Genomic DNA, 144,179 nt, shown 5'->3' on the forward strand with positions numbered 1-144,179 from the left:
TTAAAACTCAGTGGCATTTGGTGAATTCTAAAAAGTCCGATGACATTTGGTGAATTTTTAAAGTGCTTAGTGGCATTTGGTGAAATAGCTGTTTTACAAATCAAATGATTGACAAGGGTTTTTAACTTGGATAGGCGTGTTGCACACCTAACGAAAGTAAACCTAACTAGACCACTAACTATGTAAAAGGGCAAGTAAGGGTTGGATCCCAAAAGACTATGGTTCAACCAATCATAACGACTCAAGCAATTACTAAGAGAATTTCGATAATATACACATCCAAGATCAAGCATCACCACGAATATAATCAGTACATAGTCATTCTACCCCTAACATATAATACAATCGACAAGAGGAAAGTAATCCCTGGAAAATACCAAAAGTATCTCTCGAGTTATCAATGGCTTCCCTAATCACAATCAAACCAACTCTCGTGGTATGAGCATTAAACACATCATTTAAAATCATTCATTCAACTACTCTCATGATGACTTTCAAATCCTTAATTGATTTATTCAAACCCATTAGAACCCAACTCTCGTTGCGATAAAAACAATGGATTAATAACAATACTACTTATCTCTAATCTAGTATTGGCATAAGCACAATCTCATGTCAATTGCAAATTTCATTAAAGAATTTGAAAAAATAATTCATGCATCAACCATATATTCAATTCGGGTTAAGAGAACAAGAACAAGAATCAAAGAAAACATAATTAATTAATAATAAAAGAAATTAAAGAGAGTAAGAAAGTACCAAATCTTGAATTGCAATGGAAATTAAGTTCTAGAGAGCAAAATAGGTCTAAGAGTTCATCCCATAAAACTAAGAAAATAAAGAATTATTTATAATCTTAAATTTCTTAAAATACGCGTCCATGCACAGACATGCAAAAATAAGGCATGGACGTGCCTGACTGCACACATCTAAATTAAAGTTTTTCGCTGGGGCACGGGCACGGACGTGTCTGCATAGCAACTCCATGGCATCTTCCGCAACAACACGGACGTATCTTCTCAAGGGCATGGACGTGCCCCCTCGCAAAATTGAGGCAGTAGCCACACTAACTTTTTCATCAATGAGGCACGGACGTGCCTGCACAACATCGTGCTTCACTCGCATCCACACTTCCATGCCCGCACAAAGGCATAGACACCATGCTCGAGCACGAGCGTGCCTCCATCGAGCATGGACATGCCTGGACATTTTTCTTCTTTTCTCAGCTTCTTTACTTCCTTCCTCGACTAGACACATCCATGCTTTATCCAACAAGGACGTACTTGAATTGAAAACTTCTCCAAACGAATTTAGCTTCAATCATTGATCCCTGAGTCTTGGTTTAAATTTGTAATACCATAAAATCACCAAGTTAGATTTGTTAATCCTAAAATACATCAAAAATTAAAAAAACCTACCCATAAAAGCACAAAGTCATTGCAACTAAACCAAATCAAGCCAAAATGAACCAAAATCAACTAAACTAGACTAAAAAAATAACTAAAATGACTCTGAAACTATGCATATGATATATCAAACTTAAAAAAAAAATAAAAAATAAAAAAAAATAATAAAAAAATGAAGAATTTTAGCTGGATGATTATTCATTATCGTCAAAGAGGATTAAAGGGATGCAATAAGAGTGAGCTAAGGGGATGATAGAAATTGTGTGAGAAAAAGGGAGTAAGGGTGAAAAGGATGGGGAATGGAGCATTAAAAGTCATGTGGCAAGCACAGCCTTGGATTAACATTGGAGAACTTAGTCAATGGAGAAATCCTTTAGAGGATATCATCTTACACATTTAGTAATTTTTTTTTGTTAATGAAATAATATTATAATGTATTAATTGCTATAATTAAATCGCATTATATATATGAGAGCTTGCCTCTAAAAAGCTTAAGTTGAGAGACATGAAACACATTATTAGTAATTGAACTTTGAAAGCAACCTTCCCATCAATAGCTAGTGTAACCTTGAAAGACACAAACAACTTGTTATTACCCCTGAATGAAGATTAAGCCAAACCCAGTTATTGACTACAAATGATCTCTTAGATCTTCTTTTTCTGCTTGATCCTTCATTATGTTCTAAGTTTTTGCCAAATTTACTTTAGTAATTTGAAGTATTATTTTTCCCTACTCTAAATAATTTTTGCAACACTTTCAGGTATATAGTATCATTTTTACTATACTTATGTTCATTATTATAAAATGTTTTTGACATATTGTTTTGGCGATTGTTATCGAATATTTTTAAATAAATTCTTTACAATATTTTTATAATAATGATATTTATTTCCATCTTTTCAATAAATCCAATTTGAGATCAGAATTGACAAAAAATGATCGAAAAAGCCTCGTTTTGCGTGTTCCACACAAATTGAGGTATTTTTTAGTAGGAAAAACGAGTTATTTACGAACATTTTTTTCAATTCTGACCTTAAATTGGACTCATAGGGCCAAAATGCCCAGTTTTGGTGGTAAAAAAACAATTATTATTATTATTTTTTTTGTGATAAAAGTAAAAAAAAAAAAAAACTTTTTTATTACTATGAAATTACGAAACAGGCTCAAACAAGCCCAACTTCACATAAACACTTGCTTTTATACGTATTTATCTTTCGTATATATATAATAAGAATAAAGATAAATTGATTTGATTTCTCTTTGTTTTGTTTTGGTGCCGATAGGAGATAACTTAAAGTTTTAATGTTGAAAAAGCAAAAAAAATAAAAAAAATAAAATAAAATTATGGAGATTTATGTAGACTGGGAAAATCCCTTCCACGATTTGTTAATCCATTTCTTCACATGGTTTTTGGCCACAAAAGGCTAATTCTTCATCTACAAATTTTTCCTCGAATTAATTTCTTAGAATTTATAATCCATTTTATTTGCATTAATATTTTTTTCAAATTGCTTTCTTTTTTATATATATTTTGCAATTCTATTTCAAAAATTGGAAATTTCCGACGAGAAAAAATTATTAACGGCAAATATGGTGGATTTCACAAGGTTTTTAGTTGTTTCTTCTTTATAGACATATGAACTAGAGACTCATGGTCACCATACGTGATTTGTTTTTGACATCTTATTTTGGCGGTTGTTATCGAATATTTACAACAAATATTTTTTTAATATTTTTATAACAATGATTTTGTTTCAAAGTTTGGTTAGCGGCATGAGAGTGAGGAAAGTAGACAAAAGTTTGAACTTTTAGGCATTGTTATCTTTAAAATTGTGTATCAATGAATATATGTCCCTTCACGGAATAAATAGGGTATTTATAATAAGTTTGTACTATTAAAGGTTAACCTAAAATGTATCATTTTAATTAGATAATCATTATGAAAAGGACATGTGTCATTATTGAAATAAATCTTTAATCTTTATTATGACTTAATAAAGTTTGAACATTTAGGCATTGTTATCTTGAAAATTGTGTATCAATACATGTATGTCCCTTCACGGAATAAATAGTGCATTTATAGTGAGTATAGTGAGCGAAAAAGCTACACATACATTGAATGTATGTGGCTCCTACATACATTGTGACATGGTAGCATTTTATTGATTCTTTAAAGGGGCCCAAAATCCACTAGTTTCAATTTTCATTCAAATTTGAATAAAAATTCAAAGGTTTGAATTTCAAATTAATAGTCAATTCCAATGCAAGTAATTTAATATTTTTTTTTTGTACAAAAAAATAAATAAATAAATAAAAAATCATTTATACAACACTTGATGAACATCGCAGAGGAGAAAGGCCGATGACATTCCTTATGATCTTATTTTCTGGTGATTTCTCATCCAAGATGTCGTGTTGTTTAAGTTAGCACTTAAAGGGAAACCTGCTGCTATCATTTCATGTTTATTGCACGAATTATGAACCTAGAGATACTAAGTAGACTCTTAGCAAGGTCCCATATTTGAAACACCATACCTAATTGTTTTTTTTTTTAGGTTCATAAGGAGTCACATAACTGGTGGTGTTAATGCGACTTAATCCAAATACCTTACCAATTAAACTATGCTCGCAGCCCGATCATACCTACTGTAACCCAGGGATGTCAATAGTTAGATTAAGATATGCATTTTGTTAATACTACAAGAATGCCAAGAACTAACATCAAACTAGAAGAAAGAGAGAAATCATAAGTTTAGCTAAAATTTCAATGTCATGATATCTCCTTATTAAGGTTTTGCGGTTTAATTGACTTATTCTTCCTCCATTAATCGTCTCCAATTCGTAAATGGATATGCTTGCCGAATATACCCATTTTCAATTGAAGTAGTGAAATGGGTCTTTTCTTCCTATCGATTTCAAATGGATTTAATTTGGATTTTTTGTTGAAATACTATAATTGTTAAAGGCACACAAGTAACTGAGGGCATATTGATCAATACGGAGTAAATAAATAGGAGACTTGAAGGCCTACAACAGCAGTGGTTGAAAATGGTCTTAGGTCGTCGACAATGGCGGAAAACCCCCAAAATATTCAAACAATGTTATTAGAAATTTTTTTAGTAACTCAGGAAACTAAATTTGGTACGCACAAATTTGATAACGACACAACAATTCATACTATGGATTTTAGTAACATAAGAACGCATATATATGGTAAGCACATATCGATTCTGAGTTACGTGATTATTTAAAGCGATATTTCTCCCTTTTAGTTTATTTTTTTGTTGTTACCTTTTACAGTGATCTTGTGTAATTATGTTTTTGGTATAATTGTATTTGTTTAAAATAAATTCTTGTTTTGAGGAAAATATGCCGCCCTATCAAGTAAAGATTATGGATAATTTAGCAATGATAATTTTTTAGCAATTGAAGTAATCATTTAGTGTGAAAATTGTCATACATAATCAAAATAATGAAGTAAATACTATAAATTTGTTGACGGATCACTTTCAAACAATTAAAAAGTGTATACTTGTCAAAGGAACTTTCTATGTTACGGAGTATAAAATTGTAATAAATGTATTATTTCTTCTCAAATCCTTAATAGACTAGCATCACAATTTGATAAGGTCCCCTAAAAAAATAATTATTGGCTTGTATTTCATTCTATATAATTTTTTTTTGAAGAGTCTTCATTTGTAAAAAGTCCTTATTAATATGCGACATATCTTATATAAATACTGAAAGACGATAAAAAGGTTATCAGTACTATAATCTCTTTCTCTTGGAAATACGCGAGGTATGACTTTAATAAAAAGTTATACACCAATTTGGAAAGAAAAATAAACATTTTAAATTGGATTTGAAAAATAAACAAATACGTAGTATGAAACAATCTTTGTACAAAAATTATCTCTTGCGTTTTTATTTTATTCCACCACTTCCACCATAAAATACAGGACAAATACATTTTTGTATCAAAATGTTAAGTTTAATTGTTTTATAGTAACAATAAAGGTATATTTGGTAACCACGGTAAAATTGACTACAGTACAAATCGGAACAACTTTTTTATTTGTTTGGTAACATGTTTTGTTTAACTAGTATCCCAAAATAATTAATTAGTAGTTGAACAATGTCTAAAGATAGAGTTTGAAACAAGTCCTCTAAATATTATTCAATAGGTAGTATTTTTATTTTAGTTGTTATAAGGAAATTATTCATGATATACAATTTCTTCCTAAATAAAGTGATGTCCTTATTTAGACGAAATGTACGTATGTGGTAGATAATACAAGTTCAAAACAAAAATTAAATATAGTATTCGAAACTATATATTTTATTCTTATATGACACTTTTTTCAGTAACAACTTTTTTTTTAACAAACGAAAAGTAATAACTTATTATTAAAAAATATGTCGTAAACACATGGGATATTTAACAATAAGTAACATATTTACTGAATTAAACTGATTGAGCTGAACTGAACTGAACTGAATAGAGATGAAATGAATGTTTTATAAGTAAAGAAAATTAAGAGCTGAACTGAACTAATTGGAGCTGAACTGAACTTAACTGAAATTAAGATGAAGTGAACATGCCCTTAAACTCTTAATTATTTTATATAAATCTTCAAATCTATAAAGTAAATCTACTACACTTAGATTGTAACTCTCAAAGGCCTCAATGATGTTTCAATTTTGATGTTTACAAGCATATAATTCATCCTTTTTTTAAAAAAAGCACCCTTTTTTTTAATTAACACTTTGTATTTATTTTATTAAGACTTTGTATCTATCTAACACTACTTGTTTTTATTACCACTTTGTATTTATTGATACTATAAGCAAACTAGTCTTTTCTACATAAATTTTTTTTTTGAAACATAATATGAGTAAACTAGTATACGTAAATATGATAAAATCAAATAAAAAAATCAAACCAACTTATTTAGTAACGCAAAAAAAAAAAAAAAAAAAAAAAAGTTATAAACACACGAGAGTATTTAGCAATAAGTGATAAAAGTTTGTGTGTAACCTTACTTTTGTGATTTCATGTTAACTCTCAATTATTTGATTAAAAACCTTTAAGAAAGGAATAAAACCCTCCAATGTATGAATTAATCCGTACAACACTTGATAATTGTATAATTGTAGCTAACACTTATTTAATTTTATATAGTTCCTTATATGTAATAAATATATAATCTGTACTTTTTTTTAGTATGTTTGAAATTTTTGTAGTAACAATAATGACAAATTACTAACAGTTCTTTAAAAAATTTAACAAACATAGTAAGGTTAAAATTGTCTAACTTCATAATTTTTTTGAAAATATATCGATATGGATGTCTATAAAAAGATCTTTAAAAAATAATTTCATTGGTTTTTTTATAATAATTTTTTGATTTATAGTTTGTAAAATATCGTCAGATGAAGTATTATTCGATTTTTATAATAAACATCTCCCTTCATTAATGAAGTTGACTAGGATACTATTTTCTCAGCAACAAAATTGTGTATTTTAGGGCTTGTTTGACATCATTTTTGGTTTTCAGTTTCCTGTTTTTTTGAAAACCAAAAATAGGAAACAAGAAAAAGGTGTTTTCACTTTTCTGTTTTCAGTTTTCAAAATTATCATGATTTTAATAAGTTTAAAGAATTGATTCATTATGGAGCATATATCATATACTTTTTAAAAACAAAAAACCAAAAAATAGAAAACCACAGCAATGTCAAACGAACTCTTAGTAACCTAAAATATTTTTTTAGTAACAAGAAAAGTTATTTGGCACCAATGAAATTTGTCCCGCCTTCTTATGGTAAATGGCGCCAAAACCCAAAAAATTTCCCTCTTAATTTTCCCTCTCATTTTTTTAGCTAATGATGAGTTGTCAATTTTTAATTGATAATGTATGTTGGGACCACATACATTGAATGTATGTGTATCGTTATCCGTATAGTGAGGGTTCTCATATAGTGACTTAGTGAGTGTGCTACTAAAGATTAACCTAAAATGTATCATTTTGATGGGATAATCAACAAAAGGACATGTGTTATTATTGAAAGAAATGTTGGCCAATTCACTGTGAATAATTTTTCTTGGGTTTTATAATTTTTGTACGAATATGCCCTTAGAAATATAGTATAGTATGGCAAATATGCTGCCACATGTCCTACTATAACATGCCAATTTGGCTGAAATGTGTCAATTAGTGATTGAGTATGTGGCGGCTAAAATGAACAATCTGTGTGCATTCTTGTTAGACCCCTTAATGTTAGTTTGTTGATTCCTTAGTCAAGCTATTATCTTACTCATGAGAGCTATGCTTGACATTGAACAAATAGTCCCTTGATTACATGTTTGAGACTATGAAAGTGAATTAAGACGTGTTTGGTAGTAACTTTTGAGTTTTTTTTTTTTTTTTTTTTTTGTAGCTTAACCAAGTCTTTTTAGGTTAACCTGAAAAAATTGAGTGTTTAATGGTGGAGGTAGCTTTTGTCAAAAGTTAATATTATTAGCTTTTGAAAGTTAGAGGTAGTTTTTTTTTTTTTTTTTTTTTTTTTTTTGTTTTGTTTGCCAAAGCAACAACTAATCAACCGACAATCGTTACTTTACCTAACACTCAAACTTAATTATTCATTTTCACGGCTAACAATTTGTTGACAGCTAACAACTACCACTAAAACCACTAAAGCTACATTTTGCCAAACATCGCCCTAATTACATGTTTTAGGACTTTAGGTGATTGGATGCACCCTTGGAGAGCCATATTTATATTAAAAGAAACTTCATGCAAGAATGCATGAACAATTCCTATGTTAAAACAAATGCCTACTATGTCTCATATATGCCGCTATTCAAAACGAAAACAGCCCTTTCAAAGATTGGAATAAAAATCTTTCAAAAATAATTTTGGTACTCCCCTGAAAATTTCTGGTTTTTTTTTTTTTACAAAAATCTTATTCCTCCATTTAAAGCCACAAGCCAGTTCTTGCCCTTCATGATCTAGCTAAATTGAAACCAATGCACATGTAAATGTCAACTTTTAGCAATCATACATTGCTTTCTCCATTCAAATCATCAACTCAAGTACAAACTGTCCAAGACAGCGAAACCAGCTGCAACTCCACCCTCATCTGATGAAGAAACCTTTGTCCGCATCAAGTAACCACATTGCTCATTTATGATAATATTCTCTTTGTTTCTGCACATTACGGAAATCTTGGTGAGATATAACCATAGCAATATTTGTAAATTTAAGCCAATATCCACAGTATGTCGATACTCGGTAGTGCTTTTCTACCACTAAATATTAATTGGTAATAAATATTTATGAAGAAAAACACATTGGTGGAGTTCATTACAATGAACATCGAAATGAAACTTATTTCATAAAATTTGATACATTCATTACTCTTATGGTCTTACTTGTATTACCAAATTTGAGATAAATGTCCGAAATTTTGTACGTGAATGAGATGTTGCATGACAATGATCTGATAGAAAACCTTTTTTTAGGGGGGAGGGGGTGTTCATTCCGCTTCTTTATATCTCCTTCTCATTGCACGAGTGTAAATTATGACAGGTTATGAAGAATATAGTTGTGTGTGTAGTTAAGTACCTTAAATAAGCACCATATATTCCTAGCTCTGATATAGCATGTTCTTTGTGAATATTGCCTTCTCGTACCAGAAGTGCTGGGAAAACAGTCGGAAAGATCCTTTGCATAAGGATGTAAGCAGCATCTTCTTCGGATCCTCCCTTCTGTATTCTTAGCAGTGCTTCCTTCACCTCATTCCCATAAATGTTGTTTCCTGTGTGGAATGATAATCAAAATCACAAATCACATATGTATGAAAAGTACTCTGTAATCAAATCAGCAGATAGTGGTACCTCCGCCTTCTCTCTGTGGTTTCATCACGTATAATTCAGGTCTTACAAGTGCATCAGTAATTATTTCAGTATCATCTAAACTCCACAAGCCTGCAAAGCATTTTCGCAATTTGGCAATGTCTTCTTTGTCATTGAGGAACCTGCTTTCAAAGCAAGGACAAGCTCAGATTCAGAGTTCAGGATGCTTTTTTCATCCATCATTATAAGAAATATTAATATGTTGAACATCAAAGACTGACTTTTACAAAGTCTATTTCAAATTTCTAGGATCTCAGTAAATAAAAGATAAATTTCCATGTGTGAACATACATAATAATCTTCAAAAGCACGCGCGGGGGGATTTTTTTTTTTTTTTTTGGGGGGGGGTTGTTGGAGGACTTCAGCTAGTGGAAGAGATTAACTATGCATGGAATCTATTAGTTCTTGAAGTTTCAAAGACAAATTTATTGCTTAAGGTACATACGAAATCAATTTGAGTTCAGCATGTGCATGGAAACTCAAGAATTACCTTTCAAGCACATTGGGTTTTGCAAGCTCCTGTTGAATCTTCTTGGTACCTGCTAAATGGTATGCAATAGATGGACACTTCACAGCAGATGACTGCTCTATCAATAGCCTAGCTCTCCATTCCTGTGAAGCATCATCTACTACAACATTAGAGCTGAATTATGGTTGATCCATAGTTTGAATTAATTTCTATGTTAGGTGATGGGTAAGAGTCGGCAAGTAATAAAAAGATCAGAAGGAAACATTTTTTATCCAATAAAACTGATCCCTAAAACATCGCAAGCTATGCCTTGCCAGCTGTTGATGGTTCGCCCTCAAAGTGATACAAATAAAATCTTCTTCTAATTATGCATTTATAGTTGCTCGGGGGTTTTGGCATATTCTTGAATAAAGCAGGCACCAAATTATAGACAGAGAGCAAATAATTTCTCATTAAATATGCAACAAAGCATCATAAGTTGCAGCAGTGGAACTAACCAACTCAGAAGGATAATCAGTAGGTGAATAACCAGCTCTAAAATACACCACTGCAACTGCCTCCCCATTTCTGCAAGTGTTCAATGATTCATGTTAGAAATTTGAAGTTATAAAAACCTCAACACACCCTTCTCCTGTAGTAACAGTAAGGAAATTCAAAGCAAGAGGAGGAAGAAGGGAGGCATAGTGTCCTTGTGATGACATACACAGCAAGTGTTCCGTCAGGCAGTAATTTGCCTTCTGCATCAATTTCTGCTAATGTCTTCCTGATAGATGTAACACCATGTGTATTATACAGTTAAGAAAAACAGAGGCACGATGACGGTATAAAAAGCCATGAAATGAATTTCTGATTACCAGTTAAAATATTCACCCTCATCACCTGTTTATAGTTTGGACGCAATTGGTTGACCATTCAAAATAACACTGACATGCGATTACACTGCTAATAAACCATCTAAGTTGAATGCACTTGAATAATGAGAGCTTTACGACAACATATCTACACATGTTTTGTTAGAATAAGAAAAAGGATATCTCTCCCTCAATACATCTGAAAGCCAAAGCTGGTCATACATGTTGCGTTCCTCAGCTTGAACCACAACAAGAACAACAGCCCTGCAGAAATTAACAGTTCCATAGGTTATACAAGAGCACGTGTGATCAGGAACAGAAGAGCTTAAATGAAAATTAACCTTGGATTATTGTACTCTCGCCAAGCTTCAGCTAATGCCTTAGCAAATTGTTGAACAGAAGCATTTTCAGGGACCTTTCTGAAGTCTAATTGAAGCTGATTTCCATGGAGACCAAGCAAGTTCCTACATTTTAAACTCCCATCTGTCAGCTAGAACTACTTTCGTAACTAAAAGAAATGCATATACTGATATACCATTAGAAGAAGGTGGTATACTTGAATTAATTCAGGGCCCTTTAGTTAAATTTAGTAATGAGTAAACATTATGTAATCTACAGGAGAAGCAGGAATTCATATTACCTGTGAAGTTCACTGACAAGATACATAAGCCCAGCAAATGAAGAGGAGATTGTGTTGAACTCTATTTGGAGAAGTGATTTTGTTTGTGCATCAAGCATGTAATCTGATCGATGTAAGCCCAAACGTATTTCCTATGTTTATTTTCGAATCAGATTAGACCTCAAATTTCTCAATGCAATAACCATTATTTTTTTCCGCCCTGGTAACCAAGATGATTGTAGTTCCTGTTCATAACAGTAAACAGAAAAAATAAAATCACCTCTTTCTTATTGACGTCTATCATCTTGGAGTGAATATCTAACAGTCTTGATGTGAATTCATCTACTTTTCTGGTTCTGTAATATGAAAAACAGCTGGAATATTAAGTTTCACATGCACAGCCTGCTAAATCCAAATCAATAAACTAAGTAGAGGCAAAAGAAAAACCAAAAACCCAGAATGACAAACATAATGTCCAAACAAAAGTTTGGAATAATTAGAGAGTCTACAGAAGAACAAATCGAACTTGACCTACCATCCCAGCTCCCCCCTACTTCTATATAAAGTTGATTGAGCAGGAGTCTCACTATGCCTTAGTCACAAGGGGTATGTATTGATTATCTATCCTTTATAATATATGATGATACATCCCCTATTAATTACCAATACACAGAGACAAACTAGGCTGAGTGGCTTACATGCGAACGATTCCTTGTCCATGAATCTCAACGAACTTGAAATATATAACTCCTATTCCAACCAAAACTACATACATCTGACTCGCCAATAAGATGGCACTTCACACTAGGATCGAATAGAGGAGTAGATAGCTAAGCCCATACTCAAATCCAAATGTACAACTGATTCTTGTCCCTGAGTGAGCACCTTATATAGCTAAAGCCAATACTCAAATCCATATGTACACCTGATTCTTGCCCCGAGCGAGCATCTTATATAGCTAAGGGCCTAAGCCTATACTCAAATCCATATGTGCAACTGAATGCTTGTCCTAGAGCAAGCAACTAGCTAAGCCTATACTCAAATCCATATGTGCCCCACCTGAATCCTTGTCCTAGAGCAAGCAACAAATATACCTAAGCCTATACTATAATTCCTAAGCCTATTCTTAAATTTGTATTTACACTTGATTCTTGTCCCAGAGTGAGCAACTTAAATAGCTAAGTCTATACTCAAATTCATATGTACACCTGATTCTTGTCCCAAAGCCGGCAACTCAAGTAACTCTTCCATTTTGCTACCTAAATTTAGTGATAAATGAACTAATCTGATTGGTTTCAACAAGATGTACATATTACAAGAATGCAAAATTTGCAATGCACAACATCTACAATGTGGGGACATCGAAAACGAACCTTGACAGCGAGTCCTGGAGAAACTTTGCATCCAAGCTGACACGATCAAAGAGCTCATTGAAAATAGGAGCTAATTCACATGCTTGCTTGAAGTGATCCTCAGGAAATGAGGCAGGCAAAAGAGAAATTGGGGCATGAACCATACCAACCCCAGGAACTGTCCCTGATTTCTGCAACATAACCACCAAAATTCAACAGTAAAATTTTTTAACTTCCATTTAACAACCAAATTACAAATACCCAACTGCCCTCTAAACCAATAATAGCTCTAATAGTCTAATTAAACCAAAACCAACATTTACAAATCCATTATTCCTTCCCTTAGTCATAAAGCAAATAACTTCATAAGCATTTGACTCGCATCTTTACTTTGTTCCAAAAATTCATGTTTATTAAACCCCAGGAAACTCTAAATTAAACTTAATTAAACAAAAGAGAAAATACAAACTTCAAAAGTAAACCCAATTCAAAAGTACAAAGGGCTATTGCTAAATCATAATACATTTCACAAGATGGTATTAACATGGAAATTTACCGGCCACGTAATTAAATACTTTCTATATCTACTTAGGGAAAACGATTACAAACCTTAGCAGTTCTATCACCAACGAGAAGCCCATGAAGAGAACACCAAACCAGGGCATCATGAACCAATTTCTGAAGCAAATTGGGATTAATTTCATGAGGATTGAAGATGGGTTTTTCAGAAATTTGTTGTTGGGTTTCAAATGAATCGGATTTGGTGGAATTTAGAGGAATATTGGAAGAAGATGGAGATGAAAATTGAGACATGGATGTGTTACTTAGATTGGGGAGATGGGAATAAAATGGAGAAGTTGGGAGATTGTTGAAAGAACTGGATTTGTAATTGATTGGAAGAGTTGAGGAAAGAGAATAAAAAAGGGTGTGATTAGGAGTTGGAGTTGAGAGAGTGGAGCATCCACTTCCCATATTCGTTTTAGTTCTTGCTACAAAGCGTCAGTGCTTATGCTTTAAGGAGAGTTTTACATTGGTCAATCGGCCAATGGACTAAATAACTAATGGAGGCATTAGAGATGGGCAAGTGGAACCGGCTGGCAGAGAGGTTCGGTTAGGCACGACAAGAAAATAGTTTGGTATGAGATTATCCCGCCACAAATTTGGCATAAGAGGTGCATTGATGAGTTATGAATATGGAGATTATTTTCAGGCATTGGCTCGACATGAGCACATAGGTGACCTTCATGTCGACTATTTTATGTTAGACCAATTTACAAAAGGAGTATAAATTACTAAATAACCCATTAGCAAAGTAGGACTTAGCACAATGTATAATACAACGCATGGGTAAGGTTATGTATGGGCTTCATTTATGAAAGGTCAACACAAGTCCGACACGACACAACTTTTTCTTTGCCCATTCAAAAAATGTTACACAAGCTCTACTAGTATGGCCCGTACATGGCGCTAGGAGGCACATGTATGATTGGATTCGACTCTTTGTCTCATTGTGTAATCAAAAGATATTCGTAAGGAAAAGAGCATCGGTAAGGATATTAATTGATTTAATTATTTAATTGTAATACTCCGTATTGGGTAAAACTATTTAATAAATATTTATTTGTTGCTTAATAATTGTAGCATTTCAATTTTTATTGCTTGTTATTTACATTTGTTTTTTTTAAGGGAACTAGTAAAATGACCAACAAGGATATTGAAATAATTTTTTTTAACCAAAATAAATTAAACAATACGCTTGTTGTTTACCTGTATTGTTTTAAGATTTTTTTTTTTTTTTTTTAAAAAAAATTTTAAGAATAAGTTTAAAGATATTAATTTTGATTAACAATATGCATGGTATTTTAAAATAAAATAAAATAAAAGAGCATGCTAGAAATCATCATTAATACCATAATGGATAGGATAATAAAAAGGATACAGCTATTATTTACTATAAACTTTTGCCAATAATACTCTTTCATTATGCAGGAAATATACAGAATTAAACAATTTATTAATGTTGCTGAGAGATGACTAGTCCAATGTGGCTTTCCTCACAGGATTGCCATTACCACCCTGAGCTGAAGTCTTGGACAAATTTGAACCCACCTTCAGAATGGATTTCAGAGGTCTTAACTCCCCGTCGTTCCTTCTCTCTGTCGCCTCGTTCTTCTTCCTTCTCTTGCTCTCATTTATAATTTCAGGTTCATCTTTAATGCTAACCATCTTTCTTGGAGCTTTAGTTTTAGTTTCACCCACAAATTCTATTGTTATTTTTCCTTGATCATAGGCACCAAGCAATCTAGAAGTTTCATCTTCAATTTCAACTGAAGCTAAAATATTAGAATCTTCAGCTCCATTAATTGAATTAACACGTTGAGAACTCAATTCCTGTCGATCAATGACAGGCCAGCTTGTCATTCGGGTTTGCTGGATTTGAGCCGGAGGGCCCAAGGTCACAGGTTTAAGGGCTTGCGCAGATAAGTTTCTCATGATGAAGCAGAACAATCTGTGGCAGATTCCAAGAGATTGAAGCTGCTGCTCATTTTGAACCATTTCTTACGTCGTATGAGAGGCGTTTGAATAACAAAGAAGGTAGGTAGCCTATGTGAAAACATGGTATCCCCTAGCAAAAGTGGAGTGCAAGTGAAAACAAAGGTAGAAGAGATTCTTTTCTTGGATGAAAACCCCACTGTTTTGGTTATCCAAAGAAGAAACATTCTCTCTTTCTTCAGCCAGTTTCCATGTGTAACTGAAACTTCAACATTATAACGCAATTTAAGCCATAAGAAAATGCAGAACATTTGAACCACTAAAATAATCTCACATATCCATAATTTATACAATTTGGTTAGAAATATCGGTGACAAAGAGCGTATAACTTTTGCCTGAAACCCACATCCATGGGTGTGTATGCCAATATCAAAGCTAGAACGATACTTTGTGAAACAATAACACATGCTCAACTTGCAAAATTTTGGCAGAAGCAAAAAATTTGCCTTGCAACTGTACATTACAGGACAATCAAGTCTAACTACTAAGATCTATTTAGGAGGAGGAATTCGTCCACAGAGACGCCAATATGCTCCAGGGTGAAAGAGTGACTTCTCAAATACCCATATGTCACGAACAAGTACCTACTCGAACATCAGAATCAGCAGTAAGTGTTTGAATGAGCAAGATGGTACAAAACTTCATGTAACAGCAGAGTTGAGTTTCCTGATAACAACATTTCATATTGCAGGCCTTGATACATATGTACCAGTGTTAAAGACAATTTTGTCAGATTTACTATTCAGTTTATTTCAAAGCGATAATCTTCTAGATATAACTGAACCATTCAAAATAATTTTGGATAATTCGACCATCCAGATACAAATTTAAAAGGATTATTTTTGTAAATATATAAGTTCGGTTCAGATACATTCAGATTTGGGTCTAATATTTCAATGTCTCCATGACTCCATGTCTATAATCTTCTAATATAATCACAAAAAATTTAAATGAGAAGTGTAGCCAAATATTACCATGCGGTTGTTGAAGAATTTTCAAAAAAAAATCAAGAACAATCACATAATATATTATGAAAATCAATATTTGACAGTCAATTGGCCATGATATCAAGATGAAGCACGCAACACTACCTCTTTACTTTTATCTCCAGCAACAGCAGTGCCTTCAGAATTATAAGCCTCAAACTTCTGCAAGAAAATCATCTCAATCAACTTCCAATTGCAATGGGAAACAGATAAGAAAAATCCAATAATCACGTTAAAAGCGCATTTGGTGCAACGCCAGAGAAAAAGAGAGAAGGGGGGGGGGGGGGGGGGGGGGGGAGGGGAAACCAAATTGGAATTTCACAAGAATAATCACATGGAAGAATGGAGTTTTAGGTTAGCTGAATCCCATGAATTTATAAACCTACTTTAGTCACATTCTGTTCATATTCATTAAAACATGTATGATATATCCCATTCCCTTCTCTATTCCCAATCCCATCTAACAAACAAGGGAATTTTTTGGGATTAAAATTACCAATCCCACCCTCAATTCCCATTTACCAAACACCTCCATAGTTGACATCTCGATGTTTCATGTGTATCTCTTCAATTCTCTTTATATTTCAAGAGTCTCACCAAAAACTTGTGCTATAGAAACACTGTTTATGGCATTTACATTCAACCTTTTGAACAGAGCATATAACATCTTTTAAAACTAGCACACATTCCCTTCTTACGGGCATAGCACTATAATTAGTGATTTAGCTGAAAGCATATTTTAATTGAGCATATATGAAAAACTAATCAACATTAAACAAAAGGCAACTTGCAGCAGTTAACTAGATACCACTGAGGTGTTCCATTGAAACGAAGAATACCTGGTTTGTAAGGAACTCAAGGGTGAGCTGTATGAAAACCTTCTTAAGGTCATTGCGGTCAACACCAATCTGGAATCAGAATATTAACAGATAAGATTCACTTCAAAAATAGGTTAAAATAAAATTGCTTGAACAAAAATGGAGACTGAACCTCAATATTTAATTATATATATTTTCCACACTAGAAAAATTTACTTAGCTGTTTTTACTAGCATAAGGAAATTATGCTACAGCAAAGACCACAGCTTCTAAACAACACAGCCACAAGGCAGCCTACTTCTACAAGAGCATCAAGAGACCATCTCTCTTTTTTTTTTTTTTTGAAGGCTCAAGAGACCATCTCTAGAATAGTCACAAAGCAATAAAAAGCTAGTTTAATTATATTTTTTTCCCTCTCAAATAAGGCACAACAGTCAACATGCTTTCAAACTATGTGGCACTACTAATTTCCAAATAAACAAAGAACAAAGGCACTTAACTAAGGAGCTTAACGTAAACAGCGATGTAAAGAGCTACATGAGAAATACCCTATATAAAAATGACATCCAAACCCTTCCATTATGTCAGAATTCAGAAACAAAGGCTCAAGAGCAACCAAAGTAACTTATGTAACTTAGGATAACACCGGATCTTCATACTTCATAGTACTCTCTGAAATTAAAACTTCATAGAATATATTCAACTCTGCTCCAAGAAGGGGAAGTAGAAAGAAAAAAAGCTATGCAGAACGTATTTTAAATAAAATAAATAAATAAAAGGGGGGGGGGGCTTCAAGAAAGTAAAGACTCGAAGGCAACGCAATTGACTAAGTCTAACATCACTTGATGAACAATATTTAAAGGGAATGAAAGTAAGTGAACCAAGATCTGGAATGATAAATCCCAGTAATTCTGGAATAGATTTGGGAGCCAAGACACAAGTTGCAGCCACATTTCCTCACCCCCCCCCCCCCCCCCCCCCCTTTTACAAAAAATCTTTACCCAAAAAAGAAAAGGATGTAACAGATTACAGGCCAACTCGACTAATCAGCCTCGACTTTAATTTGTTACGTGAATATAATCTACCAATCTAGACATAAAATCAAGAAAAGATAACGCGTTTCCCACGCAATACTCCTCTACACGAAACAAAGAATAGACAATGCATCTCCAGCCGGAACTCTATGCACGAACTAAACAACATCCTCAAGGCTGAAGTAACCAGCTTCCACACCCAAAAAAAAAAAAAAAAAAAAAAAAAAAAAAAAAAAAAAAAAAAATTTAAAAGAAATAAAAAAAATTAAAAGAATCAACAGCATTATTCTTCCTTAGTCATTATGAATGCCACAAATGCATTTTTGGTAAAGCAACCACAGCTAAAGGTAGCTAAAGAAAGATGACATATAGTTAAAGAGAATGAAATACAAAGCCAAGCAGGAGGAATAGATCATCCGTTTGCTACAATAAACACGAGCTACATCGATTAGCTAAGTAGAAAACCCTTCCCTTAAGTACTCTATTTGCCTGACATTCCGAATTATTACCATGAAACTTATTACTCAATGGAAAATTTGGCAATACATTGGGATATCCAAAATAAGTAATTTTTTACCCATCTTTTTGTAATTAGGGAAATACCTTCTTTGCGGCAACCTCATCAAAAACAGCAAAAGCTAAGAAATACTTATTAGGAGAAGACATCAACTGCTAAATAGCCTTAGAAGGGACATCAAAATAGTATATTCCTCATCAGGAAAACTACAGAAGCTTAACAGTAGAGGGAGACTTTCTTGTCATGGAAATATACAAGTAATCAACTTTACATACAACTATATGACTACCTAAGAAAAAAAACTACATAAAAGTAAAAAACAAAATTTACCTTCTTGACAATTGAAATCTTACAAAGGTAACATCAATATCCTAAATATTATTCATTCCAAAGCACCAATTCTTGGAGGGTATCATCCTTAGGAGAAACAACCCTTAAAGATGCAGATATTGGTGAATTTTCCCTATCAAATACTATGCCAAACCAGCAGCGTAAATCTACTTTTCACTAAAGGCCCCACCAAAGGTTGAAAATTTTTGTGGACCTACAATAGACAAATACCACTTCTCTGATATAAGAATTTATAAAATAAATTTGTGGATCCATAATAGACTTCAAACCCCACTTCTCTGAGACTGTAGTGGGCGCAGTGCTTAAGAGCGACTCATCCCCCTTTCATCTTTATGACCTTACACAACTCCTGATTCTTGACAGAGCCTAAAGTACCTAGACTTCCAACCTCCATGTCTTTATTTTATTTTTTTTATTTTTACACTCTTAAATAAACATCCTTCTGATTAATAGCCCCACTCCCAAAGAGGAATTAATCTTACCTCATTTAGTAACAGCCTTTTTTCCATAAGACAGAAGCCACTCAATAAGGAACAAATCAAAATAAAGTTGTATGAATGTTGAGAGGCTAGAGTATTCCAAAAGATAATGAATGTCTTCATGATAAAATATCACAATTAACAGAAGAAGAAAAGCACAGCAAAGCAAAAAATGTGTTTCTTTAGAAAAAGTGTATCTGATTCGCACTTCATATTGTGAAATTTGTCTTTCCAAGCTCAATGCAATATTTTATGAAGCACATTTTAACCGATTGAGTGTGAAATGATAGAAACTTGCCAGTCTAGCTCGCAGGGTTCGGATTTTAATAGCTGGCTCAACCAATTCCCAATAGACACTGCTCCACATTGTTTCTCTCATTTTAATATCATTTTTCAGGACCTGTATGAATTAAGCCTTGTCAGATTTGTAAATAAGTCAAAGGACTGATCTCTCAGGAAAACTGTAAATGATTATAAACTTACTGAGAACATGTTTTCCGTAACCATTTTCCTCAATGAAGTTTTATCACCATGTGCAAGGAATGCATTTATCTATGAAGGAAGAACAACTTAGATACAGAGTCAGCTCAGCAAAAATATATGAACAATCCAGACATAAGATGCAACCCACAACCTAGTCAGCTGTGTTACCTGCTTTCTAACTTAAAAAGAAAAACGAAGCTCCATAATTATTAATTGATGCTAATACCCGTATCAATAAAACAATTGGTTGCTTCATCAGACATTAGCCACCACAAAGCATTAGAAAACAAGCTAAAATAATCTATTAGCTGTAAAAATACAGATCAACCCATACATATCTTCCTTTTTATGTGTGATTGGGTTTGTAATGACCTCATAACAATAATGCCTATACTCCTTTAATTAGCCTTACAAAACAAAAATTAGTACTAGCTCTCCTTTACATTATTAGTATTTGTTGAAATTAACAAGATTCTAACATTGAATATTGATTTATTTATTTATTTTCAATAAAATTACAAAAGTTGTGAATCCTGCTACTAGATCTAGACGGTTTACAGAGATCAAGAAACAAATAGTACATATGTGCTTTATGTTCATTCCATTTAAAATCCATAGGAACTTGAAACACCCATTTGTTGGTTCTAAAATTCTAAAGGACCGGAAAGTAAAAGGCAAGTCAAAAGTTGTTACCGTATAAGGCATACCTCTTTATATAATTCAAATGCCTCTTTATAGAACCCCTGTTTCGAATACCCAAATTTCCTCAATTTGGAGATAGCATAGGCGCTTTTCATCTGCAAACAAACAGCACACAACAATGAACAATATCTGCAACTGACTACAAAGGAGATCTGGATAATTGAGTGTAGGACATGACTTCATTCTTTTCACCTGAAAACTCCTTATCTAAACTTATCAAGATGTATCGGCTTTAATGTGAACTACTTTAAACTATATGTAAGCTGTAATATAGACTCATATTTAAATTGTTAACCCTTATCTGAAACTTATTATCTGTAATTATATGAAAAGATCAATGTCACAATCCTGTGTCTCATCCACATAATAATGACAACTCCCTTCATCCCAAAATAGTTCGAACACTTTCCAATTTCATCCATTTTAAAATAGTTTGAAGTCCTTTTTGGTATGGTCATACAAATTATCTATTATATCCTACCTTACTTTTGCATCCACAATCTCCTTTTCACATCTAATTTTCTATTAAAAATTTAAAATAACACTGAGATTAATGATATATTCCTTGTCTCCACTCTCCACCCATTATTCTCAATAGGGGTGATAATGAGACTGAGCTATTCGTGAACTATTCGAGCTCGGTTCGGTCAAAGCTCGGTCAAAGCTCGGTTCGATGAGGCTCGACTCGAGTTCGAGTTCGGCTCGGAACCTTAACGAGCCGAGCTGAGCAAGTCAAAGCTCGGCTCGAAAAGCTCGTGAACAGTCCGATTAAAATATATATATTAAAAAAAAGTTTGATACTTAAAAAAAATATAAAAAAAATAAGAAATAAAAAAATAAAAAAATATATTCTCATGACTTTTTAGAACCCTAACCACAACTCCAACCTACAATACCTCACGGCCGTCATCCCCCTCAAAACAATCTACCCTCAAAACACTCGCAACTCTAAACAACCAGATTTCCACAATCCACGAGTCCACATCTACTGCTGTTCATGCTCCACCGCGAATTAGTGTTCTCCGTCATCTATTCACCGTCGTCTACTCAACTATGGCTGGAATTGGAGGTTAGTTTGTTTATCTAAGTATGAATCTCATTATAAAAAATTCAATTCAAGAGTATCTTATTATGTGACTGTAAATTGCTATTGAATTTGATTATATAATTATAAGCTTGTGCTTGTTACTTGAGTTTGGTTGCTTTCAATTTGTAAGTTTTCAGTCGTATTTTTTTGAGTAGAGGCTGTTTTCAGTCGTATATAATTATAATGCATTATCATAAAATCATTGACTTAAATAAAAAGAATCAAATATTTTTGAAAAAAAAACTCAAATCGAGCCGAGCTTCGAGCCGAGCCGAACTTGGGTTTGGAGTCTCGAGCTCGAGCCGAGCCCAAGTTTTCAAAGCTCGTCGAGCTTCGAGCTCGAGCCGAGCCTCCTTTATGACAAACAAGCTCGAGCCGAGCCTGCCACTATTCGGGCTCGGCTCGAAGGTTTAGCACCCCTAATTCTCAATCATCTGTCTGATTAATGATATATTCCTTTAAACTAAAGCGCTTGGGATAGTTCAACAAAAAACGTAAACCATACAAGACTAATCTACCCCCGTATATTTTGAGAAACCGCATTATCATATTTACAACATAAATCCAACAAACTGCAAAGATAAAGCAAAGTTGAAGAATATACTAAAGTGAGAGCACATCGAGAATTATGATAGATCAGCCTTGCTAAGACAATTAACAGAAGAAGACCACACTTGTTTCAGAGCAAGAACAGAGCCCTTGGGGAAAATTAATACGCAAATTATGAAAAAGTTTACCTCTATGATCATGTCTTCCTTCGTTCTTCTCCATCCTCTTCTAGTGAACCATCTAAAACAGAAACATAAAGAATAGTTCCCACCATAAGAAAGAAAGAAAGAAAAAAAAAAATCAAAGAATTCTTTTTAAGTCTAATTCGCCAAATAGAGGATAACAACAAAACAGAACTTGTTACAGGAAACTAAGAGCACAAAAGGCAAATAAAACATATATTTCCTCCGAATAAAATTTTTCATTTCAAAAATTGCCTGTCAAAAAAAAAATTCAAAAATTGGATTTTTGAGTTTTTGACACTATTCACTTACAATAATTTGACCATATATTGTGATGTTTACGTAGGGAAGATTATAGCCATGTGGGGCATTGTTAGATTCATCTCAATATATAACTTCAACATATAAACATTTGAAGATTGTCATGGGTTTGTGTAATCCCCCATATTTTTTTAAATATTTTATAAATGAAATTTTATTTTATTTATAATATTTATTTGTTATTTTCCGGAATTTAATTTCAAAAGTTTCAAATTATTAATTTGGGTCAAAAATTATTTCGGTACAAATTATTTTATGAACCTTCATTCTATAATTTATTTCAATACAACTAAAGCTTAGTCCATTTCATTCATTCGGCCCATTAATTTTATGAGGCCCAATCTTTCTATTTACCCTACAACATTCTCCCCTATAAATACCCTATTAATCCCCAAAATTTTCCCACACAAAAAGATTAGTCTTATTTTCTCCTCTGTTTTATTAATTTGTATAATTATAATTATTGATTTATGGGTTTTGATTTTATTGTTTGAAATTAATTTAATTAGTATCAAATTGTATTTTGATGATTAAACTTTATAATTTCATATTTTATAAATGTCATAATTTTCAGATTTTGTAAATTTTATAACCTAGGGTTTTTAATTATTGAAAATCATGATTTTAGGGTTTTTATGAACAATTGATTTAAGGCTTTTATAGTAATGATGTTTTGAAATTCTGGTGATTATAACTAATGATTAGTTTAAATTAATTCCAGATTATTTTGAACACGTAAATTCGTGTTTTAATTTTTAAATTTCCGTTCGTTAATATTAATCCCGTTTTAATCCCGATCAGGTTCTGAACTCATCCAATTTTGATAAAAAAAAAGTAGTGTTTTCCATGTGGAAACAACGTTTTAAGAAAGACTCTCTACCTTTGGTAATGAGCACCACCCTCTCGTGGCCAAATTCAGCCTCTAAATATGATTTTCGGGCAGTTTTTGATTTTTAACGAAGTTTTTTATGCTTAAAATTTTATCCTTGAGTTTGATTGATAAAATTAATTATGTTTAAAGTTAATTAAGCATAAATATATGTTTTTATTGAAGTTTTAAGAGGTTTTTCATCATATTATATTGTTGGAAATTACTTGGGTTAGTAATATTAATTGTTGTTGTTTTTTTTAGAAAGTGATTATTTCCTAGAAGACTTTTAATTGAGTATTAAAGTGATGTGTTGATAAAGTTTTGAAGGGTTTTTATTTAATTTAAAGTGCTGGAAATAGTTTCTAAGTACTAGTTTTGATGTTTTATAAAGAGGGTTTAATCACCCATTAAAAAGGGAGATTATTAGGGGTTTTTAAATAATTTTCAGATTTTTATTAAACTTTAAACTTGCTGTAATTTCATGTATAAGAGTGTATTTTAAGGTTTTTATGAAGAAAATTTAAAGAACTATATATAAGCCTTTAATTTTAACTAAAGGGAAGTTTTTAAAGTGTTGTTTGATTTGGATTTTGAAGGTTTTAAAGTAAGTTAGTATTGCTGTAAATTGATTGATTGGATATTGATTGAGATGTTATTGTTTGGTTTAGGAGAGGAGTTTATTGAATGTGATTTCTAGATAGTAAAGTGGCATACCAATTCGTTTATTCAAGGTACGTACGAGTTACGAAACCTTGCCTTTAGATGCATGTTTAGGGATGTATCAAGAACTTAGTATCATGTATAGGGATGACTGGGTTAAATTGTTTGGTTATACATTGTGAATTTTCGTATGACATGCACTATTCTATATTGCAAGTATTATTTATGCTCTAATTATGCAAGGTGCGCTTAGAGGCAAAGGTATGTATTGGTGAAATGATTAATTTATTACTCACTCATGATTATGGAAACAGAATGTATAAAGGAAGAATTTAAGTCTTATATGATGAGGTTAAGTTTATGGGGTGCCTTATACACTCAAAGGTGTTTATACACCGAGGTAGTTAAAGGATTTAATAATAAATGTTGTTTGTCACTAATAAATCAAGAATTGAAATTTGAAAGTTTGCTTTACTTGATTGAACTGATAATGGATTGATTGTGTTGTTTGCAAATGAGTCATCACCAAGTCTAAACTTGTAAATCACGTAAAGTGCAAGATGGATGAGCAATAAAACTCTAGATTTGTGCACATCTGGAGTAATGACAATCAGGGGGTTGGGGTACACGGGGTATTAGCCGTGCACTTTTCTCGAGGCCGTCTGATCTACGAGTCTCTTATTTTAAATACTTTTCAAAACTAGGAGTTAGATGAGATCTCATACTAGCTGCGGTCACGGAGTCGCGCCCGTGGTCGTTGGATGTTTTATTGATGTTTTCGAAAAGAGACATGGGGTTTTTCTTTTATTGATGTTTCAAATGGAGCATGGGTTGGACAACCTTGTCTATTGCTTAATCCAATAAAATAAATAGAATGAGTTAGCTACTATCAACTAGTGAAGTCTCAATAAAATTGATAGTTGAGTTGTGTGTTGGGTCTATAATTTAATGATGCATGATGATTGTTTATTAGTAGCAGGTTAGGGATTTCTTATTTTATTTCGAAACTTGTATGTACTCAGCTTTGCTGATTGCGTGCTTTTGTGTGTCTTTTCTTTGGTCATGGCCTTCGCCTTTCAATGACTCTGTAATGATCCAATCTTTACACTTGTAATATTGGGGAGCAGCTCATCACAGGTGTTTACATAGTTTGGACTTGCATCAAGGTGGTGGGATTTTGAGTGGAAAGTTGGTTATTGTTCGCAGTTTATTTCTTTTCATAAGTTTGAATTTATTTAAACTCTGATTTTATTTATTTACTACTTTTGTGGGGTTTTGAATAAGGGCTTTAATAGTTCCAAGTTGTAAGATTTAATTTGGTTTTGGTTATTGGTTTTGAAACTTATTTATAACTGAGTTAGTTTTTCCGCTACTATTTTCTGATAAAGCCTTAACGTTTGAACACGTGGCGATAGCACGCCAGTAATTCTTTTGAATATTGTTCAGGGTCCTCACAGGTTTAAAGAGAGAATTATTGGGGTGTTACAATTTGTGATTGAAGAAATTAATAGTTAAAGTTGTGCATCAAGATACCATGAAACTTCAATTGTATATAAAAAGAACAAAGTAACCACCAAGTTAAAAACTACAATTAACTGATTACGATATGATGCCATATGGCATAAAAACTATATCCACAACTCACAAGCATGATGAACAAATGAAAATATCCTTCTATTAACAATACTGATATTAGTTTTATAATCAACATCAGTATGAGAGGTTGAAGGATGAATGATATGGAAGTCAATTATATTTTCTTAAACTTCAAAAAGTATCAAAATGGACCTTTGTGGTGAGATGGAAGAGAATTTCTATTTTTTTTTAAAAAAAAAAAAACCCACCTTTGCAAGAATGAGATTGGTTCTCGAGGCCCATATGGTTCATAGATAAATCCAGGGCTAAGCATTGCAACTTGCATGGCCCCCTGCATGAATAATGAAGCAAAAACATTCAAATTTTCTTTAGATAGAATCTTGCCAAAAACAACCAAAGATGGGCAAAAGACCACTCAATATTAGCAGACAAAGAAAATTTCGAGAAGTTTAAATATTCAAATAACAGAGAGGCAAAGATGGATGAATAATTATCTTTGGCATCAGCGTGTATAACTAAAATAGACATTAGGAATAAGTTGAACAACAGGTTAAGTCACTTACATACATAGTTGAGAGTTGCATAATTAGAAGAAATTTATATGGCTCAAGGAAATAGGAGTACCTAAGGCACGCGCACAAACACACATAGACGTGCACATTTTAACTTTATTTACTAGGTCCAAAATATTGTACTCCCTTCAATTCAAAGTTTAATCCAACTTTTTTCAATCCAAAATTATAAGTAATGCTTCAATCCTACAGCATTGCTAATGGAAAATTAATTTACAGTATTAATGTAGGAATATAGGTCATTTATCTATCATTGCAATTTCAGCAGTTGTATCTATTTAAATTCTTAATGTGTGAAAGTAGCTTAAGTGACATAATATGGATTATTGTTCACGAAGGGGTTGCAACTCAAATTCTTGTCTGAATTAAAGTTACTATAGTGAATTCTTACCAACATAGCTTACCCCATATAAAGGATTGCATTAGGAACATCCAAGAGATGCTTCATGAATATATTAAAAGAAAAAAGGGAGGAAATTTAATCCGAATTCTTCTTCCAAAGCCAAAATTAGAGTTACATGCGATCTAGATTGCACGAAAACAAGAAATGAAAACGGAAAAACGGGGAATTGAGGAAACGGAAATTTTAAATTATTGGGAAACGGGGACATGAAAAAATAAATAAATAAAGCACATTTTAATTAGAGAAAAAAAAAACCCCCAAATAGTCATAAATAAAAACCAAAAAATTAAATAATAAAAAAATGCTGCCAAACAAATACGAAGTAGCAATCAATACGGAGTTAACCAAAATTTTCCTCTTTTCTTACATGTCCCCACTCTCCACCTTCAATATCTTTCTCTTCCTCTCAAGCAAGAATGTATGCAGACACTTCAATTGCAAACAAAAACCAAAATTAATCTTCTACCCCGTACTACGCAGTCAAGCAGAGGTCAATCACGATAAGGTCGAGCAATTCTTTATTTTTTTACAAATTAAAACCAAAATCAACCTAAAATCAGTAAAATTGGTCGATGGTACTTGCCTTGACATTCTTTCGATGAGGCGGCGAAGACGGCAAAGCAAGGAGATACACTTATCTATTCCTTTAAGTAAGTTTCCCAAAGGTTTTCCAAAGTTCCAAATTGTGTGAGACGTTTCGCAAAATAAGGAAACTCTCATAGGCGTTTTGAAACGTGAACGTTTCCGAAACAATACGTTGGTGAATTTTAACGTTTCCGTGCATCAAAGCATGCGATCAAACAAGGTAGCAGAGAAAGATGTACAGTTTACTAGTGCCACATTAAGTAAATTACAATGAACCTCACTAAGATTATGAAAAAGATTAGCCAGGCAAATTACCATCTGTCGTGCTTGATGAGGGGCTTTTGCTTGTGTTGATAATGACCTAGCTTTATATAAAAACACTGACATCTCAGCAGCCTGATATTAAGGATGAGAGAAATGTCACATATTGTAAAACAAGCTATGATCATGTAAGACAATATGACAAATTATAGATAAAAAGAATTATTTTTATCAGTTGACAGCAAAAGAATACTGTTTAGTATGAGGTTTCTACCATTGTAGAGCGAAGCACCCCTGCTCTGCCATGAGCCAGTGGATAGGTTTGACTCTTGTATAAAAAAGAATCTGTCCTGCATAAGTTATCTTGAGGCCCTAATAACACCAAACAAAATCATGTAAATATTATCAACTTGGCAGGAAATACATCTCATGAAGTCACAATTATATCATCCATTTTCAGTATTTGCATATATTTACATACCCAGCAAGGAGCAAAATAGAACAGAATCGTTGTAAGCTTCGTAACTACACGGGAGCATATAAATTTTTTTAGGCTGCAAAAATGTCCCACTAAGAGCATGTTTGATATAGTTTTTTTTTTGAAATTTTGAGTAGTGCACGTAATGAAATCAATTAACCATTTCCATTACCTATTGTTTGATACATTGGTAACACGCTCCATATCTTAGGGGTAGCCATTACCCACCATTTGTTACCTCTTCCATCCCTATGGTAACAAAAATGATTCCCACTTTAATCCCCAATTTGATACAAGGTATTCCTTTCCATGCGCATACCCAACAAAAAATAAGGGTAACAATTTGTACGTAGTATTATTCTTTCTCCTTATTTCCATTCGAATTCTAAGAGTGGAACGGAATATCAATAAGGTTTACGCTTTACAGTTCTTATATTTTAACTTTTAATTTAAGGTGCGAAGGTGTGTTTCTCTACCCCTTCCTACCTCAAGAATATGATCAGCTTTGCCTACTTAAGTACTTATCCAACAATGACATTGCACTCGAATAACAACTTTGATTAAAAGATCAAAATTCTATGTTCCCATCTCATTGAACACATAAAAATTTAATCTTACACAATAATCTCTCATTCCCTATTCATCAATCGAATAACTCTCACATTAAAAAAAAATTAAAAAAAAAAAAAAGGTATAGTAATCTTCAGCTAAACTAATGCAAATAAAAAATTTATCAAAATCAATTTTAAATTATGAAACAACGGCAGCAACAATAAGCATAGAATTGTGAATTGGTACCGTTAATAATAGCATTAGCGTAAGTTCTTGAGCTTCCCAGACTGCAAAAACATTGAATAATAGATCAAATAAATTAATAATTTTGAATAAAAAAAATGAGTCAACTAGAGGTAAGAACTCTAAAAATACATAAAATGTGCAAAAAAAAATATGAAAAAATAAAAAAAATAAAAAAATTCTTACGCAAACGAATGTTGTTGAAGCTGGACCAATTTTGATAGATTTCGAATAACATTAGATCGTAAAAGCGCCATTTTCAATCAAATTAGAGTTTTTCGATTGGAAAATGGTGGGGAAGAGAGAGAGGGGAGAAGGGGTTTTGCGGGAGAAAGGGAGAGGGTTTAATGAGGAAGGATCTGCTACCTCGCTACTCCCGTGCTCCTCTGTTTTTCATTCGTTAACCCCTTGGCCGATCCCGTTATTCAAATAATATTTCGTAAAAATAATTTTAAGATAAATAAATTCAATAAATAAATATAATAGCGAATTAATAATATTTAATTAACTATGGAGTACTTTATGAGAGTGAGGAATAGTTCAAGTGGTTAGAGTTTTCCTTCTGATTTCCTTTGTATAGTAATCATGATTTTTTTTTCCCTATGATGTCGAGAACATATTTTATTACTCATAAGTCATAACTCAACAAAATTGCACGGTTCGTGCAATATGAAGGTTTTATGCCACTGCAATGGGCATTGCACGACTTCAAAATCACATTGACATTGTAATACGGAGTACGATTTTGAGGTTTACAGGAGTAACTAAACCTCGATCAAAGTAATCTATCAACATCAATTCATCAAATGTCATCAGCCTCGAATGCTGGTCATCCCGAACAACATCTTCTATTAACTATAATATCATCCATGACTCCAATATCAATCTCGAACTCCATCCAAAATGTTCACGACAAATAAGGTTTATCTCAATTTACAACAATATACAAAAAAACAAATACTGTGATGTATTTTCCATTATTCCTTCTGCAAAATCTTCCCTACTAGTAAAAGGAAAAAAAGAAAGGAAGCTGAGAACTCTAAATCAAAATTTATTGCTCATGACTTATATCAGCAGCACCAGTTGGCGAAGCTGGTTCATATGTCACGAAACCTCGTCCGCCAAAAACAGGTCTCATAAATTTATTATCAAATTTCCTCCATATGTGGTGCACGGCACCAGTAGGATATTTCATAAGCAAACTGAAGCCTCCTCTTCTTTGACGAGGTTCTTCATCACCATTCAGATTCGTTTCTTGATTTTCTGGATTTTCTTGATTTTCCTGACTTTCTAGGAAAGGTATGTCTAAATATTCAAGGCTCGGTATATCACTTGCATATGAAACTGCATGTCTTGGAGCTCCCAAAATCGCTCTAATCAAGGGCTTGGTAACAGTTCCGAACAGCTGTTTCAAAGAAACAGGATTTACTTAAACTAGTTAGATACTTATATAAGTTATATACAAAGATTGTAAGCCGAATAAAATAAAGGCTATGCAATTCAATTTTGGATAAAATTCTGGTGTAACACACGCACAAAGAAAATATAGAAAGGAAGAGGATATGCAGAAAACTGACCAGAGTACTAAACAGAACAACGATAAGAGTACAACTGATCATCAGTGATCTCTCATTTGATACCTCTACAGAACCTGAAAACTGCAGTAATATAATTTCATTAAAAAAAATAGGTACAGTGGTGCAGATTTTTACTATAGATCGTAGGATGAATATTTACCGCATTGTAGGACAAGGCCACGGTAACTGCACCTCTCATTAGTCCTGCCCACCATATAATAAACTGAAGTTGCAAGTTGTCAGAACCAAAAAGGAAAAAAAGACTTAAAACAGATTGGAATCTGAACAGAAATATTGAGACATACCTGTGTAGAAAAATTGATTTTTTTGTCACTGTTCTTCTTTGTGTAATTTAAAATATTAGCCAGAGGGAAGACAAATGCTGCTCGTCCAATCAAAATTAAAGACAGCATCGCGGAACTAACAGCAAGGTAAGTTCCTAAACTGAATTGGAAAACAACACTAAGTTTAGTCTTTTGTCATTGTAGTCGCAAAGAATTTCTTATCATCATATAAATGTTTTACTAGGGTCACCCTTCTTGTTTTGGCAGTAATACAGCTAATTTATTACGGAGCATTTTTTTGGATCCATTTGAAGCAAATACCATAAGGCAGACAATTGCAATAGGGAGAATCCTCTCTAGATCAGGTACTTCACTATGCCTAACAAAACCAAACAATACTGATAAGTTTGGGCAACAATTTTTTTGGAAGCTTGGTAATGGAGTCAAACGGGCAAAGACTGACCCAACCGGAATGCCAGCCCAAATGCCCAATACTATTCCAAGTAGGCAATGATATAAAGTTGAATTTGTTATATAACATGTTTTTCTATGTATGGTTGTAAAAATTGTTGTTCTTTTATCATGGGGAGTGATTTGGAGCTCCCACTCCAATCATTGCCTTTTCTTCCTAATGCCAGCTCGAAACCCATTTAGAGAAGGGTTGTGGCTAGCAGAGAGCCAGCAAATTCTACATGCTGAATTGTAGCAGTAGGGATCCATGTAAACAACCATTTCTTGTGGGTCCAGGCTTATTCTGTTTGGTTTTGGTTGAGATATCATTGACCAACAATTGTCTGTAACATTATGTACATGCCATCTCTCGAGATTCTACTGGTATGGTTTTCACTAGAATTATGACCGTAGATTAGAAGGAACAGAATTCTACAAAATGGAAACAGGTTCAATGTAAACATACCTTGCATTGCTCTCCTTCCACTTGTCAATGTCTAATGTGTCCATACCAACATACAAGAAGATGAATGTTTCTGATATAAACGACATTGTTGCAAAAGCATGCCTGCAATCATATAACAATACTTTAGGGTTAGAATATGTGCTTGCCTCCAATTAAGCGTGCTGCAAAAACTAAGTTTTTTTCATTATTTTCATGACCTCAACTCAATTAAGTTGAATAACAATTTATTTTTTTAACCTTTTTCCCTTAAATTATCCAATGATCCAAAACTACACTATGATATGTAGTTTGTGCTCATGTTTCAAAAAAAAAATACATGTAGTATATAGTTTGTGCTCTTAAAGACACCCGTTTGCCAAAATAATTGAATAGACGACAAGGAAATCGGACTGATTGCAAATCACTCATCCATCTTGCCCATGTTTGATCCTTTTAGAATGGTGATGAAAGAGCAGAACATAAATGTTTCTTCTTTTGATACTTCCTTTACACCTAACTACTCCCCATCCCCCCCCCCCCCCTTTAACCTTTTATACCCTCTGATAATACCCGATTCTAGGTTTTCCACAATAGTCTGGCTCATTTAAGTAATATAATTAATTAAATGTGCACATTACATCTTATGTCATTTAGTAGTACCAACTATCAAGCACATGTTTCAGGACTCTTAACACTGTATTTGGATAGAAAATTAGAAAGGAAAGGGAGTGAAGAGGAAGATAGAGAAGTAATTCCATTGTTTGGATGACGGAGATGAGGAGGGAACAGGATGGAAATCTAAGAACAAGAAATAAAAAAGGAATAGGAGAGAGAAAGTAAAAAAAGGTGGACAAAGAAGCCGGGGAAAGGAGGCGAGAAAAAGTAACAAGGGTAGGACATAGAAAGCAAGGGAAAGAGGAGAGGCAGACTTATGTGACGGGTGTTACCATTTTCTTTCCAAATCTTTCCAATATTGGAGAGATTAATTTCTTAAATAATAAAAGACACAATTTCCTTCCATTCCCTCCCCTCCCCTCTCCTTCTTTTCCCTCACCCTCTTAATGTACTATCCAAACAACAAAAATCCCTCCCACCTTTTCCCTTCTTTTCCTTTCTCACAAATCCTTCAACCCAAATACTGTAAAATTGCTTCAGTGCTCCAACTATGTCAGAAATTGGACAGTGCATACTGCTGGAACTCTTACAATATCACAAATGCAAGTGAGAGTTACTGTTATCTACAGTATACAATGCATAAAACGTTCTAGAGAAACCAGATGACCACCAAACTTTTACATTTGGGAGGTTATAAAGTATGAACTTCGAGTATGTATTATGAAGACCAATATGACTATAGATTTGTAATCTCTTACTTGGAGGTTATTCTTGAGCTTTCTGATACATTGTGCCATGTGTAATGTGACATGACAACACCACAAAAGAATACTGTCAAGATACCGCTGAGATCCATAAGCTGCAAGACAAAGGAATCAATGATTTTTTTTTTTGCCTTTAATAATATTAATATTACAGGATTTTATGCAATGTAGGTAACACAGAGAAAAAAAAAAAGTTACTGACAAAGCAACACATAAAACCATCATAATTGTTCGGTGTGGCCCAAATTTTATAAGCACATTATTTTGGTGGAGTATTTATGCATATTCTTGATGTTTCCGGATAAATCAAGCAAGGATAGTCCTTGCCCATATTTTCTCTACATTTGTCTACTTTATCGTTCTAGAGAATTCTTGAGATTGGAAGCTACTAGAATACATGGCTACAAGAATATTATGGATACAAGAATGATGGAGGAATTTACGGAATCTTTCGGCCATTTCTTCCAAGATCCATCTACACCTATAACTACTGGTCATGGGCATTCAATCAAGACATACACACAAGAAGCCATAACATACACACTAGCCTTCCTACATACTACACCTCCTTGTACAATTTACCTTCCCTACGAATCCACAATTCTCTATTTGTAATACTCCTTTAAGAGTTTCTATTTTGAGAGTTTGCATGCACTAATCACCCTTTCAAGCATTCTTGTACTCTCTTATTTTTCATCTTTAATTTGCTTCCGTTGTGCACTCACCAACCCTAACAATAATAATTTTTTTAAAAAAAAACAGCTTCAATATCTAACTAGTAAAAAATTATAATATTTTCTTTAAACGGTTTTATCCCAGAAGTCATCTCAGTTTCTTATAACCTCTCTTGCTAATACACGTCTCTCCAAATCTCCAAGTACAATATGCACCTAGCTCTCTAAGCATCTTTAATAGAACCTAACCAGTGTCACTGAGGAAGAAAGCCAAGATCGGAAATGATTACATAGATTCCTCATCCATGGAAAATTTAAAATTTCAAAGATCCACAATAATCCCTCCATAATATGTCTTTTTCATCAGCAATAGTGGACTCGTTCTAACATACCAATGCAATAGATTTGTCACTTTAGAATACAGTTCAATAATTATGAGCATTACTTTTGACATAGGTGCATAAGCAAAAGAAAAAAAATAAACGTAACATACATAGTTTGTCAGACTCTTAACAACTACGGACTTGCATTTATGGTTTTTACCTCAGCTATCATGTAAGACAAATAAGCCATAAGCATCATAAGCGCAATTTCACGATCTGTAGAATGTCTGCCAAAATTTGAGAAAAAAGGTATTATTATAAATGAGATCAAATCGAATATTGATAGCTTCTTAGATAGCATGTAGAACAATACCAAATTTTGCGCACGACTTGCACTCTTGCCACCAATAGGAAAGAGTACCATGAAACTTGGGCACTATAGCAAAAGGTACAAAAAGAATTAAGGGTATGAAATGACACTGTGCTACCTAGGTTTTGCCAGAACTATCCTAGAGCTAGAGCCATTGGTTTTTCTTGGAAACTGCCGGTTAAACTTCACCTAATCATACAATGTCATCATCCAAATTCAAAGGACTTGTAACAATCATATTTTAAGCAATGTACAATAAACAAGAGATGTGCAGTGGAGCACCATATACAATATTTAACGAAAAGCGTATCCAATTTTTGGCTTATCATTATCTTTATAAATATCTTTCTTATCAGAAGAGATCCTATGGACAGAATCACATGAAAAATTCATAATACTCACAAAATTTGTTTTATTGACAACTATCAACACAAAGGGGTGGAGCCTGTAGAGGGGCTGGTGGAGGTCTAACCCCTACAGCCTAACTCCCTAACTCCCTACACTTCAGATTTCTAAAGTAGACTCCCATAATAATATAATAAATCCAACAAATGTAAGCATGTATCACTTAAAATTGATAGTTTAATTAGTTAAAGTGATAGGTTCAATTTTAGTTGGTTGCACATGGAATAGTATTTATCGTCGAAAGTTTCTTTAAAAGAATATTTATTGCTTGATTATATAAAAGCTCCAATGAAATATTTGAACTTAAGTGGAATATGGCTGTATAGGCCATACTAAGCAACATATTTGGAGGCCAAAATTTTGTGTTATTTGTCTTTGAGCACTAGCAGTTCTAAATATTTTTGAGAAAAAATTTCCTTTATGACAACAAGTAAAACTAGTATTATGGTTCCTTGATTTATAAGAAAGATAACTAGTCGTCCTTTGTTATTTGAACTTGAGAGAAAGTGTGTAAATAAAAACAGCTACAAAATCTGTCAATCTTATGCACTATCTCGTTGAAATCGGAGGGAGGGAGGGGTGCACACGAAAACAAAGGTACACTTAGACCTTAAGTTTAAATGATAGAGGACACTCAACATAGTCTAACAGGTAAATCAGATAATAAGTTTTAATTGAATTACCTTGAAAGGTAGAGCTTCTTTATAATAAAAGCACTCAACAGCCCTACCTGCAGCCATAGAATACAAGTAAGATAACAGTTACGTAGACAAACAATTACATAGAATACTGCAAAGAGAAAATGTTGATGTTGGAGCATTGATGGTCAATAGCTCTATATTAAACTAAGAAAGGACTCTAGTGGATGTTCGATTTGTCCAATTAAAAACAAGGTTGAGAGAGTGTCCAGTTATGTTTCAACTTTGTTTGATGTATCCACAAACTACACAGTTCAGGCCAGGCTAATATACAGACAATACAGTTAGGCTTTAAGCACAAAGTAAGTGTTTCACATATATATTTTGAAATGTTTTAACCCAAACAGCACAACCTATTAAATGAAACTTTTTTAAAACTCTTGTGAGACTGGCTAAATCAAACTGGCTTGGTTCAGCGAGGTCTAAATTGACCAAAAGCGGCACAGCTGGCTAAGAGTGGGTCCGTTTAAGGCTATGCTTAACCAGGTCTCCAGGACTGCCAAGTATTTGAACCATCTAGGCATGGTTGGCCCAGCCTGTGACAGCTTTACCACCAAGAAACAGAATATATGAGAGAAGTGCTAAGATTACGCCCTTTAGTCCAAAATTTAAGTCATTTTATGTAAAGTAGCATTTGACCTATAGTGTTATCGTAATATTAAAAATTGACAATTAATGATACATTGTATTGTAGAACTGCATATGGTTTAGATCAAGAAAATTTAGCCAAAACAACTTTTATCTTGGATTGGAAAAAAAAAAAAATCTTTTTCAGCTACCAAATTTAACAAGTAGCTCATGCAATACTTTGATAATGAGACGGATGAATATGGTATGTTAAAATGAGCCTAAATTACAACAGTTGAAACTTACGAAAACACCAAGAAGTGTGCTGGTGACAAACAGGTACAAGAAGGTCCCCAACAATGCTAGGGCAGTCATGGCACTGAGGTTGCTTAAATCAAGTGATTGGACTGCATTGAAAAGCACAATGGAGGTTGCATCATTTACAACTCCTTCTCCAAATACAACACTGTAAAGAAGGGGTGTGTCATCCTGATTTAGGACCTACCAAATGAAAGAGAGATCATATGTTAGTAGAGCATGGTTATGAACCAATTATCACGCTTTCTCTTTCATTGAGATGCATACCTGCAAGGTACAGACAGAATCTGTTGCAGATAATATGGCACCAAGAGCTGCAGATATATCAAGCTATATTAGTCTATGATAAGGATATGAAGAGAATGAAAACCTCTTAGATATTTTGTAATAAATTACCCAGATAGTCATTAACACTGAGCTGTGTCAAACCAATCTTCTTCAACAGAAATTGTACACCTACAAGATTCAAATGAAAAAGGAATTTCAGATAAAATATCTTTGCAAACATATACATATCCATAAGTTGGTTACATTAATCTATGCGTCAATGTCCCTTGACAATTGACATTATGAATCAACTGTTGAACATCCACTATGACTTCATATAATATATTGGTCTGACAGATTCAAGAACAATCAAGACCTTCAATGCGATGTGAACCGCAACAATCATTGTGCAAGTTTGACCAAATGTTACTAATCTTATTATAAATCAACTGGTTTATAGAAATATTTTTTGGGTAATGATATATGTAGCCCTCAAAGCTACATAAAAGCATTAAATAGACTTCCTGAAATGGAATAAAGTTGGTAATTCAAGACAAAATCACGCGCAAAATCGGTGTGAGTAGTGTTTATCTATCCTTGATATTTCCTCTTTTGGCTTCTTATTAAACATAGCCCAAGGGCTAAGTTTATCATTTTTCCATATATTTTGACGGGTGGTTTTCAAGATCTTATACGATCGATGTATCTGGTATGTGAAATTTCACATTTTTTGCTTCTACTGAAAAGCATTAAATAGACGGCAAAAAGTTCCATAATTTATGGTTTCATAAATGTAATAAACAGAATAATATAAAATCCAATCAGTAATTATGGAGCACACTGCGTCTATTGAAATTATTTTTAATTTCATAAAAATAAACTTAGGCGAGGAGATGCAAAAAAACTACTTGACAGAAATGAACGAACAATGGCCAGAGAAATGAACTGTCTTACCTACTGATACGAGACAGAATGATATCAACGTACCCACCACCCCAAACGACAATATAGTTGAGAAATTCTTGAAAAACTGCTTTTTCTTAACCTGAAACCTGCAAATATCCAAAGTCAATAACAAAATGATTCAGTTCTAGAATTTCACACGTTGTAATCATATAGTATCAGCATACAAGATTACAAGGTAAATTGCCTACTTCCAAAGATATCATGTAAGGGGACCCAAATTATGAGCCAACATGATAGTCTTTAAATCAAGCACAGAGCACTCTAAATGAAGCATTAGGATGTGAAACCATAGTATAAGCATTTAATCAAAGCGCTTAAGTAGTACATGACACAAGTTTAAGTCTTGAAGTCTTAATCCATGCAAATCAGAAAAGAGAGCTTACCCGGCATTGAATATGATCGGTGGCAACAGGTAAATGAAGAACAACTCTTCATTGAACACAAGTATGCGAGAGTTCTGGCCTTTACGTATTAATAATACAATTCCTCCAGATGCCACACCCTAAGTTTAGTAACAAAATCGATCAAAGACCACAACCAAACACAAAGCACTCGACATATATATGCAAACAGGCTTAAAAATTCATACAGTCGACCAGCGAACTGCTTTTAAATAGTCGATCACATTAAACAGCCAAAAGATGCCTAAGAAATGTTTTGGTGCACTGTCCACTGAGACAGATTCAAACACATGGTCCATTCTAATCCCAGATACAATTCAACATTTCAATAACATGCAGAGTTGATGATGAACCTTATTCACTTCCAAATCATAAAGAACTAAATCAAATGTCTCCTTCATGTGTCTTTATAATAATTGTTAAAGTAAAGGTATTCAATCTTCATTACAGAACTCAGTCAAAAACTCAAAAAATTTCCAATCAATGTTGAGAAAAGATAAAAATGTGCTACAGCATATCACATTCACAACCTGACGACCCGACTTAAGGACTTAAGGTAATTCGAGTGTTGGGCAGACCTACGATACCCCACACCCGGCCCACTCCATTGACATCCCTGGTAATCACGAGCCATATAAAGATAATTCAAGTTTTGGGAAGACCGAATTTGATCTTAAATGATAAGATTGAAAACCCTAGTAGTCCTTGCCCTAGGATCATATAAATGCAGTCTTACCAATTGTGAGTTCGCTACTCCGTAATATCGTCACATTATTAATCCAAAACACAATTGATGGAATACTTGGCAAATGGCAACTAATTAATCAATTCTATTCAAAAACTAACTTAACAAAATCAAGAATCAATATCCAAAATACGTAAATTCACCACCCAAAACAACAAAATTACATTTAAATTCCAATAGGGTACCTCAGATTTTATATTTTTGTGTACTAACCAAAAATCAACCTAATCAAAACCAAGAATTAATATACAAAATTCCTACTTAAATACACCACCAAAACAGCAAAATACCATTCAAATTTTCAAATGGGTAATTTACTATTTTAGTGTGCTTACCAAAAGTTAACCTAATAAAGAAATAAACCCCAAAATTAAATTCCAAAGCTTACAAAAACTCTATTCAAAACCCACCAAAAAAGATCAAAACTTTCAAATGGGTATCAAATAAAAAATATTAAAAAAAAAATAAATATATACAAAAATTAAAAAAATTACCAGAAGAAGAGAGGTGATTGATTCATTGGCCCAACGATTTTCCTCGAGCAAATGACCAATAATAATACACAAACAAATTAAACTGATGAACACAGTAATCGAGATCACTGTACTCGTATCAAATGGTGTTGATTCATGCAATATCTTTTCGACACCAAACATCTTTCTTCTTCTTCTTCAAACTCTTCCTCTTCAAATTGCAGAAAATATCTGCTAAAATTAATACATAAAGTTCCAATCTTTGAGCTTAATTAGTGTACAATTTCTATAAAAAGACTGAAATTTACTTTAATGTCAATTTAAAAAAATGATTTGTACTCCTTTTAGACTTATATTAAAGGGAACATAAAAACATCAATTTTGGGCCCAATTGAAATGATTCTATGCTACGTGCTTATAGAAAGCCAGCTAAACAAACCCACGTGGCAAATTCTGAGTTAATTTTGAGGGTTTGACTAATCATGATTGGATATTGAATATGGTTTTAACATGAAATAAATTGAAAAAGAAACATGAAATGGACAGGTGGTGGAAGATTATTGGTTGTGGAGGAAAAGTGTCGAGAATATTATGATGAAACATGATGTAGAAGATAAGTTACAGTTGGCGCTTTATATTCATAAATAAATTTTAAAATAAAAAATAAATTAAGAAATTTGTTGTTTGGGATGAAGGTGGGTCCAAGATAGAGATGGAAATTGGAGATTGGCATTTGGGTTTGACTATTTTCAGCAATCGTGAATGCATAAACTTTATCTTGATGTTTGTAGTCTTGTTTCTAGAATTAATTAGAGTAATTGTTTAGATAATCCTGAATTTTTTATTCTTTTATTGTGAGATTTGTAATCTATAAATAAATCTTGGCATTGCCTGGTTTTAGAAATAGTCGTGTGACAATATTTGTGTTGATTTAATTTGATATGAAATTTTTCATCAATTAATTGAATAACTTTATTATTATTATTATTATTGTTGAGATGCAAGCGTGGGTAACGAGGGTTAAAGCTAGAAAATAAAATCATCACTAGTCTTTTTAATCACATAACAATACTAGATCGATTTTAACTAATATAATATTATCTGTTTCATTGATATAAAGTTATCTGATACTTGTAAGACCTTATTAGGGCCTGTTCACTTCTACTTAATTTCAGTTCACCTCCAATCAGTTCAGCTCCTAATTTCTTTCTCTCATAAAATATTCATTTCAGCTCTATTCAATTCAGTTCAATTCAGCTCAATAAATATGAATAGGCCCTTAGAAGCAATCCAAAACTATAGTAGTAAATTGAAGCCTTATCAACCATTACAGTAAATATATATTGAAATATCTTGTATACCAAATTATCTTTAAAGGAATTTCAAAGGTTGGAGGGGCCGGAATTTAAATGTTTAACCTTTTACTCAAAATTAATCACTATGCCGATAAAGATGTGAACATACAAATTACGGAGTATATAATTTCAAAACTGGTAAAGAAAGACATGTTTTATTATTGATGTTTAAGTTATTTTACTCTGTAGCTAATTTATAAGTGTACCTTATCTAATCTCTTACTCAAATAGTATGCCACTTCAAATTAATAAATAAATAAAATAAAATAAGAGAGTTGGGGTTGGATTTAAAGGGCAAACGCCAAATTAAAGCATCACAAATCCAAAGCTTAATTAAAGTGTCCTTTGCGTCGCACTAAGAAGTACCAGTACAAGCAATTTAATTAATGTTATCAACACCTAGCTAGTACTCTTAAAGTACTTTGAAATTTTGAAGATTTCTTTCCCTACGATTTTGTTTATGCCTTTATTCTTGCGTTTGACAAATATCTTTAATACTTCGTATTGTACTATTTCTATTAAGTCTTTTTCTAATATTTATTGGATACTTAAAGACATTCTTCTCTTCTTTGATTATTATATTATGGCACCAAAATTTTGGACTAGTAATATTTGATATAATGATATTTCATACTTGGTGCATGTAGACATGTAGTCATGAAAAACTATTCCAACTCAAGTCCGCCTTCTGGTTGATCTGTTTCATAATTTATTTCAATACAATTTTTTTTTTCCCCTTTTTAAGATGACACAAGGAAAAACAATTATCACGATAGTAACAAGTAAAATACTACAAATTTATTACTCCCTATTATTGTATTAAGTTAGTGTTTTGACAACTTGTTTCAAATAAATTTTAATGTACAATTTTAACTTCACATAAACTAGAATGGTTCTATAATGATTTCAGCAAGAACGATTCTTTTTTTTTTTTAACCGTTCAACAAGAACAATTATTGGACTATGAAGAACAATATAGGAAATAAAATAGGTTACTAACCTTAACAATGAAACAGATACAAATATTAAACGTTTACAGACCACACCATTTATTTTTGAAAGGACTCCTCTGTTAACACCTCAAAACCCTTGGTCTATTGAAGGTGACTCTAATGGAGAGCTTTGTGTTTTTTTTTGAAGAGTTTTCAATTTATAGGATAGAGTGATAGACTTGGACTCAAACTCCTATTAGTTAATAGATAATTTTTTTTTTTTTTTTTTTTTTTTTTTTTTTTTTTTTTTTTTTTTTTTTTGTGGATAAAGTTAATAGATAATTAATTACATGATATGTGTTTAATAAGAATTATAATACAGTAGCATTGTATCTAAGCTACTCCGGATTGACTACGCCGACAAACCTCCGCATGTGGGAAAAGGCATAGAAGAAATAAAAACAACAAGACAAAGATCAAAGGAAGATTAACAATAGTTTAGGGAAGAATCTTCCATAACTAAAACCATCCTTAATTAGTCCATCAATTAAGAAAGAAAGTCCGGATTAGCCCTAAGGGTGAATCGGGTAGAACACAAAAAAAAATCAATTAAGAAAGAATAATATTATATAATTATACAAGAAACTAATTACTTGATTAACAAATTAGAACTTATTTTTTGCTAAACTGAACTTATTTTGACTTTATAAGAATTTATTTTAACATTATAGACAATATTGATTTTTAAGCCACTCTAATTATGCCGATGCCATTATGGGTTTGTCAATTGAAGTTGAACCCTTTTATTGATGCGTTATAAATACTTGGTTAGTAAGCACATACACATTATTTGATTTGAGTAGCGAATTAAGAAGATGTCAATCAACTAATTTAAAGTTCATAATTAGTGAAGATGACAATCAACCTAGTCAACATTGCCAAAACAATACCAATCCTTCAACAACTTAGTATCAATCGCCATCATCCGTTGTATTCATTCAACATTCTAGGGGTGTCCGTTCGGTTTTCGGTTTGGATTTAGTCCAAATCCGATCCAATCCGAAATATAATTCGGTTTTCAATTTTTCAATCCGATCCAATCCGAATTTCTCTCTTGATCCAATCCGATCCAATCCGAATTAAAATTCGGTTATTTGGATCCGATCCGAAAATCCGAAGTATAATACATTAATTTTTAGCTCCTAATACAATTATAAAAATAAAGCTTTAATAAAAATAAAAGTCTTTAAAATAATGAGTAAAATAAATAGTTCAACGTCAAGTCATTAATTAATTAATACAAAGTCTCCCTAATTTATTTTTTGTAGTAATAAGTATTTGAGCTAAACTTCAAAAAATAAAGAAATCCATATTTATACAAGCTTAATTTTACAATTCGGTTTTCGGTTTGGATTGGATCCAATTAGGGTAAATCCGATCCAATCCGAAAATCCGAATTTCTAAAAAATCTCAATCCGATCCAATCCGATTTAAAGTTCGGATCCAATCCGAATTGATAATTCGGTTTGGATTGAATTGGATTTCGGTTTTTATCCGAATTATGGACACCCCTACAACATTCAATTAAAAACAACTTTAGCTTTGTGAATCCTTCAATCTAGCTAATTTGAATGTTTTTTAATAATGCAATTATGACAGTCATTCTTAGTCAACTTGTCTTTTAATTTCTATTATCTTCCCATATTATTTTTCTTATCAATAACATGTTTATTTCTTTAATCTTTAACATGCTTTCTCAAATCCAGCAAATCACACACATCCCTTTCTAAGAATTTGCCCAAACATATACACCAAAGACCAACATATAAGGCATGCATTTTATAAAAGACGCTAAAGCCAGAGTTCAGGCTGAACAGGTCCTAATCTGATATCTAATGTAGTTCAGTAGCTTTGGACAGTGCAAATTTTATACCGTGCACCTAATGGGGAGTGAAATAACTAAGTCCCGGGTAAAAGACTTTTGCTCCGGATTTAGGGTATATGAAGCATATAATCTACTTGTAGATGATTTCAATTTCCGCAAACAAAATTAGAAAGGAGATTTTCGATTAAAACACAGAATATTACTAATACTGTATTACATTAATCCAGGAACAACAAGTCTCTTCATCAAAGTGCATGTAAAATCTTGCACGCGAATACAAATGTAAAGAACATGCAATTATGCACAATATTAATTATAATACATGAACCTCTAGTTGTATGTTGCCTGTAACAGAATTTCTACAACATACTCGAACAAGACATGCAAACAGCCTAACAATGATATTTTGAATATGATGTACAATTACAATATGCCCACATTGCCCAGATCATAGGTACTGACCTACTGTATCACCAAGGAGGGGAACAAAAGGAACTGACTTTCAAGCAAAATGTAATGACTCCAGTCTTAAGATGATAATAAACAAAGCTAAACCTCAGTTGTCAAAGTAGGACTACAACAGCGTCAGAGACAAGGCAGCACTGCGAAGTTTTACACCATCGCTATCCCACTTAGACTGTGGGGCAGTCGCTCCAGCAACAAATGCCTGCACAATTTATAGCGAACATGAAACATCATATTGTGAAGTTAAAACAACTGGAATCCTTTCAGTCCACAATATGATTGCAAGAAGCATGCCCATTATACACTGTGGAAGCTAATATAATGGCTACAATATAAAAAGATCTACACTATCGATAGTATATATGATGACTACTTCGATAAGATCAAGGGAGTACACCTTTTATATCAGTAGCCAAAAATTGCCATGCTAATACTTTCTAGATAGAGTGTTGTCATTCCTAGACTGGGATTAAAAGACTAAATATATAAAATTCTACATGTATACTTAGAAAATACCTTTCCTCCATTAACAGCAGCTACAAGTGCAACATGTTGTTCATCTCTGCCAAACTCGTAGAAATAGTATGTCCTGGGTGACATGAGATACAACAAACATGAGACTAAAAGTTACTCTGGGAAGAGTCAGATATATCTTCATACTGCTAAAATAATACTCTGTATCAAAATGTCTAAAGCAACAAATAAAATAGAACTAATAGACAGGTAAATGCCCCCACCAATATGAGACGATTAGTTAATAGAACATAACTAATTAACATAAATCAAGATGACAGCCATCGAGATAACATAGTTTCTGTTTTGACCTCCCACCACCAAATTTTCAAATAAACTACTTTTCAGACGTGCTAGCCTATTCTTCATATTGCCAACAAAAGGAAAAGACAGATATTATTTTTGCACCATTTACAGAAATATCAATTTGATAGATTTTTACCTATAACCATCCTCTTCTTTTATTTTAATAGTTCGTGCGGAATACAGTGATGACCCACCTGCCATGGCACCAAACAAAAGATAAAGAACAATCAAGCCATAGCAGACAAATCAGGAAGCTGTGAACCAGCAAGTCACAGCAAAACAGCATCAAATAGCATAGCTGCATATCTTTCATGTATAAAATCTATTCGACTACCTTAATCCCCAATTTCTGTTTTAAGAAAGGAGGGAGAGGGGCTCTCAATGGTAATACATATACCTGGAATGAAAATCTTTGCTGCTTCTTTTAGAGAGCCTATATCAGTAATGTCCTGAGCCTGTAAGAAAATGATTATCATATCAAGAGAGTAGTACATTCTGTAGGAAAGAAAGCAGGTGATACAAGGTTCAACATAGTAACAACAAATGAGGTTAGTGAATCTAGCTAAAAGGTTAAACGTAAAATTGGTCAGGTCACGCGAAAAGCTGAGGAAAGACAGAGAAAGAGGACCCCATAGGTGCTTCAGCAACTTATTTTGGTAGTATGTAGCAGCTTAGAAGAGATAGATGCCCAGAGTCAATTGATAACATGAACATAGAACAAAAACTTCTAATGAATGAAGCATGCTTAAGTTGCAGAACTTGAAACAGACAGAATAGCATGAATGCAGCATACTCGACAACGTTGTATGAAGCCTGAGTCAGAAGATCAACAAAAGGGAATATAACACTTCAACCAAACAAATTCCTTAAGATAGCCAACATTGGATAATCTGTGAAGTAAAACAAGAAACACACCTCTAAGAATGTAATTTTCAATGAGTTGGATGGCTTGATAATTACACTTACTACCTCAGACCTGTATAAATGCAGAAGAAGTTAGTAATCCCAAATAAGTAATAAAGCTCAATGACAGAAATAAACCCAATATCAAGCAAATTTTTGTTGTTTCCCTTCACTGCAATTACATAGCAAAACCGACAACGCTATATGCCATAATTACTTACTGGTATCTCAAAAACTGAGAAACATATATAATGGACAAAGACTAATTATACAGAGGTGAAATCTTGTAGTGAATAAAACTCAAAAGAGGAGAAAAGACACTATGTTTACCCGTCAGAAGAGGCAAACCGTGCAGCAAAAGTCTTTGGCTTTGCCTTATCTCCATAAAGGGACAACCCAGCATTAAAATCCTGAAAGGGAAAAGGTGGAACATAATCTATAAGAAATCTATCCAATTTGGAGGGACAACCCAGCATTAAATCTTGAAGTGGAAAAGGTGGAAGTCGTGGAACATGATCTATAAGAAATCTATTTAATTTGGACAGGCGTAAAATGAACACAAAACTAATTTCCAAATACCATATTCGGTGATTTAACCAACATGTTCCCAAGATATGCATCATAAGAGAACAAAGATAAACAAGGTGTTGTCAAATGATTCAATTTCCATCATCAAACCTCTACAATTAATTAACCAACCACAGACCTAGCTGTCGGGAAACGCCAACAGTTTGCAACATGGTCAAATTGAAGGTAACTGGTTCAACTGCAAATTTATGAAGTGGTGAATATCATCATAATTATATAAAAGGATCTAAATACTCAATATTTCAGAAAGCTTATGGCCTTATCAGTCATCACTGCAACAGCATACCCTACACAAGTTATCTAACTAAATACACTCCCAAGTCATATTATCCAAAAGGTGTTCCTAAGCAATTAGAAAGTCTAGTGTATATTATTACCTCAACTATCTCATGATCAAAATTTTCTTTTGATCATGAGATACATTTGAATGGCGGTCCTAGGAATACATTTGAATGTAATTATGCTAGGAAAGTAGCATCATAATGTTTATGGTAATACAATATCATTCCAAATTCATGTTTTTTCTTCAAATATTTCCATTATCACCCACTACTCTTTCCCAAATGGTAATAATAATTTGTGAAGAAAATGAAATATTTGAGGTAAACTAAGCATTATTATGAGAATTGACATGTGAATTTTCTCACAAAATAGTACTATAAATTCAATTTCATTATCACCATATATCACCACTTAATAAATAGGCTCTAAGGGTTACACTCCTCTTGCACCTCAATTGTTACAGATTGCCCTTGAATTATACGAAGTACAAGCCAACATACACAATTACTTGAGCTATAAGATTTAGTCTCTATAGTGTTTTACTCAAAGTGTGGGACAAAGATATAGTATTATAACAACTATGAACTATGAAGCAAGGACCGAAAATAACATGGAATTCTATCTGTTACTACTCTCATTTGAAGTGTTCAAGAGCCATTTTATACATATTTCATGACGGTGTCTGACTCAAAGTAGTTTGAGTAATGTAAAACCAACCACTCTTCTAATTTCTTAGTTCATCACACCAAATTTAACTTTCTTAATCCTTGAGCATTCTACACCAATCCTTCTGAATGCAAAAAACAATGCCTATCCAAATAAAAAATTTAGATTTTAATCGCGTATGTCAAGCTATCCAAAGATACCATTGCACATTCTATGTTCCATTCACATTCCCATTATCATTATCATTTCCATTTCTTAGATTTAATTACTCTTGCTGAGCATAACATATTCCAACCTTTCAAGTACTCTCTCAATACAGAAAGCCTAGCTAAATATCCGACATTGATCAATCTCACACACATGAAAACTAAAATCGCTAATTCAAAACCTCTAATTCTCAACTAACCAATTTACTATGCATGTGTTTGAGTGACTGTGAGATTGATCAATATCAGATGTTACCATAGACTTCCTCGTCATGCCACACATATAAACTCCAATCATTTAAGTAATTTATCCACTCACAACACAATTTAGACAACAAACAATTTCCCAATACAATGTATAAACCCCATTATCCAATACCAACAATGATACCACAAAATCATTCGGGCATCCCTCAGTTTCCCAATTAATTGCTTCTTTATACAAAATTAAGCATACTTACTTGATACTAAATGCATAAAAACTAAGAACATAATCAAGGAAATCATTATATGAAAGAAAGAAAGAATCAAACCTCAGGTTCCATAACGTCCTGAAATTCGGGAGGAACACGAATGGAAAACCCATCACCAAAAAACTGAAACCATGATTTAGTGTTTAAAATACCCGAAAGAATCGATTTTGAAGGAGGAGGAGCTTCAGTTGCAGAAATGGCAGATGGGGTTTCAAGGATTAATGAAGCAATGCAGAGAGAAATTGATTGGAAGATGAAATCCCTCTTTTTTGAGGTTAAAGATTGAGTTTTGGGGTTAGAGGAGATAGAAGAAATGGGTTTAAGGGTTTGAGGTGGTTTTGATTGAGAGTGGTGGAGGGAGGAAGGAAGGAGAACTGCCATGAGAGTGTGAAGATAGCAGCCATGGCCACTAGAGAATGGTGTTTAGATAATGTGGGATAATGTTTATAGTAACTGCTTAATCAACAAATTGTGTGAAAAAAAGTTTGCTTAACCAATTAAGGAAGGGAGGTTTGATTAATTACAAACTAGATTGGTGCCCGTGCAATGCACGGATTTACCAGAAATATATCTTGGGAATTTTGTAATTTTTTTTGAGTTTACATTATTCATAAGTTTAATTTAATTGAGCTTTAATTATGCTAACTACTCCTATAAAAACTCTAATAACCTAATATGAACATAAATTACCAAAATAATACTACCTCAGTTCCTTTTTGATAGTCCCTTATGGGCATTTTTCACGGAAATTAATAAACACAAATAACAATAGTTAAGGTACATCGAAAAAGTAAATTAACATTGGGTATGCAAAAAAGTAGAGAGAGAAAATAATAAAAGTACATGGGAAAACAAAATTTACATGGAAAATATAAATTTGCACAAGTATTGTTGCAAATTGGAGGGAAGTTTGGTAAAAAAAATTAATATTTATAGTTGTTGGAAAAAGCAAATGTGATGAACATTTTGGGACTAAAATTTGCCCATAAGGGACTATCAAAAGGGGACGGAGGTAGTAATATTTATAGTTGTTGGAAAAAGCAAATGGGGTGAACATTTTGGGACTAAAATTTGCCCATAAGGGACTATCAAAAGGGGACGGAGGGAGTATGTACTTATTTTAAATTAATTACCTAAATAATAATTACTTTATATCTGTTTAAAAAAAATAAAATAGAATTAAATAGCATTTTTTTTCAAAAAGAAATAATAGCATTTGAGCGGGAAATCTTTTAATAAAATAGCGTCACGTGTACAGCTTTGAAAAAAAGATGACATCAGCGGTTGTTACTTTAGTATTAATTATAGATTATAGATTATAGATAGATTTACAATCTCAAATCCCACCTTAATAGCTTCGACTTTATTTTATTCATCTTATTTTAACAATAAATTAGAGTGTGACCCAAGCGATTCTTAAGATCGTACTATAATTATCATGTTGTAATATTTAAATTTTTATCTACATATTGTAGTGCATTATACAAATTATTAAACAATATAATAAGGGTTTGTTCACATTTACTAAACTGGACTGATTGGATTTGAACTGAACTGAATTGAATAGAGGTGAAATGAATATTTTATAAGAGAAGGAGATTAGGAGCTGAACTGAAATGAATTGAACTAAATTGATTGGAGTTAAAGTGAACATGCTCTAACCAATGGAAAACAATATATAAATAAACACCATATTCAAAGTTAGATATATAAAGTGTTAAATACGGAGTATAAAAGTATAAGTAACTAAGATGGTTAGACATTCAACTTAATTGTTGTTGGTCTTAAGTTTAAACACTAGAAAGATCATATCTTATAAGCATTCTTAGAGTAAGCATTTTTTTAAAATTATAGAGATTTTAGAAGGAGTTGACTCTACCTTTTTTTTTTATCTTATATTCCGTCTACTTTAAGAGAATTTTTATTAATTTTAAGAGACCTAATTGAAACACTTAAAATTAATGGATTTAACCGTCACAAAGGGTAAAGTTTAAAAATCTCTAATGTTGTTAATTAATTCCTTAAAAAAATTTATCCAATCCAAACTCTTACATAGGAACATAGATAGACAGAAGTACCCCTCTCACATCCTCATGGGTCCATAGACGTTTATCTTGTAGTTACTTGGAATCAAACAATTCAAAATCAAGAAAAATGCAAACCACACATAATTCTTGAAGCCACCATTCTCCAAACCAACACAGAAAAAAAAATCTGTGCTTTTATCCAATTATCCTTCATCAGTTCTTCCATGAATTTTCTCTCTCTAAAACTATAAACCCTCTTAAAAATGGAAACCATTCTCTCTCCTCCCACATTCTCTCCATTTCTCAACCCAAAACCTTCATCTTCAAAACCCAGATCACTTTCATTACCCTTCACAAAACCCATAATTTGTTCCCTAAAAAAACCCAATTGTTTACCTCAAAAATCATCATCTTTTACAGTACCCAATCACTGGTTTTCACCCATTCAACATGGATTAGCAGCTCTTGCTCTGTCTTTAGCCCTTAATTTCTCCCCCATTTTGCCAATTTCTGGTGCTAATGCTTCTGAATTTGATGTTTTAAATGATGGTCCACCAAAAGAATCATATGTTGTTGATGATGCAGGTGTTCTTAGCCGTGTTACCAAGTCTGATCTCAAGAGATTGTTGTCTGATTTAGAATCTAGGAAGAATTTCCGTGTTAATTTCATCACTGTCCGCAAACTAACAGTAAGTTTCACTTGATCACATGTTTTTTCAGTCTTTGAATATGAATTCTTGCTTAAGATGTCATAAGATAAGGGGTGCTAATTGAGCGAGCTGAGACTGAGCTTGGATCAGCTCATTATACTTGCATTCGAATTCAGAGCTGAGTCATTGGTTTTTTCGAGTTTAAATTACAGTTGAACTTGCCATATAGCTCAACTTCTGCTGGGAATTTCGAGCCGAGCTTGAATAGTTCACAAATATGATAGGCCATTAACTTTGATTAATGTTAGTGTTTTTAATGAAGTCCAAATGAAGGTTGTTGATGTTAGTGTTAAGGGTCATATATTTTTAGTTTTGAATTTTATGTGCATCACCCCTGTGGCCCTGTACAGTTATGGCTTACTTGTTACAAAGATTATGAATGGTTATGAGTTTGTGTGCAATTATACGTGGAGCGCGTGTGCCATGATCATGATAGCACATCCCACTACCAAGCTTGTGTTATATGGGATAGTGTTATTAATCTTATTATAACTTGTTAGTTGTTACCAGCATGAGGTGAGTATGGATGGTATTATGGTTATGAAATTCGATGATGAGTATGACATTGTGATGCATTGCTTTGGATAGTTGAGGTGACATGGTGAAAAAATCACACAGAAACCCATTACCATAAGGTAGGTATAAACCTAATGAAGTTACTACAAAGATAAGAGCAATATTACAGATTTGTGTGTAACCGCCTAGAATGAGAGAAATCAGTTGCAATCCATGGATCAAGAGAGGGCATTTGATTATCTTGCTCTAATTGACTCTAAGGCTCTAACTCTTGTAGATATCCAATGATCTAAAACTTGGCTAGAGTTTTCGAGCATTAATTCCCTTAGTTTTAGTGAAATATTGCAGGTATGTGTGTTGCTGATCCCTCTTGGCCTGGAGAGACAAGACTAGGTAATTGTCATGTACGAAGAACAATGTAGACATTAAGGTCTTTTAGTTGGGAAATGTCGGTGTGTGAATTCAGATACAAAGTTCATGATATTTGTCGTTTATCCTGCAGTCAAGAGTCTATTGAACATTAATCATAGATTTGAATTTGTAAAATATCTGTGGTGTACGAAAGCTTAACACTAATTAGTGAGTTTGCTACTGTTTGCTTCCAGAGCAAAGCTGATGCTTTTGAGTATGCTGATCAAATTTTGGAGAAATGGTACCCAACTGTTGAAGATGGTGATAACAAGGGGATTGTCGTGCTTGTCACTAGCCAAAAGGAAGGGGCAGTTACCGGCGGACCTTCATTTGTCAAGGCTGTTGGAGAGAATATTCTTGATGCAACCGTGTCAGAGAATCTTCCTGGTAAAGAACCTTCATTTTTTCTGTTTCGTATCCTTTCTTTTGGTTTTAGGGGGTTAAATGAAGTTCATTCATCATTTGATGCTACTCGCACTTTACTTGAATTATCTATTACAAACGATCAATTTAATTCTGCACAATTCAGTAGAAAATCCTAGTGGTAGGTGCAAAGTAAAAAGGTTTATAATGTTTAAACAAAGTTTTATATATCTTGAGTTTTACTATAATTGTTGAGAACTATTGATGATGGAAAAATGTACTTACAGTATTAGCAACTGAAGAGAAATACAATGAAGCCATTTATAGCAGTGCCAAGCGGCTAGTGGCTGCTATTGATGGTCTTCCAGACCCTGGTGGCCCATCATTCAAGGACAACAAAAGAGAGTCAAACTTTAAGTCCAAGGAGGAGACAGATGAAAAACGAGGTCAATTCAGTCTTGTGGTTGGAGGTTTGTTGGTCATTGCTTTCGTTGTCCCTATGGCACAATACTATGCATATGTTTCCAAAAAGTAGGTTGTGTTTAGATTATTCTCCAAGGTAACTTCAAATATTTTTAAATTTTTTGTAAAGTATATGTACAAATACATAAATTGAATAAACAAAATTGTTTGACCATGTAAACTACTGATTGATGAGGCACTTTTAGTTAAGGGCTATGAGAAGGGGAAAAAAAAAATTATTTGATGAGAATGAGACATTGAATTTTGTTCTTTATGTCAATGCCTAATTAGCAATTAAATCCTGCTCTCCTCAATAAGGATATCACTTGTAAAATGAATCAATGTAATTTTAAGAGAGAAATATTTTAGAAACATATATTCAGGAAGAATGAATTGGATTTTACATACTATACTTTTTTTGGGGCCTAACGTTAGATACATTATTTTGTGTTTTAGAACTTGAGCTTTAACAGAAAAGGCATTTTGTCAGAGAAAGGTGGATCAGAATATTTTCCAGTGAGTATTTGTGATGCTACATACTGGTTTGCTGCTTCTGTGTAATGAATTCCATCCCAGTTTATATACTCTGTGCTGTCACTGCATCCTTTAGCAGTAACATTGTTGCCATTTATTACTTTCGTTTGCCCACATGGTACCCGACTGTCATAATTTAGTGGTGCACCGCCATATCCACAGCAAGCCATGATCGGTTGTTCAAATCCTGCAAATAGTGATTTTAGTGGATTTTCATGACAAAATGGAAGGAACAACTGAAATTTAGGGAGAGATTTGAAACTCACCATATCTAGAATAGTTTGAAAGAAGATTAGTCTTTATTGAGTATATATCAACATAGGTGACATTTGTATCTGGATATTGCCCCTGCACCTTTTTGGTCAGAGCATGTAGTTGCAGATTGAAGAGCTGAGCTGCTTGGTTGTGTGCACTCACACACCCTAACGCATCTAGCTTTGATCGATCTGTCCCAAATTTGGCTATGTTCTGAGGCAGGCACCCAAGGGGACCAGTATTGTGAATCCAAAAGAACCTTGCCCCCTCTTCATACAATTTCTGGAAAGAAAAATAGACATTTGAACAACATTAGTTGTTTTAAATGTTTATGACATACATTACACACAACTGATGCCAAATTCTAGATTCTGAGTCACTTCTAGGGCTTACCATCATGCCAGCTTCAAATTCTTGCAAAATGTATGGGATTGAGGCTAGAATTTGATCAAATGACTTTGAATAAAATGCTCCTGCCAAATCGTTCTGGCCTATATCAAACATGTAAAGAGCCTTCTCAAAGGAATCTTGTGCTGGGATATACTTGTCATATTTCCTACCTGTAGCTGCGAGGAACAGGTAAACAAGATCAGAAATTCTCCCATAAACTTTTTTTCCCTACATAAACATTCCAAAAGTAGCGGTGTTATTCTGTGGAAGGCTAAGATGCATACTTTTAGATATATCTTGAACTCGATCTTTGAATCGGAGGAACTGAGCCACCTGAACCCCAAATGAGAAGGGACTAACTGATGTTGCAGTAGCTGGAAGAATAGTTGATCCTGCAGTAGCAAAATTGCAACCTCTTCTAAAAATAGGTGCACCAATGGATTCCAAATAGGCATTCAGAAAGGGTAGGTCCATATCATCCACTACAATACATAAACAGTAAGGTTAAAAACACAATGGAGGAAACAGAGAAAATCAGAGGATATGTAGACTGAACCAAAAAAAAAGAGAGAGAGAGACAGAGAGAGATCTTACTGAGAAAATCTATAATCAAACGACCATCACTGTATCTCCCTGATGGTTTCTTGAAGTAAGTCTGTCCATATGGATCGGAGATACCCTCGAGGCCTGAAGCCACTAGATCACCTGTATCAGAATTTGAATCACCAAAGTTGAAAACTGCAGGGTAGTTGAAATCAATGGATTCGACATAAGATATTAATATCGATGTTAAGAGGAAAAATTGGATAAATGAGTTCTTGATTGCCATAGCTGGTGCAAGATGAGCTATTTGATTTCATTAGCATTGCCTCAGAACAAACTTTATAAGCTGTTAGTTAGAAGACAATAAAGAGTGAGAAACTAAAGGGAAAGATAAGAGTTGGTTGGTGACAATCTTGGGCATACAAAAGCTTGCTTTGAATCATAGTAATCTAACAGAATTGGCCTGCCTATTTTTCCTGATGCCAAATATGCCCTTGGTGTGATCATTTGGTATAATGGTAAAAAGTCATTATGCTGAAATCTAGCTCATTAGTGTACTATTACCATTTTTAAAATACAACTTCAAAGTCACACGGTCTTTCATGAATATATTTTCTAATAAATTGGCAATACTATTATTTTAAAAAATGTTAGCTTTTAATACATTGAGAGATTAGTAATTTTCATATTCACCTGTTTTATTATTAATTTCCGCCCTAAATAAGCACTAACGTCGCCTTATTCTCCATATACAAATCGTCGCCTTATGCTCCGTAAACTTATCTGTGTCGAATACGTGAAATGCTTTATCTCTCTTAAAACACAACCTCTTATCAATTTTTTGAAGCTTCATGTGAGATATGACCAAAAGTTCCTTCAACCTATACGATGCACATGTTTAAAAGAGAGGTTCCTGTGTACAACAAATTAAAGCCTTATGTCTTTGAGCTGAGCCAAAAATATATAAGTATGTATTTAGGTCATAATTGGAGACCCTAGAGTTTTTGTCTAAATCAATAATACTCCATTTGTTCCTGCACAATTGCATTATTTGATTTTACACGTAATTTTCGTAGAGCATATGTATAAGATATGAGAAGTACATATTACTGGTATAACTTAAGAGTGGGACAAGTAAAGTATGATATATAACATTATGATGTAAAAGTGGGGCATGTGCTAAGAAATTATACGGGGAAGATAACTAAATAAATTGGTAAGACTTTACAATATGGGAAACTGATGCAAGTCATGCAATTATCAAAAATCAAATAAGGCATGCAATTATTTAAAAAGGAAAGGAGTAAGTCATAAACTACGTTATGTGCTAGGATATTATAAGATAGAAAATCCATCTTTCACAATTTACCATTAAATAATTCCTATAGCAAGGACAAAGTAAGAATTAAGCACTAAAGCACCATCATTTGAACTCCCAATTATTCCTACAAATTCAATTAATTAGTTGTCGAAATTGTTTCTCTGTTCCTATTAATTGCAAATTTACGAATTAACACAATAATTGTTTGTTTGGATTATAGTTATATAAATTTATTGAATGAATTAGGACTTAACTTGGAGGGACAATTTAGTTATCAGGTGGAGTCAAATGGTAATGAAGGTGGGGCAAAAACTATCCATTCCAATTTTCCAAGAAGCAAACTGTTTACTTTTTATATATCTTCTACGAATAGCAATATCAACGCTATCATTTGTGTGGCTGTGACAAACAATATGAATAAAATACCTCAAGATATAGTATTCTTTCACTTTACACAAATGTAAACTCCGAAAGCTTAGAATATTGAGTTGAAGACATTTACATGTATATATATATGATGTGACAGTGAGTGAAATCTTGAGTTCCACAGCATTCCAGTTTTTTTGTGTTTACAGACTTCGGTCCTGTTAGCTAATAGGGCTGTAATGTATATATACGAGGAGCCACATATATGGTGTAGTGCCGGCTGCCCACATAATCATTGGAGTAAATATTTATGAAGACGGAGGTATGGAACCGTTGCTTTCTGATGATATTGCTGACAAGTTTGGCACTTCATATACATTTTCAAGGTTGCTGAGCATGTTTTAGCACCTGGATCAGGATATAAAACAGTTGGATATAAGAAATTGATAAAAAGTATTCAGAAGATATCTGAAGGATTATAGACTTGTACGTAATAAACTAAATGAATTTACTGCCCTGTTTACTGATTTGATGAAAAAATCTTCACATACCTGTCTAAGTGACAAAATATGGGCATATCACCAAAGAGTGCAGAAGCCGAGGGCATATGATAGTCTATCCAAAAAGCTTCTATTTTCTGCAGCTGCTAGCTTGTCCTTCAGAATTTTGTTCTGCTTCAGTAGCTGCTAAGCACATTGCTCGTCAAAGGACACACAAAACACAACTACCTTTTATACTATATTTCAGAAATTGAATAGCTTAATGTTGATAAGATGAAAAAATATAGCTTAATAGAGCTAGTTTCTCTTTTTTATCATTTTTTTTAATTGCTTATGAGAGCTAGCTAAAAAAAAAGGCAGCTAAGAAACACGCAGTACGTGTGCATCTGCAGTGTTCAGTGCCATGAATGTCATCTTAACTCCTAAGGATTTCAACTACCTTTCTCAAGAATGATACTACTTAAGTGTGCTTTCTCCTGTTTCTTGTAATAATGATATCAAGTTATCAACTCTTCTTTTTTTACCTCACATTTAAGTCACCAGGCTTGGATGGCTATAATTTTGCTTTCTTAGAAAGAAAAAATGGGTCGCCTGAGTGATAATGATATTTGATAGCAAGAACGCCTACCATGGTATCATTCATTAGACTGGGCATTTGTTGTGACCATACTTCCAAAGTTCAGGTCCCCTGCCATATTTTGTCTATCAGAATGTTTCAAATCTCCATTCTATGATGACTACTATAGAGCGAGTGCCTAAGGGCTTTTCAAAGAGGGTAGAGGATTGCATCATTGCAGCAACAAGATTTACTTTCACCTTATCATTTAGTATGGAGAGCATATAAAGTTGAAAATGCTTCCAACTGCTCCAAGAATAAAGCTAATCTTGTTTGATTGAGTGAAAATTGCTCTTCGGGAAGGGTGGAAACTGGGTCTACCCTCTAAACCCATGCAAAGTAGAAGAATTCAAAATCTAAGTCAAAAAATGCAATTTGCAACCGTGTCTAAAATCTGAAGAGGGATATTTTAAGCAAAGTGCCTGAAGGGGAACTTGGAGAGAAATAATGTCAAGGTTATGGTAAGAATGTACACAGATTGGACTCTTTGGAGAGTATGGAGATGCACTTCTGCTACATCTTTTTCTTCTACTCGCAGTCTAGTTCAGCATACTTAATGGATTATAAGCGTAAGCACTAAGCAAGTAGTCCGTGTAATGCAGTTACCCCTCTAATCATTACAGGAAAAAATAAAATAGAAAAAGTAAAGAGATTGCACAACTTTATATTTAACTAATAGAGACATAAGATTGTTTGTACCTCCTCCACTGTGGAAACAAGCTCTACTGTTATCCCCAAGGATGACATGAGAGTTGACTCGACAGTTTCACATTCCAATATCAAGTCTTCCATTGAACTCGGGTGGTACATAATTCCCTCTAAGATTAGCAGCTCTCTTAGCATCTCCAATTCCTCAGTGCCCATTCTGTCTTTCAGCTATTACAGAGAGAAACACATATGCCTAAGCAGACATGATTTTTTTACCCCCGGAGGGTAGAGCAAAGCAGTTGAGCATATACAAACAAATTAAATAACCAATTGAGTAAGCATACCTTATCCAAAATTCTCTCGCATGCCACATCTTTGTTTAGAACAGCATATTCTTGTGTCTTGCTAAGTCTATCTTCGCATGGGATAACACAAGGTGCCGCTTTTATATGTTGAGCCCTGAGCCATTAAAAGGACAACAAATAACCAACCTTCAGTAGATTTATTACAAAAAGTTGCTCTACATGAGCAAATTCAGCACTTCAAAGAGGATGCACACTTCAGATTTTTAAATATTGAAGGTGAATGTTGAATCACTTCTGACCTTCTGTACAAACATCCAAGAAAGTGAAGAGAGAACAACTATAACTGATTGAGAAAAGGACAACTAAAATTGACCCCGGGAAAAGGAGAAGAGAAAATATGACCAATGATTTTTTATGCCAATTACCTAAATGAATTAAGTCATCCCCAAGAAAGGGTCTCACTCTTCATTTTCATAGGGCATCACCGCATCATTAGCACAAACAAAGCTTTCAAGCATAATACAGTATTTAAGATTTGATGTACTTTAAATTTAAGAGAAATCTCATCATTTATTTAGACTTTATCAGTTTAATCCTTTGTTAGTATAAAATATATCTCTCAGTTAGACAGATTTGAGATATACAGCCCCTTACCCCACCCCACCTCTTCCCACACACACATGCATAATGAGCTGCATTTTTCTGAGTTGAAATTAGGCAACCTTGCACCAAAGCGAAGGGTGGACAGAGTCTCCGATGCATTTGAAAGACTTGGAGAACAGCAGCACAGCAAAGCCATTCGGCAACTGCCACCCTGCAATATGAGATTTAGAAGAAACAGAAAATTTCACAAATCCAGCACAAGGACAGAAGAAAGAAAAAAAAAACAAACTAACCAGTGCATCTTGTAGTATTCGAGTAAGCTTAGAATCACGATAAGGAATGTGGGTTAACTTGCTCAGTGGGCTACATGTTAATGCATTTACAACATTTCCAAGGGCAGAAAGGGACTTGTTAATTGTCTTTGCCTCTTCCAGAAGTCTACCTTCTGCTCCAGTTTTCCCCACTTTTTCAGAGCCAGCCAAGTCCACGAGAATAAGTTTCCCCGTTTTAGTCCTGTAAACAAATTTCAGATCAACAATTTATAAAAAAATCTAAGATAGACAATAGGAATAAGAAAATACCTCTTATCAGCAGAAATCTCTTGCTGAACTGTGAAAATATAGACACAATGACTTCTGCTACTAGCAACATTCATCTCTGATACCAAGATTGAGTAACAAAAGCATCAAGATTTCTATCTTTGTATAAACTGATATATAGCCATATAGGGTGTCAAAGATTTGATAATTCACGGAGAAAAGATGCTCACGGGTCTCCCCAACTGCTCTATTCATAATTCCATTCTGCATTTTTAAGAACCTTCTGTCAGAAGCTAAAGCGTGAATAGAACTTAGAAACATCTGTAGCCATTCTCAACTTACAGATAGAATTTGCATTGCTTCAGAAGCTTCCAGCACAGGAATCTAAAAATGTTGAAGTCATTGTAGACTGATGTGAGCATGCCATAAGTGACCAATAAGCAGGAGAGAAAAGCCATAGTTAGGCATTCCAAGTTGAGCACAATTTTCACTGGGCGGTGCACTTTTTATGATACCAGCAACGTATGTTAGCACTTAACATGATTGGCAAAAGATGACCTTAACATATATGGCACATGTTATAGTATCGTCAGAATCTTCCAGCCCATAGGAATATAGGATGATACTTTTTTTTTTTTTTTTGACGGAAGGATGATACTTAACATTTCACAAGTATAAATGTTTTTATAAACTATTGCAGTCATTTCATATTCGTAAGTTGAACTTCACATAACTGGGAAAGGACTCCAAAACAATGAAACAAGCCAATATTTCCAGTTGATAAAGTTCTTGTTAGTACTTTTGGCAGGAATCGCAGGGTAAAGTCAAGGATAAGTAAAAAGTAAACTCACCTCTGTGGCTCCAGACAGTAGAATTCCTTGAGATTTGCTCTCCTTAATTTGTATGTTATCCTTTGACAAATCAAACAGGTCCCTGTAAAGAAGGATCACGCCTATTGATCATATATCTTGGTTAAAAGTCAGAAAAAGTAAAGCATAATAATCTGGCTCTTCCACTAGAAATGTAACCGTTTTTACTTCATTACAGAATCTGACTGTCTATTGATACCAACCTCACTTTTTCCATGTAAATCTCAACCTGCAGCAGTTTGAGAATGCGTAAGCCCCATAAGAAGAGTGTGGGAGGGGGGGGGCATAATCAGATGAAACACAACTACAGGAACAAACTTGTTACCATTGACAATTTAACTGAATATGCAGTTGCTCCTTGTGAAGAATGGATCATCTCAAAGAGTCCTTCTATAACTCTTGGGATCAGACCTTTCCTTTCAGCATCACACTTGATGATTCCAGGTCCCTGGCATGAAGATTCTTTGATAAGCACCTGACTATTTAATAACCATGAACTAGTACCACTTTGAAAAGAAAAATCTTTTCACCTCCATGCTGTATGTCTTGCCAGCTCCAGTCTGTGACCACATAAGCAAAAGTAGTTCAAGTTGGTTAGAACTTGAAAATCAATGATAAGCCTACATGAAGAAGAGTCTTAGAAGAATTAAAACTAATATTGCCCTTGCATCTAACCTCTAGTTCTTAATGTTGGGTAAATAACAATTTTTAAGTCAAAAGCGTTAATAGGAATTTAGGATTGCTTTAGAGTTTATATAAAAGAGAATTTCAAATATCTTATCAAAAATAATAATAGCATGTGCATTACCCTAGTCAAGTATTTCAGTCTTTAGGACACAATCTGCCTCCATTATCAAAGCTATTAGAGCATCTCCAATGGTTGAAAGTACTGTGGCATAAGATCTAAAGTGGCAAGCATAGCTAAACTACCTTGACAAAAATGTGATTACAGAGAAGTATTTCAGATAATCACACCAGAGTTCTTTCACTTTGGAACTATAACAATTATTCCTAGTTATCCAAATACAGCAGATATAAACATAAATTCACCAGGAAAAAAAAATTGGTAGTTATTTCTAATATTTGTCAACTACATTCCAATATTGCTCAGAAAGGTGTAGCAACGGGAGATAAGTAGCAAAAGTTACCAAGCAAAAGCAGAACGCAAGCCAAGCAAACGAAAGTTACCTGGCCATAAGAGAGGATGGTACCGTTAAGTCCATTAACAGTATCTGTGATGTTTTCATAGCATAAACAAACAACATTTAAACCGATTAGCACATAGTTTTTACATTTTATTTTTCTTTGTTTTTTCTGCACTCAAGCAATAAAAAAAAACAAAAGAAATACAATTTGCAATTTCCAAATTAGAACAGCAAAATCAGTAAAAGTCAGCAGCTACTGTAAATTCCATTATGTTTATTTCGCCTCTATTCGATAATTACACTAAAGAATTTAACGCTAAGGAAAAACTTCACCAACAATTTTTCCAGCGAAAATTCAATCACAGTATTAGAATAAGTCAAAATTTCAGTAAATCAACCTCTAGTTTCAAATAATGAAACATATTTCAACACTATCTTTCTCCAAAACCAAAAATTGTTTGCTCATTTTCCGGTTTCTAATCATCGATCAAAGAGATAAATCACTAACACTAGGCAGTAATTAAATAACAAAATCAAACCTAAATATCATTTTTACTTCAAATAATTCAAAATATTGATCACCTTGAACAATCGGCATAGCTAAAACTTCATAAACACTAGCTTGAGCAGAATCTTCATAGAACACTTTGTCGAAACCGAATTTTAAATCTCCGTCTTTCTCATCCTTCAATTCAAGTAAAATACATTCAAAATCAGCGAAAAAATCAAAATATTCGAAGATTTTTAAACTTTTCCGAAATTTCTGATATGTATGAGAAAATTACCTTGAAATTGAAGGATTCGTCATCAATACGATGAATACTTACGCCATTGCCGTGATCTCTGATCTCGCCAGAACTCAAAGGCCTGAATCGAGCACAAACTATGACCTTCGACATCTTTAATTAAACCTAAGAACCAAAAATTGAAGATGTAATTCAAACCTAAAATCGAAAGATAGCAATTCAGCCTGAATTTTAACGATCGTCGATTTTTTGTACTGTAAACTTGTAAACTACGAATTAATCAAACGATAAAACGGAAAATTAAGTAAAATAAGAAAAATTTACCCTGAGTAGAATTATACTGGATGATAAACTTGCACAATTTCTGAAGGTTTTGATTGAGATTTGAAAGCTAGGGAGAGAACAGAGAGCCACAGAGGAGAGTATACTGGAAGAAGGGAGATAATTTTGAATTGAAAATGTTGAAGGAGAGAAGAGTGAAAGATTTTGTAGCGTTGGCGGGAGATTTGAGACGGCGGTTTTTTTTTTTTTTTTTCCCACCTGATCTACCTTTTGACTAATCCGAATTCAGGATTTAATTTCGAGTGATTAGATTTTAATCTCCCTCAATTGTTATTGTGAGGAATTGAATACACGGTCCTTCTTATTAACAATGACGGATATGGAAGGACGATGTATTCAATTTCTATTTGAACATGGAAAAAAAATTCTTATTAACGTAGTAATTAAATTTTTTTTCCTATAAAAATTGCTTATGGAGTATTTTTTTTTTTTTTTTTTTTATCAAATGACCTCATTAAAATTTATCAAATGTATTTTGATTTGTTAAATATTTTTTCAAGATCCGTCACTGCTATTGAATGTAGCCCCAATCACCATTATACAGTCTATACCAACAATCAATTAGTTGAGATGGCGGATAATTAATTGTCATCAAACTTAATGGATCATCACTTAAATCTGATATCAAATCTATGCAATTTTACTTTTTGAAAAAAGAAGAGCCATTCAAGGCTTTCTTTTCATAAATTGCTCTTCTACTCCCCTCCATTTCAAAATATGTAATGGATGTAGTGTTTATGGCTTTTATTACCTTTTTTTTTTATTTGTTTTACTCAGCGCCTGTTCACATTTACTGAATTAAGCTGAACTGAATTGATTGGAGCTGAACTGAACTGAGCTGAAATGAATATTTTATGAGAAAGGGAAATTAGGAGCAAAACTGAACGGATTGGAGCTGAATTGAACTGAACTGAATTGAAATTAAGTGAATGTGAACGGGCCCTTAGACAAGCAACGTGGTTAATAGATTGCATACCCTTTAATTTAAGGGTTTTGAGTTGTTTCTCAAACTTTACTTCCAGCGATAGTTATTCAAAAAAAAAAAAGTTAAATGTAGAATTGTCCAAAGTCTTTTAAAAATATTGTTTCTCTCAAAAAAAAAAAAAAAAAAAAAAAAGAAGCTTTTAAAATATATAGAGCTAAAATTACACAAATAAAATGGTGCACCTTGTAAAACACAACAAATTATGTGATTTTACATGTACACCTGGATTGCTTATCACAAACTCATCTCCAAAGGGGCTTTAGGCCTTGTTTAGTTTGACTTATTTTTATTTATATTGGAAAAAATAAGTTCAGATCATGTCAGATGAGAAAAATTAAGTTCAAATTAGGTTAGATCAGAAAAAATAAGTTCAGATCATATCATCGTTTTATGTGCGGTTTTTTTATCGCTATATATCTTCAATTTCGCAATGAAAAAAATTATGAAAAATACTCATATATTAATAAAAGTACATATTATTAAGAATATAACAAGACCCCACTTGATAAATTTTTCCTTGTAGATTATCATACACATAAAATCAAAGTTTTGTCAAAACAAACAAACAATCCCATCAGACCAGTAAAAATCAGGTGAACTAAACAAACCCTAAATTTAACAAAACGTAGGGATGTCAATGGGGTGAAGCAGGACGGATGTTGGCTTTCCCATCCTCATCCCTGCCTAACCATCTCATCCTCATCCCCACCCCTATTCCCGTGGCTGGTCCAAAATTTATCCGATCCCCATTCCCGTCTTGACGGGTACACTTCTAAAATCACCCCTGTGCCCACCCCCCACTTGGATATCCATCCCCACCTAATCCTCGCTTCCTAAATAAAATTATACAACATAATATTGATTATGATTAAAAAAAACATTGTTAAAACTATTCATTTTTTTTGTTTATAATATAATTCTATTACAAAGTATTATACTTTAACTATATTATTATTTACTTGATTGTTTTTATTAAATAGTATAAAAGTATATAAATTTATTATACTAGAGTGGCTAACGCGTGTGATGCGCACACCGTATAGTCATGTTCAGGAAGTTTTTAGCCTTATGCCATAATTTTAGTTTTTTTTTTTTTTTTTTTTTTTTTTTGACAAGGACCATAACTTTAGTTGTTAATAAGATTAATGAGGAAAATTATATAAACAAATATTTTTAGGGATATATATGTAAGCACACTATATTCAAGAGTTTTAAAAAAATAGACAATTAACATTAATAAGGACAAATAAGTAAATAAATATTTCAGAGAGTATAATTGTGAATCGCCCAAGCACTATTAGGGGGCGTTTGGTTTGTGGAATAAAGGTAAGAGGTATGAGTTTAGAATGACTAAAACTCATACCATATGTTTGGTTGTTAAAAATATGAATTTTAAACTTATACCTCAAACCCAACCTATACCACTCTGCGAACCAAAAGCCCCCTTAGTATTAATAAGAGTTAACCCAAACATTTTACAAGGTAGGGATGGGGATATACTTCGTTTATATGGATGTAGGTATGCGGTGGTATGAAGTGGGACATGTATGAAGTGGGGCGGGGTGGGGTCGTAGACCTGTATAACCTAAAATCCATCATCGCCCCATCAATCATGGCGGGTATGGTTTTTATCCACATTTCTGCCCCACAACTTGCCAAATCGAAACCCATTTCTGCCCCACCGAGGCGGTGCGGGTCTCACTGACATCTCTAATTGAAAAACAAGTGAATATTAGTTAATATTATAAGCTAGTATTATTTAAAGGGCTTGTTGGTATCAAAAGATTTACCAATTAGGAGTTCGTTGGTATTAAAAGAAATACCAATAATGAGTTTGTTGGTATCAAAGAAAAATACCAACTACGTTTACCCTGGTTTTTGTTGGTATACCAACGACAATACCAAGCGAATACCGCTAACAAGGTCGGTAGCTAGGTAGGGTGTAAGAGGACGCAACTTAGGGCCTGTTCTGATACGATTATTTTCAGTTCAGTTCAACTCCTAATTTCCTTCTCTTTTAAAAAGTTCAATTCAGTTTAGTTTACTTCAATTCAGTTCAGTTCAGTTCATTTTAATCAATCAGAACTGACCCCTTTAGTAGAGGTTGAGAAATCCTCGTTTTTATCCCCATCTCTACCCACCACTTGCCAAATTGGTACCCATCCCGCCCCAGTGGAACGGGGCGGGTCTCAGTGACATCCCTAATTACATTTACATGACTTAATGAATTATCACTTGACATCCCTAAACATGATTTCAAATTATCACTCAACAGTCAACACCCAAGTTCACAATTTCACTAGTGTATTTCTTCTCTACCCAAAAGTCCCAAACCCCTTCCATTGGCTCAAAACCTCCCCAGTCCTCATTGCCCATTGCTGCGTTTCTGTGCCCATTCTCCAAATAAATTAATCATGTCGAACCATTACTGGGAATTTGACATGGGAAATTTGGACCTTAACAAGCTGTATTTGGTCTCAGCTTTTCTTGCTATGGAACCATCCGATTCTTTGATTTTTTTAGCAAGGTAAAATTTAATTTCATAGTTTTCAAAGAAAAAAAAAAAAATCCATTTCACCATACTTCTAATTGTGTTACAAATTACTTGTTACTAATATTTTATTCTAATAATTTCTCCATTTTTATGCAATTACAGGAAATGTGGTGGTGGCTTGATTTCAGAGGATGTGCAACAATTCATTTGGGATTATTGCATCAACAAATTTGTAAGACTTTTTTTTTTTTTTTTTTTTTTGGGTAGAAATTTAGAATCTTGATAGTGTCATTTTACTCATTTACCTGTAATTTATGTATGACCCCAATTGGATTCTGCCTATTGTGGAGGGAGGGAAGTTATGAATGATCAATGATGATTTTGCTTTTGGAATATGTGCTAAATAGCTAATCGGGTATTTTCTGGTTGTTGATCAGTAGTATGATTTACTGTTTCTTGCATATACATATTTGTTCGGATTTAGGTGTTGTGTTTTACCTTTTACATTTAAATTACGTTGTTAACGTGACAGTTAATTCTGGTCAGAAGAAGTATGTGTATGTTTCTTTAGTCTTTACTCATTTTTAGCTGGGACATCATTAAAGGGTTTGTTTAGCTAGGTAATTTCAAGGGAAGTGTTGCTTGCTGATTGTATGAGTTTGTGTGAGAATGTCCACCAATGAGAATTTTTCCATGGGTAATGTTGTTTGTGCTGTACTATATTTGGCTTGAAAGAAGAGAATATAGATGTCTCGTATCGACGTTAAGTAGCTGATAATAAATAGTGGTAATGGAAAGAAATTTAAGTTTAATTTGGCAAACAAAACAACATCCGAATGTCCTTAGTAATGCAATCTCATCCCAAACTTGTGTTTTTCTTCATGACTACTCATTACCATCAATACTCTTCCTCAAGCGGTAATGGACGGTAATGGGCCAATAGCTCTCTTATATGTGCAAGGTTTATCCACTAAAAATGTGTATTGATTAACTAGTGGACCTGAGTAAACTTAGAATAATATTGTTGTACAGTGGTTGGAGGTTTTCCTTTGGTAAATAATTATATCTGGGTTTGTATTGTTGCAGGATGAGAACCTTCATGTACCTTATTTGAAACTATTTCTGAAGAAGCTCATTAAAGAAATTGAATTAACTTGCGGCAATGTGTTGGATGAATTTTATGAACGTTATGCTCACTACATGGTTTCTTTGAAGGTCAGTTTTGGTTAGGCAATATTGCTTTTGCATGGAAGCCCTTGAGTTGGTGTTCTCATTTATCATATACTCATATGCATTGTTTTGTTGTACTTCTGATTTAAAATCGTAGGAAGACACATCAGGGAATGAAAAGGCATGGATTGTGAAATGCATATCATTTATTTTTCATGACAGTAAGCAATTTTAAACCATGACTTCCATTGATATTGTTGTCAAACATGAGGGTTTTTAGTGGAGCTACTGTCTGGATAACACTTTCACTTCTCTTTGCTGATATGTTTTTAAGTTCCTAGTTACCCCGGTGAAATGCAGATGGTTGTGCCATTACAGTGTTCTCTCAACATGCTTCAAGGGGACACCGGGTAAGTTTTCTGTCATATTATTTCATTTAACCGAATGATCCGAGTAAAAACTAGAAAATTATGAAAATAAATAATTTTTTTTTTTGTGCTGTAATGTTGGTTTTTCTTCTAATGCAACAATACTACAGTAGGTATATTGCTCTTTTATCAAGCATTGTTCCAGACGCAAACTTTAATGAGTATCTGAATATTGTATTTATCTCATCATGGTTTTACAAAATTGGAAAAGAAAATTTTCTTCAGGAGTTGTCAGTAGCTAAGCCTTGTCTTCAGCATATGGTTTTGTTAGCTTCATTTTTTTGGCTGGTTCTATTTTACTTTGGTCTTGCTCAGAAATTTCCCTTTTGCACTGTTAGTCCGGTCACAAATTCAATTTACTTGCTTTGAACAATCAAGCTAATTATGCAAATAATGTGTAGGTGTGCTCTTTGGCCTTCTAGTCTTTTTCTGTCAGAGTTTATTCTTTCATTCCCTGAAGTTTTTACGAGGAAATCATGTTTTGAGGTGAAGTATTTGCTATAATACATTTCTTTTGGAGAAGTATATATGTAACTTTATAGAATAATATGGCTGTTCTTGTGAATAACTTGGTGATTAGCTAGGAAATTAAGCTGTTATAAGTAGCATTAGTCCCTCATCCTTGACATGCTTTTGTCAAATACCATAACTTGGCTTGTGGAACTATATTATATAAGTAAATAATCATGCATTAACTCTGCACTGCAATTTAATAATTCAAGATCGTGATTGTTAATTCTGATACCAAAGGGTGATAATGATTATGTACTTTTGTTTGTTGCATGTGAAACAGGTTGGTTCAGGTGTAGGTCTGCTTGGTGTCTGCCTTAAGCATGTTAAAGCCTCTCAGGTTAGTTATATTATATTTACTTCATAGTAAGAAGAAAAACTTAAATTGTTCTATGTATCTAATAGATTGTGATAACTATTTTACTGTCATAGTTGTTGCGTTCCCAAGGTACGTTCTTTTAGCATAATTTTACCTTTTCATATCTTGGACGGGGAGGAGTGACACTCGAGTTGATGAAACATTCTTCTAATTGGTAGATTTATTACAATTGAATCATTCTGTGGGTTTAGCCTGTCTTGGTTTTGGGTTGATACTCTGCCTAGCAGCTAGAACAGAATAGTTATTCGACATTTGTTGCTGTTAGGAATCTTTCTGAGTTCCCATATTTAAATTGTTAACTCCTGGAGAGTTATCTATATGCCTATGAAAACTAGTGGCCAAGCCATCTAAAATGTGAAACATCTAAATCACTTAGTATAAACCATAAAGGATTTGACACCTCACTTTTTTTCTCCCTGCTTTTAAAATGCACCACATATTTCTGTTGTCTTTCTCTCTCGTCTATCTACTATCCCCCATTTTCTCAATGTGTTCATGTTTCATCTGCCTGACCTATGATTTAAATTGCACCCCATTTTTTAATCTTTGTCATTTCATGTATGTTTCTATGATGCGGAACTTTCTAGTTATGTACCCTGTTCTTTGTCTTTCTGTTTTTGAGGATGACTTGTTGCCGGTGTTGGTTTTTTGAACCTGATTTTCCCTAGATGTTAATTCTTTCCATCATAGAGCTTTTTTCAGCAGAGATTGCAGTTTCATATTTTCTGAGTATTTGATTCTTGATTTTGTGTTTTTAATGCAGGTTATCTTGTCTGACGGTGATGCATCAAGTTTAGCAAATTTGAAGATTAACTTGGAGATGAATAAGATTGAAAATCTAGAAGCTTCTTTAGACAAAAGTACAGGTCGCTCATATATGGTAAGTTATGATGATCTATTTAAGGCAGCAACATCTGATGTTGATAAGCACTCTCTTTAAGCCTTAATGCTCCAGATGTTTGAATTGGCTTCTTTGCCTTCACTATTTGTATCTTCGAATCCACCTTCAGAGCTAATTAGGTTCATATTGCCATACTTGTGAGGTTGCTTCTTTATTCTTTTAATTGTGCTCTATCTGTGCAATTGTACTGCATGCTGCATCATTGTTCTGTGGATGAATTAGGAGTGTTTTTTTTTTTTTTTTTTTTTTTTTTTTTTTTTTTTTTTGACAAAGATGAATTAGGAGCTTCTGTATATAGAATTTACTTCTGTTATGCATTGCCCATTGCAACACCATGTAAAATAAATATTAACCCTCTATCTACACTTTTCCTCCTTTCCTATTCGTGGGTACTTCAAAATGGATGTCCAAATTATGTTCCCATCGTTATCACCAATTGCCAGAAAAATCTGGTTTGGTCTGTGGAAAGTTTGGTCACGGATGGAAGATGGTCGCCATACTCTTTCCCTTGAATTTAATAGATAATAGATGTAGTAGTGACCTTTGTTTCATTTGGAAAAAAGCTTAATTCTTAGAAGGTATTCTGTGTGAATTTCGCTATAAACTTTCTACCAATATATATACTTTAACAAGTGTAATTGCTGATTTTTCATTCAACGTATGGATAGAGAAGATTGGGATAGAGTTGGAAAGAAAGACTAAACCATCTAATTTGATGTGTATGCTCACTGTGCTTTGACTTGTAACGGATTATGTATGTTATAATAGTTGATATTATTTTGTGATTACGTAATTATATACTTATGTTTCATTTGCTAGCATGTTTGGAATGGCTAGTGTGGGAGCGGTGTTGTTATTATGTAACAGTTTAAATCTACATAGGAATATTTCTCTTATCATTTGGTGCAGGTGCAATGCATACATTTGCCATGGGAATCTGCAAAAGAGAGGGAGCTTCAGCAAATCAAGTCTGATATTGTGTAAGAATTACTTTTGTTAGTCTTATGCTAGAATAACTATATAGCTCTTCGTTTTGAGGAAGGTTTTCCTACATTATCGCCATGCATTTTTATATTTATGTTGTAAACCTTACGAATATGTAAATCTCAAGATTTCTAGTTTCTTGAGTATTCAAGGGGTTTTGGTTCAATTAATATAGGTATAAAGTATAGGCTTGGAATAAGGAACCCATATCCAATGTTTGTTTAAGATAATTTCAATTTCAACCCATACCTCAATCCCACAAGGTATAGGGTTTAGAAACCCAAATGGCGAGGTGAGTATTGCTCATTATAAAAGAAAAATGTTCATTTCCGAACAAAACCAAAGACATGGTATTTAGCATTAAGTTCCAACCCCATATCACCCTCATGGCCTGATGTTATAATTCTAACACTGTACCACTTTGTGAACCAAATGCCCCCCAAGGTTCAATTTTCATGTGGCATCTCAGAATGGGGATTTTAGAGAAGGCCAAATGATGAATATGAGATGGCTAGGATGAAAGAGGAAATCATGTAGGGCTGGCAATCAGCAATCAGGTTAGATTTGGCCAGGTTCGTGCTCTGTTAAGCTCTAGATAGGTTCATTACCCCAACCCGAACTTGTTTTAGTTTTCGGATTCAAATTCTAAACCCTAACCTGATATGTGCGTGCGTGCGTGCATTGAAATATTATAAAACCTGTCTGACTTGCATGGCCAGTAAAAGTCCGGTGAAGGCGGTGAATAGCAACAACAAGGACTTGTAAAGAATGTAAAAAGATAATTTTATACTACGAAGTATGAAACCCATATTTCCTGAAGTGACGCTTTGTTCCACTTCTTTGATTTATACTCATCTATGAAGATCTGTTGGTTGTGACTCTTCAATGGAGATCTCTCCCATTAAGATAATTTTATACTACGAAGTATGAAAGTCCGAGACCAGAGAGGATATGGGCATTTAAGCTGTAGAAATGTTGCATATTTCGCTTTGATAAAATATAGGCCATATAGCCAACTGTGAACCCACCTTGCATAGTCAACTTGAGCATGGACATAGTTTTTCACTTTTATGGTTGCTTGTACTATCTTAAGGGTATCCTATCTAGAATCTACAAAGAATGCTGTTAATTTCTGGAGAGATTGAAGTTCTGCTCTTCTCTAGTTTAAAGAATTATACAATGATGCACATTTCAGTTATAATCAGAAAAAAAAAATCAATAAATTAATTTTAATCAGCATATATAATTTCAGGCAAAGCAGGGCCTTAATTAGTAAATTATGTGTCCTGTTACTCGCATCCCTGAGCTAATATATATTTTGTTTGATTGCCTTGCAGTTTGGGAGCTGATGTAATCTATGATCCATCATGCCTCCCACATCTTGTTCGAGTGCTATCCATTTTTCTAAATCGTAAAACCAGTGACAGCAAATTGGATGGCAATGCTCGAGTAGATAATAAAGAAGAAGATTGCCTCAGTGATGATTCTGCAGCATCCAACACAGCGAAATTACAGGAAGTGACTTTAAAAACCTTGATCAAAGAAATAGATATTGGTCCGGTGGCCATTATTGCCTCGGTGATACGAAACATTGATACTTTCAATTGTTTTCTGAACTTATGCTGTCAAAATAATCTTCTTGTTAGGGATATAACCAAATCTATTAGGCCATTTAATTTGCTACCGTACTTGGAATCATACAAAAGATCAGATGTACACTTGCTGGTGCTATCCTATATAAGCTAGTAAACTAGTGAAAGTGCTAATAACAATGTATTTTTGCAACAACTCTATTTATCTCTATTAAGAAAGCAAAATTCTGTTGTAGTCTTGTTGATGGTTCCCTTTTGACTTTGTAACGAGTGCTAAAAGCGTTCTCTAGGATTATGAAAACACAGAGTACTCTTATTCGATTATATTTGATACTCGTAGTAGCTATTAAGTATTGGTGTTGTAAATCTATTCACCCTTCATTTCAACAACTATGCAGGGTAGAACATTTTTTGCTATCTCGGAAGAGTAGCTACTCAACCAGGATTGTCCTCTCTTTGTGCAAAAAAATCGGGATGCCTCGGTGCCTCCACATATGCGCTAGTGGATATCATGAAGGCCTCTGCCTAGGTGGTAGTGGAGTTGTGGACATGGTCTTACAACAGGTTTTAGAAAGTTTGCATAGCCATGAGTAATCCATTGATGGATCTTTGATTCGCAATGGAGATTCAAGGTTGATGGATAGTCTATGTATGGTGCTTGAGGTGGGTTTAGATCAGTAGAGGAGGGTGGTGGTGCTACGCTTGCTAGGTAGATGTCCATCGGCCATACCGGTTGCTTGCTTGTAAGAGTATAGTGAGGCATGCTGTGGGAGGGATTAATAAGGTCAAAATGAGAACTAAAAGGGCAGTAGGATGTAATTGGAAAGTCCAAGCTTATCTACAAGGTAAACAGAAACGTTTGTTAAGTAAAAATGTTGTACAAAATAATCAATAACTTTTTACTCTAAATGGACTTCAAATGCCATGCTAATTTTTTTTCCCCTTTGAAACAACTCCTTAAAGCAAAATAGATATTTATAAATATCAAATCTACCGAGTAATAACTTTCATATTTTTTTTTTTTGAAAATACGGAATAGATATTTGTAAAATACATGACTAGGTTTTTACTTTAGTATTCCGATATTACTATGTATTTTAGACTAAGGGCTTGTTAGCTTAATTTTAGTTCAGTTTAGTTCAGCTTCAATCAGTTCATTTCAGTTCAGTTCAACTCCTAATCTCCTTCTCTCATAAAATATTCATTTCAACTCTATTTATTTCAGTTCAGTTCAGTTCAGCTCCAATTAGTTCAGTTTAGTTCAGCTCAGTTCAGTAAATATGTACAGACCCCAAAGTTCTATTCAGTTATACTTTAGTCAATTACATTGAAACCAGACTTGCAATATTCGGATCAAACTATTATAAATAATTCAAACCAAAACATCTTTGAATTTGATTATTGTTCCACTCATCTTGAATGTAATTATTTTAATAATTAAAATAAATTAATGCCTTAAAAATATTTGATCTTTGTCAATTACACATAAGTCAAACGATAATAAATTCATATACAACTTCAAACAAAATGACAAAATAGGTAAATTTGATTATTGCCTCAAAATAATTGTCATGAACTGAAGCGGGTCAAGCATTTCCAAACATTGAAAAACAATCAGAAATCAAATCAGAGTCATTAGTCATTACCTAAGACGAAGCATTCATCAATGGCGGAAGTGGAGGTGATTCATTCATGGTCTGCTCCTCGATCTCTCAGCACCAGTCTCATGTACTCCTTCGCTCAAGTAATCAATCATTTTCACTCCTTTTAATTTATTCAAATTTTCACCCCTTTTAATTTATTCACATTTTCACCATTGTCTATTTTCTGCGCAGTTGTATTTAATGAAATTGTTTTAGTTCATTGTAATTTGATTAATTTTGCATGATTTATTCAAAGCTGTTCAATTCTTTTCTGTTAATGTAATTAGCAATTATCATAATTGTCACCAGAAAATTGTTGAAATTATATGCGATTTGCCCTAGGTTTTGTGTTTGCAAATTAGCTAATTGTTTCAAGTTCATGTCATTATGTTTTGGGACAAATGAATGCTTTGGAGATGAGGAAAGATAATTACTTGGTAGTTATGGTGTTACGGAGGTAGGAGGGTTTTAGTTTATAGAGTTACTCCTCCGTTGCCAATTGGTTTTAGGATGGAACCATATGCGAGCTTATATTATTATTATTATAAGGGGTTCAACACTCCTTTCTTGATTGTGTGTGTGTGTGGCCGGTGCTAATTGTTAAATTAGCTTGCCATGCCACATATGATTTTTAGCTGATTCTCTTTGTAGTTATTTTGTACTCCAATGGTTAGCTACTAGCTTGTTAATTAAATAAGCTTGATTTTCTCAATTAGGTATAAATTTAATTATTTTAATATGTTAATCTCCAAAAATTTTGGAAACTTTTTTCTCAAGCAAATTAGCTTAAACAAGCTAATTTGCTTGACCAAGCTAATTGTAATTTTTAACTCCAATGGTCAAGCTAGTAGCTAGAAAATTTTGAAAATTGCAAGCAAGTCCCTAGTTATAACCATTGAAGTTGCTCTAATGTCTAGTGCTCTCTTTATTAACCATCATTTTTTTTTTTTTAAAATAGCGGGATGATATTGACGTGCTTGATGAACCCCTTTATGCTAACTTTCTTCAAGTTACCGGTACAAAGCGGCCTTACCGGGAGGAGGTTTTCTCAAACATGGTATGTAATGGTAAAAAAAAGTATAACCGCTAATTTCGCACCAAAAACCAAATAAAACTGTTATTTCTTTTTCTCTACTTCTATATGTTTTTTTTTTTTTTTTTTTTTGCTAATAGGAATCTGATGGGGAGAAGGTTGTGAATGAGATCATCTATGCACCCGGAAATAAAAAGTATCGCTTTTGTAAGGTAATTATCTCATTTCTAGTTGCACTTGATGACTTTAAGAATGTCACATAAAAAAAATATTGTGAATGTAGTGAGTAGTGACCTTTGTTTAGTTTCTAAACATGTTTAGGGAAATAATTGTTGTACGTGCATGCTTGACACACCACTCTCACATCAAGTAGGTGTGATGAAAGATAATGGGTCATTAATCTTAATTGATTGGGTGGGGTCCTAACTTTTAGTTGTTTAATAAAGAACTATTTATAAATTTAGTAGGCCCTTGCCAAAAATAGGAAGGAGCAAACTAAATTGTGACAAACAATAAAAGGAAAGTGGGTATGCTAAATTGGGACCAAGGAAATACAAAAATTAAGTTGTGTCAAGGAGCTATTGCATGACCGAAGAGTGAACCACTTTGGTATCATGTGAATCCAAATATTGGGGCCTTATAATATAAGCTTCAAGTGAGTTTCCATTCCCAACCATTTCACAAAGAGTTTTTTTTGATAATGTGTTCAAGGATATCACTTTTTTCCGTGTAATTGACATCTATTCTACCCACATTCTTAGCTAAAACTAGCTTTTAGCTATTGCTATTTGATTACTACCATTTCTTGTTGATATAATTTGCTCTTTTGCTCGTCTAAATTTGTTTGACAAAGAAATGATGCTTTTTTTTTTTTTTTTTTTTTAAATGAATGTAGGAAATCCATTAAGCCCTACTAGCTAGTACATCTGTACATGGATATGATGGAACTTCGTTGATCTTTTTATCATCTTGTAATATTTAGACCTTTGGTATATTCTATACTACATACTAGAGCAAAGGTGGCTGCCTTGATCATCTGGAAGACTACTTAATTCACCAGATGATAGTTTGTAGCGCTATATTTCTTTGAATGCTTGCTGAAGCTTTAAGGCCTTATTGTTTGTGTATTAAAATAGCCTAATTTTGGTTTCAGCACATGTCTAAACAACGGCTAGCTCGCTTGCCAGATGATTTGATGAAGAAAGGAAAGCACTTCATATTGATAAGAAATCCAATGGATGTTCTGGTGAGTTCTCATTGTTTTTTATGTTTAATTTTCTCTGAAGTAGTGAGTATGCAAAACTCATCATCACGTGAAATGCCTGAATAGCTACTTGTAGGAAATTTGTTTTTGCGTCTCTACTCTCTACAAATAATTGTTTTATTATTAAATTTGCTAACTATCTGTATGTTTGATTCTTAGTCATCCTTTGACAAGGTTCTGCCCCCAACTTTTCTCGAGGTTGGTTTAGCTGCTCTCGTCACCATATACAGTGAGCTCTGTGATCTAGGAAATCCGCCTGCTGTCATTGATGCTGGAGATCTTCAACGAGATCCAGAGGTTAATGTTCAAACTTTTCAATAGTATTTTAATCATGAGATTTGTTGTTTGCATGTAGAATATACAGTGCACTTTCTTTTTCGAAAATTGTGCTTTGCACAGATGAATGATAAATGACCGAACATAAAACCATATCTGCTAGTTTGATCTTACACTATGCTCCTATATTGTTCTGATATTTACTTTTTTTAATTTTTATTTAAGGTTTGTCCATGATAGATTTTAAAATCTTTTACATCATATGTTGTTACAAAATTTTTTCTTAATGCACATCATATTTTGTTCGACCTTGTATTGTTGTACTTCTTTAATTTCCATTGTTGTACACTTGTACAGATGAAGGAAGTAAAATGCTGAATGGTTGTAATAGTGGCTGATGTTTTGGCTGATTACTAAAATAAATTTTATGTGAAAGAAAAGATTGCGTAAATATTTTGTAATAAACTCTAGCATCATCTTGAGTGTCCCAGTATATAATTGAATTTACAGTACGTGGGAGTTTAGGCTCAAGTGTATTCAGTATTTGGTGAAAGTTTATTTGCAATGTTATGTGTATTTTATTTTCCTTTTTGGTTATCTGGTAAGATAAGGTTCAATTTTAGCTCTCAAGTTGTTATGAGAATGTCTTGTTAAATTGTTGGAAGTTTGCTTCCTATTTCTTCATCATTATTATATATTGGTGTCTTTGTGATTGTTTCTGTAGGAAGCTTTACGTGGTCTTTGCCAGGACCTGAATATTCCTTTTCAGCCTGCAATGCTCAAGTGAGAAACTTGCATGAACTCTAGTAGTCCTCTGATCATATAGCTGTATTGTTTTATGAAGGAGAATATTGACATTTCATCTCATCAGACCCATGAATTTCAGATCGTTAGTTAATTACTTAAATTATTTGGCTATATATTATCTGATTCTCAAAAAATTACTGAAAATTTTCCATAAACAAGTGCTGTATAAGAGCACTCCCTTCAATGAGAATAATGTCTTTGGCCTTGCTTGGGAATTAGTTGATAGTGGATCATATTAGTCTTGTATATGCAGATGTTCCCTCTGTTTTATACAAGTTGCTCAATACCATTAGTCTAGTTTTGTTATGAATTAAATAATGGATTTAGTTGCAGTTAGCTCTTACCAGATTTGCCTCTCAAGTTCAATTTTTATGCTTATGGCTTGTAAATCCAGTAATCCACCTCCAATCCCATCCTCACCTTTGGCTTACTGCATATGATTTTCATATACTACCTCCATTTCATATTATCTGCAACGATTAGACATTTTTCCTCTCTACTTTATGTCAAATCGTTGCAAATAATATGAAACGGAGGTAATAAATAAAATGCACATGCATATTAATTTCTTTTTCTTTTGGGCTAATTTTGTGGTTTTGAGTTTATAGGTAGTCAAAATGTAAATAACTTTCTTTTTTTCATCAGATGGAATGCTGGTCCAAAGAACATAGACGGTGTCTGGGCTCCATGGTGGTATGAAAGTGTGCATAAATCAACTGGTTTCAAAACAGAACACAGATATCCCAAGGTTATGTTGACCCATTCTTTACTTATTGAAAGTTATAGAACTTGTGTCAGTGTTTTCTTTTAAGGAAATGTAACATCAAAGTTCTGAAAGTTTAACGAAGGTGATCATTTGAGGAGTTGAAACAAGTGTCAAAAATTTGCTTCAATTTTAACACAGATGATGAGTTATTTAACAATACAGATGGATCATTAGTTTCAACATGATAGCACTTTCTAAAATTCCATTAACAATTTTGTAGTGCGAAGTTCAATTTGGCTTGATTAGATAGTGTCAAAAATTCCATTAACATATTACTATCTAATCAAGCCAAATTGAACTTTCAGGATAATTATCTACTGGCTACCCTGACTTTATCTCCAAAACACGAAAATGGAAATTAGCATGATATACACTGGTCAAAAGTTTGAGAATGAATTTTAGTTTCACTTCTTACATGGCTGGAGACGGAAGCTGATGTTAATTGTTATTGTTGTTAACCTTTTTTTGTGTTTCCTTTTCTTTTTGTAATTTATTTCTGCTTTCATGTATCAGACATTCCCTTCTTCTCTTTATGACTTGCTGGAACAATGTCTACCTTTCTACAACTTTCTCAAGCGTCGTCTTAAGCGGTCACATCCCCTTCTTAGCTCACCCTTGCCCCCTCCAAGTCTTCCTGTTCCAGCAAATGAAAAGTTACTTGCATGGGTTGGTGATGAGATTCTACCTCGTGATAGTGCGAAGGTGAATCGTGTTCTGCTTTGTAACACTTGGGGCTTTCGGGGATAGCTGTTTAGATATTAAATAATACATTTTGTTTGTGTGTTAACAATATAAGTGTTAACTGCCTGTTCTTGTATTATTGCCTCTTCAAGGTTTCAGTTCTAGACTCAGTGGTACAAGGAGGTGATTCTGTTTGGGAAGGACTCCGCATATACAAAGGAAAAATTTTTAAGCTTGAGGAGCATTTGGATAGGTCAGTACAGACAATTTACTTTTTAACTGATTTGATAGTTACTATATTTTTCCAAATGATACATGGTGTCGATAGAGTTCTTTGAATATATTATATGCTTATATAAAGGGGGGAAGTAACTATATAAAACTGTGCTCAGATTAAGCCATGGTTGCCTGATTTAGTATGTAGGTTTTTCTATGTTTGGGGATCAGATTAATGAACATGACTGTAGCTTGAAAACATGTTGGGTGCTTGATCTAATTGTTTTAGGAATCATGTGTTGATTTCAAAGTAGACCATTAATTGCCTTCTTCCTTCTAGTTAGTTTTTTTATATCAAGGAAGAGGACTGACGTTGGACTTGATCTTTTTGTTCAGTATGATAATCTTTTAATTCATTGAATTGTATCTTTCTGGAGACTGTGTTGCTTCCTTGTTAGTTTTTTTTACTTTATTATATCCATTAACCCTGTATCATGCCTTTAAAAAAAAAATTCAATGAATCCCAGGTGAGCAAAGTTGATCCCCCATATTTCATTCCTGATTTTGTTCTTAAGCTTTTTGTAGGTAGAAATTTGCTGTATTATTGTAACGTTGATACCTTCTATGTTTAATTTAGCAAATCCTAATTTTCATATGTTACATTGGCTATGTAGATATATGTTAGATTCATGGTAAATAGGCTGCTGTTATTGCTGCTTTTTTTCTTTTGTTTCCACCACTTCATGTTATATTTATACTTGTTTGACACACAAATTTTCTTCAGACTGTTTGATTCAGCAAAAGCCCTGGCTTTCAGCAATGTTCCAACACGTGAAGAGGTGAGGTGGCGGTGGCGGAACTATTTAAACATTCTCCAAGAGCCTTTTGTTTCTGTTGTTTTTTGCTTTCAATATCTGGCAATTTTACAGGGTTTTTATAACAGGTCAAGGAAGCTATCTTCACCACCCTTATTAGGAATGGCATGTTTGATAATTCTCATATACGGCTAAGTTTAACTCGTGGCAAGAAGGTAATTTCTTTTTCTTCTTCTTTAACCTTTTGTTGTGTAGATGTTTAAGTTGAGATAGTCTGTAGACAACGTAGCTGTCAACCTCAGGATCATAGCTGCTAATCTTGTATGGAATGCTTTCTAGGATTGTAGTCTTAGCAACTGTAGATGGGATACACTTTCAACCAACTTAGCACCTCTCTGTGGTGTAATTACGATTGCAATTGAGACATGGTGGTGTAATGTTTGAAAAGATTTCCTTTGTACTTTTACTGCTTCCAAACTTTAGGCTTGGAAGAATCAGATTTATATTGTCCAAAACTCTTAATCGACGTTAGATGCTCTGGTTCTTCTTTTGATGCACCTCTTTTTTACTGAAGAAAAACTGTTCTCTGGATTTGTGCAGGTGACTTCTGGAATGAGTCCTGCTTTCAATCTTTATGGCTGCACCTTAATAGGTAGCTCTACTAGTTTGGTACTCTAATTTTGAAATTTTGACTAGCTTAGATAAGTGTATGGAGAAGTCCATAGAGCAACCTAAAATTTTTCATCAACAATTAATAACATGAACTTGACTACTCCCTGTGTGTAACACCATGTTGAGCCTTGCATACTGAAATTAATATTTGCCTCATCCAACGACAAAAGTGCTGTTAAAAAGTGATGTCATGGTAGGAATCTTATAGAATTGTGATCCAAGTGTCAGTCTCTGGGCAGTTGTTCTGAGGTGTGCAATAGGTTTGATTGCCCTGTCTATCGCATAATAATTGTCACTCTTTTGAAAACTGTGTGAGCCAAAGTTTCAACATTTCAGACAAGTAAGGAACTTTATGGCATAGAGAGAGTAGTACTCAGACCTCATGTTTGCTCACTACACTCATAGCAAGAGTAATTGGTCGCAATTTTTTGTATCACTAATGTTATGTTTATGAAACATTTATTTTATTTCTTTGTTCTTCTTAAGATTGTCTTTTAGACTGAGAGCCTCCAATGTGTAGCTTCCATTATCCAAAATTAAGGACTAATCATTTACTCTCTTCTTATTTTATTTTATTTTTGTAGTTCTTGCGGAATGGAAGCCACCTGTCTATGATAACACCAAGGGTGTAGTTTTGGTTACTGCTACAACCCGCCGCAATTCTCCAAATGTAAGACTTCTGCTTTATTTTGTTCTTAAAGTAGTTACTGCTTGAGTGTGTTTTAATATGAGCTTTGCTTATCCAGTTTACATGCATATTTTGGGCTTTGTGGTGGTAGGGGTCTATGTTTCAAGTTATATGTTGCATTTACAACATAAGAATGGAGTATTATAGGCCTTTGTGATCCAGTTTGTAGAAGCAATATAAACTTGAACTGGATGATGATGGCAGCTCTGCTGATCAGTTTTGGCCCCAGCATTATTGACTGCTGAAGTGCTGAATACTCCTGCCAGTATACTGGTCCTCTAACAAGTTCAATAAATAATTCTTTTCAGTTTTCATAATGAGCTCTTTTGGACAGGCATTTTCATTGTTTTGGTACCGGCTGTTAAGATTATTAGGTCCTTTTTTTCTGGTTCTATCATCATCATGGCTGTCTCCTTACTATGCAAACATGATATAAAAAAATTACAAGGTTATGCATGAAACTTCATGTTGTTGATTACTTCGTATTATTATCAGGGCATTTAGGCCTTGTGATAAGTACATGTTCATGTATCTTCATTGATTGATCATGACGAGAGGTTTAAGTTTTTTTTTTTTTTTTTTTTTTTTTTGAAACAGAGAGGTTTAAGATTTTAATTATTTTTTATTATATCTTTTTAAAGCTTTGCAAATCAACTAAATAATAAAATTAGATTATTAAACTTGGCTCGTATATGCAAGTGTTTCAAGCTGGTAGCAATGCATATACAATCTATATGACCTTTCTATTTTATGGGATTTGCAGAATTTGGATTCAAAGATCCACCACAACAACCTGCTGAACAACATACTTGCAAAGGTAGTATCTTCTGTTTGCATGAATTGCGATAATTGTAGTTCTTCACCATTGATATCATCAAGATCCCGTATAATTCTCATAGAGTTTTTCTACTGTTTTATAAATTTTGATTTTTTTTTTTCAGGGCTTACAAAATTGTTGATGGTTCTGATTTCTGAATCATTTTTTTTCTAGATGTGTAAGTTTAAGTAGCCCATTTTTTGATGCAGGTAGAAGGGAACAATGCAAATGCTGATGATGCCATAATGCTTGACAAAGATGGATATGTTTCTGAAACAAATGCAACAAATATTGTGAGATTGTTTTTCTATCTATTTACTCTTTTTTGACTTCCATTCACCTTCAAAAAAAAAAAAAACTTCATAGATAATTCTAAACGGAGGCTCTTTGTGATGTCCCACACCTCTCTCACCCGAAAATGAAAGAAAGAAGGTTGTTCATTCACATTTGCGAGCAGACGAACAGTTCACAAAATTTCTCATATGTAGTAACTTGTAATGTGGATCACATGGCTGTTATATGCAAATTATGGATGTGCGAATACTAAAAAAATTTCCATCACCAAATTAAATATGCATGTCCTCCTGGATCTATAGATGTTTTATATTTAAAATTAATATTAATTATGCTTTCTGGAGCACTCCTGGTTGCAAATACGACAAATTTTCCTGGGGAGCACTGGAGTTTTGGTAAGTCCAAAAGTTTTCACAAATTGTGATGGGTGTTCTCACCTATGCGTGCAGGGACTCTTCCCCTTACCAATCCCTCCTTCCTGGATGTGGGCCCTTGCCTATGAAATAAAATGTCTACTTTTCTGGCTAAAGATGTACTTTTAAAAGTTTATTTATGTATGTCACTATGTTGAATTGTTGATATACTGTCTGCTGCTCTATAAGCTTGTTTAAATTTCATCTTGCAGTTCATGGTGAAAAAAGGCAAAGTCTTGACACCCCATGCAGACTACTGTCTTCCTGGAATAACTCGAGCTACTGTAAGTCGTGTAATCCCCCCCCCCCCCCAACCCCCCAAAGCATGTTGGACGTAGTTCATCTTAGCATGTTTTAAGCTGAGCATAAGTAATGGATTTTTCTGTGATGCTCTGACTTGGATGACCCCTGCGGCCCTGCCTACGTTTCAATTAAGAATTTTCCATGTCAATCTCTGCACTTGCTTCCTAGTTTCATATGTTCTCTATAAATCGTAAAATTATTTATATATAGTATATAGTATTATCTCCATTCCTTTTTGGTAGTTACTGGTACGATGGATACACATATTTTCAGGGGAGGGCGCCTGTAAGAAATAGATGGTTAGAGAGTATCTTATGGGTAGTTCATGTAAGGAAAAGTAGGAAACGAGAGTGTTATAACTTTTTACTGATAAAATGATTTGGGGCTTCTTCACTATTAGTAGATCAAGTGCAATTTCGAAAGAGTACCATGGGTGGGTGGGTTGATAGACTTAAGGCTCAGGAGGTAATTTTTTTTTCTGGCTACAACCAGTCATGTGTTTAATCATCATCATTTACGTCTTTTTGGGGTGTACTGAAGTTTGTTCTTGGGGTCCTCATGTTTATGTGAGGTATCTCGGTGGTTTTTGGTGTGTCCTAAAAATGGACTAGATTGATAAAATTGGTTCAAAACCCAAATTTAACTGATTTGCACCAATTTTCACAAGCATCTAAATAAAATATAACTACGGTCTTACGAGTTTCAAGTCTTGACCGAAAGTTAGATAGTGTAGAAAAGCATGTCTAAAGTAGTAAAGTGTTATTAGGGGTCTATGTGTTTCTGGAGGTTTTGAAAGTTAAAGGGGCATAAAGTAGGAGATGAAGTTTGCTTCGAATAATGTTGCAGCCAAGCCTAACACACACACACTCACAATGCAACATATATATGATAATCCTTATACTGCATTTCTCTTATAGGTGCTTTTAGTTTACTACTTCCGCCGTTTTTTGGTGTGTGCATCACTTTGACCGGCGAGACACAACTTTTAATATCTTTAATTTCCTATTAGTAAAATTTGTAAAAAAAATAATTTATGAATATAGACATTGTAACTAATCCAACGATATATTACCTAGTAACATCTATTCATCTTATACGGTAAAAATTAAGTCAAAGAGTGTATGTGAGTAGTGCAAAAGTCAAAGTGCTGCAAATATTAAAAGGCGGAAGGAGTCCTACTGCTTACCTCCATGTTCTACTGTGCAAGTGTGCATATTAATTGGAAATTTGATGAATGTTCTTCATCCATATATACTGAGTGCACTGTGCATTCTGACTTTTCTGAGGAGTGAGTGAGAGAACCACCCCCCCCTCCTCCCCTGAACTATTTTGCTATTATGTTTTATTTCACCTTTGTAAAATGTTAATATTCGACTTTTTATATGTATAGGTCATGGACCTTGTGGTGAAGGAAGGTTTTGTCTTAGAGGAGCGACGACTTAGTCTCTCAGAATTTCATACTGCAGATGAGGTCTAAATTTCTAGCTTACTAATCTTATGTTTTTAATTTTCCGAATCATTACAGTGTTTTATTGTCGCATAATCATGCCTTAAAAACTATATGTTGTGGTGATAGAATCTCCAGTCATCTTTCTACTCATCCCGATTTGTGTTGCCCTAGGGCATATGGCAAATGTTTTAAATTTCATGGCTGTAAATGCATAAACCGTTTGTTATTTTGTAATCATCCAGCAAAGAGTTGTCTGTTAGTACAACATGTAGTGGATCTGGCGTTCAGTATAAACTTTATGCACTTATATCCCAATGTATGCTTATTATGAAGCAAAATTTTTCTAATGTGGTGTGACTGGTGTTGATTAGGCCAAGAAGCTTATGAATGCATTTTCTTATGTGCGGTTCTGAAAATGATATTATTTTGCTTTTTCTTTCTAATTCAGCCTTCTATGTCTGATTTAGTGGCTAGTTTTTGTTGCAGGTGTGGACTACTGGAACTATGGGTGAACTTAGCCCTGTAAGTTTTGTCATGTGTGCACCATGAATTTATAAAGTTATTCGAGCCATGTTGTGTAAATTCTTTATGGGATATTTATTGTCAGGTTGTGAAGATTGATGGGCGTTCGATTGGAGAGGGGCAGGTAGGACCTGTGACACGAAGGTTGCAGAATGTATACCAAAAACTGACAGAAGAGACCGGGGTGCCTATCCCCACCTAATAATGATTACTTCTGTCAAAAGGTATGCTAATATCAGTAATATGCCGTCCTTGGTAAGGTGCTTTTAACCTAGAAGTTCTGATTGTGATTACGTTCGAAATTATAAAGGAAAAATTAATAAGAATAATCTCAACTATTGGGGTTCTTATTTTAATCCCAACTATATTTTGAGTTTGATTAATCCCATCTAAAGAGCAGGTAATTGTTTTTAGCCATCTACTCTTTTTTCGTACTGCCTCTCTCTCATTTTGTTTTTATTGTTTTGTTTTTTATTTCCTTTCTTTGGTTGTTTTGAATCTCTAGACTTTCACTTTGTTATATTCACCATTCACCACAATTTTCTTTCTTTTTTTTTTTTATTTTTTTTTTTTAATAACCATTCATCATCTTCAACCTCAAAAATGAAGTATATATACTTAATAAATCAAATAAATAAATGATTGAGGGATGAGTTAGTTCAATGTAATCAGTTGTTTGGCTTTTGAAATGATTAATGATATGGGATAAATTTTGGTCATTTGGCTTGGCAGCAATCGAAATTTTGTTGCTATACTCTAATTCTTGTTTGGAGCCTTATGTTTGTGGGGGTTTGTGGGATATTTAATTCAGTTGAGTTGTTTCCAAGGTTTTGATTTTGTGGGATTGTTAATTAGATTGAGTTGGCGGTTGCCACCAAGGTTTGATTTTCCCATTTGAAAAATGTGTCTCCTTTTTACCCATCCACCAAATAAACCCATATGAGGGAGACTATTTTGAGAAGGGTCTCATGTAATTGGGATTATTTAGAGATAAAACGTAATTGAGATAAAAGTTAGAACATCAACAGTTGGGATTATCCTTGTTAATTTTCGCAATTTTAAATTATGAATTTTGCAATGTTGGGCCAAGTTTGGTCTGCTGGGTTCTCAAATCTCAACTAATACCAGATTGAAATGATGCTAAGGAACTTGACTCACAAATGCAGGAATTGAAGCTTGAAGATGACTATGATTCTCTTCTGAGCAAAGGTCAGATTCACATTTAAAGGGCAAATGAAGTATGAAGCTGCACAAAAATAAACAAGATCATCAAGGAAGGATCTATCCTGTTTGCCCATGTTTATAAACTCAGTTAAATTGTATTACAACAGATGCTAATCAAATAAGAGCCGCGTCGATTTGAAGGTGTAACCTTGTTATAAAGTTTATAATGTTATTTAATTTAATCAAGTAGCTTGTTCAGTTGTTCCCTTTGTGGCATCAACACTGTAAATGGAACAATGCATCAGTCCTGATTCTTGATATCTTCATTCTTAATAAATTGCTTCAGCACTCAGTATCCAGCCTTTTAAAGTAGCATAATGGATTATTTTTCTTGATAGCTGATATTAAATGTATACTTCCCGTAAGTGCCCAACGCAAGGCCAGTACTCAGTGGCACAGGGTTAGCATCTCATTAGCTACCCCTGTGCTAGCGCTCTTGTGTTGCAGCCGTTGTTAGCCACTTAACCGCCTACTACCTGCAGTTGCTTTTTGGTGAAAGGTGAGCATATATCTCTACAGCTTCAATTGCCAAATTAGCATTTGGGACAGATATTTTCTAATTTTTTCTGTTCCTGAGGCTTAAGAACATCTTGGTTTGTTGCAGAAGCCCACACTTCTCTATTAGAAGAACTTTCTAGTTTCTAAGCCAGGTATGGAGGTTTCAAAACCGTCGGAGAGGCCCTTGCGCTTTGGTAGCAACCATTTATATCACTTTCTTTTCATCACCCTACATTTTGAAATATCATTTCTACATTTCTACGAATGACCTAAACCCTTTCCTTCTCCAGTGAGCTTGTGAACACACATCTACATTTTGCGTGTTTTTTTTTTTTTTTTTTTTTTGAACATCCATTTACAACAAGCATGACAACTATTTAGAGACAGAAGTACATAGTACACCATATTTTCCGATATGGTTGGCTAACTATGGAGTCAGGATGTAGCAGAACTTGGTCATCTTTGAGGCGGTCCAGGATGATCTTCGTGCCGTTTTATTGGAGTACCTTAGGGGAGTGGCCGATTGGCCTTTCCGAGGATGGTGCCACGGGATTAGTAGCTTAGTAGTTCGTTTTCTGTTTTTATTTTCGTTTTTCTTGTTGTTTTATTTCTAGTTTGCTAGTGTTTCCTTTGTTTTTTGGGGCTTGCCCCTCGTTTACAAATATATATATATATATATATATATATATATATATATATATATATATATATATATATATATATATATATATATATCCCGATATACAAAATAAAATTCTCAATTTTCTTCAAAAAAAAAAAAAAAAAAAAACTCAATAAAACAACAAATATTCTTTTTATTAGGTTTCATTTATAAAGAATGTATCGAGCATTACATAACCATATACAATCATGGCTCAATAAAAAAAATTCTCAACTCTCCTCATCTTCAACACAATATCTTCATTATTATTACATCAATATACTTCTATGAACCGAATTTCATAACTTTAGGAGCAAACATCAACAATCTGTTCAAGGTACTTGGCATGAACTTCCTAGCAAATAAGAAGCAAACATTAGTCTTCTTCCCATTATATTCGCAAGTATATTTAGTCCTCAATTTCTCCAATAACTCAGGTGTAATACTAGGCCTCTGAAATTGACCAGGGTGAGGTCCATTTATAGACCAATCAACCCAAGTAACTGTCCTATTTGTATTTTCCTTCCCAAATTTGATGTGTACGTAAGTAGGTATGTAGTGTTCGTCCCCATAACACGAGTTCTTGCAGTACTTTTCAAAGATGGGGTAGTATTTTCGGTCTGATATCACCTCCAGGGCTAGCTCACGACTCATCTCGAACCATTGAGACCCTTTTCGCCATTGGGATAGTTTAATGTGAGGGTACATACGGAGGCTGTAACGACCTTGGCCTGTACCGTCTTTTTTGTCATAAACCTCAATGTAGCTCTTTTGGGAGTTTATAAGGTAGGAGTATACTGTGGAGAAGTTGTACAATGGGATGCAGGACTCCGAGAGGAGAACGAACCGTTGGTTCGAGTGGTCAAGGAGGGCATTGGCTAGTAGACGACGTTCAGCTTCAACCATGTTGAATTTGCCCCATTGCACTTCCTGATACAATTGATCAAAGCACACATTTTAAAATGAAGGTATTTTAGTTACTAAACTATATAGTCATAAAACTTTGTAAATGGATACTAAGTGTGCGAGTCTTAACTTATCTTAACAATTTAACATTTTATCGTCTAAATCTTATAACTTTAGCATTTTACTCAATTCGAAAAAATAAAATCGTTTTTATGTTGGGATTAAGAATATGTATCAATTTACTTTGCTAATGGAGCCCACAATTTAACTTTCAATGACCAAATTCTGTTAAAAAGTGCGTTAGAATATTTTAGTTGAAATGAAGAAAGGAATGAACAAGCAAGGGAGGATTCTATGGACGACCAAAATTCCAAAGACAAACAGATGAAATTGCTTTTTTAGTTGTGCAAAAGAGTAGAACCTAAGCAAAGTACAACAAAAAGTTTTTACTCCTTGATGAAAAATATATCTTTACATGCTAGAATATGCCAAAATTACCATAAACAAAAAGCTCCAAATTTATAACATACTTTCTCATCATTCTTTAGAGCATAAATTCTTAACTTTGTCATGCAATAACCTATTTCAATTCCTTGTTATACTTTAAACTTAGTTTTTTCGCTCCATAAAGTTGATTATTGATAAATCTACACTATGATTTTAGTGTAATTGACTCACAAGTCATGGTATGTCACAACTCACAAGTGGGAGTGCCAATATTATTTTAGACGTGTTGAAATTACTAATTAAACCGATAGGTCTATAGTTATATTACATTGGAAAAATCATCGCGGAATATAGAACTCTGATCTCGCTGGTAGTCCATTGACGATAATGAGACTTTCCAATACTAATTATTCTAACTTTCCAAAAAAAAAACGTGGAAAATCAGAAATTAATGCACGGATTTAAAAGCTTTCCTTTAAAAATGCTCCTGATTTTCAACCATTTATTATGCAGCGTAAACAATAATGCTAGTATACGAGTACAAACTTGTGAATTTATTTTTCCAAATCAACATTAAATTTATCATTATTGCATGATCAATATAATTAATTATATATGTAACACCTCAGCTAATAAAATGCTGGGAAAATTCAAACGCTTAACTCCAATTATATTTACAATTCATCATCACATTCAGCATTTGTATTCAATGCTCGACAGTTCACAATATTAAGACAATACGCAAACTTAAGGGCTCGTTTGGCATTGTTGTGGTTTCCTGTTTTTTGGTTTTTTGTTTTTCAAAATCATATGATACATGTCATGAAATGAATAAAAAATTATTCAAACTTATTAAAAACATGATAATTTTGAAAATTAACAACAGAAAAGTGGAAACACCTTTTTCTTATTTTCTGTTTTTGGTTTTTTGTTTTTTTTAAAAAAAACAGAAAACTAATAACCAAAAACAATGCCATACAAGCTCGAAGATATCCGATTTTGAAGTTTATTGAGTTGAGTATGTGAATAGTGCAAAAGTAAATAATGTTGCAACTAAAAAGAAAAGGGAGTTAAAGAACAAGATCGAACTCGTACCTTGCTAGGAATTCTTCGGCCAAAAAACACAGAATCCTTTGAATGACTCTGATTATACAAAGGATTAGCATGCACGTAAATGGAGTACAAACCTTCATACCCAAGAAAGAACTTGTCCCAAAGAGGAGCCAATGGCAAAGCGCCACGTACTAAAAACAAAAACGCGATTTTTGGTTGCGGAATTATTCTTTGCATTAATTTCTTGTCTTTAATTTTGGGCACCATTGAAGCCTTCCATAGCAACTCCTCATCCTCCATGTAATGGTGTGTCACTGCGAGTGGCGGCGATGGTGGTGGGGGTGGGCTGCCTCGCTCTAATTCTAGGCCCGGGGGCGGCGGCGGTGGCTGTGGTAGTAAAGAATCCTTTGTAGTGTTAAAGACTTTAACGGTGACAAAAAGATTACCAATATCGACCGGAAAAATGTTACTTGGAGAAAAAGACGTACCAATAATTATGCCACAACCAAAAATAAGAATGTATGGAATAATGTTAATAAAATTGTGTACTAATTTGTTTGGTAGGGGTAGAAAAAGAGGTTTCTGTTGTTCTTGGTTTTGATTTTTCATGATTAGTTTTGGTTTTGAAGAAAAAGAAAGAGATAAAATAAAACTATAAGATCAATGAAGACTAAAAAGAGTTCAACAAATAAATAAAATAGTTGAATATAAAGGAAGAGGAAAAATATTAGAGTATATAATAATAAGATTATTATATTGTATCAAAGAAACTTGAGTTGGAGAGATTCTTGGGAAGAATTGATACATAATACCTAGCTAATATTATAGCTGGATGATCTCTCAAAAGTCTTGTAGTATAATAAATCTTGTATTTATAATCTTGAATTTAATTAGTACGTTTGTGAATTGGAAAAGGTTTATTTATAGCGCACTTATTTACGAGTAATGAAGTTGACTTTTATTAGGAGGAAGTGTAACTGAAATCTTGATTTCGTTATCATTCCTTTAGGGCACACGCGCATACGGAGGACTGAAATAGAGTCCGATTAATATAGTTTCAGCAACACAAGACGAGCTGTTATCTTTATATTCACGACCCGCATCACTTCCTACGAGTCCTTAATTACGGTTCTTGGTGTTTGTCCGATTTAACCTTTTTTTTTTTGTTTTAATTTTACATCTTTGTACATCTATTTTAAATTGAAAAATTACGAAAAGATAAATTCAAATAAATCTCACATAATTATGCAATGTAGTTTTTATTATATCAATAAATAAATGATAAGATTTTTATATGTAAATGAAATATTTCAAATTGGAACAAATATAAAAGGAATAGAGGGATTAACTGATTAAAGTCATTTCATCATGGACAGATCCAATCAAGGGGGCTTACCCGAGCTTTGGCCCATCCCAATATCCCATGTACGGATCAAATTATTATGTATTACCTGCGTTTCATATTTTTTTGCAACTCTGAAATATATTATATTTCATAAATAATACTCCAAAGTTGCAAAAAAAAAATGAAACGGAGGTAGTACCTTTTTTTTTTTTTTTTGAATAGCAATCAAATTATGTAACTAGCATTTGCTTAACGCCTTACTTTATACAGAGTAATTTGGTATTAATTTAGAAATACATTACAAAAATGCACATAAATACGTGCACCTATTGCTATTTTTTTTTATATTTATTTTTTTTCCTTTAAGCTTCTTATATGTAGCCTTAAGCACTATATATATATCATTTTTCCTTTTAACTTTACAATTAATCCAATTTCTAACTTATTATATTTTCAAATAAAAGCAGCTACAATGCTAATTATAAGTGTAACTCATTTTCCTTGATAAATAAACAAAACTCCCTATTAATTTATCCTCATTAAAAATTTTAATTGTTAATGCAATAAAAACTCTACATGTCACTCCATTCTCCAAAAATTTAAATTCCAACACTCCTAACACACACACACACACACACATATATATATATATATATATCCTACTCATTTTCAACAAAATTCGCATGTGAATTTTCCTAATATTCATTGATGAACCAACAATTTGAACAACCTTAGGAGCTTAAAATTCATTTAACAATACGTACTCAATGAAAATTTTAGAATTACATTTATCAGTTCAAAGTTTAAAATTTTAAGATGACATTTGTCAATTTGAGGTATGAAACGAGTTCAAACCAAATTGGTATGAGGTAAAGCCAAATTGGTTAGATTTGGTACACCTTACATGCCTATACTTGTGTTTTAAGGGAAATGGAGTTTTATGATGATCAATTGAGCTTTAACTTAGCCGTTATCTATTCAACACTTTTTATTGGGCTTTGGGCTTCTCTGATGCCACGAAACTATGACTCAACATTATTTGGGCCTTTAGGTAATTGCTAATGGCTACAACCTCGTGTAGCCATAACTACCTACCCCCTCCCTGAAATTACAATAAAACCCTTACCCACACCCCACTAACCAAATAGTTACCTACACAGCTGCACTTTTTTTTTTTTTTTTTTTTGAGGAAAAGAAGGGGAATTTCATTCATTCATTAGAGGACAAGTTATCCATTAGTACATAAGGAGCTATATCACTAGGACAACAATTCGACCATAGTTGCTCGACACCATAGGGTATGACTCGAGCTAAATGGTGAGCTACAAAATTCCCTTCCCGCTTTACATGAGACCAAGATATATAATCAAAGAAAGAGCAAGTATCGAACACATCGTCAAGTAATGAGTCCAAGTCTGAGATATAAGTAGAAGCTTTCGTGAGCCGAGAGATGATAGTGCTACTGTCTGACTCAAGGATAACACTCTTCAGGCCATGTTGCTTCGCCAATCTAATAGCATATACAGCAGCCTTGCATTCTGCTAGTTCGGGAGACCAATGGGCTTTGTATCGTTTAACTCCAGCAAACAAGACTTCACCCAAATGGTTGCGAGCAACATCACCTAGTCCAATCCACCCTTCCACATTCAAGGCTGCATCACAATTAATCTTTATGCAGTCGTGCGTGGGAGGCTTCCAAATTTTCGAACTTTTGGGAGGTTTAGGAGACTTGCAACCATAAATCTTTGTGTTGTATTTAATGTAAACCTCAACAAGGTTTGACATACGCAAAATGATAGTGTTATGAGGGGTCTCCTTGTTGTTAAAATTTTTATTGTTGCGTCTCTCCCAGATTAGCCAGAGAAGGGCAGCTCCTCTCTGTTGGGTCTTGACATCAGCACTTCCCCAAGCTTTAATCAGATCTTTAAAGTCTAAGTAGTCTTCTATCATCACCAGCTTCCCACAATTTGCAGTGTTCCAAAGATCGGAAACAGCAGGGCACTTGAAAAATGCATGATATAGAGTCTCGCTTTCAGTAGCGCACCAAGGACAAGAGTCCTCATCAGCCATGTGTCTGTGTTTCAGCAAGGCTCGAACAGGAAGTAAGTTGGTGCACGCCCGCCATAGCAAGTGCCGGACTTTGGGGGTGGTCTCTAGCTTCCATATATTCACCCAAGCTTGGCGAAAAAGATCAAGGTTGCATGATTTGCCTAGCATGTAGCCAGTCTTTACCGAATAAAGACCATCATTAGAGAACGCCCAAGTGAGCCTATCAATCGGATTTCTCAAGCTGACAGGAATCGAGAGAATGCACCTTATGTCACGGTCATTAAAAATAGTGGCCAATAATTCATGATTCCAGTCCCTAGCTTCGAAGTCGATTAGGTCGCTGACATATTTCACCAAATCAGAACGTGGAGAAAGAGCTTCGAACCATTCTCATCTACGACCCAGGAATCCTCCCAAACATTGATGCAACTCCCATTTCCAACACGCCAAATAAGTCCCTCATTAACTAAGGCTTTAGCACCCCAAATACTCTTCCATGAGTAGCTACAAGAGAGGCCTAGAAAGGAGTCAAGGAAAGAGCAATTAGGAAAGTATTTCTTACCCAAAACTCTACTCAGTAAAGACTCCGGATTTGAGATTAGCCTCCAAGCTTGTTTTCCAAGCATAGCTTCGTTGAAAACTTCCATATCTCTGAATCCTAGGCCACCAAACATCTTCGGGTTGCACATGGAATCCCAATTCACCCAATGGACTTTGCGGCGGTTGTTGGAATGGCCCCACCAAAATTTTGCCGTGAGGGATCTAATATCATCAATGATGGAGCATGGCACTCTATAGACCCCCATAATGTAGGACGAAATTGCTTGGATAACCGCTTTGATAAGAGTTTCCTTTCCGGCTCGTGATAACAATTTCTCCTTCCATCCCTGCAACTTTTTCCAGATTCTATCTTTGAGTGCACAGAACACCGCTTTCTTTGATCTTCCAATGATGGTCGGTATGCCAAGATATTTTCCATGTTCATCAACAAGTCTCATACCCAAAAACTCCACTATTTCCATTCGAGCTGACTCACATACACCTTTGCTAAAAGAGACCTCCAATTTTTCATAATTTATTTTTTGTCCGGAAGCTACTTCGTACTGGTTGAGAATATCAACTATCTTCGAGCATTCTCTTCGGTTGGCTCTCGCAAAAAGCAAACTATCATCAGCAAAAAACAATTGGGAAATTTTTGGACCATTTCGACTAGCCTGAGCACCATGGATTTCACCCTGCAGAATAACCTTATTAGTAAGGCTTGAAAAAGCATCAGCAACCATTATAAAAGGGTACGGGGATAAAGGGTCGCCTTGTCTCAAACCTCTCGACGGCTTAACATCACCACTCACTACCTACACAACTGCACTTACCCCCTACTAAACACGGTAATTGCAAAAAAAAAAAAAAAAAAAAAATCAAAAACATCATTTCAAAACCATTTTCGACAAATTCTCTCTCATCAAAACCAAAAACTCGCAAGAAACTCACTACAAATTGCTTCAAAATTACTGCAAATTGCATCAAAACTTCTAAAAATATATGTTCAAGATGAAGTTCTTCAATCGCAACCTGATTCCGAAAAAGAAGAGTAAGAATATTTGTTCATTTTAGTAGAATTTTGAGTGTAAACCCTAGATTTTATATTTTAATTTGCGATTTGATATTCTAAAACAAAATCTACTATAATTACATATTTTTGTGCAAAATAGACTAAAATCTACTGTATTTGGTGGTATTTTTGTAGAAACGAAACAGAGAAGAACACTTCGAAGGTTCCGTTCGGAGAAGACGGTTGCTGAACAAATGTTCATTTTCGGTAAATGTTCATTTTCATTTTGATAGATGTTCATTACGATATTAGTATATGATCATTTACATTCTTACCTTTCATCTACTAGGGTTCATTCTTGAGAGAAGATTACCCTAATTTTGTTTATGATCTTTACATAGTAATGAATGTTTACTGGTATTTAAACATATGTTTATTTGAATGTAAATACGTACATGTTCATTCTCATATTGAAAATATCCACATATACTATAATAATACATGTTTAACTTCATATTAAATTATATTCTCATGAGCGTCATTTGAATATTATATTACATACATTTTAGCTCTAATATTGATAGATGCTTATTCGAATTTGATACATAGATATTCATTTGGATATGTGTATATTTACACATATATTAATGTTTGTTCATTTACAAGTCAAAAAATGTTCAAAAATAAATCACATGTTTTTCATTCATCATAAACCTTTGATGATTCTAATTTAAAATATGAATTCTATTTTAAAAAATGTTCAAAAATAAATCACATATTGTCACTTCATCATGGAGTTATATAATTCTTAATTGATTTTTTTTAAAAAAATGTGAATAAAATACAATCGATCCTCAACTCTTAAAAGATATAATAACAAGTGTCCCAGTTGAAAAACACATGTCTGCAATTACAAGGTATAATAATCATTTATAATAGATTATATGTTCATTTTGACATGATGTTTTTTTTTTAAATTCTTTTGATATATATATATATATATATATATATATATATATATATATATATATATATATATATATATATATATATATATATATATATATATATATATATATATATTATGATTGTTCATTTAAGTATACAAAAATGTTCATTTCACTAACACTTCGATATAGATTCTTTAGGTTCATGTAACATAATTGAAAGATAATGTTCATTTACGAAATTCAAAAATATTCATTTTAGTATGCAGTTATGTTTATATGCGGCCTAAATCATAAAGTTTCATTCCTCTGAAATAATTTGATCATATATAAAATTCAAAATGTTCATTTATATATAAAGTAATGTTCATTTTTAAATACATATTTGTATTGGTTCATTTCAGTATGCATATATGATCTTCCAGATCGAGAGTAAGGAAGACAATTCTGGAGACATGTAAGTGTGTAATCTACATGATTTGAATGTGTTTATTTGATTAGTCACTTACATTATGGAGTTTGTAATTGTTAATTGATTTTATTTTTAAAAAAAAAAAATTATGTATGAATAGAGATGACAATGTGTATGAATAGAGATGACGATGATATTCTTATTCAATCAATAGTGGATAAAATACAAAAAGAGCGCCAAGCTAAATCTCATTTAGTTGATCCTAAACTTTTAAAGTATATAATAAAATCAAGTGGTCGGTCCTGTTGAAAAATATATGTATGCAATTGCAAGGTATAATAATGATCATTTATAATAGACTATATGTTCATTTTGACATGACGTTATTCTTAAAATTCTTTTGATATATATGTATGTGTGTGTGTGTTTTTATGGTTATTATTTTAAGTATACAAAAATTAAATATTTATTTGAATAACACTTTGATATAGATTCTTTAACTTTATGTAACATAATATAAAGATAATGTTCATTTTTATATAGATTTGTGAACACGTATATTCTAAAAGTTTTTATATGCTCATTTTATTTGGATACAATGATCATTTATATAAAACATAATGTACATTTTTGTTCTGCCAATTGAACATTTATTAAATATGTAATATCAATATAACGTTTATGCATATATATATTGATATACAAACACAGTTTATATTGTAGTGATGTTTCATATAGGGTAGGCGATCGAAACATAAGCTAAAATTTAGAGATGGAAATTCTAAACCATACCTATAATTATAGACATTGTAATTTGTTTGGATTACAGATAAACCAAATCAAGAAGCTGAGAATACAGTACACTGCTCAATTGATGCTATTTCCGGAAAATACAGAAGCTAGAGGCAATAGAAGAAGAGAAAAGATAATTTATGGAAGCACAAATTACTAAAAATATAGATCTTTTCAAATATTTGTTCATTTATGGATTTCTAAATGATCAAGTACATTAATTTTCATATTTTTAATTCATTAGTATAGGTTATATTGTGTAAAAGAACATATATATATATATATATATATATATATATATATATATATATATATATATATATATATATATTTTGAATGAAAATGTTCTTCAACAAGAAGTCATATGTTCATTACTAGAATATTTTATGTTCAATTACATAACAACTGTAACAAAATGCAATAAAATATTCATAACCAAAAGACAAATTCTCATTGCTAAAACTAAATATGTTCGATTACATATCAGTTATTAGAAAAAGACAAATTCTTAATTATTATTGTTTGCCAACCTATTCGCTACCTTAGTATCAAAAAAAGCTAACAGCCTATCTGTAGACACCAAATTTTGATCCTACTTTTGTAGTTATCATTATTAATTATCTCTTATCATTATAGTTATCGTTTTTTGCAAATAATAATAATTATTTTGCTAAATATTTTTATAAACTTAATGACACTTGTTTTATTATTTAAAACGAAGAAAACAAGTAATAATAATGATTTTTATTCATAATTTCCAAAATACATTTTACAATTTGTACTTCTAAACTACTAAATTACAAAATATTGAAGTACAACTAACACTATATGTATTTTTACCCTGCTCCACCGAAGTAATTTTCGGGCTTTACTTGTGGATTAACAAGTAAACTAATATAGCCATTAGGAGGACCACTAGCCCCACAATGTACATGAAGTACACCCTTATCATCCTCATGTCTTCCTCAAAGGTGAAGACAGGCTAATCTCCCTAGTTTTCTTGAAACATGGTGGCCGAATTTAATAGTGATTTTTGTTTGGTTTTTTCGGGTAAGGAGGAAGATGGAAGAAGATAAGAATTAAGTGGTGAGTGGAGATTTTGGATAAGGGTAATTTCTTTTTATAAGTAAAAAGTAGGTATTTTAAATCGTATTTTTATACGTATATGTATAATAATCGTATAGTATAAAGTACAATATTTTCTTTGTCTCGCCAGGGGAATATGTCATTTTCTTTATAAACAAACATTTTTTTTTTTTTTTTTTTTTTGCGATTTGTGCAATACCCTATTATTTGACCAGCTTATTTATAAAGTCCGCTGCTCTAAAGACTCATGCCCAACCAATATAGGGAAATGACAAACATTCCCACACCTAAATGGGTACATGTTGTAGTGCTAAAGGTACCTCCTTTTATGTACACTTGTAAAAATATCTTTTTTTTTTTTTTTTGTCCCGCAGTTAATACTTGATCCGATAAATATAAATTCGGACCAAACCCATCGATATTTATCTAAGGATAATTGAATATTGTATGGAGGAGAGTAAAAGTGAAATACTTGTGAATACAACGCGTAGTAATAAGTATGTGTGAATAGTGAAGTTGGCGTAGAATTCGGATCGTGTGCCTTTAACTTAAGTTTCTGTTATTGTGTGCAATGATGTTTTGTCTTATCCTTACTTTAGTTTTGTTAGCTTCCCCTTGTTTCGTTCACAGCAACATAATGGCTCTGCCATTCTTTTTTTTTTTTTTTTGTTTTTTTTTTTTTCTTTTCCAATCATTCTGTTTTGCTTATTTAGTCTAGTTTGTGTATTCTCTTGTTAATTTTGATAAACATTGTCAATAGTGAAAAAAAACGTTATCTTTTTTTTATCCCCCGCGGTTAATCTTGTATCCAATAAATTTTAATTTGGACCAATTGCATCAATATTTATCTGACGCTAATTGGGACAAATGGATTTCATATGCATCACATTTTGCATTTCACTATTCAAACACTATTTGACACTATTCAAATAGTATTTTCCGTTACGTTAATTTGCGTTGCCGACATGAATTTGGTCTTCTGTTTTATTTGTTTTCCTGTTGTTTTGATCTAGTTTTGTATCTTTTATCTTTTTTTTACGACTATGATAAGTATAAATTTGTGTTTTAGTAGAGTGAGGCAAGATAAGAGTTTATTTTTTTAAGGGTCATTCGGTTAAGGGAATATATTTTACTCTTGACTACCTTAAATTTATGTTGTATGACTTAATATTATATAATTTTACATGGTGTATTTTCACTTTGACCATGTCAATCTTATGATTTTATATGATTTACCTTACTTTATACTTTTAGTAAGGGTTATTATTTGAAATGCTCGTATTTATAAGGTTTTGTCGTATGTTTAGATGTTCTTGGGTAAATTTATATGTAGTATCTAATAAGGGCAGGGGTTATTTTTTTTTTTTGTTACTTTTTTATATGAACTCTGAAATATTATGTCCAACCCTACTAGTATTGTAACCTAATGTCTTTGTGTAACTTTCAGAGCTGACATCTCAGAGCTGATATTTATTTTATAAGTGTTGTTTTAGTACCTTGGTGAGTATAATAGTCACTAAATACATTTAGGCATTCTGTTATCGTATACCATGTGAGTATTATTTTTGAGTTGTGACATGACTTGGTCATATATTTTCTTTTTTTAATACCATGGCATTTTAGAACCTTTTTATTATGTGAATATTAGAGTTGATTTTATTACGGTTTTCTTTATTTTATCAGTTTAAATGTTGCAAAACAGATTAATTAAGTTTGTTACATATAAAACGAAAGAATTTAATATCAAGATTCTCATTATTACCAAAATCTTGATATTTTCCAAAATAATCCTTGAATTTTAATTTATTTACTTTTTTTTTTATTTACAAATTAACCCCTTTATTTTCCTATAAATACCCCCCTAATTTTCAAGTTTTAGACACCAAAAAAATTTCCTACAAATTCTCTCTCTAAAAGTTCTCTTTAAAAAACTTTCTCCTCTAATCTTTACTTTAGTTAAAATCTCTCTAATTTAGCTTTATTTTTTAGTTATCAGCTTATAAAAGAATCTTATAATTAATATAAGTTGTTATTTTTATTTAAGTATTGTTATTATCTTTAATTCCTATAAAAAAACACAAAAATATTTCAACTTCAAGCATTGTTTTTTATTATCTTGGTTAAAAAAATATTAGTTTAATTGCTTAAGTATTCCTAGTCTATATTAAAAAAACAAAAAAATGGGTTTGTTTCTCAAGATTTAGCTTTATTTTTCAAGGTTATTTTCTCTAATCAAAAATCCCAAAAAAAAAAAGTTCTTTAGCTTTATTTTTGCATTAATTTCTTTTAATATCTCAAAACCCCAAAAAAATCACTTAGTCTCTGTTATTGCACTTTAATTAAGGAGTGATCATCTTTTCATCCTTGATAAGTAAGAAGGGTTATCCAAAAAATTCCTACATCTAGCTCAAGGTATTATCTTTATTCCTTTATTAATTTCCTTCATTATTATTATTATTATGCTAACTAATGTGTTTGTTTCCATGTGATGATACCAATAGGAGTAATGACGATATTAGGTGCTAAATTAGCCCTAAATCTTTCATTACTCCACATTAGAAAGCCAAGCCTATTGGTGAGGTGATAGGTTATAAATAGGGGAGTAATTGCATTTTGCATTGCATCTTTTTCTAATGCATTTAAATTTAAAAGGTTAATACATTCATGTGTCTGCCTAAAGTGTATTTTTAAGAATGATTTATTTCTTAAAGTAAGCTTAAAGACCTAATGAATTAAGAGTTTTTGTAAAGGATGTTCAAGAGTAAAGAACTACTTATCACGTCCCAAAGATGGCCTATGAAATAACCCTTAATTCCAGGAGAAGTTCCATTTCCTTAGCTCAAAAGATAGAACTTTTCAAGAGCTTTCCAACCGTATCTCACAATAATTTTTTCGATTTTTCTGTGATTTTTAGTGATGTTTTTGGTTTAAACTATCAAAGAAATGAAATAGGCACGTTTTTCTATCTAATTTTTTTTTTTTTTTTTAAAAAAAAAATTTGTATTAATTTATTTTCAAGAAACTAATGGTGTCATGGAACCTATATTACACTATATCATGTATTTATATTTATAGAACTTTACTTATTAATAGTTTTAAGTAACTTTAATTTTATCTAGAGATGACTTTAGAAATAAGAGTTTTTCACATTTTTTAATTCTAAAAAACGTTTTAAAATCTTTAATCTTATTTTAAAGATGACTTTAGAAATAAGAGTTATTAATAAACTCTAATTCAAAACGTTGTTTTAAAAAAAAATCTTTAATATTATTTAAAAAATGACTTTTGAAATAATTGATGTCTTAAGGACTTTAATTTTATTTTAAAACTACTTCAGAAATAAGAGTTTTAACAAACTTTAAAAAATTTTATAATTTTGTGAACCTTCTTATTTCAAAATCTTTCGCGACACAAGAATGAATTGTAACTTTGCTTAATAATTAATGATAGTTAATATAAGGTTATGCCCTCATTTCCAAACATGAGGTTAAGATTAATTATTTAGTTGTATAAGGTTGTAACAATTATCCATCTCAATAAAAATAAGCTTATATCCTATTATAATTACCCGATGGATTAATTGACAATCGAATATGATTAAATAGTTTATTGTTCCCTTTTATTTGGAAGTAAGGCCTTGACAGGTGTCGTGTTTTACTTGGTCAATTCCATTAAGCCTAAACACATAACCCTTAAAACCTTACAAAAATTACCCTTGAGTGTTTTTAAACCCAAAGTGAGATTATACAGTGAACCCTTAAAGTTTCACTCCAAAAAAACCTTGACCCACTAAAAAAGTCGTCCATTAGGACGCATTTGCTGAATTGTCTTCTTCAAAAGACATTTTTGGTGATCACTAATTGGGGTGATTTTCCTCAACCAAGGTGGTTTATTTTACTTTTATGAGTGAATCCGTCAAAGATCACTAAGATCCCACTTACAAAAAATGACGTTTATGTCAACTACTCAAATTAAAAACCCAATAGAATTGGTTATTTAAAACATGGCATCTGTCCGAACTACGAAGGTTTTGATCCGTGAGTGAATTCAAAATCTCACTATGATCGGTACGTAGTGCAACTTTGGTGCTCAAACCTACCTTATATTAATTATTATATCATTTTTTTTGTGATTAACATGTTTTAAAACTTGATTTTTAACAACGCAATAGTAAGAGCCCATTCCTTAGAACGGAAGGGAAGACGAGTTCCAGACGTTCGATTCTCTTAACCTAAACCCCGAACCTTGTGCCTTATTTATCTTTATGGAGTTAACAGTTGATTTTTTTTAGTTTTATTTCTTAAAATTGACTGTTTTAAAATCCTTCCTTATTCGGATAAAAATAAGGTGGCGACTCTAAGTTTTGTTTATAAGTCTTATCAAACACTTAAGTGGAACCTTTATAGACTAATCTTTGTCCACTAAAAACTAGGTACCACACTATCATTTTTAGAAGAAATATGTTAACTACCACATTAATTAAATACTTTGAATTGAACATTTCTTGGAACACTTGGAGGCCGGAACTTGAAAGCACACTTAAAGGAACTTGATTATTTCTTGAATCACTTGAAGGAACTTGGCACAAACATTTCTTGAATCACAAGAAACTTGGCCTTTTTTTGGAGCCGTTAGAGGATGTTGATTAATATGATTCAAAATGATCATTGTATCTTTCATAAACTTCTTCTTCCTTACCAAGTAACACAGATTTAGTTACTTCACTTCTTTACAAAAAATTTCATCATTATTACCCACTACACAAAAATGAACAATAATTAGTAACATATATGTACAAATACAAAATAATAAACAACAAAAATCTTAATGATCATTTATCATTTATCAAAATAAAAAACAGCAAATTATAATAATTGCAATAAAAATAAATTACTGATTATCAAAATATTTCATGTAAATAATAATACCACAATATGTACATTAGTATAAATGAACATGATCATTTAGCATTATCAAATTGATCAAAATGATAAAAACTCTATAAAAACACAAAAACGTATCTACAAAATTTATAGAACATATTAACAGAATAATTGTTGTTCATAGCAATAAAATATAATCAACCACCTAAAACACCTACTTAGTAACAATTAAGAAATAAAAACTACAAAATAATTATAGATTAGTACAATAACAATAAATATAAGAAATTGAATAAATACAAAAATTGTAATACAAATTAACGTAAAATAGCAATCAAAATCAGCAATCATAAACAACACACAGCTAACTAACTCGCATAGATCGAAATCAGAGACAAAATTAATCAAAATTGAACTAAAATTAACTTGAATTATAACAGCAAACACAAATCGAACTAAAATAGAGACAAAATTGATCAAAACCACTCACATTGATCGACAAATGAATCAAGCAATCAAACAACATAAGGAAAATTACTTCACTATCACGTTCAAAATCGGCAATTGAAGAATGCAGAACTTCACAATCAATCACAATCAACAACTCTAATCAATGATTCATCCTTGAATGAGAGAGAAACAATGTTGAACAAGAGAGAGAAAATGCAAAAAAAAAAAAGGAACAAAAAAAAAACAACAGAAAATTAGAGTATAAATCATACATATACATGGCTTGAAGGATAAGAAAGGAACTTCATAAGAAAAAAGAAAGAAAAAAAAAGAAAATAAAAAATAAAGCAAAACGACGTAGTGCATGGGGGGAGTAGGGAGCTTTACCTACAGGGGATTGTAGCTAAAAATTTTCAAGACTTTAGGTACTTTGTTGGTAGGCTTAACTGTTTTAAAGGATAATTGGGCACAAGTATTACCCAACTGGGCCAACTTCCTAGTTTTGGTCCCGGAGCCTGGACCCGCAAATTACTTTTTACTTCCTCCATTTTCTAATACTTGTAACAAATATTTTTTTTCAATATATCAATAACATAATACTAAAACAGACACCAGGAATGACACATGTCAATTCCTGGTGTAGTTTTTTCCCTCCAAAAAACCCTTCCCTTTTTTACTAAAATCTTCTTGGAGAAGTTTGGTATAATATAACTATTATAAGATTATTTCAAATATTTTTGTAATACCTCGTATTTTTATACGTATTTTAATTAAAATAAACATTTTGAGAAGTATTTAATTAAATTGAAATGTTTTATTTAAAGTATTTTAATTATTTATTTTAATAAGTTTGGAAATATTTATAAAAGGAAAGTTTATTAATTAATTAATTTATTTGAGTTGGGGTTTAATTTAAGGAAAGTTTTATTTTAGTAAGTTTTATTAGGGATGAGATTAGAAAAACTAAAAGAGGAAAGTCTAGGGAGAAGGGTCTTAGAGAAATGGTATAAATATCCCACATATGAGGCAAATCAAACTTTGCCCAGAGTGGAGAAAACCCAAGGTAAACTTCTCTCTCCTTTCTCCTTATTTTCTTTCTTTTTCTTTCTCCTTTTTCCCCTTCCCCTTTTCTTTTTTCGGCTGCCCTTCACCACCACCGGCCGACCACCAGCAGTGGTGGCCGCCAGCCGTCAGCCGTCAGCCGCCGGCAGCAGCCACGTGGCTGTCGGCTGCCATGATTTCCGGAAAAAAAAATTAAAACTTTATTTTTTTTTTAAAAAAAACCTATTTAATCCTACATCTAAATATTAATTATGGGTTTTGTGATTTAGTTTTTGATGCTTGAAATTATGAGTATTATGTTAATTAATTTTCAGATTATGTTTTTAATTAAAAAGCCCCAATTGAAACCTTAGGTTCTTGATTTGTAAATTATTGAAGGATTATGATGTATAATGGTGTAAACCTTTGACTAAAGTGTTTTAAGGCTAAATTATAGCAAGTTTTCATAAAAATATAGTGCTGGAATTTTTGGTTGTGTATGAAAAATCAAGTTTCTTTAAGAAATTTTAATTACCCATTAATTGGGATTAAAGTATGATGTTTTAAATATAATTTCAGCTTATTTTAAATAAATTATGAGGGGTTTTATAATAGTATATATTGTTGGTAATTTTTGTAGAGTGGATTTTAATACTCTTTTATGATTTTAAATTGTAGGAGACTTTGAAGTGAGCGATTTTTATTAATTGTGACGATATTAAGATCGTACACAAGGTACATTCGCGTACTTAGCATAATTATATTGATGTAGCAGCATGCTAAATGTGTTCGATTGATTATAAGTAGTATCATGCTAGGTTTGGAATGAAATTTATGATTTGGATGTTATTGGTGAATGGACTATGAGGCATGATTTATTTGTGAAGGATTATTGATTGGAAAATAATAGTTTGGAGTATTATTTATGAACCTCATATTTATTTGTGGCATGTTAGAGAGCATGTTTAATTAAACTAGATGTTTAATTTGGTTTGGAATATTGAAAAGGAATTTTATTATGGTTCATATAATTTTTATTGATGCTACAAGCATGAGAAATTAAGGAGCTATTTAAGTGTCTTTGTACACGAGGAATAAGTTGTATGTTGGTGCCTTAGTGCACCTAAGGTGTTTTTAACATCGAGGGATATGAATTGTGGCGCTTTATGCGTTTAAGGTGTCATTGGCACCGAATTACAATTAAAAAGGGTTTAACATCAAATATTATGTGGTCACTAGTTATTCAAGAATTAAATTGGTATATTGAATTGTTTGATTAATTATTGTTGATTGAATAATTATGGTTTGAGAGTCATCACCGAGTTTAATAATTTGTAAATAACGTAAAGTGAAAGAGATTATGCACCAAAACTCTTGGAACGTATATACCTTGAGTATGAACTTATGGGGGAGTTATAGAGTTTTATATTTAACCATAACTTCTACTGGAGTACAGGACGCTGTACATTCCTTTTATTATTATTATTATGCGCAGGAATTCCGCCACTTACGAGTGGTTTTGATGCTGGCACGGTTAGCTCTCGTGTTAGTAACCTCAATTTATTGGGGGAGATTAGTGGAAAACTCGTTCGATGCGTAATCAACGCTACATAAATTATTTAGTGTCTAGTGAGAACTTTTATTAATTGTTGTAAGTTTGAAAACAGGTGCAACGAGGTAAGTTGTGTATTGATAGGGAATTGTATGCTAGTGTGTTAATTACGCTTATGTACTAAGCTTTGCTGATTGTGTGTTTTGTGTGTTTGTTGGCCTTGTCTTTATCTTGGCCCTATGATGACCTATTTTTAATGGAGAGTAGTAGAAATAGGTAGAGATAAGCTTTTCAGGTGATGAAACATTTTCATGAATGGGCATGAGTGAAGAGCGAATACTGCTAGTTTCTATAAGTATATGATGTGTTTATTGCTTTAATTATTCATGATATTATTATTATTGTAATACCCCTCATGATTGCTTTAAAGGAGTTTGATATACTACTCATATCAACAAGATGCATCTTCCTTTTAGGGAGCTCATATGCTAAGAATACTCCATAGTTAAGCGTGCTTGGCTGGGAGTAGTCTTGGGATGGGTGACCTCCTGGGAAGTTTTCCTAGGGTGCGCATGAGTGAGGACAAATGCGCCGGAAGGACTCGTGTTGGTCTGTAGGGATAGTTGTTGGCCCTCGATGCGCATTTCGTGACAATAGGCCCCTCCCTAATTTGTTTGGGGTCGGGGTGTTACAATTATTATGCATGACTAATGGAAAGGTTTTGAATTTGGTTTGGTTTTAACAAGGGTCTATAATGGTTCCAAGTTGTAGGTTGATTTTATTTTTTGACTTTGGTTTGACTTTACTTTCGTTGATTGTCTTTTCAAGTTGACTTGTTTTGAATGGTTTTGAAATTTGTCTTCTGCTGTATGTCTTTGATAGTTGCCTTAGCCGTTTTCACGGTGGTGGTAATGTCTTAGATATTCCTATTTAAGGTTTTTAAAAGGGCAAAACAGGTATTTTGAAAGAAAGGAATTTCTAAGGTGTTACAATTTTATATGTATTTTTTATAGTGAATATATTCCTTTTAGTTATTACTCCGTTTTCCATAAATGTTACTCTGTATGACAAATCTTTAATACATCATATTTTTTTTTTCATTCAATTGATTAATATAATTTAAAATGATGAATGTATTAAATAATATATTTGTACTACACAAATTATTATTAAATGGAAATTTTGATTTTTTTTTTAAATACTTTAATTGGTTTCTTGCCTAATTCTAATACGAATAGCCTAATAAAAATATGAAGGGAGTTTAGCAACACATATAGCATAACATTATAAACACTTTATCTATACATGTAATCATGTAAGATAATTTGATTAAGTTCTTTGTATTTGTATCTCCAATACTTTCATATAGTATCTAAATTTAGAGGAAAAATTGACTAAGTATCAAAATGGGGTTATCATTCCTGCCCGTTAAGTGTAATACACAATTTTAAATACTTATTTGATTAAGAAAAAAGAAAATTTTATACTAATTTATCATTAAATTTCTAAAACACTTATATGGTCTAACATGTAGATATAGTTTTAATATACGGAGTACTCATTTGTATAACTGACTCTTTCGTTATATTTCATGCTTCATTTCATTGTATAGTATATGCAAAATAAGAAGATAATAAATATGTTATAAATGTATTTTATCTATGCTATTTTTTAAGGGTAATGTTATATGTAGCCCTAAGGGCTATATATAAGCATTAAATACACTATTAGAAATTGTATAAAATTAGGGTTTCATGACAAAAACACGCGTAAATCACTGTAATTAGTGTTTATATTTTTACGATTTTCTTAACTTTTTACGATTTTCAAGTGTAAATTTAATGCTTGTATGTAGCCATAAGGGTTATGTATAACATTTTTCATTTTTTAATACAATTTTTTTTTCTTTTATTGATTAAATTTAGTGAATAATCGTGCATGGCACGAGACCTAATCTAGTTTTAAAAATAACTGGGTCTAATATGATTTAGTACACTTAAAATGGGAATGAGAGAATTGTCATGAGATTTTTTTTAAACCAATTGTTATGAGTTTAATTTAGTGGGTCATGAATTTTAAATAAAATGAACTAGTTTTTAGGCCTCGGGCGATGCCTCGAGTTACTACATTAATTTCATGATTATACTTAATTATTTTTAATTTTAATAAAATGACATATATACTATGGTATAGCTAAGTGGTTAGCAATATAGTTTTGAAATTTGAGGTCTTGAGTTCAAACCTAGTCCGATCCATATTTTTAAGCACATAAAATGAAATACTTGATTAATTAAGGAAGATGTCACCGTGTCATGTGATACCTAAATTTAATTATTTTTAATTTTAATAAAATGACATATACTATGGTATAGCTAAGTGGTTAGCAATATAGTTTTGAAATTTGAGGTTTTGAGTTCAAACCTAGTCCAATCCATATTTTTAAGCACATAAATGAAATATTTGATTAATTAAGGAAGGTGTCACCGTGTCACGTGATACCTAAATTTATTTAGGAACACCTTTCAATCTATAGTAGTATAGATAGATAGTATAATTTTTGTTAAAAATATAATTTTTCAATCATTATGTGTCAGTATTGTGACATTCTCATTCTAAGAAAGTGTTGCAAATTGCAATAGAGGAAATATTTTTTTTAAAAAAGAATTACTTTATATTTTTTTCTTCTTAAAAAGTTAAGAAAAATAAGTATTAGGAGGTCTGCTTCCTGCAAGATACCTAAGACAATACAAAAATAAATATATATTTATACTCCCTTTATGTTCCACTTTTCCACTATTATCAATTATGCATGCACAAAAATTTAAGCATATCTATATGAATTATGCATGCACAAAAATTTAAGCATATCTATATTTAGATTCCTAATATTAAAATTTAATATAGATTGATTATCTAAAGTTAAAAATTCAATGTCATTATATTCTTGGGTTTTTCATTTAAAAAAAAAAATTAGCACAACCTAACATAGAAAAACACGTATAAAGTGAAGTAGAAGACACAATCCAAAGAGTGAAATTGTGTCATGCTTCTATCATAAAATTAGAAGTGTGCTCGGCATGAGATGACATTGACACAAATTTTTATGCCATGCTTATTTGACCCCAAACTAATAATAATTTGTCATGACCACACCTTGTGGGAAATTAAAATTGACAATAATGAAACCTTATGAAAAAAATCTGCCCACAATAGGATAACACACTTATACGTAAAGTTCTTAATAATGTTAGCGAAATAGCTTATGAGAGTACCAAGTCTCCATCGCAAGTACCCCTATAGAGAATGAATGTGGTTAGAAGAAGTCCATAATCGAATCCGACCAGGTGACTACAAAGACTACAAAGACCGACTATTAGATATAACCATATCAACGTTTTCCTCAAAGGCTTGGCCTTGATGCTCCCGTGGTCTTGAACATGGTTGCTCTTTTTCCAAAAAGTAAATCACCTTTACCCTATCATTGTCGAGTCTAAATACAGGCAAATTCATGCATTTCTTCTCTTATCATGTCGTCTTTCAATTACTAGGACATTCCTTTTGAAGTATATATTATTCTCTGATAATGTTTTTCTAGTTTTGTTTATGATAAAGCGTAGCTAATCACAAGCAAAATTCCATCATACTTCTATAATAATTTCTATCATTATTAGATGTTACTTTCATTACTTCAAATCACTAACTGTTTTTTATCTATCATTTTTCCTCTTGTTTGATCAATTAAAGTTCACTAACTTCAATTTATGTCCCTTCAATCTAACTTTTAACTACTTTTCACCTTATAATAAACTTATTAAAGCTAAGCTATTAGTCACCAAAAAAGACAGCATGTGCCCAAAAATGTCACTATTCTATTATTCTTTATATACTTGCATATACTACATTTATTTGTTTATGAAATTAATTTAACACTTTTCGTTTACATCAAATTTTTAATTTTTAAACATGACTGTATGTAATTATTTTTTGCAAATTTAATTTACCCTCTTAACCCCTTATCTATAATATTTATACATTTTCACTCATTCTCTAAATATTACTCAATTTATACATTCACTAGTTTGTAACAATGCATATCTTACACTAACTATATATCTTACATTCACTCAGCACAACACCACTCTCCTATTTACTCAGCACATTAACACACTCCTATTTTCTTAACATTTGTGTTCATATCATATAGTAAATGTTTTTGTTTGAAAGGGAAAATACACGATTACAATTAGGTTTGCTTTCTCTCAAGGCTAAGACCTAACTGTCAATAAAATATTTGTTGATGACAGTCCTTTCTGTGTCTTAAGAAGGCAACATAATCTGCAACCCTATTGGCTTCTTTGTAGATTTGTCTTCACTGAAAGAATTTTTTTATAGTTAGATAAGGTGAATGCCTTATCAAATTGGAATATCTCACATGTCAACCCGATCGAATTTGCGAGCTAGACACTTTGTACCTAAGGGAAGGATAAGGTCAATCTCTACCCTCAAATTACCCTTAGTGGGATTGAACCCAAAACCTCAAGATTAATTGTAAGATAAAATAAAAATAAATGTATTATAATATTAAACTTATTTTTTGGGGGCCTAGGATGTAACATTATAAATCTAGATCAACCCCCCTTCAGATCATAATATAAAAAAAAAAAAAATCAAAATATGCATATAAATTATTATAACTTTTTACCAATCAAGTCATTGTCAATAAGTATGAAAGGAATCATTCAACCTCAAACTAAGAAACAAGCAGAAAAAAACAGAGTAAAAATAAAAAAGGAGTAGTCCTAGCGACTTTCTTCTTCTAAATAAAAAAGATGGTAGTCACTCCTATTTAGAGAAGGAACATAGATTTCCTCGCCTATGCAAATTTAGACCTACCTGTTCCAATAATGCATTTATAAAATGTTCATGTAAAAAACTTTTATGTATTTATGAGAATCATTCTTAATTTCATAAACTATGACACGAATCTTCTCGTAAAACACATGATCATCTACTCATCTAGCATGTAGTATTACGTACATACTCTTTTTATAATAAGACTTTGTTGCTTTGCAATATAAATTATATACAGCATGGATTAAAGAACAATGATAAATGTTGTTTTGTTTTGTTTTGTTTTGTTGTGTTGTTTATTATTGTGTTTCTCCTTGATCTCAGAGGAACCGCGATCAGGCTTATCTAAATGTTAGTCGATTGAGCTGGTAAAATCAAGTTGTCGTAGAGAGCTCCAAATGAATATTCAGTTTATTTGAAATGAGAAGAAGATTGGCCTTAAGTATGATGAAAATACGCATTGATAAAATACTTGCTACTTATAGAAATAGCACATATATTAAAAAAAAAAAAAATTACATATATAAAGCAAAGGATCGTATTTTGGAATATTATTTATTCAACCTTACATCTAGTCCCATCTTTAATACGATGAATTTTTTGCATTTTTAAGTGTTAAAACAATCTTTTTTTTGTTCACCCGATTCACCATTTAGGCTAATCCGGATTTGGGAGTCAGTTCTGGGTGGTTAGGTTCCAGTCCCCTCCCAATTGTTGTGGCGGGCGAACACGGATCCTTCCTATCAAATGTAGTCCTAATCACTTCTACACCAACAGTCAATTGGTAGTGTTAAAACAACCTTAGAACTTTAGAAGTATGTAATGTCGATCCATCCATTTTGAAACAATAGTTTAGGGATTAAAGAGCATGTAGCAAGTATTATTAAAACATTTATTTTAAATATAGAATCAGTATTAAAAAGCGTTCATAAAAAAATATTTGTGTCACGTGTGACTTCACTCTTGTGTTAGACTCATGCCAAATTCGACCATATTTTCTTATGGTGCCAAGATGACTTTCGTATTGGCCTAACCCATGCCTAATTCTCTCGTTTTTGAATATAACCCTTGTCTAATTCTTAGTACAGCATACTGCATACTCCGTACACTTTTCTCATATTGCAATAACCATTTAAGAACTCAATTTTGATTATGAAATCTTCTAAAGTTAAATCATATTTACAAAGAAGAAATATATAACAAAATAAAAAGTAAGTAGTTATATGGAAACATCTTTCCGTCACAACAAATTATATTTGCAATACGTTATGCCAAAGACAATATAACGAAACTACACATTAATTGGTCGATGCCATTCAATCCCTCATCACTTTCCCTTGGTGATGCGACATGGAATATAAGAACCTTTACTATTTTTCATGGGACCAATAATAATTGTATTCAAACTATAAATGATGTTTTTATTTGAAATCAATTTTTCTTTTTTTTGGTTATGGTCAATTCAATTTCATCTAGGTACCAAATTATTCAAAAAGACATATTTACCTTTGCCATGCATGTTACTTTTTTTCATTTTTACAATAATGTTTACTTTTTCAATTGTGAAATCAGATCATATATTGTAATTATATGCATGGTTTTCCTGACATTAATAGTACGTTACGTATAAAAACGCCACAAAAGAAATTAGATATTCCTATGTAAGAAGCTTTCGCTTAAAGCTGCTCATGTACTTTGGATAGATTTTGATGACTCATGTATGTACTTTGGAGGGGTTTTTTTTTTTTTTTCTATTAAAAATGATTTCTTTGTTTCATTTACACCTTGCTATGATAATTAAAAAAAAAAACTTTATTTTTTGTATGAAGAAAATATGCTACGTTATCTTTTACAAAGTATAGAATTATCGGTAATATACTATGGAGTAGATCGATAGATATATTTATATAAAGTGGAACTAATACGATCATAAGTAATTTTAAATTTCAAGCTCATAATATTGGAGCAAATGATGCAAGAATTCTATTTTTTTCTTTTTCTTTATTAATGTGAAATACTATATTCATTGCTAAATATTCTTAACGATTACTATTTGCGCACAACTCAAGATGAACACATTAAAAGAATCAATCAATCAATCAATCAAAGCCTTAATCCCAAAAGTGGGGTCGGCTAACATGAACCAAATTTGATTATTCCGTGTAGTCATCAACATAAATCTTTCTCCTCCATCCCTTACGATCCAAAACTTCATCCTCACGTAAATCCATGCACTTCATATCCTTCCTCACTCCTTCCAACCAAGTCATCTTTGGTCTCCCTCTTCCTCGTTTAATCCCTCCATGGTCCCACTCTTCCACTCTTCGCACCGGTGCACCCTCGGGTCTCCGTCTTACATGTCCAAACCAACGCAGACGATTTTCCCTTAGTTTATCTACAATGCCCGCCACACCTACTTTCTTGCGAATAACCTCATTTCTGATTCTATCTCTTAAAGTGTTTCCACACATCCACCTTAACATGCGCATTTCCGTAACCTCCATCTTTTTAATATGCTCTTTCTTAGAAGCCCAACATTCTGTACCATAGAGCAACACTGGTCGTATGGCAGTCCTGTAGAATTTTCCCTTCAACTTTAAGGGAATGCTGCGGTCGCATAACACTCCCGTGGCCGCTCTCCATTTAAGCCACCCTGACTTAATCCTGTGGGTCACGCCTTGATCAATGTCACCATTCTTCTGGATGATCGACCCTAGGTACTTAAAACATTCACTCATGGTCAAATCCTTTCCATCCAAACTCACCACTTCATTGCGTGTCCCCCTCTGAGTGCCAAAACGACATACCAAATATTCAGTCTTACTCCGACTTAGCTTAAACCCTCTAGATTCCAACCTTTGCCTCCATTGCTCCAACTTGACATTAACCCCATCCTTAGTCTCATCCACCAAAACGATATCATCTGCGAACAGCATACACCATGGAACCTCATCTTGAATTGGTCTAGTTAATTCATCTAGAACCGTTGCAAAAAGAAAAGGGCTTAATGCAGACCCTTGATGCAATCCGATTGTAATAGGGAAATCTTTTGTCAACCCTCCGCATGTCCTCACATTTGTTGACACATCCCGATACATATCCTTAACTAGGTCTACATACCTTCGTGGGATACCTTTCTTCAACATTGCCCACCAAAGTATCTCTCTTGGCACCTTGTCATATGCCTTCTCTAAATCAATAAAGACCATATGAAGATCTTTCTTCTTTACCCTATAAAACTCCATCATTTGTCTTATCAAATGGATTGCCTCCATAGTAGATCTCCCAGGCATAAAACCAAATTGGTTATCTGAAATGCTTGTGCATGCCCTCAACCTTTGTTCAATCACCCTTTCCCACAACTTCATAGTATGGCTCATAAGCTTAATTCCTCGATAGTTAGAACAATCTTGAGCGTCTCCTTTGTTTTTATAAACCGGGACCAAGGTGCTCTTCCTCCAATCTTGTGGGATCCTTGTAGCCGTCCATATCTTGTTGAAAAGGTTTGTTAACCAATCAATACCAATCTTACCCAAACACCTCCACACCTCTATCGGTACCCCATCAGGGCCAACCGCCTTCTTAGGTTTCATCTTCCTCAGTGCAATCTCCACCTCTACTCTCCTAATCCTTCGCACATACTCCATGTTGATTTCTTCATCACTCATAGAGGTATCTCCTATCACAACTCCATTACTTCCATTAAATAATTCATCGAAGTACCCCTTCCACCTGTCCTTGATGCCCTCCTCTTGCACTAGGACCATTTGGTTCTTATCTTTGACACACTTCACCATGCCAATATCCTTCCTTGCCTCTTGTCTTCTCTTTGCCATCTTATAAATGATCCTTTCTCCCTCCTTGGAATCAAGCTTTTCATAAACCTCCTGATATGCCTTTTCTTTTGCTTGGCGAACAGCTGCCTTTGCCTTGCTCTTAGCCTCCTTATACGCTGCAAAGGTTTCATCACTCCTACATTTTCCTAAGGCTTGATAGCATTCCCTTTTTTGCTTAATTACTGCTTTCACCTCTTCATTCCACCACGAAGTATCTCTCTGTACCGAAGTTCTTCCCCTTACTTCCCCTAAGACCTCTTTGGCCACTCTTAGGAAACAGTTCTTCATTCGTAACCAAGTCATGTCCGGATCCACCTCTCCATCCCAATCCGCTTCTTCAATTACCTTTTCTGTAAAAACCTTAGCTTTTGCATCCCTTAGGGTCCACCATCTTATCCTTGGTTCTTCTTGTCTAACTTTTTTCTTCGCCTTCTCTTTCAGACGAATAGTCATTACCAATAGCCGGTGTTGGGTGACCACACTCTCCCCTGGGATAACCTTACAGTTTATGCAACTTTGTCTATCTATGCTCCTTGTGAGCAGGAAGTCTATTTGAGTTGCATTTGCTCCATTCCGAAAAGTTATCAAGTGTGAATCCCTCTTCTTAAACCAAGTATTAGCCAAAATTAAATCATATGATTGGGCAAAATCCATAATAGCTTCACCACCGGCGTCCCTCTGCCCATACCCAAAGCCTCCATGGACACTCTCATAGCCATCTCGGCTCGCCCCAACGTGCCCATTTAGATCCCCTCCAATATATAACTTCTCTGAGTGGTGGACACCCTGCACCACCTCGTCTAGGTCCTCCCAAAATTGTCGTTTCTCTTCTGCATCTAAACCCACTTGGGGAGCATAAGCACTGATAACATTCACAATCTCCTTGCCACATAGCAACTTCAGCCTTATCAACCTATCGTTCTTCCGATAGACCTCGATCACCTCTTTTGCCAACCTCTCATCGAGAACCACACCAACCCCGTTCCTAGCTCCACCATTCCTTGTTCTGTGGCTCGTTTCTTGCCCAACATACCATACCTTATACCCCAAAACCAAGCCTCGAGCTCCTTCTCCTGTCCATCTTGTCTCTTGGAGGCACATGATGTTCACGCGTCGTCTTTTCATTACTTCTACCAATTCTGCTGATTTTCCCGTAAGAGACCCCACATTCCAAGAACCAATCCGCAAACTAAATTCTTTTCTCCCACGCTCCCTCCTGATCCCAACTCCAAGCCCTTGATTATTTGACACCACAATTGGGCAATATGGCGCGTCGCTTCTGGGCGACGACCTAGCAACCCTTACATACTTATCACTGCACCCGGGTCTGGGAAGTGCAGCGCGTCGCTCAGTAGGGAACGCCCCAATGGCACGCCCTTGCTCATTTGACACCACACTCGGGCAATGTGGCGCGTCGCTTCTGGGCGACGACCTAGCAACCCTTGCATACTTATCACTACACCCGGGTCTAGGAAGTGCAGCGCGTCGCTGAGTAGGGAACGCCCCCACGAAAATATCTGTTTGGCTCATGTCATGGGATGTGACGAAGTTTTATACTGGCTGTCACTGGCCTACCGTAACCCTCCTCCTTTATCCAGGCTTGGGACTGGCAGCGGGAAACCCACTGGCGGAGTTAACACATTAAAAGAATGCAGAATAAAAAGAAACAGACTAATGTAGAAAGTGTAAAGAACCAACTAATACGAAGTATTTACTAGTACAAGTACGTATCATTGTTAGCCATTTTATATGCTCATCTCTTTACAAAACCAAACCTCCAGATAAAATTATCGACCCACAAATTTTTGGATACTTATAGAATCTTCATCATCAATTAAGGAAAACGGTATCTTACATGAAATGAAATGATTGATGATTATAACTTAGAAAGACGATGTCTTGTAATATTTTGCCTCATGACCCATCTAATTAAAGCTATTGTTTAGTGATGGAAGAGTGACATATACAACTCAAAATCTCCAATAATGTAATTGTAGACGAAAAGGGGTACACCAACTGCTATAACAAACTACTCGTACCAACAAAGTTACTCACTTTCTTTCTACCAACAACCACAAGTTTCTTTTAACAAAGATTCAATCCATTATTTTTTCTGACTTGCATTTATTTATGCAGGGCATCATATATTGTATAGTATATGAATGATAAAGATATATTTTTTGGGGACCATGGAATATTAAATAATTTAGAGGAATTTCCTATAGTTTTTACAGGCTTAATAAATAATGTAAGTATGTTACATTGTTGCCAAAAATTAAAGTTAGAAACAAGACTTGCCTTTGTTTCTATTAGTGCTCATTTGGGAATCTCTAATCTATTTCTTTTATTGGTCTTTCATGTCATACCAACCTCATATATGATCTCATTCCCCCTCTTAACAAAAATTGTTTGCATCATAAGTTTTTTTTTTTTTTTTTTTCCTCCCATAATTTTATAAATTCTTGCCTTCCATAACTTGGTATTATTGTGATAAATTTATCTCTATTATAAATCAATCTATCTCTATTTTCTTGATGGAAATTGGAAATTTTATTGATTAATTATTTGAAAAGATATAGGCTGAATTAAAGAGTTAGTGGCTAGTTGATTGATCAATCAGCTATTAATTAGTTGTTAGCCATTAACTGGTTGTATTAAATTGGTTATCAAACGGTTATAATAGATTTTTTTTTAATGAATTAAAGTGTTTAGTATATATTTTCTTGTTATTTACAATCTATCTATTGAGTAAAATGACCATTGATAATATTGGAATAATATATAGGTAGGAAACATGGGAGAATCCTTAGTAAATGATAAAAGTAAATTTGACCAAGTTTAGGGTAGAATAAATTGAAGTCATTTTACATTCTATATTTTATATTCACAAACATCTATTCCAAAAAAACTCGTTCAAGCAACTTTCATAAATTAGCTTTTTAAAATCAAACATCTCTTTCAATCCTCTTTCAACCAAACACTCACAAGATTTGAATTTATCAATTAGAGACAGAGGGAGTAATATATATATATATATATATAGATTATGTCATAATCTTAATTTATTAAAAAGTGTAAATCCTACTATTAAATAAATTTAATAACCTAAATTCAATTGTCATAATTATGAGAGATCGAGAGGGAAAACTAATGAAGCAATTTAGTTCATTCATAAAATCCATATTTCTATCAAAATAATGAGAGACATGCTTTAATTTCTTGCTTATAAATGACAAAATGCGACCATAAAATTAGCCACAAATTGCAATTGGGAAGTACAAACATTATACTAGCTAGCTAGTACATGATTAATCACAAGAAAATTAAAAAATTAAAATGTTTAGATTGGTTGGAGAAATATAATTGGACAGCCAGCTAATAAGAGTACTGGCTTTTATAAAGAAACACATAAATAAAGACTAATTAATCAACAGTTACAAATAAAATTTAAAAAAGGAAAAAAAAAAAGGGAAAAAATAAAATCTAGCTAGCTAGCCTCTTCATTCTTGAATCCTACCAAGTAATTGGTACACTTCTCTTGCAATTTCATCGACGGAGTTTAGCTTACTCTCATCTTCTACCTGGAATCATATATCATAACTTATGTGAGATAATTAAACATCTATATTAGCACATATTTAATCGATTTTCTTAAATTAGCCTAGTATGGTATTTCACTTAATTTTGTACATTTGTAGTACTTAATAGTAGCTACTTAGACTTAATTACATGCATCACATCCACAACGAATACATCTTTAGATAATAATCTCTATCCATTTTAAACAAATTTTATTAAAGATTAAAGATATTTACCAAATGAAATTATCTATATGTAGGAATGTTGTGTATCTGACACATTACAGTTAATTAGTCAGTCAGTCACACATATATTTAACTAAAGATTTAACATAGATCATATGCAAGAGTAACACCACATGACTACATTTAATGCTAAGTACATTATTCAAGCGAAAATGATACTAATACAAGCTAATTAAGGAATTGAATTAAGATAGTTTTAGAATTCACAAACCTTGAGACTAAAAGAGTAAAGGACAACTCCATCATCAGCAGTGTTAACATTAAGATGTAGGACGGACAACCTCAAACTATGCAAGCCAGACACAAGCTTAGATAGCTGCTTAGGCGGGCGCCTTAATCTTATCTTAAGATGTGCGTGGCTCTCAACCATTGTAACCTCTACATCAGCGGCTAGCCCACCACTACCTCGAACACTAGCATGATCAAGTTGTTGAGGGCTTGTTGCGTCGCTAGCCTTTGTTTGATCTTCATTATCAACATTGCTATTGCTAGAAAATTGTGGAAAAGTGAAGAACTCTCCAAAGGGCATTGTTGAGCTTGATGATGAGTTACCGTTTGATTCGAGATTCTCTTTCATTTGCTTCTTTGCACTCAAATTTTGTACGTTATGTTCAAGCTCCTTTACAAAGTTGATTGCTGCTCCAACTATTGAAGCTTGGTCTCCCTTTAATATGTAAAATGAAAAGTAAAAGCAAAGTTAGCTTTTACTTTTTACTGGCTTACACATTGCTTGCCTTTTTTTTCAAAATAGTTTTGTTCAAATTGATTCATTTTAGGAAGAGCTAGAGATCTCCTTGCCTTAATTACATATATAAGTGAAATTGATAATTCAATTTTGGATTCAAAAATTGATTTTGGCACTTTTGATCATGACTTCACAAGAGCATAGTTTATGGGATCAATTCCCCTAATGAAGATTTAGCATTGCATTTCCACATAAGAGCTCCTTTTTTTTTTTTTTTTTTTAAAAAAAAAAAAAATATATAATAAAGTGAATTTCTTGTAAAAATTATAAAGTAAAAAATTGATTAAGATATATTTTTATCAATTTTGTACTTTGATACAAGATTATGCAAGAAGTATATAAACTAGCATGAACTTATTAATAGTGGATAAGCTAGGATCCAAGTTTCTATGAAATGAGGGTGAAATCAAATTCAAATTTAAAAAACTTGTCTATAAAAGTTTTCCTCTTTATTTTTGGGAGATCAAAAGAAAGCAACCCTTTCCCTCTAAAATTTGGATAAACATGGTCTATTTTTTTTAAAAGAAAACATAATTGCTCCCATTGTAATTAAGAATTAATATAGGGTTGACCATAAAAGGTAAGATAGGATGATACATACTTCAATTACGCTACTCAAAAGAGTATACCGATCAAGATATTTGACTTTTCTATTGTACATCTAGGAGAGAAATTATTCACCTATCATCACACATTTAATTCAGATTACACTGTAACAATCAACCTCGCTCATCTCACATAATTTTACACAACATTAAATTATTATCTATGTTCAAAAATAATTTTCACCATGATAATAACAAGAATTTTACTAGTGACGTGACAATTATTAAAGGCAGTAGCTTTTTGTACACAAAAGGCTACACATAATTGACCATCCATTCTCCTAGGGACAAGCCTCATGAGCTACGATGTCATAGTGTACATAAAAATAATCATAATGTATATAGAATAAGAAGATAAACTAAGAGAAAATAGAAGAAAGAAAAAGACAATACATACCCTTTGAACATAAGACTCAGGCATCAAAGATCTAAGCACATTCAAGTACTCATTCATCTGCTTCCTTCTATTCCTCTCAACAGCAATGTGAGTCATCCTTTGATTCTCAATCTCCTCTTGATTCTTCTTAGCTCTAGCACGACGTCGTTGCTTCGGCCTCATCACCATCTCCATAGGAACCCCATCATCATAACCCTCCAACACCTTTGGCTCGCGCTCTTCGTCAGGGGATGAGGAGTTAGCCAACCTCCAACACTCATGATCATAGCTATTCAAGGGTGGTAAATCACTAACAACACTACAAGTAGGAGGAATAATACCATCATCATTATGATGAGAATAATAATAAGAATGCCAATCAAAATCTACTTGATTAGTATCATTATTATTACTATTATTCTCAACTAAGTAACAACTATCATTAATATTGTTACAATCATAAGAAAATAAAGTATCATTATTATTATTGTAATTAATATTGGTAATATTATTATTATTATTATTATCAAACCAAGGTTCTAATAATAAAGGGTAGAAATCTTTGTTGCCATTAATATGGCTAAAAAGGTCTTGTTGATAAACGGCTGCTTCTAGTGCCATCGCTATTAAATTGGGTCGCCCCACCAAATGCAAAGCAAGCTCTTTCTTTTCTTTTTTTTTTTTTTTTTTTCCTTCTCTATTTTTGGGCAACAAAAGGAAGTGGGATGGCTATTAAGGTAGACTAAGGAAGATAATGTATCAAAGTTAATGTTTTTGTGCTTTCTTTAGAAACATTTTTGGGGGTTTTATAGGCCCCTTAATGTTCTACAGCATATATTGCACGTGAAATTCTTTGGCTGGTTTTTTTTTTTTTTTTTAATTAATTAATTAATTTTACAAATAAAGGGTAAAATAGACTTCATTAGTGTTGTATAATGAGAAAGATTAGTGTGTGATTATGTGTCTAGGATTCGATTAGTTCATTGTTGGAAGGATTTTTTTGGTATTGTCAAGACATGTTTTTTTAGTGTATGTTTTATTCACTTGAATTTCATCATAATTTGTTAGTCCAAATACAGCGGATATCTAGTCAAAAAATCCAATTAAAATAATACTCTCTATGTTTTTTAGCATCAGTTTGATCGACACATTTGCCGACATGTAACTTTGACCATTAATATCTTTAATTGTCTGTTAGTAAAAATTATATTATCAAACTAGACATTTACGACTAATCTAATGATATATTATATAATAACATTTATTTATTCTATAGAGGTGAAAAAATTAAGTCAACCATGATACATGAATAGTAAAAAAGTCAAAGTGATGTATTTAAAAAAAACGGAAGGTGTATGAAATAAATAAAAATAATAATTTGTTTTATACCGATATTGGTTACTTTATTCTTTTTATAAAAACAAATAGACTATTTCATTCCAATGGGTACCTAGCTAGTTTTTCACTAAGTACTTGGCGTTGGAACTAATTAACTAGTTCCAACAAGGATCTAGTTTTGGATCTGATTTCACCGTACCGAGTACCCAAAAATGGGTTTAGGCAACTAGGAATTAGAGTTAGAACTGGTCCTGAACGAGTCTAAATTCATGGATCCAACAGTTTTCTACTGGTGTTATATATCTATTACCAAATGTGATTACTTACCCTTAGTTATTACAAAGTACTAGAGTGGTTGTCAATAGTACTTGAATACCATAATCAATTCATCATGAACTTTACTTATGTGAGCTTATTGGTATGTCTTGATCTAATTAAACCTGTATAATTAAGGTTATTAATCTATAGTAAGAGATCAATTCAATGGAATTGTCACGTCTAGGGTTGTGTCGAAGAAAATCAATTAGGGCTAGCTAGTGTTTCTCACTCTTCCCTTTACTTTATCTAGTCTTCACGGAGCTTTACTTGTTCTACCTTCATCCAAAACGGTGAACAAGTTATCAGAAAATGATATCTAAGAACGAACTAGATTGAAATTAAATCTCGTCAACATACTGTCTTTTGTGACTCACTATATATATATATAAAGGTTAGTACGGTTTGACTAGGGAAACTTTTGTAGACACTAGTGAACATCTAAACAAAATTGTTGGAATTAACAAGAGATCAAAACAAATTAAACTGCTACAGAGTAAACAAATAGATCAAGTAGTGTAGCAACTTGCAATTGCACAGTACCTGCTCCCTCAAAATTTATACAAAGTTCTAATTAAATAAAAAGCTGAGCATATATTTATATTTCAGCTTTATGAAGATTCCATAATAAATTATAAAAATATAACGTGTACCTGACAAATTGCTTAATTAAACTAGTAAAGACAAATTGGGAATGTTAATTAAAATGCTAAAAGAACTAAAATGGGTGGTTAATTATTCTTGTTGTTCTAATTAGTTCTAATACAAAAAGGCTAATCTTTACAAAATTCATGTTAGAAATAAATTAATTAATTTAGAAATCTGTGGTATAATATATGATTAAACTCCAAAAATTTGGACAGTTTATGCAAGGTTGCGCCCACAGATTGGTCAAAGGTGGTGAGAAATAGTGCAAAAGTAAAGCAACCAAAATTTTGTGGGACTGCTTTGGCCTGCAAAATGTTATACCCTAGGTGTTTTAAATTGGATTCATAAACTAATTTTATTATTGATATTGTAGGATAATTCAATTCCTTTTATGTATGGGGCCTGCATATATAATGCTAATGAACATAGTTTATATAATATGTACGGTACGTCCATTGCATGTATGTGATGTATCTAACTATTTGTTTTAATTTGTCCACTTTTATGGTGTAGTGGCTAAAAAGATGGGTGTGGCCTGTGCTTAGGAGTCCACGTAATTTGGGATTATTTAGGCTTGGTCTATGAACTATGTGTTGTGATGTATTAATGCAAAATTTTTAAGATGTTGGTTTGTACATGGTACAATCTCATGTGTCGGCATGTCAGGTGTCTCAGTCAAACTTCTTCGATTTTAGCGTGATTTATTGTGCAATGTCAATCTTGTTGTTGTGTTTAGGTTCTTTTAAATAAGGGTAGTTTAGACCAAGATATATATGTACGGTAACGGATTTCTTTCGGATCATATAAAGTCAAATTTTAAACTAATTGCAAGACCGATACTTATATACAATGCATTTGTTGGTTTCAAACAATAATGTACAACGCATTTGCTCGTTATAAATGGTTGATTAAGCCTAACTAGCTAGCTAGTAATACTTCACCTAGCCCGCCTGCCATCGAACTACAAATTAATTATTAATTGAATGATTATGATGTAAGTAAGCTACCATTAACGTCATGATTACAATGCATTACCTATGACTTCAATTCATATTGAAAAAGTACGTATAACTATACTAACCAATCACATGAAAAAATTTCCAAAATAAACTTAAACTTGTATAGTATGTACGTAGTATGATAACAATACATACATGCAAAGTAATTAATATATATACTTGGTCTTGGCGAAATAATTAAGCCCATATTTAAACAAGGGTTTGACCAACTAATACAATCCAAGTGTAAAACTAGATCCAACTGGCCCTAATTTTGAAAGAATCAAATATTTGTTAATCTATTTAAGAGATACAATTGACTATCAAGTCTTCAAGAAGAGTACAAGTGTCCAGCTCATTTTGGCTTACAACTTTATCTATTTAGAGTACTGCTGTATTCATTTGATAAAATATGTAGTAAGTTACCTCCTTCATTTTCGTTTTTTATTTAAATACTTGTTAAATTTATTGATCTATACAGAAAAAACATACTCATGCAAAATATTTGTGTCTAATATGATTGATTATACCAAGCTAAGCTTGGTCTAGTGGTAAGATTGTCACCTTCCAATCTTGAGGTTGGGGGTTCAATCCCCACTAGAGACACTTTGAGGGTGGGGGGATCCTTTACCCTTCCCCCTCTCTTTCAATAATGCGGAAAGAACATTAAGTTGTTTACACATTACTCAATAATGGAAAAATCTTTACCAAAGATAATATTCCCTAAAAAATAGTTTTTTTTTCTCCAAAAATTCAACTTTCCATAATAATTTTAGTTTTCTCTCTCTAAAATTATTTTCAACTAAAAATAATTCAAGATTTCATTTTCAAATTAAATTTCAAAATTCAAAATTCAAAATTCATAATAACATATGTTAAAAGAACATAAGTTACAATGTAAAAACATATCAAACATATATATAGGTATGTTTTTTGTCAAACATAAGTATGCGCTTTGTCAAACAACAATATATTCTTTTTGCCTTTCAGGTGCACCATGCGCATGGTGCACCCTGGTGTACTATTCTATTTTCACTCTTTCAAAGTGTCTGACTCGCAAATACGGTCAGGGTCTTTCTCCTTACAAAAAATAAAAAATAAAAAAATAAAAAAAATAAAAAAAAATGATTGAGTATGATTGTAAATTAAAGTTATACGGAGTATATTTTGTAGATAGTATGTATGTATGTGATAGAAGATAAGTATTTGTATTCAAATATGTGCGTTGAAATTGTACAGCAGGGTAAATGGGACGTACAAATGATATTAAGAATAAACAAATAAGTAAGGTATAGTAACGTACTCGTATTTGATAGTTTGTATACTCATACATGAGTAGACATCTATTTGTATCCCTACCTTATGAAAGTACGTAGTATAACATAACTTTAAGGAATAGTGTGCTACCAATTGTACGCTTAAAAATGTGTACAAAAATATATATTTACATTCTTATCCGCGCATTGCGTGCGTAGGCCACCCTAATTATTATAAAATTACAAAGTACTAGTACTACATAATCAAAATGAAAAATTAGTGTATCAAATAAATACCTTAAATTTTGTTTATAATCAACTATGAATTTGATCAAATTTCATCTAAATTTTTTATGGCTATCGATGGTTCGTATCTAGTACGTACTCTTTATATAACTTTACTTATTAATACTATATAGAAGCATCAATAATAACATAACATAATACTAAAGCAGATATCAAGAATGACACTTGTCATTTCTTAGTGCTGTCATTTTCCCTCCAAAACTATCTTTCATCTTCTTTTGCCGAAAATGCTTTAGAGAATATTTATATAATATGATAATATGATTCGTTATTGGTTTTCTTATATCTTCTATGTATACACAGTTAACTAAAATTTTATTCTAAATATTATAATTCGTATCTTTTCTTGTCAAAATCTTTTAAAATAATATTTGTATAATATAATCGATTTCCTATTTGGTTATTTTTTTGGGAAATCATACTTTTTTATATAATGAGATGCATTTTATATTGTGTCGGGAAAAATAAACTAATGTGACTATTTTCTTTTCTCCAAAAAATTGCAAGATCACTTTGACTATCAGCTAAACTCCATTTCCTTTATTTAATCCCATTTACCATATCACATCCCTATTTAGTTTGTTTTTCTTTTTCACTTCGTATGTACCATTGAATTAAGGATTAGAGTATCAAACGTTATTATTATTGTTGTAGTAAGTCACACATTGATTTTCAAACTATTTCAATAATATACAACTTTAATTTATGCAAAATTAAATTTTTTGGTTAAATCCGTGCATCGCACAGGCACTAATCTAGTAATTGTCTATTTGTTAGTTTCAAAACGCATTTTTGTCTATTTTGTGAACTGTGCACAAGTCACAACCTTAAAATAATGCTCATTCTAGATTTAGGAAATAATATGAAATTCTCTCTAAAAAAATGAAATAGTCTTTCATTTTTAACTTGTTTTCGGAAGAGGACAACCATGCATATTATAGATTTATAGTAATTGCGGGAATCTTTTGTCAAATATGTTATGTTTAGGGCATTAAGGCTATTTAATAAGTCACAAATTGTGCATTATTTAATTTATATAGGGAGTACCCTTAGCTTGTGGAATGATGTAAATTTTGTAGTAAATGCCTAAATGGCATACATAGGTTACGTCCGATAACATGGGATCTTATGCCTTTTTAAGTGATACCATTATTCCATACTAACGTAGCTTTTATTTCACTAGCTCTACTTTGGATCGATAAACAAAGAATCAATTAATATGAATTTTTTACTTGTTTTTATAGACCTAACATGCATGGTGAATTTGGCATATATCACAAACATATTAATCAAATTTTTAAATAATATGAAAGGGATAAAAGCCAAGTAGTTTCTTATATCTAATGTACGGAGAATATTATTCAATTCTTATATTATAAAGACATAATTTTTGTCATGACAATTGTTTATAGTGTGAATGGTAGAATTCAGGTACAATTTCAAACATTATCTCAATTTATAATAATGTTCAGGTCTTATGGCATAAATTATCATTATATAATGTATAGGTGTCTCATGAAAGATATTACTCCAACCCGTTTCATAATAATTAATACATATTGACTTTTTAGATTACTCACATATACTAACTTTGACTATTTTCTTCGACCCCAAATTAAAGTGTCATTTGCTTTTCACAAACTATTGGGTGCGAGCATCTGCACCCAAGTGTTTGTGCGGCTACCTCAATCCTTTCTTCTCATTTCTTTCTCTCTCCTCTGCTTTTCTCCTTTTTTACTTTACTCCTTCGATTTTTTTTCCATTCATAATTATCATTAAGGAAAATTTGTTCAAAAGGACCACTTAAGCGGTCTCTTTTGTTCAGAAGGACCAATTAAGACAAAAGTTGTTTAAAAGGACCACAAAACACACTTTGGGTTGTTGAGGGGGACCTAGTCCTGTTTTCAGGCAAGTCAACGCCAGACTCCGACGTTGACCATCACGTGCCAGGCATGTGACTCATTAAGTTGAGTCTAATTTTTTTTTTCTCACTTTTTTCACGATTTTCCCCCAAATTCCCAATTATCCCCAATTTTTTTCATTTCTTCTTTCTCTCTCCTCAAAGTATAAACCCCAAATTGACTGGAATGTGCAATTGCGCCCTCTTTCTCCTAACAAATTCATCCACAATGCATTAAGGACAAGTCACAGAAGGTATAAGCATTGTGAATTGTGAAATTTTTTCGAATTTGTCGAATTTCTGCAATTTTGGTTGAGGTTGTTCGTTTTTGTGTTTATTCAAAATTGAATTTGCAGAAACATGAGTCTAGGCAAAATGAAGAGAACTAAGTGTAGCTAAATATCAAGTCGGTTAAAAATTGTGCATTTTTTGCCCTTTTCCTTTCCTTTTGCCATTGATAAGGTCGAAAAAAAATATTGAATAAAAATGGTGAGGAAACACTCCAAAACAAGAAAAGAAAGTGACAGGAAGAGAGAGTAGTTCAAAGAATTTACTTTTAATAGCCTATTAAATCGTCGCTGCTCTGATCTCACCAACAATGGCAGACTTTAGTAAATGCCATGAACAATGCTTACTGGAGAAAGAAAGAAGAAGAAATGGATAAATTGGGATAAATCGGGAATGTTAGAGGAAATCGTGAAAAAGATGGGAAAAAAAAGAAAAAAAAAACTAACTAAACTTAAAGAGTCACGTGCCTGGCACGTGACGGTCAACGCCAGAGTCCGGCGTTGACTTACCTGAAAATAGGACTTGGTCCCCCTCAATAACCCAAAGTGTGTTTTGTGGTCCTTTTAAACAACTTTTGTCTTAATTGGTCCTTCTGAACAAATTTTCCTATCATTAACACTCACAAAATAAATCAATCATCAACCCTAATTGAATGATTTTCAAAGCATCACCGTTGTGATTCAACAGGGAGTATTGTTTCCCCGAAGAAGCGGCCGCGATTCGATGGTGGCTCAATTGAGGTGGCCTGGTGGGAGCTGTGGTTGTTTTTGTGGAGTAGGCTATTGTTTTCACTGCTGATGGCTGGGGCTGCTTTGGTGGGTTCGGTGGTTAGTGATTTGCTGGGGTTCGGCATAAGGTAGAGGTGGTGGTGGGCAGGTTCAGTGAACGACGACCGGTGGCGCGGTGCTTGGTGGTTGCGGTGGGTTCGGTGAACGGTGGCTGGTGGTTGCGGTGGGTTGGTGGGTGTGGTGGAGGAGAGGGAAGATGAGAAGGAGATGACAGGGGACACCATTGAAGGAAGCAAGAAGGTTTGGAGGAGAAAGAAAGAGAGGGAAATGAGGAGAATGATGATGAATGAGAAGCAGAGATGAATCTTTAATATCAGAAAGGAAAATCTTTAATATCGTGATTGATATAATTTTTCCATTTTGTGATAGTTAGCTAATATCTTTAAAATCTTGGCTGATATGATTTTGCCCATGATTTTGTAAAGAAGAGTGAGGAGAAGAGGAGAAAAAGTGAGAAGGAAATAAAAATATATTGTATATTTTAATCATATTAGCCAATAAAGGACGCATATCAGCCATTAAAATGAACATATCATCCAATTGATGTCGGATATCAGTCAACATTAGGGACATATCAAATATTAATAAAATGTATCAGCCAACGAAATATATATATCAGCCAACGAAAGGTACGTATCAACTAAGAGACAGAACATATCAGCCAACTAAGGAAGCATATCAACCAACAAAAGGATGAAACCAGCCAACAAAATGAAACATATAAGTCAACAATTAAAATACACATATCAGCCAACAAAATAAATATACCAATCAACTAAAGAACACATATAAGCCAAATGATGTCTAATATCAGCCAACAAAAGGAACCTATCAAAAATATTAAAAAGTATATCAGCCAACAAAAATAATATATTAGCCAACACAAAAATCATATCAGCCAACAAATGAAACATATTAGCTAACACATGAAACATATAAGCCAACAAGTAAAACATATAAGCCAACAAGTAAAACATATCACCCAAGCCATCCGCACGGAAATTTGTGTGCGGGCATCCGCACGCAGTAGTTTCTTTTTGCTTTTTTTGCGTGCTTTTTTAGGGAGGTAAATGGAAAAAATTAATGTAGATAAAAAAAAATAAAATTAATGAGGCTGACTGATTCATTAAATATTGATTAAAAAATTATATGGAGTATATACTCCTTTCGTCCTCTTATTATTTAAGAGTTTGTATTCCATTTTGGGTAACCAAAATTAAGAGCCTATTTCTATATAAAGATTGTATTTTTTGACAATACTTTTTTTTTTTTTTTTTTTGACATCAATTCCCAATATTTTTTCTTTTCCTCTCATCAATAATTCCTAACCCCTTTTTTGTTCTTTCTCTCTCTCTCTAACCCCACATGCATATTTGTACTTTAAATCATTAATTTCCATACTTCTTAATTCCCATGAAAAACCCCAAATAGACTCTTAATAAAAGGATGGAGGGAGTATGTAGCAGAGCTTGATTGATTAAAAGTGAAAATAAAAAATTAGATAAGGGTAAAATTAGATTTTTACATAGGAACAATTTTTTTTTTAAGAGATATGAGCCTTTTATTTGGGAGCAAATGAAGTAAATTGTTTTTTAATAACAACTAATTATGATCATGTAAAATATTTTTAAATTAGTAGTATTAATTTACATTTTCAAAATATCATTTTAATTGATATATAATTTCAAATATTTAATTATGATCAAACTTACGGATTAACAAGTGCATCCAATCTGACTATGTCGGTTATTTTAAAATAAAGAGAATAATGTAGCGAAAATTTAAATCAAAATCTTATGTATCCACCCTAAAAAATTTAACCAAAGAATTTGCGCTGCATTAGATCCATAGAACTATCTGAATTTCTGACATAAATATAGTCACATTAGTAGCCACAATTTATAGATTCATCAGACAATATACTATGTATAGTTGTATACTACATTAATTATTGAGAGCATATAATGCCTAAGCATTGTTGATTAGAACTTTAGAAGTGGTCGTTTTTATTTAGCCAACTTGTTTTAGTATAGCAGTTTGATTTAGTATAGCAGTATAGCTAGATAGGATCTAGTTTTATGCTTGCATGATTGAATATTATTTCAAAATGAAGCTCAGCTACTCCATTACCAATGACCTTTCTATCTATGTGTCCGGTATGTTACAAAATATTCTTAGTGTATCCTGAATTATTCCTGACCAAAGTTAATAAAAAAATAAGCTATTATATACTTGAAGTACTAGTCAATAACTAGCAATGAAATAGCAATTGATCTAATTATTATCAACAAACACAAATTCATACACAAACTTAAATAAAAGTCTCATTTTACATAGCTCAATTTTGACCTAAATCAAAATCAACCTTATCTAATAAATTGACTCATCTTAAAATCTCATTTGTCTAATTTCTATTATAAGTGATAACAATTCTATCATAAAGATGTATTAAACCTAATTGACTTTATATATACATTTGGATATAATTTGGCCTAGGTAAATTTAATTTTCCCGTCAAAAAAAAAAAAAAAAAAATGTAAAATCGAATTACTCAAACATCGCCATAATGCATGAGTCCAATTGAATCTATCTTGAACGTCCGGTGACCATCTCAGATCAAAGACAATATGGTTATACACATTTGACACATTGAAAACTCTAGTGACAATATGGCTTTTTTGTTAAAGAGAATGGGGGGCTACGTTTTTGGTAAAATCAGCTTTATTTTAATATGTTTGAATTGTACATGCTATACATGTACACACAACAATCATTTCTAAAGACCTAATTATGTAGCTAGTGATGAAAAGTACTAGTGTTCCGACATGGAATCAAGGTATCTTCAATAACAATGGTAGTCATCAACTCATGGGGTCTAGGATCTAGGTGAACATAAATACTAACTTCTCTCTCTCTCATTCACTCATTCACACACACTTGTCTTACTATATACTCCCTCCGTTACATATTACTTGCAACAAAGGAGTATTATTTGTAGACATAAAATATTCCTTTGTTGCGAGTAATATGTAAAGGAGGGAGTATACATAATAACCGATTTTAGCATTAAAGGTTCCTCTCTAAAACTTGAAATTTATCTCATAGGTCCACCCAAATCCAAGACCAAGTGACTTAACCTACCATCATTTTTGAAGAAACCTCTGTTCTATGTTTGAAAATCTACGATACATTGATAATTCAAGAGTCTAGAGTATGCTCCATCCTGAATTAATTAGTTGCACCACTTTCCTTATAAAATCATTATATGGACTACTTGAAACTCACACACAGTCTTACAATACGATACATGAAAACCTATTTGAGCAATGGGAGGTCCTCATGACTCAAGACCTACCATCATCATCCTTGAAGACACCTCAATTCCATGCCAAACACAACTAATATTTATCAAAAGAGTCTAGATTATATGTAGTTCTTTCTAGAGGTACTTGTAGTAATTCATGCAATACTATTAAAATTGCGAAATCGAAATGCATTTAGGTTGTGGTGGGTGAGATGATAATGCATCCGCCCCCACAAAATTGCATAAATGAGAAAATTAGGATTGACAAAAATATCAAAATCCCATGAATCTAATTAATTAAGAATGCAAACAAATATTGAATTTTGATAGAGTCGCTCAAACATTGCCCTTTAGAGACAAGAAACACAACCACCAATTAGGCCTCTTTGGCTGTGTCCTTGTGCAAAACTAGGCTTTACATAATTTATTATCTAATTAATTTCAAATGTCGTTATTTGCATGTTATACCACAATTTATGGTCACCTAAGCCAAGTTATATCATGGTTTGAACTTTTTTTGTTTGCATTTGTATGTCCTCTTCTTTATTTTGGCTAATTTATGTATTGAAAGTGAAAAACTGTTAATATAAGTAAATGAGATTTCCTTTTCCGTTTGATGTGCAAAACTATAAAAGATAAAAGTGAAAGTGTAAAACTTTTCACTTATTCCTTGATAATTGGAAAATGACTTCTTGAAAATGCTCCCTCAATAAAATATGAATGAGATAAATGTTTATAAGGATTATTCTAAGATATAGGGACGTCGCAAAATCAACAATGGCAATATAGGGGAGCAAATGTGTAGAGATATAATGTATTCTTTTCTCTTGATTATATTTAACAGATATATATAGATATATGCAAATAGGATCATGTTACTCTATCTTAGCTACCTAATGCTTCCCCACGATTTGTCTCTTGAACTAATGTAAGGTCTTGTTTATTTCAACTTATTTTATATTGAATATCGGAATTGTCCAATTAAATCTCATAACTGCACCCCTGACAGCTGCTAGCTAGGCAGTTTTGATCTTAAATACGTGATTAATAAGTAAGAGTTCACAAATTTAGAAAACTTTACAACATAAACAGGAATCACCATGTCTATCCCATGAATCGGACCCCCTTACGTCCACTTTTGATGAATGATCATCAATTGAAAAACTATGTTGCAATAATGACAAACCTTTTTATATTTGGAAGAACTTGTTAATTAACGGCAAAGAATCCTCAATGTTGTACAAAAATCTGGTTATAAACCATTCAAAAGGCTTGTTAGCAACCTTAAGTTACCCCACAAAAACATGCACTTTTATATTAATAATTTCTTGTAGTTAGTCAATCAAACCACCAACAGGAATGAAAAGCACATTCATACGAGAATTGTGTTAAGGGATGAGCCCACGACCGTTGTTTTGAAAGGTCTTTGATTAATACTCACTAGGGGGGCTACTTAACCTTCCGGATTTGGCTTGACTAATAATTATTCGATGGGGATGGATGCTCATTATTGTATCTTAGAATTGAAATGCATGTCAATTTTAGTCATAAGATGTTGAATAATAATACTCCTCTAATTGTAAATAGATTGATTAAATTCTTTAATCTTCTTTACGAGCAAGAAATATGTATATACGCCACTGTCTACAAACAGACACTTTTAAGTCCTGCAAATGGCGTCATAGGTTATTGATTGATTGAAATTAGCCGTCCGAAAGGTATGTTATGATACCTAAGTCTAATTAGGGTTTTTAGGTCATCCTTTGCATACCATTTTCGATCTATTAAGAGGTATTGAGTATGGAATCATGGAAACCTAAGCTAATGCATTTTTAAAACCCTAAAACTAAAATCAACTTAGGTATTAGAGCAGAGCTCTTTGGAAACTCCTTTGGGGCCAAGTTTGCTCTTTGTGCAAGTGCCCAGTTATCGTGATTTTCCCACATCAACATTCTAGCCACATATATGTCATACGGTCACAACAGTCATTGTATATTTTGAGTCATTTACTTGGGGGGGGGGGGGTTTGATACCAATGCTTGAACCCTGGACCTAGACTTAAGAGGTTTCATTCTCTTACCACTAGTCCACAAGGGAAGCTGGTTTTTTAGTCATTTACTTTAGATGTAATTCTATTCAAAACATATAATTATGCAAGAAAAATGCAAAGGCTCACGTAATGTTCAAGGTCACATAACTTTTATATGTAATTGTCACCATTTTTTTTTTTTATCTCTACATACTTTAATTATATACTTCCTTTTATGATCAATAGTGGTTTATTTTAAATTTTTATTATTTGATAATGTTATTTTGACCATATAAAACGTGTGACTAATTCTAACAGTCAGAAATTATATTGAGTTGGAACCCAGTTGGCAACTAATGTAAGTCCACGTGGCAAAAAGATAATAATAGAAAGATTTGATGGGGGCACAATTGTACGGCTGCCCCTCGTGCAGGTACATAAATACACTATTAAAATGGTAGGTGGGAGCATATTTTTGGTATTACGTATTAGTCCATTAACTTTTTTTCTTTTTCTTTTTCTTTTTGTTTTTTGTTTTTTGTTTTTCGTCGTCAAAAATCGAAAAACAACGGCGGCATTCCGAAACCGCTTATGTGTTGTGTCACATTAGCTGTTATTGCTTCCTATTACGGTGATTACACGGCAATTACTATCTAATGTGCGTGATTAACATGCGCTCCAACGGTTAATTCCACTAAATACATTATCTTCTTATTACTATGTACGTATAATAAGTCACATGTTCAAATTCAATATGGTTATTAAAGAAAGTAGGTTACAATCTTACAGAAGCTCACTTTGATTTTAAGTTGTTCTGACTGTTTATGGAAGTTTGGTGTTTCATTTGTATTCTTAACTGTTTAGGAATGTATCATTTTTCAAGCCATTCAACAGAAACAAAAATCATCAAGCTATGGTTTTGAATCTTTTCCATATCATGCTTGTTTTTTTAAGCTAACCTTTTTTTAAATGTTGTTTGCCTATTATAAGAAGAGTAATTACATGATTGAATGTGGTCAAGGTGTCACATTATAAGACATAGATAGTTAAATTAAGTGTACAAGTTGCTACCGTCCCACCAATAAAAACACTAATATATAGTTTGATTTTGAAAAATGGGATAATAGTAGTAATATTGAATGAAAAAATGTAAATTAAAAAAAAAATACAATTGCAAAAACATTTAAATTTTATATTACATATTATATTAATAATTATATACATTTAGGAAGATTGTAGACTTTGTCACTAAAGTAAACGTTTGTGTTATGTCGTGTCATGCTTATAAATGCATCTTTAGGTTAGATACTATCCACAATCCAACATGTTGGATCAATGCTAGTTTGACACCGGTTGTGCCTTGCTTTGGGCTGGCAAACCCTAATACAATCTACATAAGCGACCAAGAGTCCAAGACCATCACCCTTGCCCACTTCCAACGACCACCACGGTCACAACCCTCCATCTCCAAACCACCTTTGCCTCATATATATCATGCATATGTCATTTGAACCTCCTTCGACTACTCACCTTTAACTTCTATAAACCACATGTATCTTGTGTTTGCCCTTATAAAACATTGGTATATCTGGCGGATAATATTACTATAAAGCAGTTCAACTTATTCAAACACTTAGAAACTTTTTACGTGTATATATTTACAACTTGCACTTATCTAATTATTAAGAAGCTAGTTTTATTAAGTACTTCATACAATCTATCATTGTCATAATCATTTGAACTCGTTTCTTTAGATAAACTATAAAAAGCCAGGAAGGAATACAACACCAAAGCATAACTTATCACACCAATACATATGATGTTGCGGTTATAGAAATATGCACACCTATTTGTAGGAAAAATTAATGTTCATTCCCATGGTAATGTTTGTATGCTCCAAATCATCTACGTCAAATATATTCATAATCATACATCCACGACGGATGATATTGGGTGCAAATGAACATTTATGTGAAAAAAACACACAAGCTTGGGGATTAGATTGCATTACTTTGGAACAGTAAGATGTTAACTTAGAAAGAATCATCATTCAATCTTGTGCAACCTACAATTTTTTTTTTTTTTTTTTTTTTTTTTTTTTTTTTTTTAAGTTTGGAGAGCCACAAGGGTGGATGATGAAAATCGATCCTTGGATCACCTGGAACCAGGAGAGGAGCTATAACCACTTGAGCTATCATTCAATCTTGTGCAACCTACATACAAACTATAAATATTCCCTAAACAATCTCTATATGGAGCAAGAAAACTATAATCATATAATTTAAATTGATATGATTCTAGAATAAATAGAAATATTATTGTCAATATGAACACTCATTAATGTTTGTAAAAGTAGGTTTAATATACATTCATTGAACTAAGATGTTTAGGATGCATAGTTATGTTTAAGAGTAATATGTTTATTGTAGTTTAAATTAGTAAGAAATGTATCTTATAGTTGTGTTGCATTAACGATTAAGGACACGAGGAATATACTAATCAATATAATTAAGGACACAAAACGGTCCGTAATTATTTATGCAAAGACTAGGTCTAATCATATCTTATACTGTTTGACAATGAATCACAAAGAACATGCCTTAACTCATAGGGTATGCTAAGTTAATTAGCTGGTAAACATTATGTATATCGAATTTAACTATTAAGTCAATGGTATAATTCATCCCCCCTCCTCAATTAAGACAATGTTGTTAGTTGAAGGTTTATATAATTAATTTGATTCTGGATTATTACAGCTAATTTAGTGATGCATTTTAGTAGGGAGCTAGTAGACCACATTAATTGCGTGAGTACATTATTATTGACTATGAGGCAGTCTCCTAGGTATTGTGTAGGTAACTATATAGTTATGGTATATAGTTTGTGGCTTGTGGGAAATATACACTATATAAAATTGCATGCTTCTGCAAATACATGCATGGTGTATTTGGGTGCATATGCATATTACGCGTTTTTTGACCAAGTAAGAACTGACCTATCTAGTGGAAATTGAAAAGGTTTACATCTTACAACCATAAGCTTATTATGGAATTGAATCTCACAAGAGGTTCTTTAGGGGTTGGGATTATCTACCCCTGCCTCCCATGAAATGATTAATGTGAAGAACAGAAACTAAGTATGCACAAATTACGTGGTTTACAAACCTGCTATCTCTCATAATAGATTTAAGGCATATTATAATACTTCGTAGTTTAACTATCTACGCTCTATGTAGAACAACAGAAGGTCACTACTCTTGTTGCAAAAGTTTTAAATAAGATATTGGGCGGACATCAATTATCATATCGGTACTAAATTTATTATAGTTACACTTATCGTTTTTGCCTGTTTCTTACAGATTTTAACACTTCCATCTTATTTCATATTTGGCAAACTCCTTTACTATTCCTCTCTTATCCCACAAATTTGATCATTTTCACTTATTTTATCTTCCTGATTACCTTTAACTATTCATTCTATTACTCTTTTTCTTTTACTTTTATCATATTTTTCTTACACACAGTCGTCATATTAATTTAAAAATCATATTTTCGAATTTTATAAATTGTGTGCAAGTAGTAAATGTTACTTGATATATCTTTCGAAAACAGGTGATGACACTTAGTTACACTCAACTTGTACATCGCATGAGATATTATATATCTATATCTAGAGTGTTCTAGTAACACTCTACGTACTGATTTACAGTACTAGCTAGTGATAGTTGTTATACGCAAGCAACTATTATTAGTATGCATGGCTGCATGGGGATCTGAGCACCAAATTTTAACAGCAAGAATGTACCTTAGATAACTTTTAGTATAGCAATAGATTAGATAATAATCATACTTCCACTAATTACAACAAAGTTGATTAAACCTAGAAGTGATGATTGTGTGCTTTTTTATGAACCAAAAAGTGCAAGAAAGATTCGTCGATGATTATGTTTTAGTTTTACTAATTAAGCAATATAATTATTATCATATGCTAACGTTTCATACACTATCAATGTGACATGATTGCCATTAAATTACAATTTTATAGGCCCTAGTAATAACGAGATGTTACTATAAAGATTACTATGCCACATTTTTCAAAGGTCTAATTATCTTTTTACATGGACCCTCGATCAAATTGAAGTTGACATTACAAAGATAAGGGGGCCTTATTTTTACTACTATGATCTCATAAAGTGAAAATGATAAAGATGTAACTATTTATTATTGTTTTTATTGGCTAGGCTTCCCCTATATATTTAATTATTTATTTTAAATAATTAATAACGGTATATTAGAAAAAATTTACATTCGTATTCACATTCGAGTGTATAACGTCTTATCAAAACAAATTCAAATGGACAATATAATTGTTGTGACGAAAAGAAAGAGAGTATCTTCTTATACTATACATCAATCAAACTTTAAAATTTCACTCAAAAGTAGTACCTAATAACAAGGCTAATAATAATTAAGGTCTTTGAAACAACACATCGTATCTCAACTCCATGCACATAACATACGTCTAAGCAAAGAAAGCTATGAATAACTCAGACTTAACTACATTAGTAATCATTGTGTTAATAGATGTAATGACTTTTTAGATTTAATTAGTACTTCAATGGTTAAGACATCAATCACCGTTCAAAAGTTTTGTGTGCACAAAGTTTTAGCTTACCATACACTTGATTGTACCTAATTAAGTAACTCTACATATAAGGTTTTTTAATTTAAATTGCTAATTTTTAGCTCAAATAAGCAAATTGATAGAATTCAACTGAGTAGAAATTAAAATAGCATTGGACATTAGGGATGAGAAAGCTATTTCAAAATCTGATATTGATTTTAAATTGGATATTCGATCCACAAATTTCAAGTACCAGATACCAATTTGAATATCAGTTTTGAATATATTTTAGATATCAGATAACAAATATCTAACCAATTATCTGTGGTTTTATGGTTTTTTAACATAAATTTAAAGTGTTGAGAGATGATACTCAAGACCTAGGTGCCCTTGCGGCTCTCTGAAAAAAAAAATAAAGATGTTATAACATTTACGTGCATTTTATGTTAATGTTGATAATAATATAACATTTAATTAAAAAAAAACAAATTTTTAATATCAAAATGTTATAATCAAATGTCCAAAGTTTGTTGAATCAAATACATATTGCTAATTTTAATGGGGTGTGCTAAACGCAACCTAGGTTTACTTAATGCAACCCTTTTTCCCTTATTTTATAACCCTAATAGAAATATAAAGTTTATTTTTTCTCCTCCTCTCTCAACTTGGTAAAACATATTAATAAATTTAAATTTTTTCTCACAAGTGTACCAAATTCGATTTAAAATACTAATTGGGATTGCAATGGATGACAATTTTGACCTAGAAGATCTCATAATTGATGTAAGTTTTTCGTTTTTTTGTTATTATTTTCGAGTACTCTTCGTGTTGAACGAGTGAAATAGGCTGATCTATTTCGGCTAAATTGAACAAAATCGATGCCTCTATTTTGCACATATTTAACATAATAGTATACTCTATTTCGTACACATTGAACAACATAGTATACTCTATTTTGTGCATATTGAACATAATAGTATACTCTATTTCGTATATCTTGAACAATATAGTACACTAAATTTCGTACATATTGAACAAAACAATAAGCATTATTTCATACAAATGTATAGTCTCAAGTTGTATGGTTCTTCAAGTCCTATTAATCGGAGCAGCTGATTTACTAGTATATATGTATACAAATTCATGCTAATATAATAATAAAACTTTACATGGTCCGCAGGGGGGTTGCGGGGCACTCTGCTCCATGACCAAGTGAGCGGTAGCAGGCCGCAGGCAAGCTGCGGCAACACTCACCTAGTCGCGGGCAACTTGTGGTGTGGGTTGTTTCCCCCCTCCCCTCCCAAGTGGAGCAACCAATCAACTTCAATTTCATGATATAAGTGTAGGCTACATGACTTTGTTAGCAATAGGAACAAGAAGCAGGGGATTATTCAAATAAATAAAAGTTAGATATCATGCATAATAGGAACATAAGTGCATAATATATAATTAGATACCATGCATTAAACAATTTCAAGGGATTCATAACAACTAAAATTGGGAACTCAATGCTATAGTATAACAATTTTGAATGACCCATATGAACTAACAATACTTGTTAAGAAATGGTCTATTACGCCCAGTTATACAAAGCAGCCAGAACTGTTATATCCCAATTATACAAAGCAACTACTACTATTACATCCCAATTATACGAAACAAATTCCTCTGTTTTAGCCCAACCATACAAAACAGTCAAATTCATTTCATACCAGTTACACAAAATAGGATAAATTGCATTAGCCAATTTCTCTAATACGGTAATACTACCCAATCCCAATTCGATTTTTGTCAATTGAATGAAAATTTGATCCAAACAAAGATTAAACAACCACAAATAGAATAAAGAGTATACAAAAACCCCAAATTTCATCATACTCGAGCGTTAAAAAAAATCGAAATTAAAACCTAAATTAATTTGTAAAATGGAGCAACAAAAATTATGAGAGATTGTGAAGATTACCTTGGCAACAACAACGAACAATTTGTAGGGAAGATCAAGCAACAAATTTTGTTTGAATAATGATAGCACAAGTACTCAAATTGATTTGAGTATTGAATGAATTTTTTGATTGAAAATTTTGGGGTTTTAGGTTGAATAGAGGAGAACGTAAGAAATCAGAGGGAGTTTGAGAATGAGGGTATATTTGGGTTTTTAGGGGGGTGTACTCAGTAAATGAAGGTTGTATTTAGCCACCATGATTTTAATATCCGACCAGAAATAAGTTTCATCATATAGGATATTTGATGTGTTTAGTCTGTTTACCCCATAGATATTGTTAGCAATCTTAGCATATACAATTAAGGCCCTGTTCAATTCACCTTAAAAAAATTGATATTCATTAAAAATAATTTTACTTCAGTAAGAATAAGTTGAGTTCGGTAACAATAATTTTAGTTAAGTAAAAATCATACTTTAAAGAAGAAATATAATATAAAATCAGTAAAAAATAATTTTACTTCAGCAAAATTAATTTCAGCTCAACAAAATTAGTTTCAATTCAGTAAAATTAATTTCAGTAAAACTAATTTTAGTTCATTAGAAATAATTTCAATTCTATAAAAAATAAGGTGAACTGAATAGGGCCTAAATGTTTAAATGCTTTATGTGCATTGTTAAACTCATAATCTATAGCTTTGTATTCCATATGAAAATATGGTCATCCTTAAAGAGTTAATAATGGTATCAGGGTTTCTAACTGATCCTTCAAACCCTTATATGCTCTTCTAATTCGGCAACCTCTCTCGCCATATGAACCTCCTCCGCAACATCCATTTCCTATCCTCACCGCATTATTAGCTATCTCCACCGTGTTTCACCTAGCCTTGCTTTAAATGTTCTGCTTCTTTAGGCATGTTCATCAGTAGCTTTTAGTGGTTTGACCAAGTCAAATCACTACTTAACAAAAAAGAGTAGTGTTTGGTAATGTAGTGGATAGGGCAGCTTTTAGTGGTGAAAGTAGATTTTATCAAAAGTTAGAAATATTAGATTTTGAAGTTAGAGATAACCGTTGAAAATTTAATCTATAGTTTTAGGAAAAAAAATATTGATTTTTATATGCGGTCAACCAATACTTTACATGTAACATCTACTACCATAGCTAACTGCTACCTTCACAATTATATTTTGCTGAACACGCCCTCGGCTACTACTACAATGCCTCAAAGCAAAAATTGGTAAAATATTAAGGCGGAAGGGATCTGACTTTATGATGGAGACTAACTTGGGCTATGTTACTACAATCTATACAGTTTGACTTACACTAGTTAATGCACTAATTTAAACAAACGATCATCGATCCTTTTGATTGCTATACAGTCAAAGTTAACTTCATAAACAATGTAAAATTACAAAACATGTATAGATAAACAAGAAGAATTGTTAAAAAATTTTAAAAAAAAGAGAGAGAGAGAGAGAGAGAGAGAGAGAGAGAGAGAGAGATGTTAAAGAAGAACAAAGGTAATAAGGAGTAATAACTAACAAAGGTAATAAGGAGTAATAACTAAAATCGGATGGAGAAAATACATTATTGTTTGAGATTATTAATTTATTATGATTTTAAGTTTTGGTCATGAATTTGCTTAATGAGTCCATATCATGACCAAAAAAAATTATAAACAGGGAAAGGGGGGTGCCCAACCTTTAACAATATCATCAATAATTAAAGCACAAAGATACAATTAGTACCAATATAAAGCATGACATATTCATGGATCACTTAGGCATCTTCACCTTAAGGCATTTTCTGGAAATAGCTTTTTAGATCATGATTAACATATTGACCTTGCCAAATTTCAACTTGACTTTGAAACAAAATCAGATTGTCAGCTTTGTCCGATAATGTAGTAATGTTTTAAGGTTGCAAAGTTTCAAATAGTATTTTAAAAAAGCTTTTGGAGGTTCGGACTTTATAAATAGCATTTTCTGTCCCCATTTTATTTATATATACATCCTTATTGTCATTAAATTATAGGATATATAAATAAAAATTATTGAAATTTATAGACTAGATAAGCATCTGAAAAAGTTGCCAACTTTATTAATCCACAAAGTTCAATGTACATATGATGAACAAAAAAACATGGTAAAATCTGAAAAAATGAAAAAGAAATTTGTATAAACATGAGAAAAACCATACATAACAAAATTTCTAAGGCCGTAATACATACTTTCGTAATATGCAGCAAAGAAAAGGCTGGATCTCAATTCAATATATATGCAATTTCTGAGCCATCGATACATACTCGAGATTGGGATGGAGGGTAGTACAGAAGTTCATGTACATAGCTAAATTTCATACAAGAATAGTAAACTAAGAGTTCATATCCAAATTGAAACAATCAGAATAGGGTACTAATATGCGATCAATATATTGTAGAATTTGTAATCCGCACAACGATTCTGGTCATTTTTGATCCACTGAATGTCAAATTATCAGCATCAACTAACTCTCCTCTCTTAAACAACCTTTCTATTTGTCTTGCCTCCTCATCAGTACACTCCTCCACAAGCAAAAGACAAAAACCCTCAACCCTAACTGTCCTTTCCATCTCAGTAATGAACCGGGAGGGAAACAAAGCAACGTCAAATTGAGCAGAGAATGCGAAATCAAAAGCATCATCAAAGAAAGGCAAATAGTAAGGATCAGCACGACTAACAAGTGGAGGTGAGTCAACAAGATCAATGGCTGTAACATCAGACACGCCAATTTGTTGAAGAGCCATTACTTCCTGTCCAGCACCAGCTAAGAGGCAGAGGGACTTGGAAGAGTTAGAGAGGATAGAAAATTTGTGAGAAGGGTTATTCTTCTGGGCATCAATGAAGACACGAGAAAATGACTTTACTTTGTTCAGCCATGCAGAAGTAGACCAGAGGCGATGGTTCTTCTTCTCAAGGGTGGAGAAAGGGCGGGGGTGATGATGAGAATCACAAGTGGAGTGAGGAAATTTGAGAGGGTTGTGAGGCGATAAATGGGGAATACAAGTTTCTGGTGGATGGGTGAGAATGGAAAAAAGGATGACGGTGGCAATAGTAGAAACAATTAGAGATATTCTATTTAGGAAGGCTTGGATATGCAGCTCCATCTAGATTTCTTCTGATTTTCCCTCAAGTCTGGAAAATTTCTGAATGAAGAAACTTTTGCATATCTATCAGAAATATGCCATTTCTTATGTTACTTCCTCATCCAATCATATCCTCCAGGGATGTCCATTGCTCAGCAGCCAATTGTTTTGTCTTTCATACTGTAATCTTGTGCCTTTCTTTCCAATTGCAAGCTTCCTTTGGATATAGAAGCACCTGCATGTCCCCACTGATCTTAATAAACTTCAAAATTTGAATACAAGCATACAATTAAACCCCTATCTGAAAATGGACACATATTACTAAAAGAAAAAATAGTTAAAATCCTGTCACTCATTCCATCACGCGATTTTAGAGGCATCTTAGAAAGCCCAAGCATAAACAATGAGCATTTAATATAAAGTAACAAAACAAACAAGGCATCCTAAAACAGTATGCAACTATTATTTCCAATTAGAGGGAGTTTTTTAAATCAATAAAAACACCCAATATATCCGATACAGATGATATTCCCGTAATCAAATGAATCCTCAGAGAAGTAATAGTTTGCATGATGAGCTTTAACGATCAAGAGAATCATTCCCCCTTCAACACGTGCCTAAGCTCAAACTACATTCAGTGATCCAAGCTTAACTAAGAAGTTGATTCTGAACATGTAGCAAACAGTCTCTCTAAACAGCTTCTTAACAAAGTTTTTTTTTTTAAAAAAAAACGTAGCTTTCATCTTTAGCTCCCCAGACCCTACTTTCACAATTTGCACTAGCTAGTTGTTGTTCATGAAGTTGTATGCACACTTAACTGTATCCAAATTATAGCAACAATAATCAGTCTATACTCTAAACACTCAATAATTTTGTAGTTGCCACTGTAGAAATTATATTTGCAACAAAGATAACAGCAGTGCAACAGCGCCAATAACACATCCCATTAAAGGCAATGTACTGGTGGATAGAGATAATATGATAGTATGATGTATAGTGTGTGATGATAGTTTGAACATAAATTTCAAAAATCTATTTCTAACCACCCAAAAAAGGTTACTTTGAAACATACAGAAATTCACATAGTTTGTATTTCTCCTTAAATATCAGTCTATAAGTTTCTTGATTGATTTAAACTACTCAGCATTACATTATATAATTTGTAAACCAATACAAGTTATATCAATTATAGCCACCCTGAAGAGCATTTAACTCCAAATTTACGCGATCACGGCATCACTCCTTAATTGCATTTTATTGGCAAAATGGCAAGCCCCAATTCCATCCAATGATTCATATAAATGGAGCAATAAATTTCCATCCAAATTATGATGGAACAAACAGAACTATGATTATGATAAAATACAGAGACATGATCATTGATCCCCAATTCATCATCCATTCATCCCCAAATAAAGGCAAATTTAGCATAATCTACTGCAATTACAATCATCCTAAAATACTCTTTTTTCACTCAAATTAATCCCAAAAACTTCCAACTTTTAGCTTAAATTAAACCCTAATCCAACATCAAACTAATAAATAACGTGCGCAAATCTAAATCAATCAATGTACATTCCATGATTAACAATTCATAATTAATATTTGACAGATAATACGTAATTAAAAAGAAACCCCTAAACAATGAATTTTGCGAATCCAATTAAATACTGTAATTAAACTCAGAAAAGACCAAAAAACATTACCTGGATTCGGAAAGAACACAGCACGGCGGCGATGACGGTGGTGATGGACGTAGGTGGGCCCTTAACACGACCAAGATCAAAACCAATGGAAATATGGAATTATCATTTTTTTATTATTATTATTTTTTTTTTTTTTGGGGGGGGGGGGGGGGGGAATCGGATGGCATAAAATTGATGAGTGTAGAAAAGAATTTCTGTATCATGGATTTTATGAAATGATGATTTGATGGACCAAGTTTATTGGATCATCCGGCCCATTTTAGAATCGTATAAATGGGCCGTTTGGTAGCTAAAAAATTTGAATTTGTTTGTTCACTCTTATTAAATCCTGTTACTGTTATTTCACTTTTATAAA

The 144,179-nt window shown here is 32.8% G+C and overlaps 11 protein-coding genes across 11 annotated transcripts; 2 read left to right on the top strand and 9 right to left on the bottom strand.

Annotated features, from left to right (window-relative positions):
• Positions 1-8,227: 8,227 nt before the first annotated feature.
• LOC145576245 (glutathione synthetase, chloroplastic-like) lies at positions 8,228-13,634 on the bottom strand. The gene is made up of 12 exons (XM_081634030.1): positions 13,223-13,634; positions 12,635-12,804; positions 11,542-11,617; positions 11,283-11,413; positions 10,984-11,106; positions 10,825-10,906; positions 10,495-10,574; positions 10,289-10,358; positions 9,813-9,934; positions 9,305-9,444; positions 9,033-9,225; positions 8,228-8,615 (listed from the first exon to the last, which is right to left on the bottom strand). The coding sequence occupies exons 1-12, from the start codon at positions 13,583-13,585 to the stop codon at positions 8,492-8,494; spliced, it is 1,674 nt and encodes a 557-aa protein (XP_081490156.1). The 5' UTR covers positions 13,586-13,634; the 3' UTR covers positions 8,228-8,491.
• Positions 13,635-15,399: 1,765 nt separating this feature from the next.
• LOC145574533 (uncharacterized) lies at positions 15,400-29,279 on the bottom strand. The gene is made up of 12 exons (XM_081632353.1): positions 29,083-29,279; positions 28,900-28,940; positions 27,898-27,995; positions 27,678-27,758; positions 26,051-26,133; positions 22,361-22,412; positions 20,542-20,631; positions 19,835-19,903; positions 19,650-19,751; positions 16,992-17,060; positions 16,258-16,314; positions 15,400-15,750 (listed from the first exon to the last, which is right to left on the bottom strand). The coding sequence occupies exons 1-12, from the start codon at positions 29,151-29,153 to the stop codon at positions 15,658-15,660; spliced, it is 906 nt and encodes a 301-aa protein (XP_081488479.1). The 5' UTR covers positions 29,154-29,279; the 3' UTR covers positions 15,400-15,657.
• Positions 29,280-29,727: 448 nt separating this feature from the next.
• Positions 29,728-39,600, bottom strand: LOC145574532 (sodium/hydrogen exchanger 1-like). Its single transcript, XM_081632352.1, has 14 exons — positions 39,260-39,600; positions 38,003-38,121; positions 37,608-37,705; positions 36,783-36,842; positions 36,654-36,700; positions 36,375-36,569; positions 35,487-35,533; positions 34,249-34,315; positions 33,026-33,126; positions 31,674-31,775; positions 30,779-30,917; positions 30,634-30,696; positions 30,474-30,554; positions 29,728-30,301 (listed from the first exon to the last, which is right to left on the bottom strand). Exons 1-14 carry the CDS (start codon positions 39,419-39,421, stop codon positions 29,948-29,950), a joined length of 1,635 nt encoding a protein of 544 aa, XP_081488478.1. The 5' UTR covers positions 39,422-39,600; the 3' UTR covers positions 29,728-29,947.
• Positions 39,601-43,780: 4,180 nt separating this feature from the next.
• On the bottom strand, positions 43,781-48,235 carry LOC145574534 (uncharacterized). Its single transcript, XM_081632354.1, has 7 exons — positions 47,873-48,235; positions 45,928-46,007; positions 45,610-45,670; positions 45,092-45,149; positions 44,831-44,888; positions 44,392-44,464; positions 43,781-44,077 (listed from the first exon to the last, which is right to left on the bottom strand). Exons 1-7 carry the CDS (start codon positions 48,191-48,193, stop codon positions 43,985-43,987), a joined length of 744 nt encoding a protein of 247 aa, XP_081488480.1. The 5' UTR covers positions 48,194-48,235; the 3' UTR covers positions 43,781-43,984.
• A 1,761-nt stretch (positions 48,236-49,996) lies between these two features.
• Positions 49,997-52,551, top strand: LOC145574536 (UPF0603 protein At1g54780, chloroplastic-like). The gene is made up of 3 exons (XM_081632356.1): positions 49,997-50,528; positions 51,671-51,863; positions 52,127-52,551. Exons 1-3 carry the CDS (start codon positions 50,103-50,105, stop codon positions 52,372-52,374), a joined length of 867 nt encoding a protein of 288 aa, XP_081488482.1. The 5' UTR covers positions 49,997-50,102; the 3' UTR covers positions 52,375-52,551.
• On the bottom strand, positions 52,120-54,477 carry LOC145574535 (GDSL esterase/lipase At1g54790-like). The gene is made up of 5 exons (XM_081632355.1): positions 54,075-54,477; positions 53,765-53,962; positions 53,484-53,656; positions 53,102-53,372; positions 52,120-53,022 (listed from the first exon to the last, which is right to left on the bottom strand). The coding sequence occupies exons 1-5, from the start codon at positions 54,307-54,309 to the stop codon at positions 52,754-52,756; spliced, it is 1,146 nt and encodes a 381-aa protein (XP_081488481.1). The 5' UTR covers positions 54,310-54,477; the 3' UTR covers positions 52,120-52,753.
• A 1,398-nt stretch (positions 54,478-55,875) lies between these two features.
• Positions 55,876-61,834, bottom strand: LOC145576246 (kinesin-like protein KIN-1). Its single transcript, XM_081634031.1, has 15 exons — positions 61,721-61,834; positions 61,518-61,620; positions 60,979-61,022; positions 60,321-60,350; positions 60,116-60,238; positions 59,994-60,019; positions 59,773-59,854; positions 59,264-59,305; positions 59,152-59,185; positions 58,964-59,039; positions 58,676-58,895; positions 58,502-58,593; positions 57,819-57,933; positions 57,526-57,702; positions 55,876-56,393 (listed from the first exon to the last, which is right to left on the bottom strand). The coding sequence occupies exons 1-15, from the start codon at positions 61,832-61,834 to the stop codon at positions 56,289-56,291; spliced, it is 1,383 nt and encodes a 460-aa protein (XP_081490157.1). The 3' UTR covers positions 55,876-56,288.
• A 3,490-nt stretch (positions 61,835-65,324) lies between these two features.
• LOC145574537 (branched-chain-amino-acid aminotransferase-like protein 1) lies at positions 65,325-85,642 on the top strand. Its single transcript, XM_081632357.1, is given in 31 exon segments — positions 65,325-65,535; positions 65,665-65,734; positions 66,589-66,717; positions 66,830-66,893; positions 67,007-67,082; positions 67,502-67,586; positions 67,894-67,950; positions 68,753-68,869; positions 69,800-69,870; positions 71,212-71,351; positions 71,418-71,633; positions 73,143-73,210; positions 74,068-74,166; positions 74,283-74,354; positions 75,296-75,388; positions 75,566-75,703; positions 76,407-76,465; positions 77,135-77,237; positions 77,769-77,957; positions 78,089-78,189; positions 78,937-78,991; positions 79,096-79,182; positions 79,568-79,619; positions 80,224-80,309; positions 81,091-81,144; positions 81,354-81,437; positions 82,064-82,135; positions 83,545-83,625; positions 84,091-84,126; positions 84,212-84,350; positions 85,293-85,642. Coding segments are annotated over 30 exon segments (2,784 nt in total). The 5' UTR covers positions 65,325-65,422; the 3' UTR covers positions 84,329-84,350; positions 85,293-85,642.
• A 1,001-nt stretch (positions 85,643-86,643) lies between these two features.
• On the bottom strand, positions 86,644-89,555 carry LOC145576247 (glycosyltransferase BC10-like). The gene is made up of 2 exons (XM_081634032.1): positions 88,958-89,555; positions 86,644-87,439 (listed from the first exon to the last, which is right to left on the bottom strand). The coding sequence occupies exons 1-2, from the start codon at positions 89,522-89,524 to the stop codon at positions 86,795-86,797; spliced, it is 1,212 nt and encodes a 403-aa protein (XP_081490158.1). The 5' UTR covers positions 89,525-89,555; the 3' UTR covers positions 86,644-86,794.
• Positions 89,556-116,880: 27,325 nt separating this feature from the next.
• On the bottom strand, positions 116,881-119,966 carry LOC145576248 (transcription factor bHLH94-like). The gene is made up of 3 exons (XM_081634033.1): positions 119,283-119,966; positions 117,747-118,199; positions 116,881-117,292 (listed from the first exon to the last, which is right to left on the bottom strand). The coding sequence occupies exons 1-3, from the start codon at positions 119,880-119,882 to the stop codon at positions 117,212-117,214; spliced, it is 1,134 nt and encodes a 377-aa protein (XP_081490159.1). The 5' UTR covers positions 119,883-119,966; the 3' UTR covers positions 116,881-117,211.
• A 21,268-nt stretch (positions 119,967-141,234) lies between these two features.
• LOC145576249 (uncharacterized) lies at positions 141,235-143,963 on the bottom strand. Its single transcript, XM_081634034.1, has 2 exons — positions 143,825-143,963; positions 141,235-142,353 (listed from the first exon to the last, which is right to left on the bottom strand). The coding sequence occupies exon 2, from the start codon at positions 142,137-142,139 to the stop codon at positions 141,420-141,422; it is 720 nt and encodes a 239-aa protein (XP_081490160.1). The 5' UTR covers positions 142,140-142,353; positions 143,825-143,963; the 3' UTR covers positions 141,235-141,419.
• Positions 143,964-144,179: the final 216 nt, after the last annotated feature.

The sequence above is a fragment of the Chenopodium album genome, chromosome 13, assembly GCF_948465745.1.
Source record: "Chenopodium album chromosome 13, dcCheAlbu1.1, whole genome shotgun sequence".
In the NCBI taxonomy this organism is placed as follows: Eukaryota; Viridiplantae; Streptophyta; class Magnoliopsida; order Caryophyllales; family Amaranthaceae; genus Chenopodium; species Chenopodium album.

Bases quoted from the DNA above. Each gene is read 5' to 3' on its own strand.
- LOC145576246 (XM_081634031.1), bottom strand. From the start codon at position 61,834: ATGTCGAAGGTCATAGTTTGTGCTCGATTCAGGCCTTTGAGTTCTGGC. The intron at 61,023-61,517 runs GTGATCAATATT...AAAACATCACAG, and splicing joins AGCTATGCCGATTGTTCAAG to ATACTGTTAATGGACTTAAC. The intron at 60,239-60,320 runs GTGAAAAGATTT...TCTTCATGCCAG, and splicing joins GCAAGACATACAGCATGGAG to GGACCTGGAATCATCAAGTG.
- LOC145576247 (XM_081634032.1), bottom strand. From the start codon at position 89,524: ATGAAAAATCAAAACCAAGAACAACAGAAACCTCTTTTTCTACCCCTA. The intron at 87,440-88,957 runs GTACGAGTTCGA...CAATTGTATCAG, and splicing joins GCCGAAGAATTCCTAGCAAG to GAAGTGCAATGGGGCAAATT.
- LOC145574534 (XM_081632354.1), bottom strand. From the start codon at position 48,193: ATGGCAGTTCTCCTTCCTTCCTCCCTCCACCACTCTCAATCAAAACCA. The intron at 46,008-47,872 runs GTTTGATTCTTT...TTTCCCTTTCAG, and splicing joins AGGACGTTATGGAACCTGAG to GATTTTAATGCTGGGTTGTC. The intron at 44,465-44,830 runs GTAAAAATCTAT...CATGTCACCCAG, and splicing joins AAAGAAGAGGATGGTTATAG to GACATACTATTTCTACGAGT.
- LOC145574536 (XM_081632356.1), top strand. From the start codon at position 50,103: ATGGAAACCATTCTCTCTCCTCCCACATTCTCTCCATTTCTCAACCCA. The intron at 50,529-51,670 runs GTAAGTTTCACT...GTTTGCTTCCAG, and splicing joins TCACTGTCCGCAAACTAACA to AGCAAAGCTGATGCTTTTGA. The intron at 51,864-52,126 runs GTAAAGAACCTT...ATGTACTTACAG, and splicing joins CGTGTCAGAGAATCTTCCTG to TATTAGCAACTGAAGAGAAA.
- LOC145574535 (XM_081632355.1), bottom strand. From the start codon at position 54,309: ATGGCAATCAAGAACTCATTTATCCAATTTTTCCTCTTAACATCGATA. The intron at 53,963-54,074 runs GTAAGATCTCTC...TATGTATTGTAG, and splicing joins TTTGATTATAGATTTTCTCA to TGGATGATATGGACCTACCC. The intron at 53,657-53,764 runs GTATGCATCTTA...TGTTCCTCGCAG, and splicing joins AGTTCAAGATATATCTAAAA to CTACAGGTAGGAAATATGAC.
- LOC145576248 (XM_081634033.1), bottom strand. From the start codon at position 119,882: ATGGCACTAGAAGCAGCCGTTTATCAACAAGACCTTTTTAGCCATATT. The intron at 118,200-119,282 runs GTATGTATTGTC...TACATATTAAAG, and splicing joins CTGAGTCTTATGTTCAAAGG to GGAGACCAAGCTTCAATAGT. The intron at 117,293-117,746 runs GTTTGTGAATTC...ATATGATTCCAG, and splicing joins TTTACTCTTTTAGTCTCAAG to GTAGAAGATGAGAGTAAGCT.
- LOC145576245 (XM_081634030.1), bottom strand. From the start codon at position 13,585: ATGGGAAGTGGATGCTCCACTCTCTCAACTCCAACTCCTAATCACACC. The intron at 9,935-10,288 runs GTTAGTTCCACT...GATGCTTCACAG, and splicing joins CTGATTATCCTTCTGAGTTG to GAATGGAGAGCTAGGCTATT. The intron at 9,226-9,304 runs GTACCACTATCT...CATTCCACACAG, and splicing joins ACCACAGAGAGAAGGCGGAG to GAAACAACATTTATGGGAAT.
- LOC145576249 (XM_081634034.1), bottom strand. From the start codon at position 142,139: ATGGAGCTGCATATCCAAGCCTTCCTAAATAGAATATCTCTAATTGTT.
- LOC145574532 (XM_081632352.1), bottom strand. From the start codon at position 39,421: ATGTTTGGTGTCGAAAAGATATTGCATGAATCAACACCATTTGATACG. The intron at 34,316-35,486 runs GTAATTCAATTA...AAATTTTGGCAG, and splicing joins AAGAAGCTCTACCTTTCAAG to ACATTCTACAGATCGTGAAA. The intron at 30,918-31,673 runs GTATGTTTACAT...TTTCCAATTCAG, and splicing joins TGGAAGGAGAGCAATGCAAG to TTTAGGAACTTACCTTGCTG.
- LOC145574533 (XM_081632353.1), bottom strand. From the start codon at position 29,153: ATGGCGCTTTTACGATCTAATGTTATTCGAAATCTATCAAAATTGGTC. The intron at 16,315-16,991 runs GTATTCTTCGTT...ATTTTCTTGCAG, and splicing joins TTGAGTTCCTTACAAACCAG to AAGTTTGAGGCTTATAATTC. The intron at 15,751-16,257 runs GTAGTGTTGCGT...ATGTTCGAGTAG, and splicing joins CTGGAGATAAAAGTAAAGAG to GTACTTGTTCGTGACATATG.